The sequence below is a fragment of the Pleurodeles waltl genome, chromosome 6 (genome assembly GCF_031143425.1).
Source record: "Pleurodeles waltl isolate 20211129_DDA chromosome 6, aPleWal1.hap1.20221129, whole genome shotgun sequence".
NCBI lineage: Eukaryota > Metazoa > Chordata > Amphibia > Caudata > Salamandridae > Pleurodeles > Pleurodeles waltl.
In genome coordinates this window covers 1540481067-1540625245 of record NC_090445.1, presented here as the reverse complement: position 1 = coordinate 1540625245, position 144179 = coordinate 1540481067, and the positions used below count along the sequence as shown (strand labels likewise).

The window sequence follows — 144179 nt, the reverse complement described above, 5'->3', positions numbered from 1 at the left end:
ATAAGACACAGGATGCACATATATGGTTCAAGTAGTCTGTGCATTTAATCATAACTATTTGCATTCAGTAGTGTATTAAAATAAGATCTATTGGATTTGCAAATGCTTGTTTCCACTGTTTTTCTCTTGTTGACAGATCAGAGTGTTACCAGTTTTTAGATTTTTAATTGGTTAAGAAAGTAACATTATATCTTCATACCGCAACCTTTTGTTGCTGCTTAGTGGGTGACTTTTTCGATTTCAGTAGGACCTTTTTTTCTAAACTTTGTTATATTATTTTATTCTTCAACTCTTCATTTGTGTACACATAGATGCCGTTTAACAATGTATTATTTTTAAGCATGGTCTCTGTCATGTTGAATTGTCCTACCTGCTGTAAAACACTTTTTCAGGATGCCAAAGGGATATCACAGTGAAGCAAACGCTCATCACTTGTGGTGATTAACGAATCACAAGTTGAAATCCCATGCTCAGCCTCCCATCATCCCAGAGGCCTGTAAAGTGAGTACAGATATTGGTGGCAGCTGATGTCAGTATGCGGGAGAGGTGCCTGTGTAGGCTCGTCAAGTGACTTCCAGGGCACAGCATCATCGTACAGAGCTGCTTTCCGGTGCTCTGAGGTGCTGTGGAGGGGTTTCTGGATATCATCTGACACCCAGGAAGTGCTCCAGCCACGAGGAATCTACAGCTAGATAGATACTCTACCAGAAAGACTGTTACTGAAGGTTAGTAACTTGTTCTTTCCTACCTCTCCTTTTGTCATGCCACAGTGCAGCAATAACTTGGTTTGTGGTGTAACGTAAGCCCCCACAGCCCCTGTGGTGCAGGGGGGCCCTGAACTCCAGGGGACCCTTCTCAGCCAAAGTGGCCGGTGGTGGGCTGGGGGAGAGGGCCTCCCTCCATGTACTTTGCAGGGGGCTTACCCACTCAAGTGTCGTTACAACACTGAAATTGGTCCTTGTGTTACTGATGTGCATTCCATTAAACCGGCTTCACAGCTGCTCCTTGTGGCTTTCAACCCTCATAACAGTGTTCCTTGTTGCCATAAACATCAGTGTGGCGTATGAGCCCTTATAGCTCTGCGTCTACCTGCTGTGTAACACCTTCTTCCTAGACAAGCTGGTTCTGCATACACAGGTTACTTTCTTCCATAAAGCTGTAATGCTTTTCCACATTGGACAGAACATCACTTTGCTGGCATTCTACGGTCCACCTCATCCCTCTGTGGAGGAGGGGAGACCCCATTGCTTGTACCCCAAGATAGCGCTGAGCTTCTACATAGAAAAATAACCTTATCTTGTTGGCTACTCACCCCCTAACCCCCTACACCCCAGGTACCAGCACCTCCATATGGCAATGTCTTAAAAATATGTGGGACTGCTGCCACCCACCTGCACCCCGGGAAGCACCACCTCCCCAAAGCAATATCTGATTAAAAAATAGGGGGGTCCTGGGGACCCCCATTGGCCCCAGGGCCCACAACCTACAAATATATTTATGAAGGAGGTCCGTTGTGAACCCCTGGCCCTAGGGACCACCTCGTCCCCTGGACCAAATTGAAAACCAGGACGGGCCGTGCAGCCCCCCCTTGTGGAGCCATATATGGTCCTGGGGACTGTCGCCCCCAAGGATGGCTCCTGCTACCTCCTGAGGTGCCCACCCTCAGGAGGTAGGTCGTTTTTTGCTTTTGCTTGGCAGGAGCTGACAGCTTCCACCAAACAAAAGAAAACACTCCAGAACCTGCAAGCTGGAATAGTCAAAATGCTCCTGCTTTCTGAAAGCAGAGTTTTCCTCTCTTTCCTTGCCTGCAACATTGCTCATGCACATGGGGAGCTGCCATTTGAAGCACCTCCCTGCATGGAGGAGCAATGCCAGTTCCTACAGGATGCAGAGTCCCAGCTAGGACCTTGAGGCTCTCCTGGCAGTCCTGTCACTTTCTCTCTCTTCTATCCCATAATGGGATGGAAGGGAGAGCGAGAGATTAGAGATTGCTGTTGTAATGGTCTCTCCATAGGATGACTTCAAAGCGTCATAGAAGCAGGATGTTTGGTTGGGGTGTTAAAGTTACAATTTTAATGCACAGCAGAACAGTCACATCTGGTCTACTGGTAGAGCTCCTGGACTGTCACTCAGTAAGTTGAAGGTTCAAACCCTGGTATCTCATGGCAGCATGTCTGTTTAGTTACTCCTGTTTTTGATGCTACACATTGCTAGTGACGTCTTCTTGCCATCAAAATCTTTGGGTTTAAATGTGACAGATATGTCTGCACAATGCATAGTAAGGAGTCACATGCAGCCTAGTGCTTACGGTATCATACCCTCACACACAAGGTTGACAGTTCCAGTCTAGGTGTGTCAGTTGTCATTTCTCAGCTTTAAATTCAATTTCAAATATTTAAGGTACACACAGAAAGGTAATATCACTCACTTGTCAAATACATTTGTTTTTCAATTTGTCAGAACATTTCTGATTGTAAATGACGCAGGGGTTGTGTGGTTATAGGGGGTTGGCCACATGCGAGGCCCTGCAACCAATCCCTGCCGCGCACGGCTGATGGCCGTGCGTAGCATGGATTTGGGTGGCTATAGGGGGGTGGCAGGAGAGCCTGGCCACAAGTTAGGCCCTGCAGCTATCCTCTGCTGCACTCGGCCGAAGGCCTTGCGCGGCGATGGTTGGACAAGTATAGTAATTAAACTTATTTTGGTTTAAAAAAAAAAAAAATGAATAAATAATTCACTGGAAAAAATAAAAAGGTTACAAGGATGTTATGGTAATGGTCTGAATTTACTTGCAAAAAAAGAGCAGTTATAGTTAGAGTTATTTCAAGTAACTATAACTTGCGTCCTCGCCATGCACTGCTAATTATCCCCAATATTACAGCACTCCTGACAACATTTATCACATCATTAAAAATATCAGTGAAACATTGGAAGCCAAATTATTGAAGATAAACTGCATTGTGGGTGGGGGGCGGGAGCCTTGGGGCATGATTTATAGTTACTTGAAATAAGTAACTATAACTGCTGAATTTCTATGGTTTTGTATGAGTAAATTTAGAACCTTTTTCAGAGAAAAATATAAGTGCAGTAAACACTACCTTTTAGAAGAGCAGGGAGCTGGAAGCTATTGATGAGCACAAATCCATCTAATGCTTTTTTTAAACTTCTTAAAGATGGTTCAAAGAAGAAGATATAAATATTTAAGTCTACGTTAGAAAAATAAATAAATTAAATCAATTTCACCAAGATCAGAACGAATTTTTGTAAAAACCAATTCTATTCTAAATGGTTAATGTACTACAGTCAGAGTCACCTAAATAAAATATTACAGGCTAATTCTGCTACTTGCTTTTTTATGTTATAGCTCAGCGGTGGCTACCTGGTCCCATATTGTATGGCGACGTGACAGAATAGATACATTTTGGAATGCAATTTAGGAACATCTTGATGATTTGTTTTCAATACAAATCCCGCGTAATTCTAGCATTCCATTAGTCAGATATTTTCCAATGCAAAGGGCTGCCTGAAGGTTTCAAAAAAAGAACTATTTTGACTCCTGTATATACAGAATTACTTTATAAAATGATCAGAGTGCGACAGCACGAAGAACTCTACGTGAAAGGAGCTGGTTCAACTTTCAGTGGCTTAGGTGGGCAGAGACTGAGAATGCAGGTCTGCTGAAGCAACAGCTGGACGAGGATGGCGGAGAAAGCATGCCAGCAGGGTGGGATATTACCACCACTTACCAGGGATAACAGGCATCCTTGAAAAGCAGCAAAGACTGAAAATTAAATGTGTGTTGATGGACAAAGAAGACGCAGACAGCTGTTGTATTTTGGCAAACATGGTCATTAATGTCTATGCCCAGATTTAACCTCCAACAAGGCATATCTACTCGTCAGGAGGCTTCTTCTAGCACTGCTAATCTTCACAGTCAAGGTTACTACTGTAGACTTGTTAAGGAGTCCCAGTTAATAAAATACCTCCCTTCCTTGGGTTAACTTATCTTGTACTTCAGTGGCATTCGTGTCCCCCGTTGCTGCTCCTTCTACTGAGTTCTCACTCCTGGTTCTCCTCTAAATCATGACAGGCTCTAGCCCAGTGGTCTTCAAACCTTTTAATGCTGCGCCCTCAAGGGGGGAAATATATATTTTGCACCCCCTGAATTTTTCACAATTATTCTTTTAAATATACCTAGATCTATTTAAACATTGCGGCTAATTTCTGTACATGCTTTAAAAAACATTAATCAAATACATGATGGCAAGCATACTACTATGGTCAGGCAGGCCTTGATGTGTTAAAGTATTCACAGTGTGATTATTAGAATTGGGGGAGTTTGAAGAGTATTTGGAGTCCCTTCATTAATATCCAGCTAAGATATAAATGACAAAACATGTTAGTGATGGCCTATTACAGAGCGGGTTACTGCTGCTAATTCTTTTTCAGTTTAAAACAAAGATTTGCTATTAGCAAAAGGCTTATTTTGGCCATAGCCTGGTGCTCCCCCCTGGGATCACTTGAACACCAATCCCACCCCCCATCCCCCGCCAACCCCTGGTGGGACGCCGCCAAGTTTGAAGACCCCCTGCTCCAGCCCTTCAGCTGGGAAGGAGGAGGACCTATGGTGAAGAAGGGTGCTGCTGCGTAGCCAGCCTTACAGAATGTTTTGGGGCTTATTTATGAGAGGTTTGCGTCACCAGAGCATCACTGTTTGACACTCCGGCAGCACAAGCCTGTCAATCATACCTATGAGGCGGCACAAAGCCACCCTGTGTGGCTTTGCATGGCCTCATTGATATGGAGTAAGGCAAAGCAGTGCAAGCTTACTCTGCGCCAAGGAGGCATTCCATGGGCGTTGTGAACGCTGTTCCCACACAACACCCGTGGATTTTGACGTTGCTGCACGGTTTTCTAAATCACAAACTGGAGCAGTGCCAAAACCTTATTCCTCCCCAGAGCAGACATAATGAGGAGAAATGTCTTCATTTCTCCTCGTTTTTACCTCTTTCCATGTGTGTTGCATTCTGCAGCAAACACAAAACAAGGAAAATGCACAAAAACAGTTCTGCCTACATTGCCGCTAGGCAGCAATTTGTGAGCCAGCGCAGGGTGGACAAGGATTGGAATGCACTGCATTTCATAATACGGTCCATTCCTGCCCCTTTTATATTGGTGTAGTGCAGTGTAGCAAAAAGACTTGCGGCACTGCCCTATGCCAATTGTTTGTAAGTGAGGACCTTTGTTTTTAGCCACACTCACTGACTTTTGGTTTGCTAAACACTGTTTAATATTATTTATTCACCATACGAAATGTCATGGGAATTGGGGACACTTATGATTGTCGATGTTGAAGAGTACTAGGTTCTAGAAGTTTTCAGGAGGGGGTCCTTATGCTTAAAAACAGGGGGTCCCGGCCTCAAAAAGTTTGAAGACCTCTGCATTAGCCAAATTACACAAACAGAAAATAAAACACACTCAACATATGAAAGATCACTTAAAAGAATAAAAGTGTATATATATATATATATATATATATATATATATATATATATATAAATATAGTGGCGGTCACCAGTAGGAAGTTATAGTTATGTTTCCATAGAAAAAGCGTTTCCTGACTTGCCTTTATCTTTGGCACCATTTAACGAAGCTTCACGAAAGTTAAAAAAAAAAGGGCCCCGATGATTCTTGTTATGCAATCGAAGTTTTGGGGTGATCCGTCAAGCAGGGCCGGGAAAAGGGGGTGGGGAGAGCAAAAAGCTGTGTTTCCCATGCTAATTCCCATGGGACCTATGAACAAGGATACAGCCCAAACCACTGGACGGAATTACACCAAATTTGGCAGAAAGCTAACTTTGGGTACACAGATTACGCTTTCAATTTTTCATCTTAAAACAAAGCCCTGCTATTAGTATAATGCTTCTTTCGGCCTGTAGTTTTAGAGATATAAAAGGGAAAATAAATATCTCTAGCTGCAATGACTTGGTGAAGATTAAGAGCTAGTGCACAGCAAATGCACAGCTCTGATTGTCTGCCAACACTTCAAACCAGAAAGTGTTAGCAGCCATCTTGGGACAAGTCCCAGAAAAAAGAAAATGTAGAAAAAACAAAAAACAAAAAAAGGGGCTAGAGTAGAGTCACCCTGACCCCTTAGCTCTGGTGCTGGGACCCCAAAGGGACCTCCCACTCCCCCAGAGCTAAAATGCATTAAAAGAAAAATAAGTCACCTCAATTCGCGGCGGGTCCACTGATAAGGCGAAACTTTTTGTAAAAAAAAAAAAGTGTGGGTTCCCTTTTTTGTTCATTCTGAAGCCCCTGGGCGGGTCAAGTCCCGGGGGCATTTACTATCTGCATGTTGGGAAGCCACCTGCCCATTCCCCCCCCACCCCCCAACATCAGGGACCACCACCTCCCCAGGACACACAGTAAATTCAATTTTCGGGGCACGTGCCCACCTCTCTGGGTTACATACATTAAAGTAATGCAGGGAGGGCTGCATGGCCCCCTGCAGCCCCAGGGACCACCAACTCCCTGGGGGCAAACATTAAAAAAAGAAAAGGGGATCTGCTTCAGACCCACACAGGCCATGCCCTGGTTGTTATAGGGGTTGGGTGCAGGCTCTGTGGCCGACCGGTGCAGCGCACAGCACAGTGCTGTTTGGATTAACGAATAGTGGTGAAAATTACTTTACGTTAAAATATATATAAATTCACTGAAAAAACATGGGTTACAGGGACGTTACAGATAGGCTCACATTTTAAATGTACAAAACTATAGAAATTCACCTGTTAGAGTAATCTCAAGTAACTGTAATTCGTGACCTAAGGTAACAATAACTTGTGCCCTCGCTATGCACTAATCACCCCACAAATTATGGCACCTAAGGGTGCGAGTTATAGCTACTTGAGATAACTATTACAGGTGAATTTCTATGGTTTTGTACGTTTAAAATGTGAGTCGAACTATAAAGTCCCTGTAACCTTTTTTTAAGTGAGTTTCTATGTTTTAAAACAAATTCTATTCCATAACTAGAATGTTTCTGTAACCTTTGTTTTTTTCAGTAAATATATATACACTGCTGCCTAAACATGTTGGGCATATGCCCGCAAAATCAAAATTGAAAAATCAGTAGTTCGCTGTATTTCAAAAGGTACTGAACATCATAAATTGTTTTAACGATCTAGCATGGCACAGACATTAAAAGGCAGTCTTAGAAATATCAATAATACACTGTGGTCAATACCATTTCCTGATAATCACCTGTTTTGGAGGCAGGGATCAAGCAAAATACGGTGCACTGTAGTGTGCTCTAAAACATGAAAATAAAGAGAAGAGGAGATGTATAAAAAGGAGGTAGCTGACATCTAAACTCCCCCCTCAACTGGCACGGAAGCACATGCATTTTCAGGCAGATGCTGACGTGATCAGACAAAGGCTGTCACTCAATCAATCAATCAATCAATTTCTTAAGTGCACTACTCACCCGGTAGGGTCTCAAGGCGCTGGGGGGGAGGGGAGGGATGGTGGGGGGTGGGTAGTGGCCGGTTACTGCTCGAAAAGCCATGTTTATAGGTGCTTTCTAAAAGTTAGTAGGTCTTGGGTCTTGCGTAGGTTGGTGGGGAGGGAGTTCCAGTTCTTGGCAGCGAGGTGGGAGAAGGATCTGCCGCCGGAGGTGATGCGTTAGAGGCGGGGGACTGTGGCGAGAGCGAGGTCGGCGGAGCGAAGCTGGCGAGTAGGTGTGTGGAAGTTTACTCGTTCGCTGAGGTAGGCTGGTCTGGTGTTGTGGAGGTCCTTGCGAGCATGGACGAGGGACTTTGAAAATGATCCTTTTGTTGATGGGCAATCAGTGTAGGGATCTGAGGTGGGTGGATATGTGTTTGTGGAGAGGGAGTGTAGGAAAGTACCATTTTGCCTGGCATGTTACACTAAAACAACATATATACAGTGAAATATGGGGGTATGTGTCACTGGGACCCTGCCAGCCAGGGGCCCCAGTGCTCATAAGTGTGCCCTGTATGTGTTCCCTGTGTGATAACTAACTGTCTCACTGAGGCTCTGCTAACCAGAACCTCAGTGGTTATGCTCTCTCTTTACTTTCCAAATTGTCACTAACAGGCTAGTGACCAATTTCACCAATTCACATTGGCATACTGGAACACCCTTATAATTCCCTAGTATATGGTACTGAGGTACCCAGGGTATTGGGGTTCCAGGAGATCCCTATGGGCTGCAGCATTTCTTGTGCCACCCATAGGGAGCTCTGACAATTCTTACACAGGCCTGCCACTGCAGCCTGAGTGAAATAACGTCCACGTTATTTCACAGCCATTTACCACTGCACTTAAGTAACTTATAAGTCACCTATATGTCTAACCTTTACCTGGTAAAGGTTCGGTGCTAAGTTACTTCGTGTGTGTGGGCACCCTGGCACTAGCCAAGGTGCCCCCACATTGTTCAGGGCAAATTCCCCTGACTTTGTGAGTGCGGGGACACCATTACACGCGTGCACTATACATAGGGCACTACCTATGTATAGCGTCACAATGGTTACTCCAAACATGGCCATGTAACATGTCTAAGATCATGCCTTTCCCGGGGTTTCACTGCAGCTGCTGCTGCCAACCCCTCAGACAGGTTTCTGCCCTCCTGGGGTCCAGCCAGGCTTGGCCCAGGAAGGCAGAACAAAGGACTTCCTCAGAGAGAGGGCGTTACACCCTCTCCCTTTGGAAAAAGGTGTAAGGGCTGGGGAGGAGTAGCCTCCCCCAGCCTCTGGAAATGCTTTGATGGGCACAGATGGTGCCCATCTCTGCATAAGCCAGTCTACACCGGTTCAGGGATCCCCCAGCCCTGCTCTGGCGTGAAACTGGACAAAGGAAAGGGGAGTGACCACTCCCCTGACCTGCACCTCCCAGGGGAGGTGCCCAGAGCTCCTCCAGTGTGCTCCAGACCTCTGCCATCTTGGAAACAGAGGTGCTGCTGGCACACTGGACTGCTCTGAGTGGCCAGTGCCAGCAGGTGACGTCAGAGACTCCTCCTGATAGGCTCTTACCTGTGTTGCTAGCCTATCCTCCTTCCTAGGTAGCCAAACCTCCTTTTCTGGCTATTTAGGGTCTCTGCTTTGGGGAATTCTTTAGATAACGAATGCAAGAGCTCATCAGAGTTCCTCTGCATTTCTCTCTTCACCTTCTGCCAAGGAATCGACCGCTGACTGGACAGGACATCTGCAAAACCGCAACAAAGTAGCAAAGACGACTACTGCAACCTTGTATCGCTGATCCTGCCGCCTTCTCAACTGTTTTCCTGGTGGTGCATGCTGTGGGGGTAGTCTGCCTCCTCTATGCATTAGAAGCTCCGAAGAAATCTCCTTTGGGTTGACGGAATCTTCCCCCTGCAACCGCAGGCACCAAAAGAACTGCATCACCGGTCCTCTGGGTCCCCTCTCTGCACGACGAGCGTGGTCCCTGGAACTCAGCAACTCTGTCCAAGTGACTCCCACAGTCCAGTGACTCTTCAGTCCAAGTTTGGTGGAGGTAAGTCCTTGCCTCACCATGCTAGACTGCATTGCTGGGTACTGCGTGATTTGCAGCTGCTCCGGCTCCTGTGCACTCTTCCAGGATTTCCTTTGTGCACAGCCAAGCCTGGGTCCCCAACACTCTAACCTGCAGTGCACAACCTCCGGAGTTGTCCTCCGGCATCGTGGGATCTCCTTTTGTGACTTCGGGTGAGCTCCGGTTCACTCTTCTTTGTAGTACCTGTTCCGGCACTTCTGCGGGTGCTGCCTGCTTCTGTGAGGGCTCCCTGTCTTGCTGGGCGCCCCCTCTGTCTCCTCACGCAAGTGGCGACATCCTGATCCCTCCTGGGCCACAGCAGCATCCAAAAACCCTAACCCAGACCCTTGCAGCTAGCAAGGCTTGTTTGCGGTCTTTCTGCATGGGAACACCTCTGCAAGCTTCTTCACGACATGGGACATCCATCCTCCAAAGGGGAAGTTCCTAGTCCTCTTCGTTCTTGCAGAATCCACAGCTTCTACCGTCCGGTGGCAGCTCCTTTGCATCCTCAGCTGGCATTTCCTAGGCATCTGCCCAATCTCAACTTTGTCGCGACTCTTGGACTTGGTCCCCTTGTTCCACAGGTACTCTCGTCTGGAAATCCACCTTTGTTGCATTGCTGGTGTTGGTCTTCCTTGCAGAATTCCCCTATCACGACTTCTGTGCTCTCTGGGGAAGATAGGTGCACTTTACACCTACTTTTCAGGGTTTTGGGGTGGGCTATTTTTCTAACCCTCACTGTTTTCTTACAGTCCCAGCGACCCTCTACAAGCTCACATAGGTTTGAGGTCCTTTCGTGGTTCGCATTCCACTTCTAGAGTATATGGTTTGTGTTGCCCCTGTACCTATGTGCTCCTATTGCAATCTACTGTAACTTTACATTGCTTGCATTACTTCCTTTTGCTATTACTGCATATTTTTGGTATTGTGTACATATATCTTGTGTATATTTGGCATCCTCATACTGAGGGTACTCACTGAGATACTTTTGGCATATTGTCATAAAAATAAAGTACCTTTATTTTTAGTATATCTGTGTATTGTGTTTTCTTATGATATTGTGCATATGACACCAGTGGTATAGTAGAAGCTCCTAGTTCATCCTAAGCTGCTCTGCTATAGCTACCTTCTATCAGCCTAAGCTGCTAGAAACACCTCTTCTACACTAATGAGTCGTGCAACTGCGTTCTGGATTTGCTGGTGTTTTCTTTAAGTTTGGCTGTGGTCCCAGCGTAGAGGGCGTTGCCGTAGTCCAGTCTGCTGCAGATAAGGGGGTGGGTGACTGTATTTCTTGTTTCTTGTTTCTAGGGGTATCCTTTTGAAATTCTTGCATAGCATGAGAAGGGTGTTGAAGCAGGAGGATGATATGGCGTTAATTTGCTGGGTCATGGAGAGGGATGAGTCCAGTATGATGCCAAGGTTGTGTGCAAGGGTGGTGGGTGCTGGGCCACCAGGAGTTGTTCCATGCTGTCTTGTTGGGGCCGAAGATGATGATCTCTGTTTTGTTTGAGTTCAATTTGAGGTGGCGTCGAACAGGCGTATGCGAAGGGTTTGGTGGCATACAGTATCAAAAGCTGCAGAGAGGTCTAGGAGGATGAGGGCTACGGTCTCGCCCTTGTCTACTCTGGTCCTGATGTCATCTGTACAGGCGATGAGGGCGGCCTCAGTACTGTGGTTCTTTCGGAATCCAGATTGGGAGGTGTTGAGTATGTTGTTTCCTTCAAGGAAGTGAGATAGTTGTGCGTTGACTATCTTCTTGGCGACCTTTGCAGGGACGGGGAGAAGAGAAATGGGTCGGTAGTTTGCGAGGTCTTCTGGGTCTGCTTTGGGTTTTTTGAGACGATCTTTGACTTCGGCATGCTTCCAAATGTCTGGAAAGGTTGCAGTGTCGAAGGAACTGTTGATGGCGGCGCAGAGCTGGGGAGCGATGATTTGGCTGACCTTGTTGAAAATGTGGTGGGGGCACGGCTCTGTTGGGGAGCCTGAGTGGATGGAGTTCATGGTTTTGCCGATTTCGTTGTCAGTGGTGGGGGTCCAGGTGTTTAGTCGGTTGGTGCGGTGGGGTGCTGTGATGTTGGTTGTGTCGGTGGTGGGTGCTGATGATGAGGGTGTTGTGAAGCTGTCGTGTATGTCTGCGATTTTGCAGTGAAAGTAGTTGGAGAGGGAGTTACAGAGGTCTTGAAAGTGTGGGGGTGGGTTGATGGTGCAGGATTTGAGTTTGGTGAGTTCTTTGATGATGGCAAAGAGTTCCTTGCTGTTTAATGTGTTGTTGTCTATGCGTTCTTTGTAGAATGATCGTTTGGTGGTCCGAATGAGTTGGTTGTGTTTGCGCATGGCTGTTTTGAGGGTGGAGAAATTGCTTATTGAGGGTTCTTGGCGCCAGGCTTTCTCAGTTTTTCGGCATTGCCTTTTGGAAGATTTAAGTTCTGCGGTGAACCAGGGGGCAGTCCTGGTGGTGCAGGTGTTGTTTGTTTTCAATGTGTCGAGGGAGTCTGCGCAGGTTTCTAGCCAATGTGTGAGGTTGTGGGTGGCGGTGTTGGGGTTGTTGGTGATGGGTGGTAGAGTTTGTGAGAGGTTGGAGATCAGGTGTTCCTTGGAGAGCTTGTTCCACTTGGGGTAGGGGGTGGTGAGTTGTTGGTGGTGGGTTTCATGAAGGAGAAGTGGTCGCAGTGGTGGTCAGTCCAGTGGAGTTCGGTGGTGTGAGTGAAGGTGATGTGGTTGCTGGAGGTGAAGATGGCATCTAGCGTGTGGTCCTGCTGAGTGGGTGGGTGAGGTGACCAGTTGCTTGAGGCCGAGGTTTGCGAGATTGTCCAGCAAGGCTGTGGTGTTGCAGTCGTGGGTGCTTTCCAGAGGAAAGTTGAGGTCACCAAAGAGAATGTAGTCTGTGGAGGCGTGGGAGCTGATGGTATCGGCGATGGTGTCACAGAATGGGGGGTGGGGTCCTGGTGGTCTGTAGATGAGGGTTCCTCTAAGGGTGGTGTTAGCGTTTATGTGTATTTGAAAGTGTAGGTGTTCTGCATTGTCTAGGGAGTCGGTGTTGGTGGAGATTTTGATGGAGTTTTTGTGTATTATGGCGTTACCTCCTCCTGGCTTGTTGGTGCAGTCTCTACGGGTGATTTTGTAACTCTCTGGGATGGCTATGGCGATGTCGGGTTCTGATGAGGGGTTCATCCATGTTTCAGTGAGGAAGGCGATGTCAGGGGAGTTTGTGGCAAGTAGGTCCCAAAGTTTGATGGCGTGTTTGTGGACGGAGCGGGTGTTAAGGAGATGCAGCTGAGGTGGTTGTGTGGTTTGGTGTTGTTGCGGTGCTTGTTGGTGTTGAGAGCAAGGAGTTCAGTGGACGAGTAGTGGTACTTCGGCGGGGGTTGGAGGAGCGAGGACCAGGGGGACGGGTGCTGGGCGCGGTCCAGGTGCAGACGGGCATGCCTCTGGCACGCATCCGGCGTGCCAGCGGTGCGCCTGCTGCGCGTGTTCGCTGCGCTGCTGCCATTAAGAAAGGAGATGGGAGGGAGGAGCAGCTGGGATGGAGTGTCCAATGGGGGCACGAGGGGGGCAGGCTGCAGGGGACACAGCGGCAGGGTAAACGGGAACCGGCGAGAGCTGGGAAAAAGAACGGGCACAACTGGAGCGCAAAAGCAGCGCGGGGCACAAAAAGGGCACCGTCCAGGTACGAAACAAATTTTAAAACGAATACAAAAATACAGGAAACGAAATACAAACTGCTGAATGAAATATCAGACACGCCTACCACTAGGCACCAGGGATGAGGTGCAGGCGGGTGCCTGCGGGTGGTGGAGGACCTCAAACTTCTTCAAGATGCAGCAACGGCAGGGTAAGGGGAACGGAGGCAGGCTGGTGGAGCCGAAGTGTACTCCTGGCCCAAGCAGGTCAGGTGGTCACACTAGGCTCCACACAGCAGCCGCCATTAAGAAGGGAGAAGGGAGGGAGGAGATGCTGGGAGGCGGGATGGAGTGTCCAATGGGGGCGCGAGGGGGGCGGGCCGCAGGGGATGGGTAAACGGGAACCGGAGAGAGCCAGGAAAGAGACGGGCACTCACAGGTCTAGACAGCCAATGGCTGAAGAGGACAGACCCATTACCACTTGTTGTATGCTGTTATAGATGGAAGCAGAGCATAAATGACAGTCACAGAGACCAATAGGAGAAGAGAGCTGACCGAACACTCGTCTATCTATAGTATGCATTTTTTACTGACTTTATTACAAGATCCTGGCAGGCCACTAAGCCTGCCAGGCCTTCCTAAGAGATTCAAGCAAGAACTCTTACAGTTCGAATCTACACCCAGGGTTGGGCAAAGTGGGTAATCAGCACCCCAATGTTTGCCTACAAATGTAGTCTGTGAGAGTTTGAGTAATAAGATGCATATCTGCAGTGTTTCACATGGTGTATTATCACTCCCTCAAATCCCATTGGTTTTAACATATGCATTTCATAATTAATCAATCAATAAAGCTCACTGCCTCTATCGTAACTTTCCCTATTAAACAGATCAGGCCTATGGCATCTGAAATGACATTTCTCAATGAAACAATCCCGACTACAGACTGTCATTGGCATGCCACAGTAATCAACTCAGACAATGTTTTAAACATACAGCATCCCACAAGGAAGCCTTTCGATTTACTGTAATACATTCACAAATATGTTCAAAATTACAGTTGTAAAAACTACTCAAAATCCCTTGTAAAGGGGCATAATATGTATTACAATAGAGAAAATCTTCAATATAGCATGGTTTGTTGCAGTAGTCAACGCGCACCAAACACTTTCTTACAACTGTAATCTGATTCAATAGAATAAAATACCTGCCTAACGGCTGTAGTATAGTGTAATACCAACACCCTTAACCACTATTTCCTTTAGCATATGCTTTTCATAGACCGTCTTACAGTCTGGCTTTGTTATACATTTTCCTAATAAACAGATGAAACCTAGAGAGTACAGCATAACTGTTTTCAATTAACCATATAGCCTGACACCATAACCAATACATCCCAACTGAAGGACACATAAGCTGGTAGCCATATTGCTTAAATATAAAATTATAAAACTACAAAAAATTACAGTAGTCAAACCAATAAACTCCTCTCAAAAGAGCTTAACAAGGATCCACAGGGTTTGCCAAGAGGCAAGGTAGACGGCAAAAACTTCATAAAGGGAGAAAGCAGGAACCTGCAAGAGTGAGAAAAGCGGCAGGGATTGTCTGGTTGTGGATTACAGAGGCATGAGACGGAGTAAGGACTACCAGCTGCAGTATTAAGTGCGCCAACATTTATTAGCACCAGGCACATGCTTCTAAGCAGCGCTCCTGGCACCAGCACAACTTTTAAAAAAAGAAGCACTGGGAGACGAATACCAAAACGATTATTACAGTGATCTGTGATTTATTACAACAAAGTAAGTGTCCATGGCCTTTAGCAGTGTGAAAACAATCCACCGTTAATGGCGGCCTGTTGGCTTTTACAAATACTTCTCACAGTAAACAAGTCAAGCCTTCTGCCTTAGACATAACTTTTCATAATCAGCCCCATGGCATCAGGCATAGCTTTTCCCAAAGAACCAATAAAGGCTATAGCCTTTATCATTCCCTTATTTGCATAACCAATTTGGGACTACTGATTAGGCATAAGCTTTCCCACGGGGCAACCATCAGGCATATATTGATATAATCACATATGCATACCAAATCACAGTTTCAATGCAAAATACTATCTTTCTAAGGGGGACTAACAAGATTATCACAATGCAAATCTACCTCCCCGGTTTGTCAGAAAGGGTACCTAAACATCAAACCCTTGCCTAGTATGGTTATCGGCAAAAATCCACATAACCATGCACCTCTCTGCAGGCTTTGATACAGCGATATAACAATCCACTCTTAAATGCTTTTCAACTTTAACTTTTCACAAATACGTCAAGCTACTACCTTTACAATAATTGTTTCAGAAGATACAGATCAGGCCTATGTTCTGCAGCATTGGCTTGCAACTACAACCATTTTAATCCCCAGAGCGAAAAGGTGCAATACAATCATTCTTCAGTACAAGTACACAACGTCTGGACAATGAGGGGGTTAAGTGGGCTGGGGCCTGCCAGTGCTGAGCAGTGGCAGTTTTTAAAACAGGGAAACAAAATAAGCTACGATCAGGCTCTGATTTAATGCCCTGGCCTTTTTGTGCCCAGGAAACAGACTGGGAGAGAAGGCCTAAGAAAAAAAAATGGTTACTTACTAGACCGAGTAGTTTTGCAACATGAAGAATTCTCTGGATTCATATGCTATGCATTACTCTGCCATCAGGTGGTTGCATCCGGAAGGTCTCCTTTAAGGCTTTTTTCTCATGGGTGTAGTCGAGGATTTGGGTTTAAAACCCCTCCTTGTGTGACCTCAGGCGCATGCCCGGGCAATCCCTTGACCAAGTCGCCATCTTGATATTTTTTTTGGTTTGTCAGTAATCTCGAGTTGAGTTTATAAATACATCTCAGCTGGTTGTGGTAGGTGGGTCACGTGGGGTCAAGCTGCAAAACTACTCCTTCCGGTAGGTAACCATTTCCTTTTGCAGCGTGACTCTTTTATGGATTCACATTCTGTGTGTCGATTTCAGAGCTGTTTTCTTTATGAGGTTAGCTTGGGTTCTTTAAAGTGTTTACAAACAAATGCTTCAGTACTCTTTGTCCCACTTCTGCTTCCCTGTTGATCTCACTGTCCATGCACTAGTGAAGGTATGTACCGATGACCATGTAGCAGCTGTTCAAATGTCTTCTAATTCTACGCAGCCTATAGCACGTGTTGCTCCATTTTTTCTTGCTGAATGCACTTTTAGATTTTCTGTAAGGGTTATGTCACCAGTCTTGTGACCATATTGTATTGTTTGCACTATGTTCCTTTGGTGACTAAAAGTCCCTTTCTTGTGGGTACGAAGGACCAAAAGAACTGTTCTCCTTTCATAATATTCTTTGTTCTTTCTGAGGAATACATAACTGCCCTTTGGACATCTATCATGTGCAATGCTTTCTCCAGCTGTGTGTTGAGCTGTTGAAAAAAGGCTAGCAGGTGGATAGCTTTTTGCACGTGGAATCTTAATACCACCTTTGATTTGTTTTCATAACCACTTTGTATCTATAGTATGGCTCCTGAGTGGTGAGCACTTGTACACTTACCCTGCTTAGTGAGGTGATAGCGATGAGGAATGTGGATTTGAGCATTAGAAACCTCAGTTATACATTCCGCACTGGTTTGCAGGGTGATGTCATCAGTTGGGAGAGTACTACATTCACGTTCCATGTAGGTATTGGCATACTTCTTCGGGGTGCTACTTTCTTTCCTCCTTCTAGGAAACAATGTACGGATAAACATGTACTCTGGTTGTCTGAGGTGTTCTGCCACCACAGCTAGGCATCTTGTGAACACCTGTGCTGCTGATTTTATTCCAAATGGTAATACCTTGAATTGTCAGTGTCTTGCTCACTATAAACCTGGGAATCTCTGTGGCATTTGATCAGTGGTATGTGGAGTTAGGCATCTTTGAGGTCTACGGCTGCCATGTAGTCTTTTTTTCCTATGAGGGGAATGAACTCTTGTAGCTCTGTTGTCTTGAATGTTTGCATCTTTATGAACTTTAGTGACCTCAGGTCCAGTATTGGTCTTAACGCTTGGTCTGGTTTTGGACCAGAAAGTAGTACGAGTAAACTTCTTTCAGTCTTTGATTCTGTTGAACCAATTCTATGGCTTCTTTGTTTAACAACTCTTTCACTTCCTGCAGTAGTCGTCAGTGTTTGTCTATTTCCATCCTCTATATTTGGGGGTACTGTTGAAAGTGACTTTGTTAACTCTATGCAATAGCCATATTTTATAATTTTTATTATCCATTCGTTGGAGGCAATCTACTCCCATGCTTCCTCCTACTAGCAGCTGGTGTAGTAGGGTTCCATGTAGGCAGTCACTTGATAGTGTGGTTTCCCCCTTATGGAGGTTTCCCCTCTTCCACAGGCACGAAATTGCTGACTAGAGTTTGAGCAGTACTGCCATGGGGGTGGGAGGGACGCTCACTCCGCTGGCTGCTAAAGACTGTGCGGAACGTATGGTTGTATGGCTCCTTTTGCTGAGGTTGTTTTTTTTTTCATCTCTGGGCCAGGCCTCCAAAATGTTCCTTTGTATTGTAGGATCCCCATTGCCTTGGCAGTCTCGTCTTTTTTCATGCACTGAAGTGTTCAGTCTACTGCCTCGCCAAATAGGCTATATCCTGTGAAAGCCATATTGATTATGGCAGACTGGACCTCATGCTTGAAAAACAAGAGTCTCAGCCAAGTGTGCCTGCATAAATTCATGGTTGTGCAGAGAGGGCTAATAGTCGTATTTGCTGCATCCAGTGCCGTTTTAGGCACGGTTTGGCAATTGTCTAGCCATCCTGCAACACTGCGCTTGCCCTCAAACTCTTCTGGGAGATGCTCCATTAGTTCCTCTATCTAGTCCCACTTTTGATATGGGAATCTATTTAGCAGGGCTTTTGTGTTGAGTATCCACCACTGCGTTGCTGCTGACATTTACTTTCTCTTCCCAACCATGTCCACTCGCTTGCTTTATTTATCAACAGGTGGCCCTGTAGACGTGAGTGTGTTGGCTCTTTTCCTTACTGTTGCCATGGTAAGGGAGTCTGCTAGCACATTCCGCCTGTTGTAAATTGGTCCTTCGATAAGAAGAGATACTTCTTCTCTACCCCTGGGTCATTGCCTTAGCCACAGCTGGTTCCTTTAATGCTTCCCTGCCGTGATCCAGCATGCTTGGAAGCATAGGGAGAAATTGATTACTCTTTTGTTCAGATAGTAGGCTCTCAAAGAGAAAACCTGCCTCCAATTGTTCTTCCACCAGTTGCACCCGCTTGCAGTGCTTGCAGGCTTCTTTGCTACAGTGTTGTATGGAGTGATGTTGTTTGGTGGTGATGACTTTGATGGGCAAGACTCCACCCTTTCATCGTGTGCTCCAGCTCCTCGAGGTTAAAGCAGGTTTGGGGGGGGGGGGGGTTTGCCTCCATCGATGTCATGTGGCTTGGACCCATCTGGCTGCTTGGGTTTTATTTTAGCCTTGGAGTCAACGAATTTGCGGTTTCTGGTTTCTTTGAGTCGGAGGTCCTCGACTCAACTGTCTCGGCTCTGAGGGATTACCTTTGCTCTGCGTTCCTCCCTCAATGCTTTCTTTTGGCTCTTGCCAGTCCGGCTCTCTGATCTCTTTGAGTTCTGGCTCTTCTCCTTGGTCTCTAGGATGTCCTCGTCACTCAACAGGCCCAGATCCTTTAAGGTGTCCTGTTTTCTCCGCAGTGATGCCATGGCATAGTGCGCCCACCACTGCTTTGCCCTGATAGTCTTGGACAAGAACTCTCTACATGTCCTGCAGTCCTCTGCAATGTGGTCCTCTGGGAAGCAGAGGTTACAGACCTAACATGTCCTTCTGTTCGCACTTTTGGTGGCACTTGAGGCAGAACATAAAAAGGGGAACTCTCCATGCCCTCTCTTTCTCAGAACACGTGGTCTTGTTCCATGGGTTTTCTTACTTCAGTGTCTCTGATTTTCGTTGTTGACTCTGTTTTTTCTGTGTTCTACGTCCTATCTGTTGTCACCAGTCCTGTTCCCTCAACAGTGATACTCTGTGGAAATTGTTTTCTTCTTGACTCTTTCTTCCTGTACGCTGGAGATTATGCGTTCCTTTCACAACTGTGCATTTCCCCTTTTCGTCACGCCTTTTCAACATCACCACCTGATGTTGCCTGATCTTGCTGGATCAGAAATGCAGTTCCAGTTTAGATTTAAGGCTGATTTGGAGATGTTTATGTCAAACTTACCAAATTTAACTGTGAGAAGACAAGTTAAGCAGGACATGAGCCAGGACTTGGAAAGTTTCACATTTTATTGTAATCTATAAGGCATGGAAGAGTGACTTGTCTGAGTGCAATCATTGTCAACAACTCATTTTTATTTATTAGATAAAAGCACTGCTATTGCTCAAAAGCAGGCAGGTAAGCTTTGAGTGTCATGTGCCTCCATTGCACACTCAACGAGATGACCGTTTGCTTCCAACACAGCACAGTGGCATGTGTGCAATTCATAGCAATTGAACACAATGTTAAGCAAATGTCAGAATTTAAGGCACTACATAGCTGAGTAAGCTTCCACTGGGATCGCCCTTGCCTTCTGCATGCATGCATATCTTTGCGTGCTCCAGGAACTGTGTACTCTGTCTGCTGCTGTCAGGATCAGAAAGTAAATGTGAACCGTGCAACAATCAAGTTTGAATATGATAATCAGTCTTCTATATACATTGTTGTTTTTGTTTTTTTAACACAGTAGTGCTTTACCTTAATACATTAAATTAAGGAAGTGAAAGGCATGTACTGGAAGAGAATGTTTTTAAGCATACTGAGAAACATTCCTGTCTCCACTCAGTTCACTAGTTTCATTTGCATCAAAGAGGAAAGCCCAAGCACCCTATATTTGGCTTCAGATATACATGTAGAAACACTATAGGCTTTTAAAACACAAACAAGATGTTTTTTTAATTTTTTTAAACAGTGTACATCCTGAACTCATGTATTTGAAAGTGTTCTCATATGTGATAATGTGCAAAAGAGAGGCTCAGTGAAAAAGTATTTCCTTAGGCCCTTTTTGAACCTAAGTGTAACATTAACCCCACTAGTATCTATTCCGTGATTACATCAAAGCTTAATGCTTTGTCTTTAATTCTGGAGGATGAGATTAGAGTGTGGTCAGGGTCGGAATAGGACAGAACAGTGGTTCACAACCTTTTGACTCGTAAGGACCCCCACTGAATCATTACTGCATCTTGGCAGGTAACTTTTCAAGGTTTGGTTTTATTTAGGAAAGTTGAATCCGGAGGTCAGATTCTACATTTCCCAAGGAATTTCTGTTTCTATTTTGTAGGAACATAAGATCTGAGAAAGCGTTTTCACATAAATATGTAGTAGGGTAACATAGAAAAAATATGAGAGTCTCTCATCTCTCCATAGCCTCTTTGTCATACGTAATTCATTTTAAAAAAACAGATATGGTGATTAATGCCACAGAAGTTCGCACATCCAATCCAATGTGTATATGTAACTGTAGGGAAGATTCTAAGTCCTTGTAGAGACGTGCAAGTTGGGTGCCAGCCTGGTGTACATCCAATCACCATGGATGTCGAAATTACTGACTGGAAGGCCAATCAGAAATAAATCTGAACATTATATACCAGGGTTCAAACAAATGTTCATCCAAGTGGAAAAGTAAATTTTAAGTCCAAACACACGTTATTGAAGTTGATGGCGGTTTATTCTTGTCGATAAATGATAAATCCAATATACAGCTGACATGTGTTTTGTCACATTGACTTTATCAAGGCTGCAGATCAAATAGGCAAGGAAAGAGAGAACAATGAGAACATTGCAGATGGTAACAGAGAATTCTAATCTTGTTAATATCACAAGTTAGGGAAAGAACTTTAGGTGATCGAGCCATCTAGCAAGCTGACTGATGCGTCTTTAAAAAGTGATTGAGTAATAAACGACTGCTGTGTATGGTGAAGATCCAAGAGGAAAGGAGGACATGCAAGACCCGTATTCAGTGTAGTGAAAGTATTTGAACTGCATATATTGAAACCTGTGTTATTATAGTACCATAATGTTAACAGTGAAACAAAGTAGTGAAAACACTATGAGGGATGATGAACATACCCAAAATTTAAAATAGACGATGGTGTCCATTATTCATGGGCGCTGTACGTGCCCACAGTAATGATGTAGACAAGTGTCTGACCAATCTTGAGAGTTTCATGTTCAAAGAGTCAAAACTGTTTCTCGGTGACCTTTCAAATAATGTATCTGAAGGAAGATAAGCCTAAGAAGATAAGTTATATTACGGAAGAGTAAATCACATGATCCAAGCGTTAACGAGGGAAAAAATGGTGTCAAAATAAGAGTATTTTGTCAAAAAGTCAAATTAAGGCGTGTCCGGATATAAGAACATCAATTAAATTATATACTTAATGGACTGTCAGAAGATAACAAATGGAAGAAATGAAAAAGGAATTGCACTAGGAAGTTGTAGGGTTATTATGAGAAGGGCCATAGCGGCGTTGTTAACCTCGCTAGCACCACCCGATTATTTATGAAAAATGCCATGTAGTCAGTGGATAAGGGAATACGAGCAAAGACGAACATTAGGTTTGTATGGTAATAGCATTGTGAAGACATTCCGGTTTAGTTTAAAACAAGGTATCTAATTGTCAGTGGGCACTTTCAATTAAAAGGCGCTGTCCCCGACAATATCGGCACGAGGAGATGATGAAAATGTTAATAAGCAAAAACTAAATTTGTTGAACAGGAACAAATGGAAAATAAGAGTTGTTCCGTTCTTCCATTAATAAACGAGACAATCTCAGCGATATGTTATCATTTGACGGTAGTTACAGTGATCGAGTAATGAAAACCAACAGTTGTGGGCTCTACGAGCTGATAAGTATGGCATAATAAGGAGGCAGTATCCTCATTGATCCACATATGTGATATGTGCGCTCACCTGATAGTCGGTGTCCTGTGCTGAGTTGCGTCAGATAGTCATAGTCATATCTGAACCGTGTATGGCGGTGTGCGCTTTATAACATACAGAAAAGGAAATAGAAAGAGGACTGGCCAGTGAAAAGCCAAGAAAAGAAGAGTGGGCGCCATCTTTGAGTGAACTTGTTATATGAAAGTAGAGTGAGATTAGTATTTGCTGTTAGAGTATGTAGAATACAATGAAAAAACAATCGAAAAAGTTAGAGAGAAGCAACAAACAAGGCTACTGCATTTGACATGTTCAGGAATGTACTGTACGAGATGACAGGCAAAAACAAGGGCGGAAGTTCGTAATGAAAATTAAGAGATATAGCTGTATATCAAGAGACACATCAGTTACAGTTGAAAGGACAAGGCATTAATTGAAAACAGACATGACAACATATTGAACAGAAACTACACGTACAGTTGGCGGAAGGGAGTTGATCCCTATAGTCCCTTACTGTTGCACTAAAAGTGAAAAGGTACAGTTGAACACATGATATTGAATACGAATGGGAGAGAAAAAGGTTGGTTTAGTACTGTTGTTTAAAGGAATACATGTAGGTATTTATTAATGTTCAGACCCTCCTCAACTGCCCCGAGTTTGAGGATCCAGTTACTTTCCAGGCGCCAAAGGGTCAGTGTTCTATTTCCACCTCGTGGTAAGGCACTTACAGTATCTATCTCATGTGCCCTAATTCCTAAGATTTCCTGTTAGCCATGGCCAGTGTTGATGTGTACAGCAAAAGGGTGATTTGTATTGTTTGTGCAGATGGCCCTGATGTGTTCCTGATTTCTCTCCTTCAGTGATCTGATGGTACTGCAAACATAAATAAGGTTACATTTACAACAAATTTAGCATTGCAATTGATAAATTTACCACATTTGTAGGAACCGGTGGGTGGTTTGGGTAACCATATGTCAGTAATGTTGGGTGGTAAGTAACTGTGACACAGTCTCTTAGTGTACGGCCTCTACTGTAGGTGATTCTTGGTCTGTTGGTAAGACCCTTTTTGAGAGTGTTGTCGGCTAGTAAGAAGGGACAATGTTTGTTTAGGATTTTGTAGATTTGTGGGCTTGGTGCACTGTATGGAGTAATAAGGGACAATTTATTGTGTGTTATGTCCTTTTTTGATGCAGTCAGAAAATCCAATCGTGTTGTATTCTTAATTCTGTTGCTGGCTTGCACAGAATACTTTGGGGGGTAGCCTCTGTGTAAAACGTGGTTTCATTTGATGAAGTTCTTTTTGGAAGACATTGTCCTCGCTACAACTGCATCTGATCCTAGTGATTTCTCCAAAAGGGATAGCATTAATTTGTGAAGAGGGATGAGCGCTCTTTGCAGGCAATATTGCATTGCAGGCTGTTGGGTTTCTGTATAGTTTGGAACAAATTCTATTTTGCTTTATGTATAAAGTGACATCAAGGACATTTATTTGTGTTGTGCTATGTTCACTCGAGAAATTGATGTTATATGTGTTGGTGTTTAAATGTTGGAGAAAGAGACCAAGGAGGTCCGTGTCTCCTGACCAGAACAAAAGTATGTCATCTATGTATCTTCTCCCCCCCCTCCCCCTCCAGTATAGGATATGTTGTGTCAATTCCAGAGGGCATTTCTTCCAGAGATGTATTTTTTTTTTAAAACACATGTATAGATTTGCAAAGCATGGAGAACATTTCTGATTGGCCTTCCAGTCAGTAATTTCAACATCCATGGTGGTTGGATGTCACACCAGGCTGGCACCCACCTTGCACGTCTCTACAAGGACTTAGAATATTCCCTACAATTACATATAAAACATTGGTTTGGATGTGCGAACTTCTATGGCATTAACCACCATATCTGTTGTTTTGTATGTAACTTATGCTGTGCTGCACTCCTTTTGGGTTCTAATATTGGCAGCTACACATTTTTACATATAGCTGTAACACTTTGTTCTGTTTGTGAGTATTAATACAACATGGCGACTTTTGATGATAACAGGGATGCGTTATTAGAGGAAATTTTCCAGTCCAATATTCATTCTTCCTCTACCAACATACAAAACAGGAACCAGGAAGGTTTAAAAATGAAATTTATAAAATTGGAACGTCTCAAAAAACGAACTCTCCAGATGGTGGTACTACACCATCCTACAAAAATATATTGACCACAAACAAATACATATGGGACTAGGAGTCATTCCGTTTCCTTCCTTTGAGGACCTAAGCTCAGAGCTCCTCAAAGAATGGGAACAGCTGCTTGTCACATCTTCTTTTGGAATGATGGACATCCTCATTAGGGATGCAAAGAACAAAAGAGACAAAATCTTAGAGGACATTTCAGTCTTAGAAAAAGAGATTAGAGACATCAACCTTCCAGAGGCAAAAGAAAAAAAACAAAACTTTAGAATACTCAAGTAGATCATTAAGGACAAAAAACTACGCAAATTGAGACGGGATGATGACGACTATAAAATGGTAGAGTTTTCACATATGCTTGTAAATTTGATAACATTAAAACAGACAGGAATGAGGGGCCCCATTACAAATCCAATATTAACCTACCCTCAATTGCCTCCACCAGTGACACAGAATTATCCAGTATCTAGCATTACGAGTGGATAAACTGGTGAGTCTTCACGACAACAAACTGATGTGACCTGTCACACATCCTCTTTTTTACTGGAACTAGAGAGGTATCGCAAGGGACACAAGCAACCTAACAAAAGAGAGGAACTGAACGTAAGACCCTTAGGAGAGGGAAAAACAAGTCAAAGACTTAGAAAAAGAACGAGAGCGGGTGACCACGAGGTCGACTTCTCGCAATCATTAGTATGAAATGTAACCCACAGGCGATTGGTCGACACACCAAATGAAATATCAATTGTAAATTTGTCCACGTATGAACTGAACGAACAACAAATAAAAATTCTAACCAAAGGTTTGGGTTTCGTTCCAACATCATTGCCCAATTTCACACAATTGCATGAGAGTTTATACAAATTTGCTCGCAAATGTAAGCTGTTAAAAAAAATTTTAAGGCAAAATTACATCAACTGAGTGTAATATATCCAAACATACTACTCCTAGTAATATGGCTATAAAGGACATAAAAGACATCCAGACTCTACTCTTTATAGAACATACCCCTGGCCTCTCCCCGTCACTTTCAGACATTTTGACTGACCTTGAGATAGACTCCAACTTCCTCCAAACTCACACCCTATCGACTGATAATGTTATTGACCTTTTTTTTTTTTTGTTTGTTTTTTTTACAAACGGGTCACATCAGATCTATACCAACTGGACACAAAACCATAATCAATAATATTACCAGAGAACAAAGAGAAGCTTTACATTCCCTCTCTAGAGCACATGACATCATCGTCAAAGAGGCTGACAAAGTGGGTAACAGTCCTCATGAATAAGCTGTACTACTTGAATGAGATAGACAACTTTCTGACATCTTTGCATATCAGAAACCCACACACAACCCTCTTAAGGAGGTTTATGATTGCATACATCAGAAACTCAGTCTTTGGAGGGACAGATGTCTCATCACTGATATGGAGTTTCGCTACATGTATAACCCTACACCCACTTCACCATGTGTATATATATATATATATATACACTTCCCAAAATACACACAATGGTCCCTTTCCATCTGGCAGACCGATTATTTCAGTGATAGGATCCCCCACAGAAAAACTATTGGAGTAGATAGATATTTTCTTGCAACCTTTTGTCAACAACCTACCATCCTACATTAGGGGCACTGAAGATCTACTATCCAAGATCAGTGACTGAGTGGACAGAAGGACACTTCCTAGTGACCCTAGATGTCACATCATTATACACAAGCATTCCTAGAAATACAGACCTAATGTTTGTCTTCGCTCGTATTCCCTTATCCACTGACTATATGGCATTTTTCATAAATGATCAGGTGGGGCTAGCGAGGTTAACAACGCTGCTATGGCACTTTTCATAATAATCCTACAACTTCCTAGTGCAATTCCTTTTTCACTTCTCCCATTTGTTATTTTCTGACAGTCCATTAAGTATATAATTTAATTGATGTTCTTATATCTGGACACCCCTAATTTTACTTTTTGACAACATACTCTTATTTTGACACCATTTTTTCCCTCGTTATTAATGCTTGGATCATGTGAATTACTCTTCCCTAATATAACTTATCTTCTTAGGCTTATCATGGCCTCTTCCTTCAGAGACATTATTTGAAAGGTCACCGAGAAACAGTTTTGACTCTCTGAACATGAAACTCTCAAGACTGGTCAGACACTTGTCTACATCATAACTGTGGGCACGTACACCGCCCATGAATACTGGACACAATCGTCTATTTTATATTTTGGGTATGTTCATCATCCCTCATAGTGTTTTCACTACTTTGTTTCACTGTTAACATTATGGTACTATAACAACACAGGTTTCCATATATGCACTTCAAATACTTTCACTACACTGAATACTGGTCTTTCATGTCCTCCTTTCCTCTTGGATCTTCCCCATACACAGCAGTCGTTTATTACTCGACCACTTTTTAAAGTCACATCAGTCAGCTTTCTAGATGGTTCGATCACCTAAAGTTCTTTCCCTTTCTCTAACTTGTTAGATTAACAAGATTAGAATTCCCTGTTACCATCTCCAATGTTCTCATTGTTATCTCTTTCCTTGCCTATTTGATCTGCAGCCTTGATAAAGTCAATGTGATGAAACATGTGTCGTCTGTATATTGTGTTCATCATTTCTTGACAAGAATAAACCTCCATCGACTTCAATACCGTGTCTTTGGACTTTGAATTTACTTTTCCACTTGGATGAACAATTTTAAGAACCACATTGTTGTGCCCTGGTATATAATGTTCATCCGTAACTCATGTGTTTTATAGGACCTCTCATACCAGTGTTTGGTGTCGGAGAACTTTACAGGGGACTACAATGTGTAGGATTTACATGTCATCCACACTGGTAGGCATTGTCTAAGAGATTGGTCTGCAGAAGCACAAACCCATGATTCAGAACACAACACAGTGGTTCAGTGGTTAGTGTTGACTTTAATAATAAGAATGTATTTCTACGCAAACAAACCTTTCTTAGCAGTATAAAGAAAAATGAGATTTGGGGGGGTGGGGGGAGGGACTTTCTAAATTGTGCCTTGCAGTTTGCATTCAGCACTTTAATGGCAGTTCATAGCTCACTGTGCTAGATTACGACTAAATTAAGAACTGCGCAGATTCTTTTGCTGCTGTGACAAAAGCAGTAACCCATTGTGCTATGCACATAAAATACTGTTCTTTGCATGACACACGTTCCTTGCAGCAAGCATATTAACCATCTGTGCTACCTTTGAGTCAAAACTGCCTTTAGACAAAAGTCCCATCTCCCTCCAGCAAGTAGATTGATCGCTAGTCATCTTGAAACCTGAAAGCTGTTGGAAGGAACTTTCAAAGTGCGTTTAAAACTACTGCACAAAGGAAGTAATAAATATTTTTAAATGCATGCGTTTGTCAGAGGCCCCAGTTGGAAAAGTGCCTTCCTCCTGGCCCAGGCCTGCGGACCCCCTGAGAATATGTCATGGACCGCAGACCACAGGTTGGGAACTGTAGGGATAGAAAACAGGCCTGGATGGAAAATTAAAAAAGCACCCCATTAGAGAATCAAATAACATAAAAAAGGGGACCCATGTTTGCAAATTAGGGCAGTGTCGAACTTGTAAAGACACGGTATGTGAGCATTTTGCAAGGTATGGAGGACTTCATAGATTTGCGCTAGCCGCAGCCAAAGCTTTGTTTGGATACCAGGGAAAGCAACAAACAGTAAAGCCCATCAGATGGTGTAAAAAATAAAATAAAAAATAAAAAATAAAAAAAAACAACAGTCCATACAGTGGGCTGTAAGATCAGCTCTTCGGGGACTGCCCGATTGCTCTACAGGCCAGTCCGATCCGGACCTTCGGTGACCGGAAGAATCCATATTTTATTTTTGTCCGTTTTACATAGCACACGCTTTCCTTGGCTCACCCTCCTCCGATGACATTAACGTGGTTGTGGACGTTCTGCTTGTGTATGGTCTTTGGTGCAAACACATTCAAAACATTTTCCCTGTTGGCAAGGTAGCAGATACACCGGATCTGGATCCGAACATGGAGACTTAAATTAAATGATTTTCGAAAGACCATAAGAAGGGTTTACATCAGGCCTGGTAAGGTTGTCAAGATAAAAGTTTAGACGTACCTGGCCCACTCACAAAGATTTTAGAACTTGCAGTCCAGTCCAAGGAATCCAGTACACTCCTGGACCCACAAACTATGTTGGAATGGGCTCAGCGAGCCATCTGCCTTTTGCGCAACGCAAATTATGCAATGTCTACAAGTACAGATGATCCTTTTTGATGCACATTGACCCTAAGCAGGTTCTATAGCGAATGGTTTGCTCTTCGGTGACAAATTTGTCAAGGAGTTATAAAAGTATGTGGCTACTTTCTCCGCTTTAGACAAGGCCCAGTCTTTAATGAAGAAGATGTTCAGCGGGGTGCTTTTTTTTAAAACCAGGGATGGACACTACACTGGGGGGGTCGAGCGCCAGTCTGAGGATTCTACCAGACCTCCTGCGGTTACAATCAATGAGGCCGGAATACCTACTCCAGGTCTGGAATCTACTCAACTAGATATCAGAGAGGCCAAGGTTGTGGTTTCAGAAACAACTGAGGTGGTTTCAACGCCTCCTAAGGGACATCTACAGGTGAGAATTATTCCATTCACTGAAATTTTTCTGAGAGGGAGATTAAAGGAACATATAGTTTGGGAACACATTTCTCAAGAACCATGGGTACTATAGACAGTGTGAGGGTACAAGCTGGAGTTTTACACATACCCTCAGCAGAGCGCCCGTCCTCGCCCCATTAATTTTTCCCAAATAGAGAGCAGTTTCATGGACAGAGGTCGATGCCCTTCTGCACAAATGGGCCATAGTCGGAACGAGACCTCGTGCTTCCGGGTTTGTCAGTTCCATATTCCTGGTACATAAAAAAGGCAGGGGTTCACGTCTTGTACTCAATTTGAATGAGTTCAACTACTGGGTAGTCTACCGTCACTTCAAGATGGAGGGTATCCATCTCTTAAGAGATCATCAGGAAGGAGACTATCTCGCTCGCCTAGATCTCAAAGATGCATCTCTCACGGTACTGTCAAACCACACCGCTGATATCTCCAAATTCATTGGCAGGACCAATGGTACGAATTTACTGTTCTCCCTTGCAGTCTTTCTTCCGCAACCTGGTGTTTCACCAAACTTAAGCAGAGTGGTACAGTTCCTCAGGGAAAGAGAAGTTTGCCTCATTATCTACCTCAATGACGTTCTGGTCATGGCTCAAACAGAAGAGTCAGTGTTGTTACATCTTTCGTGGACTGTCCAACTCCTACAGGAACTGGGGTTCCTTATCAATCCGGACAAGTCGGTCTTGACCCCATCCAAGGTCATAGGATTCTTAGGCTTTCATGTAGATTCTGTCAAGACCCAACTGTTATTGCCTCCAGCAAAGAGGAGTTCCATAAAGAAAGAGTTGAGGAGAACCCTTGTCTCTCCAACTATATCATCGAAGACCCTTGCATGCTTGGTGGGACTGTTGGCCTATCTATTCAGCCGATTTTTCCAGGGCCTCTTCATTACCAAGCCTTACAACATCTGAAAATCATGTATCTTCACAAAGGCTTATCCTACTCGGAGCAGATTGGGCTGTCAGAGGAAGTCAGGGCGGAGATTGCTTGGTGGCTAGTGCACACGGATGCATGGAACGGCAGAGCCATATTACAGAGTCTGATGCCAGCCGATGGGGCTGGAGGGCTTGTTGTAGCTCAGTTCAGACAGGAGGCCAGTGGTCTCCGGAGGAGTTGGAACTTCATAGCAATTGCCTGGAACAACTAGCGGGAGTTCGCGATCCGCTCTTTCTTCTCAACAAGCGAAATGTCATATTCTCCTAAGCATGAACAACATTTCAGCCGTACAGTATTTAAATCGCCTAGGAGGTACCAGATCTCATGTTCTGGTGGCGATTGCAAAGGAATTTGGGCAGTTTTGCCTGCAACATCACATTTCAGTGACGGCAGAGTATAATCCGGGACGTACCTTTCGAGTAGCAGATTGGAACTCTTGTCCCTCAAGGATGGCAGCGACTGGAAATTCAGCCCTCTAGTGTTTCACAATCTGAATCTTCGATGGGGCCCATGTTCGATGGATCTGTTTGCTTTGAGGCTGAATGCTCAACTGCCTTGATTTTACATTTGGAGACCGGATCCTTTGGCACTGGGAACGGACACCTTCCTGCAGTCATGAGAGAGGGAGCTGCTCTATGCTTTTCCCCCTTTCCCCATGATTCAGAGAGTACTCTCTCAGACAAGGAGACAGAAGGCAGAACTAATTTTGGTGACGCTCATTTGGGGGGGTGGGGGGGGGGGCTCAACCATGGTTCCCAGTAGCGATGTCACTATCTTGTGCACAACAGATTGCGATCCTAAAGGATCCATGTCTATTGCTGGACATCCTCCGATAGTAACAGAGCAATTGTCGCTCATGGCTTGGAGAATTTTCAGAGACGCTGGCAAGTGCCTGGAGTTTCAGACAAGGCATTGTTTTTCTTCTCAATCTTGGGCTAATTCCACTCACAAACAATGAGGCTTCCTGGAGGAGAGGAGTTTGTTGGTGTAGTGAACAATGTATTGATCCCATGGGAGCAAACATTAGTATGATGGTTAATTTTCTTTCAGACCTAGCAACACAAGCTGTGGCCTACAGAAGCATTCATAATTTTAGATCGGCAATTTCAGCAGGTTATCCTCACCTAGAGGGAAAACCAGTGGGCAAACATCCGTTGATATGCAAATTAATGCACGGTATTAGGATGGTTAAGCCTCCTCAACCTAGATACTCTTCCTTATAGGATGTATATATAGTCTTTTTTTGAGGCCATGGCCTTGTAACGAAGACCTTTTGTGTAAACAATTCTCAGTCTTGCCGACCATTCTACTTTGTGTTCTTTCATGCAGACGGGTCTCAGACGTTCTTGCACTGGTTTCAGCAGGTAGAGTATTTACTCCTTCAGGAGTTTTTTTACTATTTCTAGTCGCACAAAGACGGCTTCCAGATGTAAACTATGTATTGTCAAATGCTTGAAAGCTTATGAGTGTACTTGTGAGATTTGTAGAGATATACAGGGGCAATAACTCATTTCTTTACAGAAACCCTTTGGCACAGTCTCTGTTGCAACTATGGCAAGCTGGGTCAGATGGATATTGGGGGAAGCTGGGATAGATGTTTCTATGTTCGGTGCAAATTCAGTTCGAGGAGCTATGGCCTCTAAGGCGCTTAATGCTGGTTCTAGTTTGGAGGACATTATGAGGGTGGCTGATTGGTCTTGAGACTCCACTTTTAAAGTTTTCTATTACAAACCTATTGTTGATGTTGTATCTGCCGTTGAACTAGCATAATCCGAAGCCTCCCATCCAGACACAGAATTTAAAAAAATAATAATTCTAGCTTACACGTCAAGAATTTTCAATTCTATTAAGGATCCGGAGGTGAAGATTATCCCACCCTAAGGACAGTTTGTTGTTTCTATTTATCTTGTAAAATGGTTGATGATGCTTTGCATAATATTTGTTGTATTTAGATGCCCACCTGTTATTTCATGGATAGAGATTAGATATTATTATGGATGTCTCTTATTATTCTCCAGGTGCGGAGAACAAGGGTACCTGATTGCGTGAGTTGATAAGAGAAGATGAAGAGGATCTTAATAGTCTTCAGCCCGGTATGTCAGAGTTCCAGTTCTGCATTTGGATTCCCGTTCCAAGGAGTCAAGTATTTGTTTTATACTGACTGCAAAGAAAGAGGAAGGACTGCGTTGGCAGAGACAGATATAGAGGAGGCAGAAGTGATTGGTAGACAATATGTACTACTATGGTTCATGGGAAAAGTATTTTTTGTTGTAAAATGTTTGAATTGTCTGCTGTTCATTTTGCAGTAAAGAGAGAGAAGCATAATCCTCGCCTCTGTGTCCTTAAGAGAACTGAAAAGTTTTGATGCATAAGCTAGAAAATGTTTTATTCTAGTTATTTAGGCCATGGCCCCAATTGTGTTGGTTACGCCATTTCAGCAGGTTTACACCCCCTTTTTAAGGACCCCTCCCCCCCCCCCCCCATCACAGTTTTTCCATCCGACGTAAACTCCTGTGGCCAACCGAATCTGTACACAAAGTAAAACATTTAGAAGGAACCCAAGTTCCTCTCTTACTTTTCAAAGCTATTTGTCTGGTGTTTCACAAGGTCAGACGACAGCTAAGCTGTCAAAACAAACCTAAAAACTGAGAGTCAATGCCAGTGACGTAACAAAGGCCCCGCAGTGGGGGCGGGCTCAAGGGGGTCCCCACAGCACCTGACTTCTGCAATTCTGGGGCGGCTCCTCCGTGTTCTTTGCGGGGGACTAGGGGACATCCACTTCCGTTACGCCACTGGTTAACGCAGAGGGATTCTGGCCATGCTTGGACAATGGGTCCACATCAGGGATGTGTGAAGGGGTGGGGTGGAACTCCGGTGACATCCCTCGTTCATTTCCACCCATCGTGCGCATTCCTTCACTGCTCATAGGGCGGTTTATTTTACCACTGCTATGGTTACTAGTCCAAACACTGCAGCCGCGTCAGCTCCCGGGCACAGAATGATCAGCCCTGGAGCGCGGCCAGGCCAGAGTCTGGACAAAGCCCAGTCTCGTTCTCCAAGCAAGGGCAGCTGCACTTCAAACGTTTCACTCAAGCATACACCCGTGGTCCACACCTCACGCAGATGTACGGCCCCGCCACACCCTGGCCTGCATTGACTCATTAAGGGAGTCTCCGGTCGTGGTCACCTGTAAGGGCTTCTCGCCATCACTGGCCGTGGATTCACACAGCGGAACCTCCCCACCCACTCCGAAGAGGAATCGTCTCAACTGCCGCGTTAGAGGGTGAGGGTGGGTGACGGAGGCACAGGGTCAAAGTCTAGGGGAGTCACATCCAAAAACGTTTACTGTACAGCGCACATTCAACTGGCGGAGCTCTTAGCGCTATACAACACTGCCACTTAAAGACAAGTCCTAGGACGAAGCATCACATATATGAAGTGAGTAGGGGGGCAGGGGGAGGGGGACAGCCGTCGAAAGTCACAGGCTGCTTACTTGTTCCCGGTAAACGCCACAGAAGAGCAGCAGAAATCTTCAGAAAAGGGACGGGCAAAGAGCGGTTTCACGAGTAAAGCGGATACCGTGTAGGTGTGAGTCAAAGGAAGTGGGCAACCTAGAGGGACTAGGCTCCCAGTCCACGGGGCTAGAGGCGGAGAGAGATGACGAGGGCTGAAACTTCCCTTTTATTTTGCAATGCGTGAAACCTCTTGAGGGGAGATGCTTCTGTGCCAGACTTCCTTTGATGAGTTACAACAAGTACGCGATCCGAGCAGCGGTGCGTTTCTACAGAACAGCACATTTCCTCAGACATTCCTGTAATACTGCCAAGGACAGACGTATGCACTTTAATAGCACAGAAGTATGGATAGAGCCTCTCCAACTTTCTCGTGCAGGACACGAGGGGAGACAGCTCAAAGCTCCTCGAAACACAGGCACAGTCACAAAAGGTCGTGAAGGAATCCTCAGCCGGCGCAGATTGTACAGCCAGGACGCCGGGCTGGCAGCGAGGGGATAAACAAAACTACGCAATGCTTCCGAGAAATGAAAGCCAGAAGCCGTCTGGCCGGCCGTGACGTTCAATAGGCTGTCTGGGGAATGCGGCAGGACTGCAGCAGTCCCGTCGATACGGTCAACGCTTCCCACCAACCAACCCCTCCCGCCCCATCCACCGTACAGACCTGTTAAGAACCTGAAGTATGTCAGCAGTCAAGGGTCTCAAATGCAGGCAGCCGCCTAGATCCTCGAAATTCTGTTAAATGAGGGGCGGAATTAATGTAGATCACACAAAAGCTTTGTGGAGTGGTGTTTTGTCAGAGGTGACTTTGGTGCTAGGAGCCTTTTCTGTACCTTAAGCGCACGAATTAGGATACATCTACTTTATAAAATGGAAACTGGTAAAAACAAACCATAATCCTGGAAACAGGGCAGCTATTTCAAAAGATCGCATGGATGATTTGGACGAAATCAGCTTTGATCCATCACCTATATCTGGGAAGTCTAGCTTCCAGAACTGGCGTACTTTTGGCTTTTACAGACGCAGGCCTGGGAGGGGGCTGCCAAAACCGATTAACGAGTGGTGCTGAGGACAAAACAAGCACTGGCAAAGCCAAAAGGTCTCACCTATGCAAGAGCTATTGGCTTTGCCAATGTGTTTTAACTACGTTGTGCACCTGTGTGGCTGCTGTTCAGCATGGCTAAATGTTTGTGGCATACAGTGGACTGGCCTAGAGTGTAGTCTGCATTGTGTGGTAGCGCACTGCCATTACAGACAACACATTTTCAATTGAAATAACCATTACATTTGCACAGACCTCGTTTTACTGATAAAACTATACAGCACACAATGTGTGGGAATTGCATCACCTAGTGTATTGGTTTCTTTGATCGTAAATAAATATTTGTTTGCACCACACTTCACAATTACAGAAAAAAAGGTGCTTCATTTGTGCTTTCCTAATTCAGATACATTTAAAAATATTTCCAGTTCATTTACAGACATTTAAACTGTCGTGTGCTAAAACAAATAACATTCTACAGCCTTCCCCAGCGTACTCCTCGTACCCAGCATAATTGTCACAAATACTCTTACTTTGATGTCAGACTCCAGAAACAAACACCAAGCTCTCAGAGAAGACAGAGCCTGACATTTGACCTGTCTTTCATTGAAAAGCAAGTGTGACAAGATCAGAACAAAATTTAAAGGCCTGTTTACAGAAAGCGAGCACTTGTGAAAGACTACAAGGAGTGATGGTGAACAAGCTATGCTCCACAGGACGGGAAAATGCTGCTGGACAGCCTAAAAGAACTAAAGCTAGCAAATAGAAAACAAGCAACAGTGAGTTATAAAGCTAATGGTAAGCAAAGGGCAGAACGCATTCCCAGGGAAGCTTTCAGAATGTCCCCAAAGTGTCTTTGCAAACCAGACAGCTGCACTGTCTGGTAGACTTCAACCTAAAGGACTGGCTGCTGCCCAAGTGACTGTCAATGTTTCATATTTTTGCAAGCACTCTAGCCCAAGTATGCAACATTCAGTGGACTAAAAGGGGCCACAGCACCCCTCCCCTCACTTTCTTTGCCCTCAATCTTGGATCTGTGAAGATTGAAACCAATGACTTGCCAGTCATATATCCAATAACAGGTGCATGAAAACATATGTTGCAATGTCTAGGTAGGGAGATTGAAAATATACCCCCAGTAAACAATAGAACAGGAGCACTTTTCTTGACTTGGCATTATACAGTGGGTCAGCAGTCCAAAAAATAAATTGTCCAAGAGGAGTGCAAAGCAGAGAAGATAACTCAGGCTGTTCGGTGTGGATAATTTCACCATGTGTATAACAACTTCGGCAATGCTACCATCTTAAATAATGTCCCTCTACCCACTACATTCAGCAGTAGCTTCCTCCATGCTGCTGTGTGCTTTATTTATTTATTTATTAAATGTGGGGATGGCTAAGTTACAATTCCAGCTCACTTGTTCTTCTCAAGACAACTACACAGCAAAATATTTGAAATTACATTTGATGCATGGTGTCTTGATCCTCCCACAGGTATCATCTCCAAACATGTAGACTTTAATTTGTTGCAGGTAACTCCTAAAGCCTCCCTGATATTCTTAGAATCTGCATCCACCTTGGGATATTAGGCTTCTGCATGTACAATAGCAATTTATCTGCTTACAGAAAGCTAGCATCTTCCTGTCCCGTTGTCCATTTAATGCCCCATCCTTGTGCATCTCATCGTATCCACTCTGCCAGAGGTTTCATACCAAGAGGAAAAAGGAGTAAGCAGTCCTACCTTGTACTGCACTATATGGAAAGACCTAGAGACCACAACATTAACCCAGACTCTAGCCCAGACTTCTCCAACTGGTAGCTCATGTGCTACTGGTAGCTTTATAGATACTTAGAAGTAGCTCTTCTGTGTGCAGCCCAGTGAAGTAAAATAGAAGCTTCAGGCTTAGTGTAATAATAAAAGTACCAAAGTTGAAGTGTGTGCATTCTAGACAGAAATAAATGTATTTTCAGAACTCAAAAACTGGCACGTAAATAAACCTGGTTTATTTTCTGAAATATATTTAAAGTTGATGAGTGTTAAATCATATGGCCTTGGGAAGACTTCTTGCTAATATTACCTTGGTGCCAAGGGCACTGCATATACGATTGCTCTGCAGTACAAACATAGCAGCATTCTGCATTGACAAAGCCTTTTTACATTACTGCTGGCAACCCCTGTTGCACTGAGGTGATCACTGTTGGCATTCTTGCATATGGGGCCCAGTGATGTAACGTGGTCACTATTACACTAATATTAGTGGCTGAGGATGATTTTTACTGAATATAAGAAGCTCGCTTTACAGAAAAGGTTGGAGACCCATGCTCTAGCCCATGGGGAATACACCTTGACACGTGTAAAGGTAAGGACTGAAATTAATTCTCTCAAGCATCTGCTGTTAAAAAGGCCACTATGAAACTACATCTGCACTAATGAGGTTATCTCTCTGATCTGGTCTGTGTGTGCAAGCACCACCTGAAAACATCTAAGATAGTGCTGGGGGGTCACTTTTTTAATAAAAACATTTTTATCGATACAACATATATGACTCACAAACCAAGCACAATGTAAACATGTCACAACACCTCACAGCCACTGTCCATTATTTATATATATTAATCAAACACTTTACAAATCCAAATGGAACCAGGATACCTCCGTACAGAAATCCACTATTTTAATCACAGCAAATCAACTCCAACGCGTTTCGGCAATACATCTTGTTCACGGATCAACAGTTTAAATATCTGTAAATGAACTGGAAATATTTTTAAATGTATCGGAATTAGGAAAGCACAAATGAAGCACTTTTTTCTGCAATTGTGAAGTGTGGTGCAAACAAATATTTATTACAATCAAACAAACCAATACGCTAGGTGATGCAATTCCCACACATTGTGTGCTGTATAGTTTTATCAGTAAAACGAGGTCTGTGCAAATGTAATGGTTCTTTCAATTGAAAATGTGTTGTCTGTAATGGCAGTGCGCTACCACACAATGCAGACTACACTCTAGGCCAGTCCACTGTATGGATTTCTGTACAGAGGTGTCCTGGTTCCTTTTGGATTTGTAAAGCGTGTTTGATTAATATTTCTGGGCGGCTCGGAGCCGACCAGGACCACTGTGATGTAGCAGCCGCACTCAGATGTCAACTTTGTGGAGTGTGAGAGTATATATATATATATATATATACACACACACACACACACACACACACACACACACACACACACACACACACACAAGACATAAGGTGGTATCATTTTTTCTTCCAGTTGGGAGTATGAAAACCCATGACCAAGTTTAGAGTGTACATGATTTCAACATTGCCTATCAGCGTTTTTACAGTGTATGGTAGCAGCAATTGCTTGGGGTGGTGTCTGCTGGCCATTTGGGACTGCATATATAATGTTCTCACTGAATGACTGCTTAAGTACAGAGGTCCTTTGTACAGCTTGTGTTTTCTGGATGTCCAGTCAGTATTCCTATTCACAATCATTTAAGGTAACCAGGTACTGTAAATTAATCTTTATCGATGTCTGATGGATATGTTCATTGCGTTTGTCAAGTTTGTTTTAATCATCGTTCTTATGTGCAATGATGTTTGATCAATGATCTTATGTCCGTTGCCTTAATTTTTAAAACTGATATATCTCTTTTCAAACTCACATTTTCCCTTACTGCATTCTATAGCATGACACTATCAGGTGGGCCACACAAGAGTTGTCACACATTACCTCTTTGTTAGGAATAATCAAATTTCTAATGAATTAAATTAGTTCATCATATGCATCAATGTTTGTAGTGATTATCTGTTTGAATGTTAGATGCATGATCTTCCTTCGTTGCTTTATCCCTTGTATATTTATTATAAGATGCATGATAATGGGCTTCTACAGCCACTGTGACCCTACTACAAACTGCTAAGATCTTTGAATCCCAATTAATGGTTGCACACTCTCAAAGCCTTTAGTCAACACTAAGCTGCGTGGCCTTGATTAACTTCTCATGCGTTGATGTTCCCTAGTAGCATTTTACCTTTTTACAAAATATACATTGTTCAGCATACTTTTGCCTTTAATGGTGTTCTTCTGTTTGAGACTTTACTCGTGCACTCACGAGTTCCAGCATCATCACTGACACTTGCTTCAGCTTTTTGCTTACTAGTCTGTATCTCTCCCTTAATAGTAAACCAACTCCTGCACTCCCCGTGGTAAAATGGGGAAACTGTATTGCTTTCCACATTTCTCACAATGTCTAACAGTGGAATGTGATTCCTTACTTGAACTGCCTCTAAAAGTTTTCCATGAGTAGTCCTACAGGCTTGCCAGCGTACCTCCACGATTAATTATATCGTGGGTATCAGAGGGACAGGATGTGTTTGTTTCGGTCTTCATGGTGCTGCACAGTCATTACATACATACATTTTACTTTGTGCACTTGATGAACAGGTTACTTACCTGCAATAACACATTATCCAGTAGAGACTAGCGGGCTGCAGATTCCTTACCATAGAATTTCCTGGCGTCAGCTTGGAATCCAGAACTTTTGCAGAGCAATTTGCTTGCGTGAGCCGTCAGGTGGTGTCGTGCGAATCAGCGTCATTGGAGCAGTTTGTGACGTCACCTATAAAGGCACCACTCAGGTGTGAGTATGTCAGTTCCTTTTTTTACTAACTTCCACGCCAGAAGCAGAGATCCATGGAACAGTTTGTCTGTGCAAAAACTAGGGCCCTGAAAGGGACAATTCTCTGACCCTATTAGACATGCCCGCAGAGCAGTGAGGCATGGTGGGTGTAAGAAATCCACAGCTAGATAGAATCTCAACCAGATAATGTGTTAAAGGCAAGTATTATTCATCTGATAGGTACTTCTAGCTGCAGAATTCTTACCTTAGAAGAGATACCCAAGCCACAACCTCCTGGCGGTGGGCTGCAGACAAATCTCCTTATACCAGAAAGCCCTATAGGACCGGACAGGCAAAGTGTCAGTCTCTACAGACCTGATTACCCAGGCAGTGATGTCTTGCAAACGTGTGCAGTGATGCCCACGTTGCTGCCTGACAGATATCTGGGACTGGAACACCTTGTGCTAGCACAATTGTAGCAGCCTTGCCCCTGGTGGAATGAGCCCTCAGGAGGTCTTGGCCAGCACGTAGCAGATCTAATGCAGATAATGACCCAGCAGGAAATGGTTAGTTTCTGCACTGCCACACCCTTCTTTGCTCCCACGTACCCCCACAAAGAGTTGGTCATCCACCTGGAACTCTTGTGCGGTCAAGGTAGAATGACGCCACTATTTTTGGGTCCAGTCAGAGTCATTCCACTTCCTTAGAGGGATGCGGTGGAGCAAAGAAGGTTGATATTTTGACCCAAGTGAAATGGGGTGACCACCTTGGAGGAAAGAGGCACAAGTTCAGAGTACCATCTTGTCTGGAATCATGGTTAGATAAGGCAGCTTGAATGAGAGAGCCTGCATCGCTCGCTCACTCACTCACTCACCTGGCAGATGTGATTGCCACAAAAGGTTGTCTTGATGGTAAGCAGTCTGAGGGGTAAATTGTGCAGTGGCTCAAAGGGACCACACATGAGAAAAGTGAGGACCAGATTTAAATTGCACTGAGGCATGACAAAGGGCATGGGGGATACATATGTACAAGCCCTTTAAGAAATCTATTTACAATTGGAGATATGAATAATGAAGCTTATCGGGCAGCGGAAGGAATGCCAATAGGGCAGAAAGATAGCCTTTGAGAGTGCCCCAGGCGGAACCATATTGGGCAAGAGCTAAGATAAAGAGAAGGATATCAGAGAGAAGCAGAAAGAGGATCAATAGATCTTTCTGTACTATAATATACAAAGTATTTCCAAAGGCAGGGGTATACGGTCTTAGTGGAGAATAGCTTTACAGACTTCAGTGGGAAGGTCCAATGCAGTTAACTGTCGCTGCTTTAGCCCCATGCGTGAAGGTGCAGAGTTGACAGGTTAGGGTGGAGAACCTTCCCCTGCTGCTGCGACAGAAGATTTTCCCAAAGAGGCAGACTGATCGGAGGATCAATGCTCCTTTTCAGAAGCTCTGGATACGACTCTCCTGAGCCACCTGGAGTATGTGGGCCTGGTTGCTCTTAAACTTCTTGAGAACTCTGGGCAAAAGTGGTATGGATGGAGGAGGCCTGAAGTCCAACGAAAAGTCACCAAGCGAGTGTTGCCTTGGAAACTCCAATGCACAATACTGCTGACATTGCATGTTCTCTGCAGAGGTGAACAGATTTAACCAAGGCTCTCCCCACTGCTGAAAGAGTCCTTGTGACACCTCCAGATGGAGGCACCACTTGTGATCTGCTACGCATCCACGCCTGAGTTTGTCTGCCCTGGTGCTCAGAGAAATTGCCAGGTGTTCAACCACCAGGGTTATGCAATGCTGTTTGAGCCATGTCCAGAGACGCAGGAACTCTTGACAAAGGGCCCACAACACCACACCGCCCTGCTTTTGCAGTACCACATTGGGGTGGTGTTATCCGTGAACACCTGCACCGTCTTCCATTTTACAACAGGAAGAAATGCTTTCAATGCTAGTTGGATCGCCCAGAAGTCAAATAAGTTGCTATGGAGTCCAGATTCCACCAGAAGCCTCTGATCTCCACTACTCCCAGATGGCAGTCCCATTCCAGAAGTGACGTATCTGTAACTACTGTGAGATCCGGTTGGGGAAGGGAGAGGATTCTGCCTCTGACCCAATCGCAGTTCACTAACCACTACTGCAGATCTTTTGCAGTTCCCTCCGAGATCTGAACTGCTGATGCTGTGCCCATTGGAACTTTAGGCCCCACTGCAGAGCCCTCATTTGCCATCTGGCATACTTGACTAACAGGATGCAAGAGGCCATGAGGCCCAACAGCCTCAGTCTCTGTCTCACTGAAATCCAGGCTAGAGGCCGAAACATTGGTATCATAACCTGAATATCCTGGACTCGCTGCTCGGAAGGATAAGCCGAAAACTGCAGTGTGTCCAGAAAAGCTCCAATGAATGGGAACTTCTGAGTCAGGTGTGACTTCAGCATGTTTATAGTGAACCCCAGCAAATGCAAGAGGTTCGCTGCAGTCTGACAGTGGGTGACGACAGCCAGGGGCGAAGGAGCCTTCAACAGCCAATCGTCGAGGTAGTGGGAAGACAAACCCCAACCTGCGCGGATGAGCTGCCACCACTGCCATCACCTTGGTGAACACCCAAGGGGCACTGATAAGGCCAAAGGGTAGCACAGTAAACTGAAAGTGCTCGTGGCATACCTTGAACCGCAAGTAGCATCTGGTAATAGGTAACTCCTGCCAACACAAGATGCCATTAGATTACCCCTTTGAATAGGGCTGTGAACACTAACTGGGTGATACAAGTACCCCAGACCGTGGAGGAGGCTAGGAGAGGATTGAATTTGGGGTCTAACAGGACAAGGCAAAGGCATTTACAGGACAGAACTAATAGAGGCCCACTTAATATACGCTCTGATTAATGCCCGCTCAGTAATTAAACTGAAGACAGAAATTGCGGAATTAGACTAAATGACATTGACTGCCTTTTTATTACAGAAACATGGACTAAGCCGGACTCTAACCCCGATTTTATTGAGGCATCTCCCCGGGATCTGCCTTTTATAGATTGGATAGGACAATTGGCAGATGAGGAGGACTAGCAATTATCTGCAAATCAGAGCTTACGTGTCAATGGAATGTACCGAACCCCCCCCACGAGACATGTGAAGCTATGTATTTTAACATTTATCAACAGAACTCTACTTCTGGAAGGATTGTTGATATATCAACCACCTGGCCCTTTCTTTAACTTCCTGCAGAATTGGCCAAGTTTGTTAAAGCCTTTAGTTTTGTCCACTAAAGCCATTATACTAGGGGATTTTAATATCCACTTTGATGAGACTCAAAATGTCCATGTTATAGAACTTGTTAATCTTATGGTAGTTTTAGACTGGGAGTTGAAAGTCCTATCAGCTACACACATAGCTGGCCATTTGATAGATGGGATTTTTGCCCGTTCTACAGATCAACTAGCAGTATCTAATACCCCCCCTTAGCTGGACAGATCATTTTCTCCTAACCTTTGGATTTATGGAAAATTTTGTACCTCAACCATCTAACTAACAGAAAATTGTTCAGACATTGGAACCACATTAAGAAGGAACTGCTAGTGCCTGCACTAGAGACGGGTTGGGAAAGAGTGCAGGGGAAAAAAAAACAAAAAAAAAAAAAAAAAAAAAAAAAAAAAAAAAAACAGTTCCCGTCCCAAGTGGATAGTTTCAATCAAGGAATTGCCTCTGCTATGAACCAGTTGGCTCCCCTTAAGACCTATGGCTTACGGGGAACAAAAAAACCTAGCCAACCTTGGTTTACAAAGGATCTTAAGCTACTTCAAAGAAAGTACCGCCAGTAAGGGCGGCGCTGGCAATTGAATTCTACTATCACAGAGAAAGAAAAATTAAGAACTGCCCTCAAAAATTATAAAGAGGCAAGCACCAAAGCTAAACCTGTGTATTACATGCAAAAAATCAAAGAGGTCTCCAATGCCACCAGAGAAGTACTTAGGGTTATTAAAGCATTGACCTCTCCTCCGCCTCTGTCAGAATTGGAGAATTCACAAGAATTCTGCAACAAAGTGGCCATGCATTTTGAAAATAAAATCCTACAAATTTATGCTAGTTTTACTCTCCCTGAGGAAAGAGAAGGCTGCCTTGTTGTAGCCGATACTGAATCCAATACCAACCTTCCATTTTTAACTAACTTTAAACCCCTACCTTCTGAAAAAATAAAGTTAATTTTTTTAATTAAATCAGGTTCCCCTGTGATCCTTGTCCTCCGTCTATTCTTCAATTAGCCTCCGATCATGTATCAACAACTTTTGCCCTGATTTTTCATGAGTTTTACCTCTGGAGACTATCCTACTGCTTGGAAGGATGCTATAGTAATTCCTTTAAAAAAAGAAACCAGATAGTATTAATCATGACCTGAATAATCTACGTCCTATCTCCTTACTCCCTTTCTTGGCCAAGATATTGGAGAAGCATATTAATATGGAATTAGCCAATTTTTTTAATGGAGTTGGGAGGATTAGATGCCTCTCAACATAGTTTTAGGAAGGCTCATAGTACAGAATCCGCTCTTATTACCTCATCTGATTCAATTCGGAGAATGGTGGATGAAGGACAAGGGGCTATACTTGTCCTTTTGGACCTATCTGCGGCGTTTGACACTATCTCCCCACAGATTATGATATCCCGCTTATATCAAGCAGGGATCAGAGACAAGGCTCTTAAACTGCTGGAATCTTTTTTAGAAGATAGATGGTCCAAGGTGAGTTGTGGCGATTTTAAGTCTCCTGCATATCACTTATCCTGTGGTGTTCCCCAGGGATTGTCACTTAGCCCCACTTGGTTTAACTTATATGTTGCTCCTCTAACCAAACTGATTCGCTCTTGGTTTCAGGCCAACCTCCTATGCTGATACCCAATTGATTATCCCAGTTGACAAAAATTGGGACGTGGCTGACCGCTTTAATGAATGTATGCGGTAAGTCAATGGTTGGATGAACTCGAATTGGCTTAAATTAAACAGTGACAAAACCGAAATATTATGTTTTGGATCAGGAAAGGAACTGTGGAACTCCGCTGGTGGCCAATGGATTGTGGCACTCTCCCTGTGCCTATTACTGCTACTAAAAATTTAGGGGTTACTTTTGACACCTGCCTCTCTTTTAGATCACGTTAACCACAGTGTTAAAACTACCTTTTGGACACTGGAGAAAAGGCTAAATTTTCTTTAACATCTTCAAAGGGAATAGAGAATTACAGTGACCTTGACGTTTGTAGTATCCAGATTGGACTACTGCAATGCTTTAATGCTCAATTTGGATAAATCCTCGCTAAGGAACTCCAGTTGATTCAAAACACAGCTGCGCTGGCTATTTTGAATCTCCCCTGCTCAACCTCAGCTAGTAACAGCTTAAAACAACTACACTGGCTCCCAGTGGCCCAACATATTACTTTAAAGATTTTATGTCTAACTCATAAAGCAGTACATGGATATGGCTCTAAATATTTGGTGTCCAGATTATGTTGGTATAAACCCAATCGACAACTCCGTTCAGTTGGAGATTTCAGGTTACTCACACCTATAAAGCGAAATGGGGAGATAAAGATTTTACTGTAGCGGCAGCTAAATGTTGGAACTCCCTTCCTCTAGTTATTAGGAAAGAACAAAATCTTAGCTTTTAGATGACTTGTCAAAACATGGCTCTTTCCACGCTAATGTTATTCTTTGAAGCTTTCTTTTCTCCTTAGGCGCCTCTCCTTACCTTCTCAGCGCTTCGATGCTTCAGCCTGAATGCGCTCTATAAATACATATACATACATACATCTGTGGGCAAGTAGGATACACATCGTGCAAGTCCAATGCTACCATCCGGTCTCCTTGCCCTAGAGCAGACAAGACCTGAGCCAGAGTGAACAACTTGAATTTCTCCTTTTTGAGAAATATTTACATCCTGTAAATCTAGACTAGGGGAAAGACCCTTGTTCTTTTTGGGAATCAGAAAGTAGCGGGAATAGCAACCACTGCCTACTTCTGACATTGGGACCCTTTCTATGGCTCCCTTGGCCAAGACAGCCGCAACTTCCTCATGGAGCACGACTAAGTGATCCTCCATCAGCCGTACTTTTAACAGCGGCATAGAGGGAGGGAAAGACTGGAAGGGGAGGGAATAGCCCTTCTGTATGATCTGCAAGACCCATTTGTCTGATGTTATGGACTGCCAGTGAGGAAGATGAAATTGAATCCTCCCCTCCAACTGGACGTGTGGGGTCTAGCCGAATCACATGAGGATTTGGGAGCTGTGGAGGAGGAAAAGGGGAGGGGGGGGGGGGGGGGCTGGGTGGTGGACAATATCTTTCCAGGCCCTCTGGGTCTGAAGGTACCACAACCTCGTCCCCCCACAGGATGCTGACCTGATAGGACAGTGGCTGGTTTGTAGATAGTGTGGTACCCCACCCCTTCCGAAGCCTCTAAATGGGCGAAAAGATTACTGTTGGCAAGTGGTCGCCGAGGGGCCCAAGGTCCTGGTTGTAGCCCTTGAATCCTTGAAACGCCCCAGTGCCAAGTCTGCCTTTTCACCAACTAGGAGGGACCCATCGAAGGGCATGTCCATAAGGTTTGATTGGACATCCCCCCAAAAAGCCAGATGTTTGAAGCCAGGAGTGGTGACGAAGGGCCACCGTTGGGGATTGGGGGTTTAATTGGGAAGAAAAAAAATAATCGCTCTATCCAGTCAGACAGTCTTGTCCAAACCACACCTAATAGTAAACGTAGCTGCATCTCTCACATCTGACTGCTTGTGAGAGTCTCCCACACGCCTTCCAGGACCTGAAGCAGCACCAGCGGCACTGTATCCCATAATGTATGGGGGAAAAAACGTCCCAATAGGCAGGAGGTGTTCATTGACCTCAATGGCAGGCTGCTGGAAGAAAACATCTTCCAGTTGGCCAAGCACCTCTTGGAGGGGAAGGGAAGATGCCATGAGAAGTGGCATCTTGGACCACCAAGCTCTCTGGGGTGGGATGTTGGGTGAGGAATCTAGGGTAATTTGGAGCTGGAAGCAGCCAACTGTCCTATTTAAAGGATCCCTTGTGCGGAGTCTGGACCACGCCCCCGACAGATCAGTGAGGGCTCCGTTAAAGGGTAACATCAGTTCAGATGTGGAAACCCTGGCAGAAGCACCTCAGTCAGGTGGTTAGTCCTGACTGGCACCGTAGGCAGATCTAGGTCCAAGATCTCTGCTGCCCCACGCACTACCGTAGCATAAGATGCTCCCTCGTCCATAGCCATGGGAGGCGGTGAGAGCATGCCAGCATCTGGAGAAGTGTCCAGTCCACTGGCTTCTCCTAACTCCTCATACCAGTCCATTTGCTTCAATCCATACTCAAGAGGGTCCTGAGACCCCCTTTCATTCCTTACCAATGCCTGGTTGATCATAGGATTCCAGCAATGATCAGGCCCCTGTTGGCGCCATCAGAGATGCTGCTCCAGCTCATCAGGGACGAGGCTGGTGCTTGTGGCACCGGTGGCATGGGGAGCATCGACATTGGGAATGACACAGAATGTGTTGACTCTCTCGTTCCGGATCAGATATGAGTTCCAAGAGACCCCATCGGCACAGAAGCAGCTGCCGTGGAACCTGATGGGGCCTCTGCTGACCCCCACAGGGCCACCAGTGGGTGGGGGTGCTCAAATACAAGGCACATGGCATGGTAAAACTTCTCGTGTTGAGCGGAGTACCTGTGCTTCCCAGAAAAGAGAGGGGTGGGGGAAGGCTCGAAGTCAGCCCTGGCATCAGCTCCACAGAACCTGCTCGGAACATCAACCTTCCCGACTCGCCTCGTCAGCTGACATGCAAGGTGAAGTCAAAGTCCACTTGGACTACTACTTCTTGTGCCTATTCAGAGTACATGGAGGTCCTTGAGTCAGATGAAGGACTTTAGGGCTCCTGGAGCAGTCCCGGCACCTCCACCTCGACCAGGATCATGACCTCTGAGGAGTCGCACTAACCAACAGACTGCTGGGCCGCCATGAGGTTCAGGGACTGCTCCCTCAAAGCTTTCAGAGCCATGGCCCAGCAGTCGGAACACGCATCGTGGTCTCAGTCCAAACACCAGAGACATGCCTTATGGGGTTCTGTCACTGACATGGTGCGATGGCAGGCGCCACACAGCTTGAACCCAGTCTTCCTAGATGACATTCTTGCACAGACTTGAAAATCTTCCACACAAGGTCAAAAAAGGCCTGTCAAAAAAAAGACAGGCTAGCTCAATTCCAGATCTGCACTAACCAGCGCGGAAGGAAAAGAACTGACGTATGCGCACCTGGGTGGTGCCTTTATAGGTGACCGTGATGGCACAAATGGCTCCAGCGACATCACGTTAATTAGAACGATGCTACTTGATGGCCCGCACACAAGGGTATTGCTCTGCAAAAGTTCTGTATTCCAAGCTGAGGCCAAGAAATTCTAAGGTAAGGAATCTGCAGCTAGAAGTCTATCAGAGATAATCAAAATTACTATAATTATCATCAATTTATATAATCACATTTACTGTAGTTGTAATTTTTAATAAAATTCACAATACAAATTATGAAAACATTTCCATCAAGGTATCTTGGGAGAGGAGCGGTAATTCACAAAAGGCAGAGTTATGACTTATCACATTTTCTATTATCCAGGCGTCCATTCATTGGCAATAAATCATTAGAACCCATCTCACCCCCCCCCCCCCTTCAAGTGGTGCATATAACATGGCTGGCTCCCAGCCTAACAAGAGGCTAGGCCCCAACTCACCAGGGGTTTCTCAGGCCTAACACCACTCCCCTCACCCCTCCTCCCCCCGGCCCAGACATCACTGGGTCCAGGATGACCTCAAGCAGACCAAATGTTAAACATGCCTCCACTAAGGGCCCGCAGCTCCTTGACAGGGCTGCACCCAGGGCCTTCTGACACCAGATTCCTGCTCCAGCCACCATCACCCATGGATCAGAGCCGCTGAGCTGCAGGCACTGACATGGGGAGGAGCATACAAGCGACTGCATCAACCACAGCACCAAGCACTCAAGCTGGGGGCATGGGTGGCTCTCCCGAAGCCCTAAGATGGGCCCTGGCTCAGCAGTCATGCATGGGCCGCCACCTTCACAGGGACATGGCTCAGACAGACAGCAAAGCTGCGCTGCTCCGGGACACCGTTAGGGAACAACACTCCCGTCGGTGCAGGGGCCCATTAAGATCTCAGGCGGCCGTCAGGTTAAACCCACAGGTGCGCCAGTACCCAGGAAAAGCTGCACCTCAGTGAGGCAGAGCAGGAGCAAACGAGAGCACGTTCACCATCTTGGACCCATTAGGTCCAACTATTAAACAATACAATGCATGTCAGCACCATTGCATCCTGTTGACATCTTTGTTTCACCTCTAGTAGTCCTAAATTGGGCTTAGGATCTTTGCCACCTAACTACATCACTCACAAGCTTGTTCTGGTTTTAAATATGGGGTTAGAACAACAGATGCTTCCTTGGGGCGGAAAGTATGTGGAGTGGTCTTCTGTGGGTGAATGGTGGGGAGGATGGGGGTTTGTTTTACTAGCATTGTGGCAGCACAAAAATCTTTAGTTAACTTAGCAGCTTTCAACACCTCTTCAAACATAGCTAATGTGGGACTGGCGTGCCCCTACTAATTGTTCCAAACAACTAGTCTATAAGAAATCTAACTTGGCACTGTCCTTTGCTGATAATTTGGACGAACACATACTTTACTCTGACTTTCTTTTTTAAAGTAAACAGGTTTGGCAACTATAGACTTGAAACTATCAAGTACATGAACGTAACCTAATTTTTTGGGTAGACTGAACAGCTCTATTTATCCAGTTTGATTACATATAGAATTTGTTACTTACCTGTAACTCTCATTCTCCAGTACTGGTATCGTTCATAGATTCACATGCTTGAATGATTCCCTGTCAATGAAGTGGAAGCCCCATGGTGGTATAGTAAGCAGTACATATTAGTATAAGCTGAACTTTGTATTCCATTTACAGCCAATTTTTTTTTTTTTTTTTTTTTTTAAATAAAAAGAACAAGGACCAAAATTGCACAATGACCAATCAGGCGACAGCACCCTCAGAACAGTCAGAGGAATATTCCCTCAAATTTTCAAAGCACCAATGAGAAACCTCAATAGCCAAGGAGAGCCGTTCAGGGGAGGAGGGTGGGTTGCATGTGCATCTATGAAAAATACGAATACTAGAGGACGGGAGTTACAGTAACTAATTCTTTCTCCGGTATTCGGGTTTCTTTCATAGACTCACATGCTCAAATTAGAATAGCTAGCAGGGCAATATACACACACCAATCCAATACACATGCATATAATAGTGGATGGCGAGTACAACATTATCAAACAGCAAAAGAGGGGCAATGCGGGAGATTCGGAGAGAAAAACTCCTGGTCCAGTGTGTAAGTCTCCCGATAATAGGTAAATCAAAATAATATACACACTTATGTTTACCCCTGTTGAAAACCTGAATGAAAAGGCTTTTGGAAGGCGGAATATAACGGACACTGATGACGTCCACCTCGAAAAGCGTATGTTCCGCATCCCTGTACGCCACGAAAAGATGCCTCTATACTGGAGGGTCCCTAGCGATCTTGCTGTTTCACTGTCAGACTTGACAGCGAGCAGTGCATCATTAATGTACTTACCGAATAAAGTCTTGCCATCATAAGGCATGTCCAAGATCTTTCTTTGGACTTCTGAAAGAAAAGCAGTAGCCTTTAACCAGCCCCAAGAACTGCGGAGCCTGCCAATTGCCAGAAACCAACAGAGACTATATCCAGCGCACAATCAAGGATCTCAGATGCTGACATTTTACACTCCTGCTAAATCTTTCTGGCCTCCACTCTTATCCTCTGGCAAAAATTATAAGTTTGTGACGTCAGACCACAACTGTCAATCATATCTGCAGAGAACTGCCAGGGAGTTAGCTACTCGGACCGACATGGCTGCCATAGTGGAGAATTTTTTCCCCATTATTGCCCAGTCGTCTGCCTTCCATGTCAGGAAGTGTGGTTATCGGAGCATAAGGATTTGTTGGATTGTCGTTGAGCTGCTAGGCAAATCACCAAATCCGGTTTCAGACGCCATATAAAGCAAGCTGGGGATCCTTCTGGTGATTTGTATTTTTAATCAATGAGCGGTAGTACTGCTGCTAACGTAGCTGGTGTTTTCATTATCTTGAATCCCTCCTCCCATATATATCATCTATGATTGGAATTGCGTGTACCAAGTTTCTGGCCTGTTCTTTAAAATCAGAGGAAGCAATTCGATTGGTTTGTTATCGGTAAGGGAAACTGTGTGGCTGCTTTTTCAATGAGAATATGAAATCTGACAATATCCTCAGGTGGAAAGTCAGTTGGTTGTGGTTCCGGAAGGGGGAAGGCGTTTGAATAAGATACTCATCCCACTCATTTGTGATAGATTACGAGTCACAAATCTCAGCTTCTCCGTCTTAGTCTTCCTCCTGAGATGAAGACGTCAGGGCATCCTTAAGGGGCATAGCAATAGGTGTTCTTGAGGTCATCGTCTGAGTTGGTGGCAGCACTGGCCACTGATTGAGCAGCAGGGGGCAGAGATTCATGGGCAGACTGTACTCCTCCCGGCGTTGGGAGGAGTCTACAATAATCATAAGGCATACCCAGTTGGTCTTGAATCAGGGATGCTGGCACCTGAATCAGATCGTGTTGGAAGGTAATGAGACTGATTGATAGCCTGTGTATCACAAGTAGCTTATCTTGTCTTGAATCCTACTGTGATTTGATATATAGTTTTAAATGGCCTTTTGAGGGGCAGCACTTCATTAGTAAGGAAATATGGCCATTTGATAAAAAAATGGCATTGTGATAATTTATACTATCCATGGCATGTAGTTTACGCTTTTAACTTTTGCTCTAGCACCTACATTTCCCACACACAAAAAAAAAAAAAAAGAAAGGTGACAGCAGCATGTATAAAAGCCTAGTTCAGGGTGCACATTGCCTGCAGAAACACTTACCTTCTTAGAAAACTACAATGCTGTTGACTGGCAATTAAAAAAATAATATTAAGACTGATGCCAACCATTTCATAGTGAAAACAATGCATTGCACGCAACTCCAAATATTCTCGAGTTGCAAACAGTTGCAGAAACAGAGAGCATTTATGCACACCTAGTATCTCAGAACAAGTTCTTAATGTCAAGTAGGACATGAAACACTACCAAGATGTATTTTTACAAATTTATAAATTGCATGACATTTTCTCTGAAGAAGCATCTTTTATGGAATGTGATAGAAAAGCATGGCTCAAGAAAATCGATGAAAAACTAAATAAAAGCGCAAATTAGTAAAACAAAAATAGGTAGGTTGGGAGATAAAGCATCTGCTTTAAAAATAAGGTATTGTAATGGGGTAATGCTTGATCTGGAGATGGCCAGTGGGGAGGGAGAGGGGGGGGTGCTGGGGGAAGGAGGGAGCGGGCACAGTCTAACATGGCCACTTAGAAAAATCAGGTGTCCAAAATTTCTAATAGTTAATTTTGTTCAATTACATGCCATTCTTCAGGGCCCGCTCATTAGGAATCCAACATTGTAAACTTAAACCACAAGAAAAAAAGTTGAGAAGCTGAAACTCAAAACAGAGGTGGAATTGAAGTTTGAAAGTTTAAGCTACAAACAGCTGACAAAAGAAATCAATATTTAATAAACTTTTATTTCTTTATTAGGTAAATTAACATTATCTACAGGAATAAGGTAGAAAGACATTTTTTTAAAACTGTACAAGCAACAAACAGTTCTGGAAGAAGACAAGAGTTTGGGGGACCTGTGCCCACTTTAGCAGTGGCGGAAGACCACTTGCATTAAAAAGGCAAGAGTGTCCAGTAATCTCAATAGTCCTGTTACAACTATTTAGGCATCCCATGCTACCAGGAAGGGCCCTCCAACCTCCCCTCCTTCTCAAAAGCATAAAACCTTTCTAAAAGTGAACAGAGAAGGGACAACGTCCTAATAACAAATTTCTTGGGACCACTGTGCGTTTAAAAATATACTTCATATTAAAAAAATTGGTACCAAGAAGCAGGCAATAACATACAAACTCACAATTCAACATATATTAAACAATTTGATAGACTCATCCAACAATGGTACCTTTGTGACAAAGTCCCAGACAAAAATGTGCAATGTAAAACGGGGTAAGGTTAGAGGGGAGAACCTGTTAGGGAGCCCAGTCCAGCAAGGCCAAACCAATTGGCGCTGTGTAACAGAAAAGATACAGATCTCAGCGCAGCCAGGAGTCTAATGCGGTGCACCTACAAGGCTGGTGCAATTTCAAGAATACAGCTTGAGGCTGTATCGGAAATAGGCTGCAGAACGTGGTTCCGCACAGACCTTGTACTTCATTAATAACAGACCAAAAAAAAAAAACGCAGCAAGGATGTCGAGGATGAGACTGTACCAATGCCAATTTCATTTGGCATTGAGAATACACATCTGTGTTGGGCTAGGGAAAGTATATGGATCAGTTCATGTCACTTCACCTGCATTCCTAAAAAGGCGCACAAATTCTTGATCAGCAAAAATGGGTTATAGCTGAAACTTTTCTTTCCCCCCTGCCCTACTCAAAGGTGATGGCAACTATTCCCCAGAATTCCAAAAGTATAAAGTGCGGCATTGAAGGCTCACATCCTGCAAGAATTACTATATCGTATCTTCTCATCAGCAAAGCAGCACTGACTTCAACCCTAGCCATAAAGGTCTACTCTAGAGTGCACCTGCAGGATGGCGGATTTTCCAGGTAAAAGCATTCTAGTTGGATCGAATTTAAAGTCACTATTGCACATGATCTGTGCGGGTGAGGAGCAAGTTCTCCCAACCAGGGTGCCCTTCTTATTTTTTCACGTTCTGCAACGCAAAGCTGAGAAATATAAGAGCAATAACTGTCCTCACCCCAGGCTTAGTGTTATGTTGTGGGATGACAGATAAAACAAGCAAAAGACATAACCAAATAGTACATAGAAACAAGACCTTCATCCTGAATAAATTACTTTCCTCAAACAAAAAAGCTGCCACGTTAGAAGCACTGAATCAATTGAAGCATCTGCATAAAACCAGGTTAAAAATGGTGGTATGCGGCGTTGATGCCAGAGCTCCCATGATCAGATCACAAAACTCCCTCATTACAGTCCCCGGTACCTACAGCCGTCCGTACTCCAACTAAAGAAAGCATTACCATATGATTTGCATCAATATTCTGCATCCTCTTGATCCACTCGCCTTACAAAAAGGGTGGCACAAGCTTAATTGGAACTATGAGCAGAAACATTACTTCCACCAAAAGAACCTTCTAATACTTGGAACATGCTGGACAGAAGAAATTTAAAGCCCTTCAGTTGGCTGTACTTCTCAGGCAGGACGAGGACCTCAGCAGCAGAGTCGGTTACAGGAGTTAAGGGCACAACTCTGGCTGTGAGTGCTAGATAAGTCCACATTGTGAGCACAGAGCCATGCCAATCCCATGGTCACTGGTACAGCAAATAGCCCTTCAGAGAGGCAGGCAGTGGAAGGCTATGGATTTCGCTCAGTCTGTCTTTTCCCAGAGCAAGGCGCACAGACCTCCGACAGAGGTCCATCAGAGGCAGGGGTTCAGCTGCAAAAGAGAAAAAGCATTAGATCACTGTCCTCGAATAACACAGAAATTACATGTTAAAACAGTCTACCTTACACGTCCACTTGACTAGGTAGTCGCCCCAACATAGTGTCCCTCACCAGCACTGAGCTTTATCCAATTTAGCAGCTTCCCCCTGCAATTCAAAGACTAGGACCTTGGAAGGACCAGTGCCCATTTATTTACAGCATTAAATGTAAACACGTTAGCAACACAATAACAGCACACTTAGCTAACCACCATTCAAACGTACACTTCATTTCACCCCCTGAACGCCTGGTGTGTACAACTCTACAAATCTGAAGTCTCAACATAAAATCACACATCACCATCAATAAATCTGCTGCTAACCATTTTTCAATACAAAACAGGGGCGTATTAATATACCAAACTCTCAGGAAGCAAAAAACAGGGTGCCTGAAGAGGCGACAAAGGCAGTGTGAAAAACTAGGGTAAGGTAAAGGATGGTGGGGGATAAAGGATGACAAACCTGCATGCATACCGGTCATGATGGCCACTATTTTGTAGGTTTACTGTTTCAAGAGTGTTTTTAAAAATGGAGCGGCCGGCTGCAATATAGCTGCCAGGCACCTGAAATACCGGATAAAACATGTAACTGTAAAGGGTGGGAGAACATACATTTTTAATAAAGCTAGTGAGGAAACAACTGATGAACTTGGTGGTGGGTATTGGGCTTGCAACACTGAGCTTAGAGGGTAGGGAAATGGGTGTGTTTGAGTGTTAACCGCATATGAGGGAGAAAGGAAGAAAACCAGCATGCATTCACTGAGTGCTTGAAGAAAGGTGTTATTCACTGAACGTGAGCAGTGAAAGCATAAGTCATTCAAAGATAGATGGTAAAGAAGCTAGGCTCAGGAAGAAGGACCAACAAGGGAAGGAAAGCCAAACAAGCAAATGAAGGACAAGAAAGCCAACCATTTGTAGGACATGGGCTGGTATTAGGGCTACCAAGTATCTGGTATAATCCACAAGAGACCTTTTGATAAACTGCTTTTTGGATTGTAGGAGATTCCTAATAGGCAAGCAGGGATGTGCAATTAGCTCAGACAAGTGTCTGCAATGGGAGACTACACTGCTACTTTTAAGGCCTTCAATGTTACAATCCTTCAAACAGCATGGTCAAGGAAATCTCACTTGGACTGTTGCGATAGGCAGCGATCAACCTATGCTGGAATCATGATTATCAAGACTTTGGACTGTCTAGATACCATAGGTGACCATCAGCAGCACATTTGCAAAAATGATTGCTCTTATATGAATGCCTGCCAGAGACTTTGCAGCAAGCACATATACAGAGGTGTCTGACAAGCTCATGCATGAGCAGGATATTTTTCTGGACTGTAGTTAAAAAAAGGCAAAGTCTAGCATAACAGACTGCAAAAATAGAGGTAAAAATGTAATTACGACCATGTTTAAAACTATAGACACACTTTAAACTTTTCCCTAATTCCCAATTATTACTCCCTCCTTAACATCAACCTTACGCAATGGGTTCTCTGCTATTTTATGGTAAGATGACCCATGTCCTGCCTAAGGTGCCACCATACCATTTACACCAAAGTCTAACACCTGGTACATGATCCATTACTTTAACCCAAATTCATAGCCTTTACTATAATCATCACCCATCTAATAAAAGTACCCTACATCAAACCAGACTCTTGCCTCCAACCCTGAACGTACCCACAACTGTTACCATTTTGCCCACAATAATGCATACACCTTGCTTTGCACATATACTACAAGTAAGCCCACCCCTTCCACTCCCCCCTTAAACAACCCAAATCCAATCCTGCATCCACGAGGGTCGCAGAGTGATCACCTCTTGCTGAACTAAATACTGGTGGCCCAAGGAAACACCATTAACTGTTTTTAGAGCAGGTAAGGCCGAAACTAATGTGGTCAGAAATAATGGGCATATAAAGACCATTTCCCTCTAGAATCATTCCTCTTCCAGTCATATTAATTAGGAAAGTTGGCTGGGTCCCTAAAAGACTTGTGCTTCCTTGGGTCACCGGTGATCTAGTTTAGCAGGTGGTGATAACTCTGCATCCCTCAGTAGCATAACTGAGCTTTGGAGTCTCAGTGATAAATGGTTAGGAGTTATTAAAAACAAAAAACCAGGTAATACATAAATGTTTAACGTGCTTAAAATGTGAAAATTTAGTGTGAGATGCATGGCTCAGGGATTTGGTTAGTGAAGTTCTGGGTTGTTTTGGGGGTTTTGGTATGGCATGAGTGCAAGGCAAGGTGTGTTGGTTATGGTGTGCAAAAGGGATACAGTAGGGCAGTGGTTCCCAACCTTCTGACTTCTGTGGACCCCTCCCCCACCCCTCCACCCCCTGCCTACTTTAACAATGGGACCCAGGGACTCCCACCTAATTATTGGAATCCGGGGAATCCCCCACTGAGTCATTACTGAAAGCTGGGGATATAATCTGTTATTACTGAATTTTCGAAGCAGTCATCGACCCCCAGAGGATTCATGGACCCCAAGGGTCCCCAGACCACAGGTTGGGAACCACTGCAGTAGGCGCATAAGTTCTGGGTTGGAGGTAAGGGATAAGGTTTGGTGTAGGGTAATTTTATTGAATGGGTGAGGGTTAGAGTAAGGGATACAGAGTAGGGTACAGTAATGGAAAGTGTACATGATGGTGGAAGAAGTAGGTGTAAATAAAAGGATGGCAATGGAGGAATGGCAAGGGCATTACACACACCCTTGCCTTAAAAGAGCAGTGACCCGACCCCGTGGTGTAAGGTTGAGGTTAAGAAAGAGTAATAGTTGGGGGATTAGGATAACGTTTTATATTAAAGAAAAGTGGGGCCTGAAAATGTAACCATTTCAGAATGATCTTCATTAATACAAAAAGCATAACGTTTTAGAGCGATTGCCCAAAACCTCTCACTCCTTGGTATGTCCTTATGCAAATGAAAATTTAATGAGTCATAGGTATAACAATAATGAAGTAAATACCATAACCCACCCTCCCCCCCAAAGTGTTCAGTAATCCCACACATCAGTGGAGATTTGTTGTGCATGGATGTTTGCAAATTGCATCACGGATACATCTGTTCAATGGAGATGGTCAGAGTTTCCCTTGATGGCAATGGGTAGAGGAGGAGCAGATTATCCAGTGAAAGTAAATTACAAAATGAACCAACAACATGACTGGCTTTTGAAAAAAAAAAATAATAATAATAATGAAATGTCCAAAGACTAGTAAAATGGCACTGTCAAATGCAGTTTCAAAAACTGGCTCAGCTGAAGTGAGCATCATTCCAGCAAAAAGCCAGACATCTCCAATACTCCTTTAATGGCAAAAACGGGGAAGGTGTGAGGCTGCCAACAGTGTGAGGGCCAAGATGATTGCTCAGTACCATCTTCACACCTACTTCACTCAAGAAAAAACAAAAAAAATTTTATATAAATATAATTTTTTTTGCGCTTTCACATGAGGACAACTTCGTTTTTGATATATCTATATCAAAAACAAAGTTGTCCTCATGTGAAAGCGCCCAAAAAAATTATATATATAAATTTTTTGTTTTTCTTGAGTGAAGTAGGCGTGAAGATGGTACTGAGCAATCATCTTCGTTTTTGATCTCTCTCTCTCTCACTCTCTCAATTCTTTAAGCAGTTTCATTATTCCAGGCCTTCAGTTATAAAATCATCTCTGGACACGTGTTTCAAGTCAATCCTTTCTTCAGCAGAAAAAAAATATAAAAGTGTTTCACCCTCATAGGTGCAGCCACTGCTGGAGGTGTTCCAGGCATCTTTCTTACTGAAAAGACCGGCATGGCTTCAGCTTGTCTAATTACAGGCACCTGATTAGTCTCTTTAAATACTAGTCCGCCCCAGTGGGCCTCTCAAGTGAGCAGTGCATGCTGGTTGTGGTGGTCCTGCAATTTTTTCATTTTGCCCCAAGTGGGTTGCTGGAGCCAAACGAAATAATGACCCAAAGTGCAAAACCTTTGTAGGCGAATCCAAAGTAAAATTGTGTCCAGAGATGATTTTTATAACTAAAGGCCTGGAATAATGAAACTGCTTAAAGAATTCACTGTGAGTTGCTGGCTTTGCTTTTTCTTCCCGTTTATATTAACCTGTTGGGAGTAAGCTTTCACATGAGGACAACTTCGTTTTTGATAATTAACTGGCCTGTCCAGCCGGGAAGGCAGCACCACTGCACATCGAAGCAGGTCTGGGTGACTAAAAATGGATTGTCACATAAGAGCAATCAGGTTGGGTTATTCACAGCAAATCTGACAATTTTACTTTGGATTCGCCTACAAAGGTTTTGCACTTTGGGTCATTATTTAGTTTGGCTCCAGCAACCCAATTGGGGCAAAATGAAAAAATTGCAGGACCACCACAACCAGCATGCACTCCTCACTTGAGAGGCCCACTGGGGCGGACTAGTATTTAAAGAGACTAATCAGGTGCCTGTAATTAAACAAGCTGAAGCCATGCCGGTCTTTTCAGTAAGAAAGAGATGCCTGGAACACCTCCAGCACTGGCTGCACCTACGAGGGTGAAATACTTTTATATTTCTCTGCTGAAGAAAGGATTGACTTTGAAACACGTGTCCAAAGATGATTTTATAGCTTAAGGCCTGGAATAATGAAACTGCTTAAAGAATTCACTGCGAGTTGCTGGCTTTGCTTTTTCTTCCCGTTTATATAACCTGTTGGGAGTATTTCGGCTCCATTACACATAGGCGTCGACTCCATCTTAGATGGTTTTCCCCGCAGAGGGCGAGGTAGGAGTTGTGTATTATAGTAATAGTGCCCATGCAATGGAGTGAATATGTATGTACATAATGTAGTTTAAAGTGATATATTTACAAATGTTCAAGATCAACTTCGAAACGGCTACAGGCTCCCGGGGAGGCGGGTGGGCGCATGTGAATCTGCAGCAACTAATGCCACGAACAGATGTACACTGGGTAAGTGACATTTTCCGTTCAATGGCATGTGTAGCTGCAGATACACATGCTTTGCATAGACTAGTAAGCAGTTATCTCCCCAAAAGCGGTGGTTCAGCCTGTAGGAGTTGAAGTTATTTGAAACAATGTTCGTAGTACTGCTTAGCCTACTGTGGCTTGTTGTGCCGTTAACACATCCACGCAGTACTGTTTGGTAAACGTGTGAGGCGTAGACCATGTGGCTGCCTTACATATTTCAGTCATTGGAATATTTCCTAGAAAGGCCATGGTAGCACCTTTCTTTCTAGTTGAGTGTGCCTTTGGTGTAATAGGCAGTTCTCTTTTTGCTTTGAGATAAAAAGTTTGAATGCACTTAACTATCCATCTAGCAATGCCTTGTTTGGAATTGGATTTCCTGTATGAGGTTTTTGGAAAGCAATAAATAATTGTTTTGTTTTCCGAATTTGTTTTGTTCTGTCAATGTAGTACATTAACGCTCTTGATGTCTAATATATGTAGTGCTCTTTCAGCTACCGAATCTGGCTGTGGGAAGAGCAATGGTAGTTCTACTGTTTGATTCAAGTGGAACGGTGATATGACTTTTGGTAAGAATATAGGATTTGTTCGTAAGACTACTTTATGCTTGTGTATCTGAATAAATGGTTCTTGCATGGTAAATGCTTGTATATCACTTACTCTTCTTAGAGAGGTGATAGCAATTATGTTAAGTATTGCATTTCACATGAGTGCATAGGTTCGAAAGGTGGACCCATGAGTCGAGTTAAGACAATGTTGAGGTTCCACGAAGGAACTGGTGGTGTTCTTGGTGGTATAATTCTCTTCAGGCCTTCCATAAACGCTTTTATGACTGGTATCTTAAATAATGAAGTTGTGTGTGTAATTTGCAGATAAGCTGAAATTGCGGTAAGATGTATTTTAAATGGATGAAAAAGCTAGCTTTGACTTTTGCAAATGTAGTAAGTAGCTTACAATGTCCTTAACAGATGCATGTAATGGCTGGATTTGATTATTATGGCAATAATAAACAAATCTTTTTCACTTATTTGCATAGCAATGTCTAGTGGTTGGTTTCCTAGCTTGTTTTATGACCGCCATACATTCCTGTGTAAGGTCTAAGTGTCAGAATTCTAAGATTTCAGGAGCCAAATTGCTAGATTCAGCAATGCTGGATTTGGGTGTCTGATCTGTTGTTTGTGTTGAGTTAACAGATCTGGTTTGATTGGTAGTCTGACATGAGGCACTACTGAGACGTCTAGTAGAGTTGTGTACCTAGGTTGTCTTGCCCATGTTGGTGCTATTAGTATAAGTTTGAGTTTGTTTTGACTCAATTTGTTTACTAGATATGGAAGGAGAGGGGAAAAAGCGTATGCAAATATCCCTGACCAACTCATCCATAACGCATTGCCCTGAGACTGATCCTGTGGGTATCTGGATGCGAAGCTTTGGCATTTTGCGTTTTCTTTTGTTGCAAATAGGTCTATTTGTGGTGTTCCCCATCTTTGGAAGTAAGTGTTTAGTATTTGGGGGTGAATCTCCCATTAGTGGATCTGTTGGTGATCCCGAGAAAGATGGTCTGCTAACTGATTCTGAATCCCTGGAATAAACTGTGCTATTAGGCGAATGTGGTTGTGAATCGCCCAATGCCATATTCTCTGTGCCAGGAGACACAACTGTGTTGAGTGTGTTCCTCCCTGTTTGTTCAGATAATACATCGTTGTCATGTTGTCTGTTTTGACAAGGATGTGTTTGTGGCTTATTATGGGTTGAAATGCTTTCAACGCTAGAAATACTGCCAGTAGTTCTAAGTGATTTATGTGAAACTGTCTTTGCTGAGTGTCCCATTGTCCCTGGATGCTGTGTTGATTGAGGTGTGCTCCCCACCCTATCATGGAGGCATCTGTAGTTATTACGTATTGAGGCACTGGGTCTTGGAAAGGCCACCCTTGCTTTAAATTTATATTGTTCCACCATAGACGCGAGGTGTATGTTTGGCAGTCTATCAACACTAGATCTAGAAGTGGACCCTGTGCCTGTGACCATTGTGATGCTAGGCACTGTTGTAAGGGCCGCATGTGCAATCTGGCGTTTGGGACAATGGCTATGCATGAGGACATCATGCCTAGTAGTTTCATCACCATCTTGACTTGTATTCTTTGTCTTGTATAGATGGCCTGTATTACATTGTGAAATGCTTGTACCCTTTGTGGACTTGGGAGTGGCAACCCCTTTTGTTGTGTTGATTGTCGCCCCTAAGTATTGCTGTGTTTGACACAGCTGAAGGTGTGACTGTGTAGTTGAGTGAGAAACCTAGTTTGTGGAGGGTTTCGATGACATACTTTGTGTGTTGTGAACACCGTTCTTGCGTGTTGGTTTTGATTAACCAATCGTCTTGGTACGGGAACACATGTATTTGCTGTCTTCTGATATGCGCAGCTACTACTGCCAGGCATTTTGTAAAAACTCTTGGCGCTGTTGTTATCCCAAATGGCAACACTTTGAATTGGTAATGTACCCCTTGGAATACAAACCTTAGGTACTCTGTGTGAAGGATGTATCGGTAAATGGAAGTATGCATCCTTTAGGTCTAGTGTTGTCATGTAGTCTTGTTGTTTGAGCAATGGGATTACGTCCTGTAATGTCACCATGTGAAAGTGATCTGATTTGATGTAGGTATTTAACGTTCTGAGATCTAATATAGGTCTTAGAGTTTTGTCCTTTTTGGGTATGAGAAAGTACAGAGAGTTTACTCCTGTTCCTTTCTGATGAATTGGTACTAATTCTATTGCTTCTTTTTGTAACAACGCTTGGACCTCCAGTTGTAGAAGATCCATGTGTTGTTTTTACATAGTGTTTTCGGTGGGACATTGAGGGAAATTGAGAAATTCTATGCAATAACCATGCTGGATAATTGCTAGGACCCAAGTATCTGTTATTTCCTCCCATTGTTTGTAGAACTTGGTTAGCCTCCCCCCCAACCCCCCCAGGTATTGTGTTGGGGATTTGTGACGTGTAAGTCACTGTTTTGTGGAGTTTTGGGACTTTGGAACTTCCCTCTACTTTTTTGGAACTGTCCCCTTCTATATTGTCCCCGAAAACTTCCCCGCTGATATTGGCTCTGATAAGTGGGCCTTGTTTGAGGTTGTGGGTTCCGTGCTTTGTCCTCGAAACCCCCCCTCGAAACTGTTTTACGAAATGTGCCTCTGCTCTGTGGGGGAGTAGAGTGCGCCCATGGCTTTGGCCGTATCAGTGTCCTTTTTAAGCTTTGATGGCAGTGTCCACCTCCGGCCCAAACAACTGCTGTCCGTTAAATGGCATATTCAGCACGGCTTGTTGTATTTCCGGCTTGAATCCTGATGTACGCAGCCATGCATGTCTCCTTATTGTCACTGCTGTGTTTACAGTTCTAGCAGCTGTGTCTGCTGCATCCATTGCTGACCGTATCTGATTGTTTGAGATACTCTGTCCTTCTTCCACCACTTGCTGTGCTCTCTTTTGAAACTCCTTGGGCAAATGTTCTATAAAGTGTTGCATTTCGTCCCAATGAGCCCTATCGTATCTGGCCAACAAAGCCTGTGAGTTTGCAATACGCCACTGGTTTGCTGCCTGTGCCGCTACCCTTTTCCCTGCCGCGTCGAACTTACACACTTCAGGAGATGCACCACCTCCAGATAAAGAAAGTCGTGAGTTCGCCCTTTTGCGAGCAGCCCCTACTACCACTGAGTCCGGTGTTAACTGTTGTGTGATGTACACGGGGTCTGTTTGTGGCGGTTTATATTTTTTCTCCACTCTTGGAGTAATGGCTCTTCCTTTTACAGGCTCCTCAAACACTTGTTTGGAATGTTTTAGCATTCCAGGTAGCATGGGGAGACTCTGGTACTGGCTGTGTGTGGACGACAGTGTATTAAATAGAAAGTCGTCTTCAATTGGCTCTGCATGCAGGCTGACATTATGAAACGCCGCTGCCCTTGACACCACCTGTGCGTAGGCTGTACTATCTTCTGGTGGTGACGGTCTAGCTGGATAACAGTCAGGACTGTTATCCGACACTGGCGCATCATAAAGATCCCACGCGTCTGGATCATCCCGACTCATCCCTGTATGAGTTGGGGATTGCATCATTGGTGGAGTGGCTACCGGTGATGGTTGCGGAGAGCGTTGTGGAGACAGTGGCGGGGTTACTTTTTTAGCCACCTTTGCCTGTGTCTGCTTGTCTTTCTCTCGGAAGGCAAGTTTGCGTTTCATTCGAATCGGAGGGAGAGTGCTGATCTTCCCGGTTTCCTTTTGGATGTGGAGCCTTCTTTGGGTGTAGTCTGGCTCCATTGTCTCCAGTTCAAATTTATGTGTTTGCATTTGTGAGGACAGGCCTTGTTCCTCTGTGTAGGAAGGCCGGATGTTTCGGTATCGAAACCTTTTCGGCTGCCTTTTTCGGTTCCGACGACACTTTTTTGCTCTTCGGCGTACAGATTTCTCGGTGCAGACTTGGTTCGGTGCCGCTCTCTCGGTGCCGAGATTGCTCTGACCCGTCATCGAGTCTGCTGACCTAGTGTCTCTGGGTCGAGTCTGCTCTGTCCCGGTATCTCGACCGGAGTCGGATGACTTCGACACATGCATGCCCTTTTTCGGTGCCGATGCCCGGTCTCCTATTTTTCAGGTTAAGCCATGGCCTGTTGGAGGTGGCATCCCCTGGGCTTTACCGGTTTTTACGCGAGTTTTGTGTATTGACGTCTTACTCATGGTTTTCGGCGTCTGTTCAGGATCGACCTCTTCAGAGTCCGAATCCTCGATGGAGAAGGCTTCCTCTTCTTCCTCCATGTGTTTTAGTCCTGTTGCACCGATTCCTTCTGTAATCTTGCTCTTCGGTCCCTCAAAGTCTTTCTGGACCGAAATGCTCGACAGGCCTCACAGGTATCCTCTTTGTGTTCTGGCGACAAACACAAATTTCAGACCAGATGCTGATCTGTGTAAGGATACTTGTTGTGGCATTCGGGGCAGAAGCGGAATGGGGTCCGTTCCATTAGCCTTGAAGACACACGCGGTCGGGCTGACCAGGCCCCGGCGGGGAATCGAAAACCCCGAAAGGTCGCCGGAGCTCTTCAGAATTCGGTATCTATCTGTTGTAGCTAACCCGCTACCGAACGCAAACAATACCGGCAAATTTTCGGAGTTTTCGCTAACTTTCCGAACCGCGGAGCAAAACGGAACACGTCCGAACCCGATGGCAGAAAGAAAACAATCTAAGATGGAGTCGACGCCCATGCGCAATGGAGCCGAAATGGGAGGAGTCCCTCGATCTCGTGACTCAAAAAGACTTCTTCGAAGAAAAACAACTTGTAACACTCCGAGCCCAACACTAAATGGCAGGATGTGCAAAGCATGAGTATCTGCAGCTACACATGCCATCGAACAATATATATATATATATACACACACACACACACAGTTGAGTCACAGGATGTCTGCCCCAAGCTTAGACTGAAATGGACCTCTTACATACGATCTGGATGTGCCCTATAGCCCAGCCCTTTTGAAATCGGTCACAAACAAGGTGACCAATTTGACTGGAGATCAAACTTGCACATCTAGGACCTGATAACAGCTGACAGGAGCAAGGCAGGGTTGCAGGTTTTAACCTAGCATGCAGTTTGGGAGCCGGATATAAATGTAAGAAAAGGTTACTTACCTTTGGTGACAGTCTTTTGAAAGATACTTCTACCTGCAGATTCTTAACCTGTTAAATAGAACCAGGCGCAAGACTCTGCCCCCCCCCCCCTTACCAACCTTTACAGGTGTGGAAGAATTCATTCTCTGTGTCATAAAAAGTGAGGTCAGGGGAGTCACAAAACATCAACCTGGGTGCACTAACACCATAAACAGCGAGGTCCGGGGGAACCAAAAATCTATCCAGGGCTTCAAAAATCATAAAAGTGTTACTAGACCTGCAGGTCGAGTAACTTAAATAATCTACTCGACCTAACTGTAGTGTACTCGACCCATAAAAGGGTCTCAAATTGTGTGATCATAGGCAAATCGGTTAGTCACCTTTTTCTTCATTCTCACATATTATTGCACCTACAAATATGTGAGCTCAGTATTTCTGCAGTACAAAAAAAACTTGTTTGATTAAGTACACTAACGTTTGCTGCATCACCACAAGAATCAAGCCCAAATACCCTGGACGTTTAGCCCACATAAACTAAGACTTTTTAGTTTACTAACATTGACATCAGGGCAGGAGTGTTTCTCAGTTTGTTTAAACACTCAATTTTAATAAATATTTACTAAACCATGATGTAGTAACATGGTCATCTACACAGTAACTTTCCAAGAAATGACTAAAAACCTCTCCACTAACTTGCAGCTTTACTGATAAAACTATGTAGTGTGTTAATCTTTCAAAATTGGGTCTCAGAAATCATCATTTGCACATCAACACAAAGTATTCCGATTTGTTTTAATCCAAAATATTTTCTTCATCACACAAATATAAAAAAGGGGCTTTCACAACTAACTAAATATATTTTGAAATGTTTGCACAGTTGACTTATTCATTTAAATGTTGTGTGTTAGGAAAAACCTGACATCCTGAAGCCTTTTATTTTACATTCTAAGCAGCAGGTCACACAGTTCACCTTACAAAGTCCTGGAACTCTGCAGTCAGAAGGAAAATTAATTGTAAGAAAAATTGACTTTTGACCTCGGTCTGTGAACACAGAGCAAATGTGACATAAGATTTAAAAGGCATCTTTTATTGCCCCTCCACTTTTCAACTGAACAGAACATCTGTTCATTGTCAACTTGCCAGAAGAGTCAGTAAGTATAAAAAATAGCTGGACCTGATCAAATAAGACTCAGTAATGCAGTGGAGTTTGAGCCCTGCTATCAGCCTGGGTGCACTGACGTCATTTGCCCATCGTTTCCCCATATCCTAATAGGCCGGAATTAAGAAAAAAATAAATTATAGGCAGTGTAGTGCTACAATCTAAAATGTAACTTTAAATGGGCTACGAGCAATCTTCAGAGCTGGGGGTCATCAATTAGGAATCAGCAAGTAGACAAGAGTATCCATCAGAAAGACTAACAGTTACCAAACGCACATAGCTTGTGTCTGAAGAATACCTTTACCAGCAGGGTCTTCAATTATTGAATATACCCAAAAATTGATACCCTCTTCAGATTCTATCTGGCACGTCCTTCTTGGCAAGGTCCAGATTTTTGTATGCAGAACATAACTAAGCAGTAAAGTCCTCTGCCTTTTCTGTTGCATATATACCCCACAAAGAGCTGGTTGCCAGACCTTATTGCCTTAGTGTGCTTGATGAAAAAAACCTTAACGGGCCTCCTCGGCCGGATTAGGTCATGGGTAGGAAGAAAAAGGTGACTGTCCCCACATGGAAAGGAGTAATCACAAAGGGAAGTAAACCAGCTTTAGTTCTGGACGACCAATGTTGTTCTAAAAGCAGCATGTGTACAGAAGGTTTACACTTGCAAAGGGATCACCGATCAACAAAGCAGTTAAGGGAACCAAAGGGGGCACCCATCGGAAAAGGCAACACAAGGGACATCACAAGACGAGATGAAGGGAATATCAGAATCACTTTCAAAACACTTGATCATGATAGGAGATTTGAAACAAGATGGTTGGGATGGCCGCAGAGTATTGCCAACAAGGCAGCAAAGTGTCCCTTGACAATGGCCACCGCAGAGCCTTACTGGAAATGCAAGAGCATGATGCGAAAGACCTTTGAAGGATGAGCCTTCAATAGACCATATATTGCTGCTCCACAAACCTGGTGACAAACATTCCACCTTCTGTAGTGGAGTTTTGATAGACTGGCTACTATGATGATGTTGACCACCTCCGAACCTTGAGGTGCAGCACCGGCCCCCTCCAAATGAGAAACTATGATCACACCATGGAAAGAAGACAGAGCATGGAGGACCGAAAGATAAGGAGCAGGAGGTCTGTGGGGTAATGAAAATTTTTTGTGCACAGTTGTATCTAACCTTAAGAACTTGAGGAATCTAGGATCTTGGAGGAAACGCTTCACATCAAAGCAAGTCCCTCAAAGCTCTGCGCAGCGGATACTGAAGGGCACAGGGAGCAATTTATATTGCCACAGATGGCAAGGACAGCCATCTGATGGATGCTTCACATGGCTAAGAGTACTGGAACACATTTGGGTGGAAACACCATTTACGGTCAGATAGATGGCAGCAAGCAAGGCTTTCAGCCATGGTGATCAGAAAGCCAGATGGGTTGCAACTAGCTAGATCCCTTGCTGGTGCGCCAAAGCCCAGACTTCTGTGACAGATCAGGCAAAAAACAAACTCCTCCCCATTTGTTCCCATTTCAGTTGTATTGTCTGTGAAGATCTGGACAGAGATTGCAAAGAGTCAGGTTTTGAGTGCTAGCTGAATCACCTCAGCTCAACAGGTTGATTTGCAGCCCCAGCTTGTTTAGAGACCTGAATAATCAGATCTCCAATTCATACATTTGAGCATCCCACACCCAAGGGTGGGTACATCAGTCACCACCATAACCACACCCTTGGTAGATGCAGGAAACCATTTGAGATGTGCTCCTCCAACAAACATGCCAAGTCCAGTGCTCCAGGAAATTGTCCGACAGATCTTCAATGCCCACCTCAATCCAGGAACCCACAGCTTGTGGAGATGCACTGGATACCACCCAAACAATGATGTATCCTATTCAGTACTGCCACTATGAACAGGAGGTGTTGAGGTGGCTCAAGGCGACACTAGACAAACTGATGGAAATGCCCAAGTTGAACAGCAGGGAAGCTGTTGTCTGGAACTAAAGTGCCACTATTTGTGCCAAGCTGGTTTTGAACAGCCAGTTGTCTTGGTAAAGGAGTATGGAGATTCCAGACCCTCCCAGACGTACCACAACCAGCATCATCTTGGTGAAGATATGAGGTCACTGATGTTAACCCCAGTTGGAGGATTACACATTAGTAGGTATCGGACACTATCACGGAACGCAAGTACCCTATGTGAGGTGGCAGGATCAGTATGGGGAAGCACGCTTCCTGCAAGTTTATGGAAAATTTAACCTTTCCTTGCACAACAAGTTAAAGACCCCGAGGGCTAAGATTGGGCACAGACCTCAATCTTTATTGGTTACCTTACGAACCAAAAAAAAAAAAAAAAAACAATAATAATCAGTAGATTTGTAGAGTGCTTCTAGTCACCTGTAAGGGTATCCAGGCACTGGCATGGTCCAGCTGATTAGCCAAATAGCCAAGTCTTCAGGGACTTTTGGATTTCACGAAGAGGTGGGGAGGTATGGAGATGAAAGGGTGGCTCATTCCAGGTCTTTGCAGCTAGGTAGGAGAAGGAGTGACCTCCACATATGCTATGTGAGATGCAGGGGTGAGGCTTACAGAATGGGAAGTGGAAGGATGGTGTTTGGTTGGCTAATGGACGTTCAGAGGGTGGTTCAAGTAGGCAGCTCCACAGTTGTGCAGAGCTTTGTATGCATGGATTAGGAGCCTGAATGGACAGAATTGCTGCACGAGGAGCCAATGGAGTTCCGAGGTAGGGGGATGAGGGGTGTTCATTAAGTGATATCTAAGAAGAGTCCTGTATGGTCTGTAGTTGTCTGAGGAGGTGAGCTGTGATCCTTGCGTAAAGATCGTTGCCATAGTCCAGTCGGCTGGAGATGAGGGCTTGGGAGGTGTGTCTTGCGCTTTGGGGTAGCCATTTGAATACCTTACGAAGCATGTGAAGAATGAAGAAGCGGGAGGAGAGAGTTAACCTGAGTTGTCATGGTTAGCTTGTTGTCCAGAATGATGCCTAATTTCTTAGTGTAGTCAGTGGGAGTAGGTCAAAGTTCTGAGGGCCATCAGAATGTGTCCCAAGGAGAGCTTTTGTTTTCACCGATCAATACCTCGGTCTTATCCGTGTTGAGCTTCAGGTAGTTGCCCTTTATCAAGTTGGCGACATGTCATGCAGTTGTGGAAGTTGTTCTTGGTGTCTGTGGTCTCTTCGCAGAGGGAGAGGATGAGTTATGTGTCCTTAGCATAGAATAGGACGTTGAGCCTGTGGTGAATGATGGTAGCCAGGTGTCATAAGTATTGGAGAGTGGAGCGGAGCAAGAATCCTTTGGGGGTACTCCCGAGAGAATTTCCTTGAGTTCAGAGCGGAGGAAGAGGGGAGGGCGGAGTTGTAAAGGAAGGAGATAGGAGGCAGACCGAGTTCTTCACATGAGGAAAGAGGTGATTCATCTCACAGCAGCTCCTTGGACGCCTACGGTGTGCAGCCCTGTGATGAGTTTGTTGGGAGACCGTATGCAAGGCTCTTGAAAGGTCTGAGGATCAGAGACGCAGTCACCTCAGTCATGTAGGGCTTGGATGACAACAGCCATGATGAGGGCTGTCTCAGTGCAGTGGTTGCTGTAGAATTCAGATTGGCAGGAGTCAAGTAGGAGGTTCTGTTACAGATGTGAAGAGTTGTTGGCTGATGGCTTTTTCTAATACTTTGTCCAGGAACATCAGGGAGATCAGTGGGTAGATGAGTTTGGTGGGGTATAGCAATGGTTTATTTAGTAGGGCCTGCTTAGAATGGTTTCTGCTGCATGTTGCTAGCCCTTGAGGAAGGTGGCCATGGCAATTGAGGTGTTGAACAAGGTGACGAATACATGGCTGATTCTGGCTTCTCCTATGTTGAAGATGTGGTGAGAGCATGAGCTGGTTAAGGCCCCTCAGTGGGCAGAGTTCATGATTGAGGTGGTCTCTTTTGGGGTGAGCTAGCACCATTTGGTTAGTCGGACGTCAGTGGTGGTAGTGGGGTTGTTGTGTTGCATGAAGAAGTCAGTGGTCTTAGGCTTGTGTTTGAAGTTTCTGCAAGGTTGTTGCAGAGTTCCAGTGAGGAGGATGTTTTTGCTGCAGCAGTGGAGTGGGAGAATTCAACAATGTTGAAGAGTTCTTTGCGGTTGCTGGAACTCGATTCAACGTGTGAGGCTAAGGCCTTTTTCTTCAATTCTCTCAGCTGACTCTGGTAGAGGTTGAGGGCTGTCCTAAAGGCAGTCCCTTGCTGGTACACCATCTTTTTACCAGTATTCAGTGGTTTTGAGGTCGTCAGCGTACCAGCTAGCCTGCTTGGTGGACCTATTGCTGCCAATGGGAGTGATGCTGTCATGCAGTTGGTGATCCAATTGTTTAGGGTTCCGACGTGACCATGATGTGCTTGGGGTTGTGGACAAGTCAAATGTTGTTCATGCTGTCCAGGAGGTTGGTAGTGTTGATGTCACTGTGGTCAAGATAGAAGTAGTTGAGGGCAATGAGGAAAATGTAGTTGGAGTCTGAATTTGGTCATTAGGATACAGTAAGCTAGTAGTGGTCCTGGTGGATGGTAGGAGAGGGTGCCCATGGTAGAGCTAAACTGCCTGTTTGGAGTTGGAAATTAAGGTGTTCCATGACTGAGGTGATGCCATTGTGGTGGTGCACTGGATGATTCCTTGTGTATGATGGGGATCTTGTCTCTAGGCTTGTTGATGTGGTCGCACGCAATGGGTGGTCTTGTATCCTTAGGGTATTGCAGTGGTGAGCTTGTCACAGAAATGGGGTTGAACCAGGTCCGAGTGAGGAAGCGAACGTCCAGTGTGAGGATAGAGATAAGCTTCCAAATCTCAGTGGTGTTTGCACAGTGCATCTTCAAGTGTTTTTTTGGTCAGGTAGTGTCTTTGGTATGTTCAGGGTGGGGTTTGGTGGGCTGGTGTATATGTGCACGCTGTGGCAGGTGAGGTGGCAGTGGGTCCAAGTAAAGTGTCCTAGCGTGGGTCGATGCAATGGCAGTATTTGTTGCGGCGTCGGGGGGGGGGGGTGTCGATGGTGAATCTGCAGTGAGGTGCATGGGTCATGGCGCTGGGTGCAGACTGGCTTGCTTTTGGGGCATCTTTGGCGCACCGGCTGTGTGCTCACACTGCAGCCCACATTAAGTAGGTCCTTGGGTGGGTGGGGCTTCTGCTGGCTGGAAGAACAGTGAGCAGTAAAACCCAGGCAGCGGCAGTGTCACTTGGTCAAATGGCAACAACTTGCATCAGGCTGTGACAAGTAGGAACCGGAGGCCACTGGCAAGCAGGCAGGCTAGATGCCTACAAAAAGTAGCACACGTGCACAATTTCCTGCTCTAAAGCCAATTCCACTACTGATTTCTTTAGCAGGGCTGCCACTTCCTCCTGCACGATCCTAAATTGGTCTTCTAACTGAAGCAATACTGTGGGAGGGCGGAGGAGATCGCTGTATTATTTAAAGTACCCACTGGTCTGATGTACGGTCTTCCAGGCCAGTAGAAAAAGGCTACACATGGGGTGGTGGGGGTGGCCTCCTGACCTTTACATGCAGCCCATTTGTCTACAGCACCACTGGGTGGCTGTTTACAAGCAAGCCTTAACATTTGAAAAGATGATAAATCAAAAAGGGAAAGATTTTATTTTCACACACTAACTGAAGTGTGTGTGTGTGTGTGTATATATATATATATATATATATTCTTTAAATATGGAAGTGTTTCATTAGATACCTTTAAACAAACAGGTAAAAGTGTCAAAGGCTCCGCAAAATAAAAATGTATTTCTTTAACATACAGAACGTAGTACACAAGATTTTAAGTGCATTGAGAAATTTTTTAAAGTGATGGTTTTCAAAAATGAACGTAGAACTGTTCACGCCTTCTCCTACCGACGTCAACAGTGAACTAAGAGGCAAGTCAGTTGTCATGTTGAGTCTTCTGAGTTGCATGGCTTATTATACAAAGACAATAATATGATTTATTAAATCAAGCACAAGAAAATTTGTACAACGCACATTCTGAACCAATTTATTTCAAGGTACCCTTATGTTTTATAATGATGTAAGAGGAGGCAAAGTGAAATCAAGTCAATTCCAAGGAACACACCATTTTGTCAAGTTGGGAAGCCAAGACTTTTCTCAAGCTTTCATTCCATAATCTAGGATCGCACAATTTGGTCAAGAGAGCCGGGACTGGTACGAATCTTTCCTTCCAAACCAATAATCTAGGACAGTGGCTCCCAACCTCCGGGGGTCTGCAACTGCTAAGAAAATTAAATAGAATTAATAGATTAGGTCCCCAGCTTTCAGTAATGACTCCATGGGGATCCTTGGATTCCAATAATGACTCAGTGGGGGTCGTCAGGTTCCAGTAATATATACATATATAGAGAGAGTAAGTGAGTGTCCACAGAAGTCAAAAAGGTTGGGAACCACTGATCTAGGATCATACAATTAGGTCAAGTGGGGAAAGCCAAGGGTGTGCTGAATATTTCATTCCAACTCAAAAATAGAGTTGCTTCCTTTTTACACATCACTTTCCCCAAAGAAGCAACAACAAGCAGAGACGGCTTAATGCACTGTGTGGTAGAGGGATGGCAATTCAGATACAGAGTAACAGTAATGTCAAATCTGACTCTTCTAGAGACTAGATTCGTCATTTAGAGGGTGGTAAGAAAGAAACCCTCAAAATAACACCATGACAGTCCAATCCATACACAAGCTTTGCTACCCCTACGTCCCCCATATTGCAAGCTAACATAAAAAGAACTGTACACAATCAAAATACTGACAAATGTAGCTTAGAGTTTTGATTGTATACAGTTGTTTCCTATGTTTTTTTAGACCAAATATTTGATGTATCCAATCCAATGGATGTACAGTATTAACAAATGTCACAAGATGTGTATTTTATTCAATATTTATGAGATTCTAAATACTGTGGTTGGAGTACAATTGGTTGTTTAATATTGAAGTTATATTTTGTTCTTGTGTTAATAATTAAGCACCCATAGAGCAAAAGTTTGCATTTTAACAAAAAGTCCAAGAGAAAAACTTTTGTATTGGATGGTTATTGGTGGAGGATCCGGTGTCTCGTTTTTGAAAATGTTATTATAGGTAGTCCTGAAGAAGTCAATGGGCACTCCCTACACGAAACACATGTTGACTGGATGGGCGAAGGTGTGATTTCTTTGATGAAAATTTGAATTCTATGGAAAATATATGTGATGAAATGGGAACAAGCTCAAGAAGAATTAAACAAGACTGTTCACGAAATTGACTGGAGGAGGACTCTTTTCATCCAATTGAATTTATTCTGCATCACTTTCTACATAGGCAGAAAGTAGTAATTTATAGCGTGTGCTGCTAAAATTGTATATAGAACTGAAACGTGCTTATCAAGGATTAGGTTGTATTGTACCATTGGGACAGGGGGTGATAGCAATCGGGTATGCCAGCGCTGATCGACTGTCAGGTGAGGAATTAAGTCTGGATTGGTCAAGGATGGTCTGCCTCAAACTAAGTTCTTGGCGGCTGACACCGAAGGTGGTCCCCAGTTCTCAGTGATGGAAGAAGTCCGGATGCCTGGCACCAAAGTTCCCAGCAAGAAAGCTGTGCATCGCAAAGCTGGTTCTTGAAGTATAGAACCAGGTGGCGGAAGAAAATACAGGTAGAATCTTTGTCCTGTTACATTGTGGACCAAGTCACAAAAGGTCTTATGACTTGAAAACTTTGAAGAAAACCTTGCAAACGTTTGTGTCGAACAATAGATCGTAGGAGAATGTAGAGCATGTGTAAGCTACAGGCACACATGCTATTTAAAGTAGGTGTATTTAAGAAAATAAGGCAGCTAATAAAATGTGCATACGACTGCCATGTTTTATCTGAGACTCAAAACTGAGTTCACAAGGTTGCTCCTTATAGCTGCTTTTCAGCTGCGGTTTGTAAAAGTGCATTAGTGAATGGAGGTTCTTTCGCTTCTCTAGCTTGTTTTCACAAACAGCAGCTGAAAAGCGGCTATAAAGAGCAACCGTGTGAGCTCAGTTTTGCATGAAGAAAGGCAGCTGTAAGATTGTCGGTTGAACAACAAGCATTGTCCTATGCAACAGACCAGGGCATAGACTGGAATGCTTCGCTCCATCCAGCATCACTTGTAAGATAGTTATATAAGACACCAGTAAGGGTTAATGCAGGCCAGATAATGGAAGGATGCTACAGTAAGATGTTCTTATCTCTGGCCCAAAGCATGGAGGCTTTTCATAATATTTCAGCACAGCTTACCGTAACATGCTGATTTGTGTAAACAGCTTTCCAAATTATAACTTGCTGGCTAATTGAATACCAATTTATGGTGACACGGGATTAGGGTTTATATAACCTTTGCCCTGATGTGTAGTAACATATCTTTTGATAATCACAATCCTGATGCATATGGTCTGCACACCAATAGTGTATAAACATATAGTGAAAAAATACCAAATACTATGGACATACTGATTTCAGAGTGCTGGGCACAACTCAATATTCCACCTGTGAGTGAGTCTCGGACAGGTTTTATCACATTCCTAACATGGTCACTTATTGGAGCATAACTCAGAAGTAATGAGACATCTGCCAATTTTCCTTTTCTCCGTCAAGGAGATGTCACTTTTGGGGCCCAGAAAGTTTAACGGGTGTGACATCTACAATAATTTGGGAGTAAAACATAAGATCTGTGCCAAAGGCATCTTACTTCTGGGGGAGTGAGGCTGGCACCAATTTATACAAGGAGACACCTGTTAACTTACTCAAAAAGATCTAAGGCTTAAGACTGGGCAAGCAACCTGGCTAGACGCGGTTCTAGTGTAATAAGATCATATTATGTACCAGTGTTATTGTGGTTAGCTGTATTAGTGCTTCAATGAGTGCATGCCTTCATTGGTCTTGTATCAGCATCAAATGTTCCCAGTTCCTCAAATTAAACTTCTTGTAGGGGAAACTGTGGGTACTTCAGCAGGGACATACCAGAGTCAGTCACAGTTTGGAAAAGTCAGATTGCATCAGAAAAAAAAAAAAGTGCGGACAGTGGGGCAACATTCAAGTAGAGAAACTACACCAGAAGCCGGTGTGGTGGGGAAGGATGTAATACATGGGTGCAAGACAGCAAAACACCACCAATCATCCAGAAACAAGTTAGAGCTGCCACTAGAGGACAATATGAAGAAAATGCACGTGCTTGATTCAGGTGAGATAGGATGGAGACAACAACATATTTTCCAACCGCCCAGCAAAGTTCAACTTTGGCACAGGGAATCAGGCTGCAATGATCACATACTATTGTGGCCAGATGATCAAACCCAATATAACTGGCACTAATCAATATACACACTTAGAGGTGCAGGTTGTGGAGAGACTAGTGTAGTACCCTCCCCTGCTACTCTGACTGGAGATCCTCCTTAAGTCAGATCCAGATCAGGGGACAAATGTTAAGGAGCTTGAAGGACCGTACTATCCTGGCAATAACTGGCCGATTAAAATGACAGTCACTCAGTCCAGATTTTCCTCAAAACTTTAAGAAAAGGGTAGTCCTCTGTCCCATTTTAGTTTAGATTAGTCTCCCTGCGACTTGCCTAGGTGAAACTCTTGTGCACTATAATTTTCACAATGCATGTTTGACAGTAGCAATCGAAACTAATTCGGTCAGGGCTCACTGATAGAAGATGTTTGCTACGTCAAGATGGAGCTAGAACTTGCGATTTGCCAGATGACATCTGCTTAGTCTGCTCCGACAATCAGATATCCTGCTAGACGGTTGGCTAGCACAACTGCTGGTTTGACCACCTCAGACGTAGGGCTTCCTAGCCCTTGTCAGCAACCACAGAAGATCCTGAGCCATTTCCTGCAAGAAAGGATGGAGGTGGAAAATCAGCCCTAATGATGGGTCCTCTGAAACCTGAGGCTCCAATGCAGGCTCCGCATTTGCTATCTGGCGTACAAGATGAGGAGGGTGCACAAGACTAGAAGTCCAGGAAGCCTCAGAGCAATCCGGAGAGGCCCACAACCCTGAAAGGCTGGCCTCTCAGAAGTGGAAAAGTCTTGAATGCTACTGTGTACAGAAGAGCCCTATAAAATAAATCTGAGCGGGGTTCAGGTGGGATTTCAGCTCATTAATGGAAAATAATACCACATGATACAAGAGTATGGCCTGCAGCGAGCAGACTTTCACCAGCCAGCTATTGGCATATACAAACACATTAATCCCGTACCTCAGAGGGTAGGCCACGCCCACCATCACTCTTGCTAAAAATCAAGGGGGCTGAAGTAAGGTCAAAGGGAAACATGGCAAAGTCAAGTATTCCGACCCTTCTACAGGCAACACCTGTGAGACTGCTGGACCGGTACGTGAAAACACACTAAGGAAGTCCAGAGTCACCAGGGGGTCTCCTTTGTTCAGAGGAAAAAGAACTCAAATCAGAGTGAGCATTTTGAAATTGCCATAAGAAATACATTTAGTTGCTAGAGATCATGTACAGGCCTAAAGTCTCCTTTGGTACGAGGAAGTACTTAGAGTGGTAAGCCCTCTTGCCAAACAGAGTAGCCAGTACAAGCTCGCTGGCCGTGTTCCATAAGTCAAAGATATACCTGCCCCGAAGACACTGTGTTTAAGGATCTTAAGTCTAAACTACAGAAACCATTGCCTTCAGAGAGCTGGAACATATCTATGGCTTTCAGAAGTCCCAGGGCTTGGGTGGAAAGGCATTAATAATTTCTTTACTTTTAAACACTTGTACCACCACACTTTCAGGTGCAGGAGGTGTAAATAAAAATTAATAATAAAAATCATCAGGGTCATTGAGTGCTGGCCTGTCGCCTAGCTGCAGGTCAATCGTTCTGACGGCCTAAGCATTTCTTAGTCCTAGTCGACATGAACACCAGAGAGCCTTGTTCAATGGCAGTAGTGGCTCAGATGAGGTTGAAGATCTGTTAATAAATTTGCCTTCATTTTAACAGTAGGCAATAGTAACCATAGGACAGACGCCCTTCGTACCACAGAGAAAGAAGCACTTTTTTTTTTTCCGGTTAGTGGCCCAAGTGCGGAGTCCAACTCATTTGCCAGATAACGTATCTAGCTCACTGGCATTCTGTATATCTATATACGCTAACAGGTATGCTCACCCACTGCTTTCCATCGGGCATACCCACTTAATCAACATTTGCACAAGGAATAATATTTTAGTAGGGCCATCACCAACTTTATTAGTGGCTACTAGAATGGGTAAGGGTCCTACTAAATAAATTACTATTTCTTGTGCAGGCTGTGATTCTCTAGGTATGCTTGACGGAAAGCAGTGGGTGAGGATACCCATTAGTGAATATGATTGATAGTGTTGGGAGAACGTACCCTTCCCCTTTAAAATAAATTAAAAAAAAAAAAATCTTGCCCCTACTGTGGAAGGCTCACTATTTGCCTCCCTCTGTAATTTGGATTCTGTAAATTCAGACTCAGCCCACCATCACTATAGTGAGAGGAAGCAAGTTATCCTCATCCTTTTCAACATCGAGAGGAACATTTTCTACAGTCTGAAAGGTCAGTTGATAAGATTAAATGTTCGACTCCATTTTTTTCTAAACGTCAGTGCAATCTGTTTCTATGCCAATACTACCACAGTCCGGTTTCATAATGACTGCCTGTGCTTTTGTAATCTTGTACTTGGGCTCAGGACTGACATGGCAAGATGTTAGTTTGGTTTCATAGTCTGGTATCAACTGGATCTGGGGCTGGTGCTAGAGTAAGCACTTGCAACAGCCCAGAAGGAAAGCTGGAGAGGAAGGCTAAACTAGAAAGGTGCCAGAAATGTGTACCAAGGTCAGCTAGCTGAAGGCCAACAGAGGGCTCAAAGGTGCGTCAGAGTGAGCGAGGAATATATGAAAATTACAGCATTGCCTCCTGGAAGGCTATCTGCAGCAGGGTTGACAGTCAATGAATTCAGGGCACACAGATCGGAGTCAGAAGACTGATCTTCAATTGGTGCCAGCTTGCCTGATTTTGGGTGGCAGAATGGGCTTAGAGTCCTACGTAGCCTTCTGGTGCTTAAGGTAGCTTTTCAATATACTGGAAGACTGTGCAAAAACAGGACTTTTGTCCTTTAATGGCTTCTTGAGTGAGGTCCCAAGTGACTCTGCACTTTGGAACAGGACCTTGGTTTAAACTGTGACCCCCCCTTATGTTTGGTGATCACACGACTGAGTTGCAGCCTGGAATCCAAGCAGTAGACATGTGCGGGTCTGTGACCAACATCTGTTCCCTGTAGTCTGTACGGCACCCGGATGGATTCAGCAGAGACATCTTCCCTAGTACACTGCAAAAAAACAACAACAACAAAAAAAAAAAACACACACACACGTCTTCAGATGACTGATAAAGCTGAGAGCAGAGTACCAGATCTGCAAAGGAAGCGTCAAGAGCAAAGTCAGCAGTACAGGGTTATCAGGCTACCAACTACTGACACACATGATCACTGGATTCATAGAATGTTTGCAGCAGTGTGGTGCATGGGTACACTCTAAAAGTGAGGAATCTGCAATTGTGAGTAGTCATCTGAAAGTGAATGTCTCCCCTCAGCAAGGAGGCATCAGAATGTTTAGAAGAAACAGCTGCAGGCAGATGCAAATCTGTAGCACCAGATTAAGAAAACTCAGAAAATCCTATTTAACTATGTCAAACTGAAATACAACATTGCCCCAACTTAAACATTAAGAGTTAAGTACAACTCCGTTTCAAATGTAAGCCTACAACATGATTCTGTAACTCAAACAAGTTAATGTTCCTTGCTGAATCAGCCTCTGCGCTTCCTTACAAGATGCAGCAATGCCAGATCAGGCTTGTACCAGCCCCACTAGATAATTAAAGTTCCCTCCAATCAATCTGTTCATAGTATTAAGAGTACTTACGGTCCAGCCCATTCAAGTAGCGCATCCTGATTTCACAGTGTCCCCAGACCGCACTGACCACAGGGTAGAGTTTCTTGCCCTTGAGTCCACGAAAGGCCACACCCATGTACTGCCCGTCCACAATGAAACTGAGTGTGCCCTCATCCATGTCAAGCACAACAAGGAAGGTGTCAGGAACAATGAAAGTCTCATCAGGCTCCAAGAACGCAGGGTATGTTCTGCTTTGCTGATTCTTGCCATCATGGTAGAGTTTATTGCGTCCCAGGTCCCAGCCCCAGGACTCCCCATTGTTCCCTATCAGCGTGGTGTATCCCACAGAGTGAAGTGGAGCATCTGATGTGGCAACCCCAACAACCGCATGCGTACCCCGCTGCCTCATGACCCAAGAGATCTCCCAGACGTGCAGGCCTCTTGTGTAGCCCACCTTGCCACGGATAGCGTCTGTACTCTGTGCTACTGGGTGCCGGTGGAAGATGAGTTTGTCGTCTTCCTTCACAAAGACATTTAGTGAGCGGTCATCATTGTTCCAGGAGTGCTGAAGTTGAACCTGGTGCGAGACACATGGCATGTCCAGCAGAAGATCCAGGCGGGGAGGGGTGCAGTAGTCCTGGCCTTGCAACTCAGGCTTCAATGGCCTGTAGCCTGGGTCCCGCATGTCTACAGTTTTTATCCCCACAGTGACCTTCTGGCCCATGTTCAGTTTTAATTTCAACTCTAAGGGCGTGTACAGGATTGATCAGTCCTGCCCCTGAAGTACAGCAGTCCAATCAGACGGCAGGTCCCACATCCAACTCTGCACAGCTGTGTTGAAGACGTGTACAATCCAGAGTTATCTAATGGAAAGAATAAAGATTGCATTAATGGGGTAGGTTAATCATCAACAGGTCTGACTCTCAAACAGGAGTCCCTCTATGAACCCTGAACCGAAGGCACTGAGCAGACCCAGTTACATATTGGGCAATCCCAGCAAACAAGGGAATGGATTGCAAGATTCTGAGAAGCGTTTTTAAATAGCTAGTTTTACATCAATTACTCATTCTACCAAACTAGTGTTAAGGTGGTACCACTTAAAATTGGAACACGTTAAACAGAATTCAAGGTAAATGGTGTTATGCGGGCAACACATCAGTGCATTAAGTGCAGCTTCAAAAAGCCACGGATGCATCAGATAGTTACATCCAGTCTTAATAGATGTAAAGGCGATTTAAAGTTTTCTTAAATAAACTGAAATAAAGAAGCACAATAATTCCCAAAACAATCCACTAAACACTGTACCACCAGGTTGGAAGGTGAGTGGGCTGTGAAAGCCAACCGTTACTATTGAAGATGGAGAAATTAACCCAAGTCATAAAAACTAACTCGCTGCCACAGCATGTGCAACATGAAACAGTATAAAACGACACAAAAATGTTGGCAAATGTATCAGATTAACATCCAGTATTCTATCAAAGATTCTGCAGTATCAGTGCTGCTTGAGGACCCTACACCACACCAGCAGGGGCTGGCAGATTAAAGACTAGTTCCTCGAAAACACTCAACATCTGTGCCCTGAAATAAACCTACCTAGCACACAGACCAACACCTGGAGAGTAAAATGATGAAGACAATATTAAAGAAAGTCATCGGGTCACTGCTTTATTGGCGGTATCAATGCACAGTCCAGAGCTTGACACTAGATTGTAGTTAAAATGTATTAATTCTCCCTAGCGTTCCAAAGTACATCCCAATGAGCAGGGATATTCCAGTTCAAACTACGTTTGCTTTCCGATTAAGTGAAGCACAACTTACATTACTAAAAGGTTGCCATGTTCGCTCAACTACTTCTCCAAAGCAAAAATACCCATAGGCCAGAGTAGAAAGAGTGGCAAGCTGTGGCGAGCAGTATCCCCGTCAAAACTGGCCGACAATCTGGCTAGAGACCACAGCCCCTGGTTTTCCACAGCATACTCCACAGCTGTGGCCAGAGCATACTACACCTTTTCTAAGAAACATCAATACAGCTCGTGGAGCTGAGCTAATCATGAACGTGCCAGCCAGTAACACAACTTATTCCCTAGGAACCCAGAAACCCTGGCATAGTCTTCAATTGGCATGTAGCATAAACATTTTCAAGCCCCCGAACAATGCTACTGAGCGCCAACATACTACAGAAAAAAAAGCGCGTCTGTGGAAACGGAGTTATACTGAGCACATAGTTCAAGGAGATATCAGAAGCGTAGGTAAAACATGGAAAGGGAAGAGGATACAGACAGGACTGAAGTAAGGAGGCTAGCTTAACTCACCGCAGCTCACTAGTTTAAAATGCCCTTAGTTTGACTCCGTTATTCACTCTTCCGAAGAGACGAATAAAAAGTGTTACACTGAGTTAGGTAGCAGTAATACCTATAATTTCTAGTACTGCAAAGTATAGCAGATGGTAAATTGAAAGAAGCTAGGTTTTAATCACCATTTCGTGATGCACAGGGAACCTATAAACAAGTATTACAGTAAATCGGTTGTGTGGAGTTAACCGTCACGCCGGAGTGAGACTTTGATGAGCTTCCGGCTGCTTGTGCAGATAATGCATATCCTGCTGGTTGGCTACAGCTCTGAACGGACTGCGCAAGGACTGGGATCCGGCGACTGACGCCGAGAACGGTTGCTGGAGAGAACCCAATATGGCGGCTCCTCATCGTTCAGTGCGCGGACACTCCCAGCCACTTAGGCATGTTTGCCTACAATACATTTATTTCTTAACTGGCACGAACAGGCTATCAAACTACTGAACAGTGATTCAGTGAGGACATCTAAAGGTGACCCGGCAGACTGGGACAGATTGTCCGGCAGATCTGGGGACTCTCCTTACAGTAGCAGCCCCCCCCAACTCCTCCCTCCACCCCCCCCCCCCCCAAAAAAATGTCTGAGAAAAAAGATTTAAACATATACAATAATTTTATTTCCACTGAGTTTGCTACTACTTGCACGATAAATTGTAAGCTTCTGGGGGTGCGGGCCAGTTGCCTGAAGTGCCGAGAAGAGGGAGCTGAATTCTATCATACGATCTGGAATTGCCCGGTCTCTCTCCTGTATGCCTTTGGGGTGCACACGGCCTAATTTATCAACGGTTTTACTGTTGGGGCAAATTGCATAAGTTTGATGAGATGTCAGGCTTTAAAAATGAACTGGCTTATATCGGAAGAGATGGGTATTGGCTGGAGTAAGGAAGATTGCAATACTTGGGTCCCTTTCCCCTCAGGTCAATAGCAGCAATACCCCACCTTTACTGGACACTGTTTGAAGAGCTCTAATTGTGGAGTACGCTAGAGATTGCTGAATGTCAGAATTATATAAAAATGATCAAGCCATGCTTACTTTGTGGTCAGAACTCAGGCATCAGAAATCATACTACCCCCCCCCCCCCCCCCAGGGCGTTTATCTGGAATAAACTTCCAGAGGTGTCCAAATCTATACTCTAAAGACCCAAAGACATGTGAATGCATCAAAAGGCTCTAGAAGGAACTCCTAGCACTCCGGGTTTACCTAATTAAAACGGCCAGATCCGGTTAGTTGCTTTACTTTGGGCTGTCGATGACAAGAACCTATAGGCACTCTCCTCAGCTAGTAAACTAATTACACACCAAGTACTGACAGGTAAGTTATCAATAGCTTAGAAATTGAAGGACGTTAATCTTCCACAGATCAGACTGGAGGAGATAGGGTTGCCACCTCGCCAGTGTTTTTTTTAAATGGAGGCCAGACAAAGAAGAAAAAAAAAAATGGCAACCCAAGGAGGAAAACGTTTTGATTCTCTACGCAGTGGTGGAATTAACAGCATTAATTTGAGATCAACTTGCCCAATGCCCTTGCCCTTTATGTATCTATGGACGAATCTACACCTCACCAGCACAATTAGTTCTTGCTGCAAGGGTGGGTCTGTCTACATGATTTTAATACGGTTGAGAAATTACCAATAAAAGGTGGGGAGACAATCATTGGTATTTATAAAAGCACAACTTATCACACCAATGGGGTATCCAGGCACTGGAGTGCTCGAGTGACTAGTTGCAGCGTAATTAGGGTTGACTTTATAAGAATCTGCGATGATTGTGCCACACTGGTTTCTTCTCTCTCCTCTTTCAGTAGGAGTTGGACCCTTTTCCTTTGATACCACAGAAATGCCCAAAGTGTCCCCTTTGAATGTGCAAATAAATCAAATTGGTTAAGGTCACTAAAACGCTGGCACATTACATACGTAATGCACCAGATTAAGTTGTAACCAACCCAATGTTTTCTTGATAAGAAAACTGAATCAAATATTAAGAGGGCACAGGGAGGCATCATGACTTTTATTAATAAAAAATAAAAAAATTAACACTTGCTATTAACCTAGGTCTGAGCTCAATGAGAAGGACTGATGTGTGATGGGAAATGATCTCATCTTATATTGAACTCGCCAATCCAAAAGGCAATAAAAAAAAAAGTCAATTTGTGCAATTGATGGCATTGATACCGTCCTTTCTGCTGGAATGACTATTGTAATTACCTTTCAACAGAGTGGTCGCAATGGCACACTAACTCCTCACTTTCCCTGCTGGAATGACTGCTAATAAAGTTAACTCCTGGATCACTGTTCGAGAAAGAATTCACATATGTATCAGATGTTTACCTCTGTCGAAAATATACTTCAGGTATGCTAAGCTGTGACGGGTGCACCTGTAAACTCAAGGACTTAACCTTAATTTAAATTAATTTACTAGGATACAACCATGCAGGTGAGCATGTGTATAAGTCAGGGGGTCTCCGACCTCTTCTGTAGTAAGACCTACTTTTGTTTAATGGAAATCATAACAAGCTACCAATATTTCTAGTAGGATAGTGACCACAACAGACAAGATGACATCCATAAAAGAACCAGCAGTGTCTCACCTCAATTCAGGCAAGATTGCCAGCACTATTGTGGAAAAGGTTTTATCAATTTGAAATGCCTCAACGTTGTATACAAATTACAGTCATAACTGCAATGCCTCTGGCAAAAGGGTAATAATCACGTAAATTAGTCTCTTCTGTGCCTTTTGATTGATTACTCAAACAGCTTTATATAGGTTTTGGGATTCCAACCATTACCCCCCCCGCCCCCCCAAACATAAGTTTAAATTCTAAAAATACGAACAATTGGTCTTGAATGTACACTTTCAATTTTTGATGCATATATTATTTCAAACGAACGCTTCTAAATTATTGGGCTTGGCTGCACATAGGAGAGCTACTTATAGCTAGCTGCAGAGCTATCAGTAGCTCACAACCTACTTGTAAGAAACCGGATATAAGCAGTGCGCCAGTTTTGCAGTGAACAAGAAACCAGGCAGCTTCACATCTGACATTTCACCTCAAGATTCACTGTGCCAGCCTAGTTTGAAAACCACCCCACTGAGCATAGACCAACTCTGCAGGTATGTCCAACATCCTGCGGAGACCACGTGCACACCACAGCCACAGATTTACCGAGACCACGCACTTCCGTTTATCAGCAGCACATGTATGAAACCAGCCTCTGAGCACAATGATTTAAGAGTCCGCCATTGCTTTTGGAATTATTGTTGCCACAACTTGACGATCTGCAATGAGTCACCTTGTACTACTTGGGAAATAGTAGTGAGGGGGGCTTATATTTCTTGACCGTTTAACGACTTTCTTCACCCTGAGGTAGTCAATGCGGATGGGTCTCAGACGTACCTGGCCTTGAACAAGGCATTCAGACGGGTTATTTCAAGGACAAACACTGACGAAGCTCAGATGTGGCCAGACAAAGTATTTTCCGCTCCCAGAAAGGGCCGCAGGTTGTGGTTTTGGCAGCTCGGTCTGAAGTCGAGACAGCACCTGCACACTGTACTGAGGAGGTCTAGGCTAGCATCCGACAGCCCCTCAATCAGTATATTGGGGGGGGGGGCGTGATCCAGTCAGATCTGCAGCAGTTTAAGATCAATGCACTGATTAATGAACGAGGATTCGCATCCAAGTGTAAGTAAACCTGCGGCTAGAAACCCCGATTTAGAAGATGGTGCATTTCACAGAGGTCCGTGCCACCACAATGCCAGCTTATAATAAAAACAAGCATTTGCAATACAATGGGTCTCGCGTGTGCTCTAGTTCGAGCCATTAGCGTTGTAAATTCTTAACTGGACTGTTCTTGCCACAGACTGCAAAGGAAAAATAAGTTCGCTGGCAGTCAAACATTTCGCCAAATTGCAATTATCCATGTAACAGGGTCGATGGCCAAGGCGGTAACAAAGCTTCCCCATGGAGGGACTAACGTAAAGCATTTACCAAAGTCAAAGGATTTTTGGGAAGCACGCAACGAGTGAAAGTGATGGGCGTGAGGCGGGTGTGGTTAAAAGCCCTTTAGATACCAACACGTCGGCAAAGGAGCGCTTATGCGCTGCTATGCTCGACCTGGTGACACCAACGAATACTAAGCAAAGCGCAACAAACAGTTAGCTTAAATTACGAAACAAAAAAGATTGGCTTTTCCACAGCTAAATTCAGCCTAAATGTGCACTGGGAGAGGAGTGCGGGTTGTAATGAGAATAGAAGCGGCGCCTCCACTACGGGCTACCGGGGTCTTTTTAGAGTTTCGGTGTATGAATAGTTGGATGAAGATGCATGCATTGGCAATACAAGGGGCGAGAGGGACTCCCGGAGCTAGAATAACTGCGCGCAATGGTATCCAGGCGGTCATTAGGAGCAACATGGAGAGAACCGCCACGCAGTCTAAAGGTCCGGGTGCAGGAGCCAGAGTAACATCAAGCGCAGCCAAGGTTAAGAAATGCATGTGGCCCCGGTGACTACCGTGGGCAGTTCATAGAGAATAGTTTAACTGTCCGTGTTATTAATAGCCAGTCAACATGTCGTGCACTGCGGCTGTGCAACAGAGTCATACCCTCAGCAGATTAACAAAAATCGGAGCAGGCGAGATGGCACAGCTTTAATTTTAAACAAAGCAGGCTTCTAGTGGCGCAACTATGGACATACTGTGGAGGGGGGTCGGAAACGTGCACCAGCATTGCCACAATGAACAGGACGCAAACTGACAAGAAAAAGCAAGCCGGAGGGAGCACAGCGGGAAGCTGCATCAAGTGGTACCGAATTCACGCCAAGAAAAATCCCACATACAAGCAGAACAGGTTGTTAGTAGAGGTCACCAAGAACCAATCCCTTCAACAGATAGATTTCTAACCAAAGCAACAATCGTTTTGGTGTATGCCATCAATGCATACAGTCATGACCAGGCAAGGCGCAATCAAGACCTCCAAATCCCAGCCAGTACGCTATGTATTGTGGGCCCCTTAACCAACCAAGGCCAGGGTTTGCCAGTCATACTGTATCGGGAGAGAGGAGTACGTCCAACAGCCCCTTGTTTTACGGAACCCTTGCTCTCAACAGGGGTGGACAGTAAAGATGGTCACCACTTAACTAAAGAGTTAAGTCATGGCCCACTCATCCGTAGTGACCAAACTACCTGCAGAACAATCAATATACATTTGCCACACCATACAAGAATCCTAGCATTACTTCCATCCCAAGTACCGCCAACTGGCAATATCGCTACATAAAAAGGGTGCAACGGCTAAAAGCACCCTACGAATAAATAGAATGAATTACGGAAGGCTGGGTAGAATCATCCCTGCCCCCTTTAGAGAGCAGGAGAACAAGGGACCCACAGCATGCCCCATTAGTGAGAGCTAGAGCGTGAAATGATCCAAATAAACGGGCCCATTGTAACTGGCCTAATGTCAGGTGCCAGGACAAAGCCCGACCTTTGACCTCTCCATGAGCTGGTGAGGCCAAGCGTTGAGTAAAAGCACTTACCCTCTGAGCTGTAGAGCCCTGTACCAGGATCGTTTTTCCGTCCAGTCTTCCCTATTGGCCACGAACAGTCCAATTACACACAGGCAGCAGTTATCCTAATTGTGAAGAGACATTCCTCACATAGCTGCGCGGAGCTCAACCCTAACGTGGGGGACTCTGGTTCCCTTCCCAGAAGGCAGGAGCATTCCACTGGCTGGGTCTCCAGGCCCCCTCCTAAACACAAGGTGGGCTGCGGAGTCTGGGAATTTAGTACTGCAGAGCTGCAAACGCGCGCTTAAGTTTAGACATCCAGAGATTCCGGAGCTGTGAAGAGGCGCTTTGGACATGCGCAGACGGCGGCGCTGGAACACAGATTAGGCAACCTGCTTTAGTCAGACTGACATGAGAGAATAGGCTTCAGGGTACTCACTCAAGTACATATTAATTGACTATGGCGGACTACCCTAAGGCTACTAGCCCCATTTGTAACCTTCCGTGTGGCAGAGCAAAGTAGCGACCAAAAAAAAAAAAAAAACAACACACATTTGCAATACAATAGTTCTCAGCTTTATAACAAGTTAATTGTTATCTTGACAACAGCACCCACGAGCAAAAAGAAAACATGAGTGGAAGCTGAGAAAAGATGAGTTGACAAAGAAAAAGAAAGTTAGCTCTAAGAGATAAAACTCTGCAATTTTGTTTGTCCTGCTGGGTTCGTTTTTGCCAGTCACAAGCCTTCTGTCTGGTGGGCACTATAAGTGAAAAAACAACAAATAGTATCTCGATCACGCCAGGGGCAGCGGACGGGCACCAATCAAGTTGACTCAATTAGTGATTGATACCAGCTCCACATAGAGAAACGGAAATGACAGGGGTGCCTTGAATTACGAGGATGTATAGAAGAGCGCCACGCAAACCAACAAATGGTGAGCGAGAGGCGGGCTCCTAGCCCTTTACTGAACACAGCAGTCTCGCAAGCGAGACGCATTCGCTAGCGCATGTACTCGGCGGGCTCGACCCTAAAACCACCCCCAGCATTCTTGCACTTAGCCCGCCCCGTCCGAGTAAAACCATGCTGCTCCCTGCCCCAAAGGAAAGTAGGGACCATAAAAAGGTGCATTACATGCAGAGGGGGCAGTTAAGCGGAAACTGAAGTGAAGTAGGTTTGGAACTACAGACTTCCAACTCCACTGGCTACTGAGCTCTCCATTCCCACAAGCGAGAAGCGCACAAAGCGATCTTTGACCGGCAGCGACACTTCAAGTCAATAGGGCAGCAGAGAAGCAGAGTGCATCGCTCTCCCAGAGTGCCAACGGTCGCATCCTGCCACGCACCGCCACTGTCAATGCCCTGCAGACAGCCCTGGCATGACCTAAGAGCTGCACACTCAAAAAGACACATGGGGAATACTCTGGAGGTCTAACGTACGTTTCTGAAAACGCAGGCAGATAGTCTCTAGGCAGAAAAGCTAGGACGGGCAGGAGCCTGTCGGACTCCTCCGTACTATGAAGCAATAACAGGGGAAGCAGATATCCCACGTTAACAGTTGTACCGAGGTATAAAACTTACAGCAAAGAAAGGGAAAAAAAAAAAAAAAAAAAAAAAAAAAAAAATACTAAGAAAAATCCCCACCACGTATTTCCGTACAAAGTTGAACGCCATTAAGTGTTGGTTGGTCAATAGGTCATCCCAGTCGTTTACTCGCAGAAGACACGAAGAGCCCTTTTGGGGCTAACCTGTGGTCACCCCCAAGGAGCACCTTCTGCTTCACTCTCTGGGTCATAAGATGTATTTTTAAAGTTCTGCACAGTTCATCAACGAAACAAGAGAGCTAGGGAGGTGATAGGTAAAGGGGGTTGCGCCCAAGTTCATAACTAGAGAAAGCCTCTAATTCAAAAAACAAAATTAGGTGTTCAGGTACAAAGGCCATCCATAAGACTTGCGACAACAGCTGCAGCCACTGCCTTCCTGAGTTGCAATACAGACTGAGTCGGCAGCCCAGCCTCTACAAGAGGCCAGGACTTCAGGAATCATTCAAAGCAGGTGCCTTATATAGAGTTCTGGACTGCAGGCTGAAAAGTTCTCGCGGCTACCAGGTGGCTACTTCTAAATGACCACTTCATTTTTAAGACACGTGTAGCAAGTATGCAGATGTACACCAGGTGGCACAAAGTGTTATTTTTCTCGTTTATCGCATGGTAAAGGAACTCGGAGGGCAGGGTGAAGCAAACAGAGCAACATGGAGAGACCAAAAGAACAAGAGCACAACATGGAGGCAGTGTGAGAAGCCCACAGGCAAAAAACTGAAGTGGGGTGGTAAAAGTAAAAGAGCATCACGGAGAAGGGCAGAGAGGGGAAGCACATGGGCAGCAAAAGTGCAACACAAGTGAGTGTAGTGGAGAGGGTTGCAAATATGACAATCACTGCTGGAAAACACTTGCACTCCGTGCCTAAAAAATAAAGAAAAAAAGTAGCACAATCTTTTTTATTCCATCTTGTTTTTGCTGGCCGTAAAACGTTACTACAAGTTAACAGGGGTAAAAGGCACGGCACGTCTGTGTTCTCCCTTTTCAACATATACTAGTTAGGGTTATTTAACTTAACTAGTCCCTTTTTACGGTGCAGGGATAACCAGGGTCTAAGTTAAATGTCACTTATGGACTGCAGCACCTATTGTGCCTTTTACAACAGTGGCAGTGCAAACATGGCTTAAGCCCTTCAATGCAGCAGTGTAAAAGACGCAATTCGGTGTCAAGCAAAACCCCTATGTCAGGACAAAACCTTGCTTTTAAAATATTAAAACGCATTAGAAAAGCCAATAGGTCATGCCTCTGCGGTTTATATTGGTTTTGCCAATGTTTTTTAGCCATGTTGCAAATGGCTAAAAGTTAAGATAAAAAATTGATCACAGCAAGCGCTGACTGCGTTATCGCATTTTTTTGTTTCTTTTTTATTAGCAGTTATGCTGCACTGAAGCCAGAGTTTTTGTATAACCAAACTATAACATCACTGTAGATCTAGTGTGGGGGCTGCCAGTGCACTTCTGAACTTGCACTACAGACCCCTTTTCAAAACGGGCAACCATTTATTTACAAATTAATCGACATGAAAGAAAGAAACTAGAGTGTCCTGCACAGCTAACCTTTGGGCCACCTTAATTTTAAAGACATTCTGCAACAGACAAAAAAACAAAAAAAAAAAGTCTTCACAAATTCCAAAAATGTATTTTATTCACAGGCAGAGCTGTCCCATAACAGTAAGTAGTACATCAGACTAAACCAGTGCATAAAAAAAAACAAAAAAAAAACGTTTACAAATATGAATTTTGAAACATTCATGCTTTCACCCAACCTATCAATGCAAAAGTGAACTAAGAGGCAAGTCAGTTATGTGCACCTTTTGGAAGGGTGGGGGGGTGCTACTCTACATGGACAACATTTTAGACAACCATTGGCAAAGTAAATAGGTTTTGCCTTGGTCCTTTATTCCCCCTACATAACTGGTTTACAAATATTTGAAAAATGTTACACTGTTTGCTTTATTATAGAAACATTATTATAAAAGGTTTCTAATATTTATAAGTCAGTTACATAGAAAAAGAGACAAAGGCCAAACTTACTGGCATGCAGGGCTGATGGGAGAAGAGGGCAAATGGGCATGCAGAAAGAAGGAAGAAGACAGACTGAAACTAAGAAAGAAGACAGCAGTGAAGAAAGATGGCACGCAAGACGAAAAAAGTACCACCTATAGCGTTGCAGCCAACGGGAAGGACACTGGCAAGTGTGCAATAGGAAGTGAGCAGAAGGAGTACTAGGGTCCACAGTCAACTTGACGGCAAGATCGGCAAAGAAGACAAAGACAACAGGAAGGGACATGAAGACAATGTGCTGACCAATCCAAAGTAGGTAGATCAGAGCGATGTTGGAGTAAGCCAATAGTAAGGGGTTCAGTTCAAGTCACTTCTAAGTCTTCCCCCCCCCCCCCAACATTTTTTGCATGCGTCCAAGAAGCCAAAACCTAAAAAACAAAAACAAAAAAAAAAAAAATCAAATGTTGGAGTTTTCGTACACTGCACTGTAGAGTGGATGTTATCTAAGGAACTTCAGTAGCATTCGTAGACAGGAAGAAAAGCATATTAATGAGCTCAGGTTAAAATTCCAGTTTTAAATGTCATGGACCCCATGACAACATCTGCAGCCATCCAAGACCAGTGTCCGTGCGCAACTGACAAACACGGGCACTCTGGAATATCAGACAGTGCTGATGCTGTGAAGATTCCATATGCAGCATTCAACAATCAACATACTCAAGCAATTGTACAATATTACATCATTTCCTTTCACCAAAAGGAAACAATTAGCTATGGCAATTTAACTCAAAACAATATCATAACTTAGAAGGAAATCTTACCAAACGATTCCTGGGAGTACGCTGCACTACAATACCTCTTTCATTGTTAACACTAATTTCCTGAGAATTAGGCATAGTAGTCTCCCCCTCTTCACTCTCAGATTGGAATTAATCTGGTCTCTCTGGAAGGTCCGGGATTATATTTTTGCTAGAGCCAGTAGATTGTCAAAATCATGTTATCAGTGTTCATGTAAAGATTCCGGTCAGAATATACTCTTAGGAAAATGTCAGCTTGCAATGTAGAAACCGGAACTACACTATTCTACCATCCCTCTCCGTCCAACAAAAGAGAAATTCTACTATTCTTGATGGCTTTCATAAGTAAGGCAAATTATATTCCCCTTTAAGAACTCTTTGTGGTTTTCTGATCAGAAAACAATAGTGTACATTGATTCGTACATCTTTAACTTTGTTTACAAGGTCATCATTGTTTTTTTTTTTTTTTTCCAACCTTTGTTTTTCTAACCCTGTTTTGTAAATTGCTCCAATCAATTCCACACAAACATTTAGATTTAACCAAACATTTAGACTGAAGCAACCAAGGTGGAAGTAAATTGGTTCATGCCTCCATGCCTCTAAGAAAAGACAAAGGAGACAACCCTGTAGTGGACTGAAGTGCGGTGAGATAAGAGCAAATTCTCTTAGAAAATCTGAATCAACACTGGCAGCAATCACTGTTTGAATTCCCTCTTTTAAAATATGGTTGGACCTTTCTACTAGACCATTCGATGCTGGACTGTATAGCTACAGGAGAATGCTTTACCTTAAATTTCCTCATAAATGCTTCCATTTTTAGGGTCGAGCCTGCGTTGCATGCGCTCACGCATGCGTATCGCAGCGAGACGATTTAGTTAATACAAAAGGGCTCGGAGCCCTGTCGACGTCAGGTCAGTGTGTTTGATTGGTTCGTGGGCTTGCCTAGTAAAATCTGCTTGCTTTCATTAGTGGAAGGCATGCACATGTCATGCCTTTTCCGGTGGTTAGCCCTCAGAGCGCAGCGACCAAGTACAGAAAACATGCGAGGCTCGCTGTTTTCTGTCGGATCGTGGATGACTTTCTCTATTTTCCTAGCGCGATTTTGCTTGGCAGAAGTTGAGCACTTACACAGTTAATTTCACTTTTTTACGTACATAAAAGCACTTTTGCCGATAAATGAAAAGTCGGGTTAGGAGTTTACAACGAGATCAGCTCTAACATGAGCAAACACGAGACCCATTGCATTGCAAATGCTTGTTTTATTTTATTATTATTTTTAAGTAAAAGTACACCCCATTATCTGTAACAATCAAGGAAGGAGAACCTTCAACAAAGGAAAAAAGTTTCTCAAGAAAATAAACTACTGACTCAATTAGTAACTTCCACAAATGAATAGTAAATCCACTTGGAAAAGTAGTCAATCATAACATTTAAATATTTCATGTATTTAGGCAATAGACGAAAAGGCCAAGAAAAGTCTATGGCTAGTTTATCCCAAGCTTTGTCTGGAAGAGGAACATTACACAAAGGTTTGGTAGTACACTTCGTGTTTATCAGAAACAATACAGTTTGAACAATACAGTGTTAACAATTGTCCATGAAATAATTTGTTACCTGTTTGTCTATACTAGGCCACCAATGAACCCCCCTCATCTTTTTTCACGTAGCAGGAATGCCTAAATGCCCCTCGTGCGATTTTAATAATCTTCAGTCATTAGATGGAACAAATAAAACCTCTCATCATGCATATGCTATTCTCACATGACAATTCCATAGCAATTTGGTTAAAGGTTCTTAACTCACAATTGAGATTCTTTTCAGAAGGCCAACCATTTTTAATAAAATGCAAAATTTGCATTAACACTTCATCCTTTGACATGGCTAGACTTCAGTCGTCTTTTGTAACACCATCACCACAAGCTGAGACAGCATCCACTAACCCAACCACACTCCATATAATGAGCCACAAGAGTATCATCTGAATGCGGCAATGGCATGCATGAAATAATCTGCACAAGTATTCTTCTCTCCTTGTACATATTTCACAGTAAGACTGAATTATTGTAATGTAGAAAGCAAATGCACCAAGCGAGCAGATGCTTTACCCAAACCATTGCCACTAAGAAGATACACTAAAGGTTTGTGATCAATGTACAGGTCACAACTTGCACCCCAAATATATCAGTTTTTAATTTTTGCACCGACAAACGCCAAGGCCTCCTTTTCAATAGTGCTATAGTTACTCTCTGCATCTGGTTCTTGAAACAAAAGCAGTGTTTCCCTGCAAATTGACCCACTGGCCAAACCCCTGAAGACTGGCATCAAAAGTTATTTAAGACTTGCCAAAAGAGACAAAGGGCTTAAGAGCAGGAGCAGATAAAACGAACCCCTTAATGTTCTGGAAGTCAATAGCTGCTTGACTGTCCAATACAAATTTGTTACCTTTTTTTCAGTAAAGTCCTCAAAGGTTGAACCATTATTGCGTAACCTAAAACAAATCTTGCGTAATACTCGCACAGCCCTAAGAATGAACATAAAGCATTCTTGTCAGGAGCTGGAGCATTTTTAATTGCATCCAAATTAAAATATTTGTTTTATACCATTCCAGAAATTCTATGACCCAAATATTCCAGCATTAATCTGCACTTCTCTGATTTGACTGTCATGCCACGCGATTGTAAACCGACAAATACCTTTAATGCCTGAACAGGTTTCTCAACTGTTTGTGTGAACAAGTATGTCATCTTGGAAAGCTTGAACATTACCCATTGCCCCAAATAAAGTGTCCATCGTCTGGAAAACACTAGCAGAGGATGCTAGACCAAACTGTAGTCTACAATACTTATACACCAAAAGGCATGACAAAAGTGGTAAAAGCTTGGGAATCTTCACTTAAAGCTATTTGATGGCAAGCTGAATGTAGGTCTATAGTTGTGAGGGAGGGGAGAAAAAAAAAAAAAAAAAACACACACACACACACACACAGATCTACCTTTTTTCGTCACCATTTCTTTTAAGTGGGGAAGGGGATGACAATCTACTAAAATATTTCTGTTAAGAATCAACACAAAGCCGAAGATCTCCAGACCTCCTCTTCGAGAGAACAATGAGGGAACCCATTCTTAAGTATCTGTAGGCAAAATTATCCCCTGAGATGCCAAATTATTAAATAACTCCTTCAAATTTTGCCTAATGCTTAAAAGGTACAGGCCTGACCTTACGGACCTCGGGTAGAGCTCCTTTCTTTAATTTAATACAATGCTCCTTTGAACAGTTCCCACTTGATCGGCGAATACTTTGAGAAACAGATTTCATTTGCTCCAACACTCCACCCGCAGAGACTAGAGACAAAACATCACTTCCACTACCGTGAGGCATGTCTCCCAATACAATAGGAACAGCATGTCCAGGAAGTAGAATACCAAGCCTAGCTAAATCTGTCCAGCCCACAATGTCCCTGCCATTAATCGCAACATAAACTTTTGTAACTGTGCACCTATCTAAAATTTCTAGGTTAGACCAGAAAAATCCAAGGAGTTCTACGTCCTGTTCACCAAATGCTTTAAGACTGATGGTCGTTCCAAAATATTTAATTCTGACCAAAACTTAAAATATGTACTGTCCGACAAAATTGTGAGAGGAGCGCCAGAGTCTCCCATGACTGATTCTTCTGCCATCCACAAGTGCATCACACAAAGGCCCCTTGATAGACTCAGGTTTCAAGTGCACAACAGGATCCATGGAATCGACAGTCAAAACCAAATTGGAAAATCTTTCCACACAGTCCGAGCCTTGTCTTCACAATCATTGGTATGTATGTTACTAATCTTTACCTTACTAATATTGTTAGTTGTGCCAAAACCAGTCTGTGTACTTCAACACACCACTTAAAAATGTCCTACTTTGTGACATTTCAAACATTTTTTTTCCTATTGCAGGACAAGAGTGATTATTCCCAATAGGATTGTGAGAACCACAGCGGAAACCAGCTCTGTTATTTCTCCTTTGTTTAAAAGCCTTACTGCTAACCGCACAAATTAAATCATCCTCCAAAGAACTAATGGTAGACTGGCCAGTGTGACTCAAAAAACTTTAGAAGAAACAATGGACCATTCTATACTCTCTGCAATGTCCATGGTCTCTGCCAAAGTAGGATTGCGACAAGCCAACAGATGTCCCTGTATTTTCTTAGAAAAGCAATAAAATACAAATTGGTCCCTTACATAAATATCTACATTATTGCCAATATCACATTTAGCCACTAAAACCCGCAAAGTTGCTACATATTCAACTGTTTGTTCAGCGGATTGCTTGCACATGGCAAAGTTAAACCTCTCAAGTAGAATGCTGGATTCATCCAAATACTGTTTTCCCATCGCTTCCACAAACATTCCAGACAGTAGCTCCACTTTGCTGCACCTGAATAGACGGCTAATTGTCAAAAACGCTTGTCCAGTAACTCCTATAGGATTGAATAGTAATGGCCATCTTTCTAACAGGAGAAAAGTCATTTGCATCAATAGCTGTAAGATCGTTTTCAAATATTCTCAGCCAGCCACTCACTCCATTTTATACGTGGTTTGCCATGGGGGGGGGGGGGGGGGGGGGGGGGGGGGGGGTTATAGTTTAACTCTTTGGCTAGAAGCCATTATGTAATAACTGGAAAATAAAAAGCACAAAAAAGGCAGGATAATTATTGTTTTAAATGTCGCAGTACCTCAGCCCAAGTTATTAGGTGGGACAGTTACTAGGCTCAAATCAGATGGCACAATAAAATGTAAATGTAGATAAGATATTTCACCAAACGAACCAACTGGGTCGGGGGAAACATAAAAAGGTACCCTGCAATGCGTTGAGTGCTGTAGTACACAACATGAAATCAGATTATCACTGGCGCTAGAGAAACAGTCACATGACCCACGCTCACATAGACGTCAAAATCCAGGTAGGAAATGCATAGCAGCATATTTGTAGGCGCTGCCGTGAGGATGCTGGTACGGCAACAAGTTTAAAGGTTGCCTGCGAATATTCCAAAACAAGATGGTTTGCTGGCGGCTGTAACCAAGTAACTAGCTCAGCCCATATCCAGGTGACCAGCCATTGATGGTATCCAGGTAACAAGCTGTCACTGAGAACGATCTGAAATAGCTTTGTAGGTTGTTGAAAACTCTAAACAAAGAACTTACAAGTGTTCATGGTGCGAATGTGGATTAGTTTCTAATAGTAGGCAGGCAATTGATTCCGGCGTCTGCACAATCACTCGGTGGGTCCACATTCAGGAATAAGAATTACCCCACTCCTGGTACCAAAATTATGTAGAGTGGATGTGATCTAAGAAACTTCGGTACCGTTCGTAGACAGAAGAAAAGCAAATTAACGAGCTGAGGTTTAATGTCGTGGACCTACAACAACACTAGCAGCCATCCAACACCGGCGTCTGTGAGCAAACGACAAACACGGACACTCTGGAATCTCAGACAGTGCGGACATTGTGAAGATTCCATATACAGCGTTCAACAATAAAATTACTCAAGTTAAGACACAATATTACATGCACAGCCTGTAGGTATGTATTTCAAGATCATATTATAATGTAATAGAGGTGGAACATTAGCGTAGCCAATCGGTTTCGGCTTTGTCAATGTTTTTTGTACATGTTGCAGATGACCATAAAGATGTGAAGTAACGTAAAGAGCTACAGACTTGTGGGGCCGAGATGGAGTCTCAGGGTCTGCTAAATATCCTATGATCCTGGCCAAAACTGGTCATCTCCCCAGTGCCATCAAAAGGTGTCTTTGTGCAATATAAGTGGTGCTCTTAAAAAAGCGCCTACACATTTAACGGAACTGTTAAGTGCTTTTTAAAAAGTTACCCATACTGTGAAAAAAGGCTATTCGTACACTAAGGTGTGCCAGTGTCCTATGTGAGAAGAGGAAGCCTGCGAGGTAGGAAGCCCATGAAGGGAGACAGGAAGGTTCAGGAAGTGCGCAGTGGAGGCAGCAGCGCTCTCACTGCACCACAGGGAGAACTGGGATGGCAGACAACCACTAGGGAGCAGGGAGATACTGGCCATAGCTGGTTCAGAGTTGGGGCCAGTAGTAAAATATAGCAATCTGTATTCAGTAGGTTTCCTAGACCATTGGGCCCCTTTGCCACTGCACCATTCAAATCACGACCCTAGTGCCTGTAAGGGCAAACAAGGGAATCGTTTATATCAAGTAAAATCTGTGTTCTGAAAAGGGCAGTTGCAGACATGATACCTTTATATTGTGAAGCTAACTTTAGCCTATATTTATCTTTTGGCCATCTTATTAGTATTTATCCATATTTATTTGTGGTTTGCAAATAAATAGAGTCAAAAGTGGTACATTTCCATCTTTAACTGATAGACGTGCACCAATACTTCGGCTGCAAACACGACATGCATCACATAGTAAAAACACTACACCCAGAGGTAATCATAAGCCATTTACTACAAATATATTTTAACATATGGCTATATTTAAATATATCTTAACCTGTTTTTTTTTTTTTTTTTTTAATCCCCATGCTGTCCATCTGCTCATCTGACGGCATGGAAAGTCACTCATTAAAAGCACAATTTTCAGTATTTTTCCAAGTTTATAAATAAACACAGACAGGAAACATTATTTTGTCTATCTGTAAAAATGAAAAACCGGGAACCTTAGTCATAAATAAAGCATATGCTTTACACAAAGGGAAAGCCAAGCGTTGTTAAATTGTGTTACAACGTGGCTGGCTCTTTCCTGTTAAAAGATCTTCTACTCTGTTTGACAGTGAATGGACCATGAAAACTGTAAATTGCCCAAGATCACCATATATTAGGCAGCAGCTGAAACTGAAATGCAGTTTTGTACTTCATTCCTAAGGCGGCAGTTTCACAAATTAAATGGACGTACCAAGACAAATTTAGTTAAAAAAAAAAAAAAAAAAAAAATGTAAATAAAAAAGCAAATAACACACCCATGTTAACTATCAAAGTCCATGCAAAAAAAATGTATCATTCACATGCGGAACTGTTTCAGCTTACCAGTACTAGTACACCAGACAAAAACTCTGGATGAATTAAAAACGGGTAAGCATTTATGTACTCAAAAAAACAAAAAAAAAAAAAAAAAAAAAACACACCGTGAAAGAATGCAAGTAAGAAGGGTGTCCTGCACACTTAACTTTCTTGCCACCTTAATTTGTAAAGACATTTACAAAAAATGTGTTAAATATGAAAAAGTCTCTTTACAAATTCTAAAAATGTATTTCATTCACATGCAGAACTGTTGTGTGTGAGTATCACTAAGTCAGACTAAATTAGTACAAGTTTTTTATTTTTAATAGTTCTCAAACACGATTTTAGAAACTTAAGCTTCCAACCACAAGATAATGCCAATAGTGAACTTCACGCCCCACGAATGAAAGGCCAATATTTTGATTAGAAAAAAAAAAAAGAAAGGCACAAGCAAGCTCCATGGAGAAAATATGCTGCATTCCTCTTTCCAGTAAACGCTCTCACTTTGTAATCAGCAGAAAGCAAAATAAATACCCTGCTCCCCAAACATAGTTTGACATGTGACCTTGGTCTTTAAATGCCCAGCAAATGTGATGATAGGAACTAGATTTACAGGCCTATTTATTTCAGAAAACGAGTAAGTGGAAGAAATACTGTAAACATGGCTTTGGCAAGGGGAGGTATGAACTCAAGCTGGGAAGCCTAAAACAAATAAAGCCAGCAAATGGAAAGCCATTAAACATGAGTTACAAACAATGCAAAGAAAAGTCAATGCAAGCAACGGGCAGAATACATTCCTAGGTGAACTTTCTGAAACTCAAAGAGGTCTTCGACACACACCACAACTGCGCTGTCTGAAAGGCTGCAACCTAAAAGGTCACTCCTATATAGGACTTTTGGCCCTGAAGCCTCCTGCATGTATTTAAACACAGGGCAATAAAAGCCCAATTCAATGGTGAAGTCAGATTTATAAATACATATTAAGGAAAGGGTACTTTGAGAAAGTTACAATTTTCCCCTCTAAAGGCTAATTTGTATAAGCTTCCAGCTGCAGCCCTTGAGCCCTCAATGAGGTGCGTAAACTGCTCTCAAAGACCAGGGCTGGATATGTGGAGGCATTTTTTTTTTGTTTGTATGGCAGGCTGAACATCTAGGCTGTGCCCGGGAACTTAATTTACTCCAAAGGGGTCTCACCTGTCACAGGCAAATGTCAGATGAGACCTGGACCGGCTGCTTCTTTTGTTCTCCCAGTCAGATAGGAAGCAATTCCAGTGGGAAGGACGCTATTCCCAGAACAGGTTTAGAGGGACCACAAAAAGTGGGTTGCTAATTTTTCTGGCAAAAAATCTGGGATCGGTGAACAGCTCTGCACAAGGGGAGAAGAATTTCACCACCTTGGATTTCGGCAGAGAGGTGCACTGAGTGACCATTTGCACTAGGGCACTCAGAAAGTGCTGAAAACGTGTGGGTTAACCTCTGGGAACCTTTACCCCACTGGGCTGGGAGGGGCCAGGAGTCACCCTAATCCACAAGCAGGCACCATGCTCGAATGTGGCAAAATCTGCACCTGTGAGCACTACTGGACCCGAGGAGTATCAGAAGAGGACTGAACCTGCAGTCTGAGGCCCAATGAGCCATGAAGGACTGGGCATACTACTGTCTTGTACCCAGTGACAAGTGGACTACATAGTCTTAAGTAGAGGTGTGAGCCTGCAAATTAACAGAAAGAGCAGAACCAGAGTTTGGTTTGGTTTTAAGAGCTGGTCTAACTGCCAAGCCCAGAGAACATCAGACATGTAAATCATGCAACAAACATGCACTTTATTAACATGCATCTGTGTTCATCTCAGTACATCAGATTATATCACGGCATTGAGATATATTCATTATAAGTGATAGTTCTTAAACACTACTTTAAAAACATTATTGACCCATTCTCTTGACAATGCTATTGGTTAACTAAGGCACATCAACTGTCATGTACCGTATATGTGGCATCAATTTTTATTACAGATGGATCAACAGTCATAATTCAATAACTGACCGTCAAAAAAAAAACTAAAGAAAAAAAATAAACAAAAAAAAACACACTTCCTGAACACTTATTTGAATCTTAAGCGATAGTACAGAAAAGGGAGGCTCTGAAGTAAAATTTGCCCAGGATCACATAATTTTGTTGAGTTTCAAGCCCAGATTCCTTTTTTCATATTGTGCGATTCACCCATTTTACATCAAAGTTGACTGCTTTTTCTGTAATATTTCGCACCAAAGGGTAGTGTGTAGGTGGCAGGCAGAAGCCACACCAAAGGTCGGGTCGCTTTGAGCTCGAGGGTCTAAGTGGACCTCGAGCGGAGCTACAGCCAGATAACCGGCTCAAACTTTGAGGCTCACCTTCTGTTCAAGCTTAGGGACATTAGGTACAAGAGGACTTTCCTACAACTTTGTGACTTTAAAGACCTTACAAAGGATCAAGACAAACCTGTCAAGCTAATCCAAACAGGATGCACTTCTGCTGGGCTAAAGTTTCAGGGTTTTCCTGCTCGGAGTTTTTTCATGACAGGTTATTCTCTGCAGTGGGACCTCTGAGCGGTTATCTGGCATCATGGAGACCTCTTTGGCTATAGCCAGCAGCTTCACCCTGCTTAAGAAATCAGAGCTTAAAAAAAAAAAACAAAAAAAAAAAAAAAGGGCCTAAGTGGGAACAAAAACAGAGACCAGGTGAAGGCACCAATTCTTCAGCCAGCGACGGACCTCACCTGGGCACAAAATTCAAATCTTGACTGCTTGCAGATTTCCTGCTAAAAACCCAATGATTTAACTATGAATGGCTGATGGACGTAGTCAACCTTGTTGAGATCAAACTCCACCACCTAAACTCTCCCTCACTTTTTTCAGACAGAGCTGTAGCTGAATCCTAGATTATAAAAAATTTAAATTGTAATGTTTGACATTAAATAGCTAACAATCATTCACGGATTATTATTTTCATATTTACTGAAAGTCCAATTCATTGTTGAAGTTTGGATTTTTAACACATTGATGAGAAAGTAACTTTTAGAAAGTTACTTTTTCCTTGCCTGGAGGCCATTTTGCATTCGCCTGCTAGCAGCTGCCCAGCAAGTGCTTGACGTTAATGAAGACCTTATATTGCACCCAGAGCAGGAACAATGGTCTGCGTGTGGGGTGGTGTTTCTTCCTCTTGCAAGAAGACCAATTAGAGTGGATTCATGAACAAAATTAACATAAAAGATGCACATTCAGAAATAAATGTAATGTGAGACCTGCAGAAGGCAACTGTCTCCCCAGCCAAGTGGACACCAAACCTAGTGGGATGGTAGCTATTCCCACTACCAGTTTTGAGTGACCACAGGAGGAAGAGACAGCTCATTTCCATGGCCACACCTCTGGCTGGGCACAGCAGAAGGAAGAAAGGAAGGGTTTCTCCACCTTGAAAATCAAAAGCATGGTGTACTGTGAGATTTTTTTTTTTGCAGTAAGGCAAACAAACTGCTGCATAACAAGGTAGGGTTGCCCCCTTGACACTTTAATCTCTTTGCTCAGGGAGGAGCAAGGGGTCACTTCAGCTAGAGGTTAGCCTCAACCATAAATATGTCACCAAAGAACCCTTCTCAGAACACTTTCAGATCAGAAGATGCCCGATTGGCTGTCTGGGACCAGAGAGAAGTTATAAAGGACTGGACCTGCTTCCTCATGCACCAGGGCAAAGTAGTATGTGCCAAGGGTCAGTTGCCAGACCTCCTGTGTTGCTACAGGGACACAAACTGCAAAAGGCCTTTTTGTAGTGACCAGAACCAACTGGCACTAACTGGTGGCCTCTTCTGGAGTTATGGTCTCCAAAGTGCTGTCCCAGAGGTCCTGGGAGCTTTAGAAGTGACCCATAGAAGCTGCTACTAAAACCCTCAAAGGTTCAGATGTCAGACATGTTTGGACTCCAAGATCTCAAGAGCAGGCAGAGGGGCAGGCAGCAAAGGTGTCTGATTTTAATGCTTCTGAATCAGCTTCAGGCTTGCCCCAATAGAGAGATCTTGAGCTCCCTAAAAAGGCTCACGAAAAACTTTCAAACTTGCTTGGGACATCCAACTGGTGCTCCAATGTAGACCAGTCTGAAATCATGTCTAAGTCCGAGTCTAATGCTTCCATAGACTATCATTGGTGCTACTCTTACTTCTAATGAACTTTCAACATTCTTATCCCTGGTTCTCTTTACATGATTTTTGGTGTTTAGGTATTTTGCTTTGGATTTTTTTCATTGTTTGGTCTTATTACTGTTCTTGTACTGGATAAACACTTTACATAGTGCCCCTAGTTAAGCAGTTTGCTCTGTGCCATAGCTACCACGGAGTAGAGCTCACATTAATTTAGTGACTTAGCATTCACCCTTACAAGTTAGTGGAATATTTTCTCGAAGTGGGCAACTGCCAGGGCCAAATTAATCCAGCTTCTTACAAGTTTTCACCAACAAGTTTTAGGGGTTTGGCCCAACCTATTGTTGCCAATTTACATTCAGTGCACTATGGTCATTCCCTTCCTCAAATAGATGACTTTTCTGTTTTAGCTGTCTGCTCGCTCTTGATTCTACAGCTTTAGTGCCCATTCCTGCACCTAATCAGCCCACAAACATTTTTAATGTTTTAAATAGATTACTTAATCCTTCCAAGGAATATGTGATGGACCCCATTTGGTTTTGGGCTCTTCATCAGAGTACATGTGCTTCCTTACCCTATTTCTTTTTACTAAATCACCACCCTGTGCTTTTTTTTGTTTGTTTTTTAAACCACAACTTCCACCACCCAATGCTTCCCATTCCCCATATCGTCCCAATGTCAGTATCTGTAGTATATAAAGAACAAACACGAGGTCAGGAAGTTGCCAGGCACTTCATGCAGTTTCTTCTGTCTGCCATGTTATTAGAACTGTAAATTTAGAAAAGCTGCATGTCATGAAGCATGCACTTATGAAATGCATGTAACATGACATGCTACATGGCAGGCATTTTGAAATTAGTTAATTTTGAGATGAAGCAGAATTGGGAACGTTGACAATACTAGAATGAATAGTCAGCCACAACATTAAGTTAAACAACTAGCCTCTAGTCTGTTTTAAATCTCTCTCTGACCTTTACAAATTGAGCTCAGTCTCCCTGAGGTGAGGCTCAAACATATTTGAGGCTCAAACATATTTGAGGCCCATCACAGACGCTTTGAGCAAGGCTGCCCTGAAATTCCTGACTGCCAGCCTGAACTTCCTCTCAGAATGCCTACAAGACCTCAACCATGTCCTATAAAGCATGGGGAATATCTTCCAGCAAACACCTGGTTCTAACTGACCGAAAGGACAGAATGGGTGAGGAAGAACTTTTTCTGAAAATTTATTTGTTTTGACTGTCTGAGGAGTTGTAGAAAAAGACATACCCTTAAGGCGGAAGCCTGAACCACCAAGCTTGCTGGCGTAGGGTGCTCCGTCGAAAATCAGGGGCCCCTAGAAACTCGCCAGTAATAAGTATTAGTCCAGGAACCCATTAAGATGGGTATCAGGGCCTCATTCAATGCTAAGAGGCTTAGAGGAGGTCTGGGTTGTAAAACCTCTGTAACACATTAGTTTTGAGCTTAAGTGTTAGTAGCTGTAAGTCCAGTACATCTGCTACCCAATTCAACACCACAGCATAAGCAGCACTTTCTTCTATTGATGGCCTAGGAACACAATCTAGTTGTGTAGTTGCAAACAGCACCATCACCTACAAGGGTGAACTGGTGCTAAAGTAGGGATGAGCACACCTCACCCTGCCTAAGTTTGGTAATTGAAAAATCAGGTCTTCTGCTTCTTGTGGCACTCAAGAAGAGCGGGGACTCTGATGCAGGCTGGAAGGTTGTTTCAGGCTTTAGAAGTGATGTAAGAACGCTCATCCTCATCTGGTTCTGTACATGCATGAAATGTGTGCAAGCAGGAGTCCTACAGAGCAGAGGGTGTCCAAGTGGTTGGTGGAAGGACATGCAACTGTTCAGGTGCTTAGCCCAATGCCCACCTGCAAGTCCATGTACAGCTCCACATACATGTTAGTGTTGGGGAAACTAATCCCCATCACCTCAGGGATGAATTCTGCTCAGTCAGATAGGACTTCAGGAACGGAGTCATTTACCTGTTGCTGGCACAGCAGAAGTTACAGGTACTGGCTTGAATTTTGGTGCCTTCATAGAAGCCTGCACTAATGTCAGAGCGTAACTAGAGGCACGTTCAAGAGGCACAGACTAAGTCGAGGACAGACCTAGCAGTGGTAACCTGACTGGAGGCTGCTGGGGATCCTTTGGGCCCCTGAAGGTACACCAGAGGGATCTGGAAGTGTGCTAAGGATTTGCACCATGACCTCTCTGAAGGCCTCACCCAGTTGCAAAATCGCATATTGACCTATAAACTCTGGGTACATTTGAATCAGTTGCATAATCTGCTCCTTCATGAGGGACTGGGAGTGAGCATCCAAGGCATCTTGACATTCTTGCAACTTCTCAGGTTGCAAGTGCCAGCACTAGGATGAATCTTGCATGGCTTTCTTGTACTTCTGCTTTGAATTATGAAACTCCGGCCCATGTCAAGGGCCTGTCATGGTAATGGCCCTGTAACAGGTCAACACAGCAAGACTTCTTTTGGTATTCAGCAATGTACGGCTTAAGGCCCACCTTGTGGAGATCTGTCAGACATTTGAGACAGTTTCTACAAAGTTTAAACCCTATGGTTTTAAAAGGGCATATAGTTCCCCTGCACACAGGAAGGGGGTTGGGGGGGGGGGGGGGGGGGAAATGAGTCAACTGCCCATGAAAAGGTTCTAAGCAAGCTCCAGATCCTCATACAGCGGGACAGAAAAGCAGGATCCGACGTCAATGGTGGGTATACACAGCTCCATCATCCCATCTGGGACAGAATAAAGCCAATGCAGAGCCACAGCGCCACCTATAGGCAGGTGGGAGCTATGCTGTTTAAATCTCCCATCTCTAGTCTGATGCTTGGGAATATTCTAAAGGTGAGAAATTTGCAGCTATCCATCAGACTGGAAGCATTCTTGCATATACTGTTATAAGTTATTAAACTAGTCTTTCTTCTTTGTTTTGATGCCTCACTGACTTTTCCAAGTTCAGCAAAACATTTTTTTTTTTTTTTAAGTCATTTGTTAGGTCAGGCTCAAGTCATTAAGCATAAAATGAAAATCTGAGTTTAAGAGGGTTGGTAGATAGACTGGCATTGCTAATCATTTTAGATACTTACTGTTTTTTCTTTCACTGTTCGGTGCTGCAGCTCCGCTAGCAACAACCCTACTACTAGATAGGTGGTGATAAAAAGCAAAATCAATACTTCCTCAGGATGGTGTAAAAAGATTCACAATTCGTAATATTTTCTTATATTATTGGTTGTAACATACAGGTGCAAGGTTTTTACCCACAAATGTTTTCTTGAGGGCGTATATGCCCATGGACTTTAAAGCTGCTCAGTATAAATGTAAGTAAAGCGAATGGAAAATAAACGTTTTTCACAATATGTATTAACAAGTGGTGGCTAGGGACACTTGACCAAACTACACGTGAGAAAAAAATGACTTTAGTTTACAGGGTTGTAAATAGAAAGCTATTCGAATTATTACGCTTTCAAATAGCAGACATGTCAAACTGCATACATAGATATGAGTTAGCAAAGTCATTGTAGCAAGCTCTGATAACGAAAGTTAGGGAGGTGGGAGCTATACAGTGCATAAACGAAAATGTGCAGAAAGTGCATCACCTAGTGTAATGACTTGGATCTTATTAAAGTATTTTGTTTCCAACGCTTTACAAACAACAAGACAAGACATGTGCTTCATTTGTGTTCCCAATTCTGATAGTCTGAAATACTTACACAATTCATTTAAATGTTGCAAGCTAGGAAAAAACCTCTTTCCTACCCCCAATATTCAGCAAAACTATCACACAAGTCCGCTTGTTTTGAAGTGAGAGAAAGAACAAGAAAATAATGCCCTCAGAAGATAGTTTGACATTTGGAAAAATACACAAAACCAGTTTAGGCAACAGGAGGGAGGGACAAACTGAACCTGGAAATCCTAAAGCAAATAAAGCCAGCAAATAGAAATCCAGAAACTGTGTTACAAAGCCAATGGTAATCAGTGGGAGGAATACATTCCTAGGTTGACTTTCTGAAAGTCTTCAAAATGACGTAAGCTGCGACCAAGTACCCAAGATGTCATTGGCTACGACCTAAGGTGGTTTGTGGTGTGCACTGCTAGATCATGGGCATAAATACAATCCTAAATGTAATGTACATCCTGTCGATTCAGGTATGATAATGTCTATACATAGGATATTAAAGACATTAATTTGTTCTGGCATGTTCAGTATTTATTGTATCCATTTTCAGTTCTGTACATTTTTAACCCCAGCAACAGTTTAGAAGCTGACAGATACAGGGTCAAAGGAAAGTGCGACTTTCAGTGTTGGCGATTCTTGGTCAGGAATGAATATATAAAAACAGCAGACATTTGAAACAACTACCTTCACCTCAAGGCTAAAGGAAAGCAGAAACAATAGCAATAACCAATTGTCAGTGTCTCTGCATTACAGTCCTTCAATAGTATTGATGCTCTCTCTTCGCTGATGCAGCAATTTGTGTTTGCGGTGTTTTTCTACGTGGGGGGCATTATAAACAATGGGGTGGTGGTGTGCCCAATTTATGCTGTTCTGTAAAATTAGTTTTTTCAGCTGTCCGTGGGAATATCTGTTCAATTCTCCTTACGTGGCCGTCCGACACGGGTCGCATCGGTTTTTACAGCTGGCTGCCTGAGGGTGTTCAACCGAGATGAAAAAGTGGAAGGATTTCAGGTATGCAACAATCACCCCCGGGGCCCGTCCAAGGTTTTTCACTGGCGTAGGTTTTTTTTTTTTTTTTTTTTTTTTTTAAACTATATATACTTTCAGGAGTGGGGCATGCCTGCTTGGTGAAAGTCTGACCAATAGACAAGTTTTTTTTATTTTTTTTTATTTGGTACAGGACTATAGTTGCCCTTGCCTAGGTTGAGTGTGCCCCAGAGGTGCTTGCTCCTTCAGTTCACTGCACATTTCACAACACCACAGGGACCTGCCCAGGCTACTATTTCAACACCCCTGGATTGTTTTGGGGTATGTGGGTCCCTAATTAGAGTATTGCCTCTAAGCAATTTAGTTAGATCTCTAGCTTGTGTCACTGCTCTGGCAGATAGAGGTTTACCTTTCCTGAGGAAGAAGCCTCCCTCCACCTTCCTACCTCTGGATTGCGAGTTTTGGAAGGCAGTAAATGTGTCCACTCAAAATGCCCTTTCCACAGCTCTTGCTCTTTACAGGAAGAACAGGATAGATTGACGCAGGCCCAGAAACAGGTTCCAGTGTCAGCACCCAACCTAGCGTGCTCCGAACGTATGGCAAATAAGAGCCCCTCGGAGAACAATGTTGATAAGGGTGCTTTTGAGTACCTTAAAAAGGCTTTCCTTCAATCACAGGTTTGGCAACCTGTGTTACAGGTCACTTAAGAAAGCCACTGGAGAAGGAGGCCCATGCCCGCTTGCAAGCGGAATGCCTCTGCCTGGACTGTGAAGGCAAGGTGGCTCAGTCTCCAGAAATAGACAAGCACATGCATACATTTCTGTCAGAAGGACCCCTTACAAAGATTTTGGATATGGCCAAAGAGGCCAGGCTTTCAGGGTAACTCATTTAACCAAGGTCCTGTCTGGCTGGGCCCAACAGGCCATCGTTCTCCTAGGAAATGCAGACTGCTTTGTTAACCAAAAGGTGGTCTCTTAATTGTGGTGGATCCAAAATTGGGCGACCTGGCATCCAAGGCAGGCCTGCGGTGCCAGTGGTTATGTTTGTGGAACCCCTTTAAAAAGCAATTAGGGAAATTCGTCCAGACATGTACACTAGGCACAAACGTCTATTAAAAAGATTTTTTTCCATCAACATTTTTGGGGGAGGAGCCAGATGTGGTAGGGACGCTCAGCCGGATGTTTTTTATCCAGGTCCTCCCCAAAAAAAAAAAAAAAAAAAAAAAAAAAAAGCCAACGCACCTGTCAAACTTAGTGACAGGATTCAGCCCACTTTGGAGGTTTCTATCCCTCTCGGCGATTCACAAGCCCAGGGAGGTAGAGGTGGCAGACAAGGTCGTACCCAAGGAACTGCCCAAGGTAAGAATTCTGTTCTTCTGAACTAAAAGGTGGTTGGTCAGTTACCCGGTTTCCAACACAACTGGAAGGGGTTGACATCTGATGCTTGGATTCTCCAAGTGGCCCACAGTTATCACATTTGTGAGTTTGAGGGAACGCTGATGCAGGCCAGTGCACTGCAGCCCATGATTTGCTCCAGGACACAAGCCGCCCTGATAGGCCAGGAGTTTTCAGTGCTCCTCAACAGAGAAGCTATCACTTTATCTACTCTTCATCCACATAGCTTTGTCAGCAATCTGTTCCTGGTCGAGGACAATGGAGGTAAGCGCCCTGTGATCAATCTTAGGCATTTCAATGGGTGGCTGCTTTACCACCCCTTCAAGATGGAGGGTATCCATATTCTGAGAGACTATCTGCGCTCTGGGGACTGGATGGTTTGAAGAATGGTTACCTGACCATTCTGGTTTTTCCACCACACCGCTGGTTTCTCCAGTTCGTTTCCAATCACCAAGTCTTCAAGTTTCAGACACTTCCTTTTGGTTTGTCCTCCGCTCCTTGGTGTATCACCAAGGTCCTTAAGCCTGTGGTGGAGTACCTTCAGGGCAAGGGCCTTCACATGATTGTCTATTTGGACAACATTCTTCTTATGGACCAGCGTCATCATACCTTGATGCAACATCTTCAGATGGCGATGGACTTGATGGAGAGCCTAGGTTCTCCTATCAGCGAGAGGGAGTTCCTCCTCAACCCGCAGCAAAAGACAACCTTCGTCAAGTTTGTCAGACTGTCTTTCACCCTCAGTCTTCCGGAAAATGATGAAGTATTTTGTAGAAATGGCATTGTGAGCCTCAACTGTGGTTGAAGTCTTTTGCCACTGACGGCCCAGCTTACAGAGCCACAGTAGGACGAAGCCAGTGACAATTTAGACCTCCTCTGCCCTCTTCCCTCCCTTTTTCCGTTTTCAATTTATTTCTGCAGTGCAGCAGCACTGGTGGTTGAAAACAGAAGCAGACCCGCCTGCTGCAGCTCCCCCTGCTCACCAGTTGGTATTAGCCTACACTAGGCTAAAAAAGGTTAAAGCAGGCCAGACTGGGCCGTCAGTCACCAGGATAGTTGTGGGCCAGTGCAGCTGATACAACAGCTGTACTGCTGACCAGGCAGCTGCAGTTCCGACTGGCCGACGCAGTAACCACAGCAGATGCAGAAGTGAAAGCTTGTAGCAGTTCCCGGCAGGGACCAGCACAAGTCACTCCTAACCCTGCTCCTCATTATTAAAAAAAAAAAAAAAAAAAAGCCACAATATTTGAAAGGGAAGATACAGTGTGTGAAAAGCAGTTGCTACCAAGAATTTAAACCAATAGTGCTGAGAAACTGAGCCACTTCTATATGCGGAAACTGTGTTCTGAATGTTTGAATTAATTGGGCTTAGTGGCAGGAGGAGATGCATGCGCACGCACACACCCAAGTAGTGGTCACCACTAGGTATAGTTAGGACCTAGTTCCTATGGAAAAAGTATTGGACTTGCTTATATCTTTAGCACCCGCTGATTAACCTTGACAACATTTTCGAAAAAACTGACACTCACTTCAGCTGCTGTCTGGAAAGTTTTGGGGTGATCCATCAAGCAGGGAATTACTCTTGCCCGATGCCCATATTGTATGGGGTCAAGGGCAACAAGTTCTCATGTTTATTTTGTCCGTAGGACAAGTAGGCCCAATCCCCTGCAGCACAAACCCTTTGTCTGCCAGTTTACAGAGAAGGGAACTGCCTGCAGTTGAAGTAATGTGTGTCCATAGTTACTGCAGTTCGAACTTATTTATGATTCATTATTCAAAAGTCTTTATTAGTGTGAGCGCTGTAAATAAATGTTTTAAGGTCACACTGCACTACCAACAGTGGTTCCAGGAGGGAGAAAAAAAAAAAAAGTGTACACATTTGAAAAGTTTTACAATGAGGCTAAGCAAGCTCTCAGAATGCTCTAACTAGACGCAAATGTTTGCAGAAGCTTGTAAGCAAGAGTGATTATTCTTTGCTTTCAAAATACAATGTTCAGAAAAAAATGCAAGCAGGAGAAAACGTTTTGCTACTACGAAATGTTAGGTGCTATTTATTTTAAGCATGCTCTTAGAAAAATGTGTTGATGCATGCTAGTATTGCCAAAAAATATTCCTAATGGAATATCAGTATAACCATTTTCAACAAGATTATGGGAAGCATGAGTGAGTCTTTTGGTTTTGTCAATGTGGGTCTCGATTTAATATGGCCTTTGTAGTACTTTACTGCTGTGGGAGCTGCCAGTCCCTCACCATTGTAATGAACACTGGCAAAAAGCAAAACTAGTTTTTTAGACTCAAAAAGCAGACGTTGCCACCAATGGTTTAACAAAGGCCCCGAGGCACGGGGGGAAGACTCCTCCAGATGCCCTCTCATCACAGCACTTGCCCTGCATGAGTCTGACAGGTGGGGGGCTCTGTTTCTTGCAGGGAGGCCCCCCTCCAGTTTTGCTACGCCAACGATTGCCACAGTAGTTCCTCTAACGGAACTGAACTACTTTGCGTGACAATATGCTCCTTGTGGAAAAGCAGAATGTGATATCACAGTAAAGCCAGCCAATAGCTAGAAAGAGAAATAGAAGTTAATATTAAGAAAATGTCTTGGTTAACAGCAGACCTAATTAGGGATCCAAATCTTAAAGAAAGTCACAAAACTGCACCCATGTCCTAGGTCTTTGAAGTAGTGGCTTTCATGAACTCACAAAAACTGACAGTAGTAGACAAGGAATTCTTACTTCTAGAAAAATATTTATTAACTGTATTTTAGCATGAGCAAATATGCAGGTGTAGATTTGATCATGCGAAAATCTATTGAGTGCGTACAAGTTCACTTTCCCTCTAACCACTTTTCACTCCAACCCTGAAGAACGTGTACTCCTGTCCTTGCTAGGAATAAATTGCCAACCTGTCTCACTATGGGAAACTATGAGAGAAGAGCAGGTAAAATTCTTTAAAAAACACAAGTTAGTAGGTTTGTAGCCTCAAAGGCATTCCAGCCCTGCTTCCTCCAGTCCCAGTATGTAGATCCGTGGAAAAGGTGGCAAATTGGGGAAATTGCTATAGTAGGGATTGAAATTGCAACTATTCAAGCCCCACTATAGTTTTAGTCCTGGCATAATCAGAGAGGCTATCATCAAATCTCTTCCATAATGAGATTGTTGCTATAATTTTTCACCACACTACATGGCACCAAAGGGACAAGTAGATTTTTGGTACGCTAGAGAGGACATTTGTCTGGAGTCATGTTCTCACATAGTTAGATTACCACAGCTGGTCTAGTCTCATGCCTAGAATCCCACAGTATGGCAGGTCAAGTGGAATTTATTAAAATATCTACTTGTCCATGGGAAACAACCTGTCCCATGGACAAGTAGATATTTTAATAAATTTCACACCCCTGAGTGTCATATAGGGATGCAAAGGCTCTGCAAACCCTCCAGATCCAGTGCTGAAATATGATTGGCTGCCAACACTTCACAGGGGTGTGGAATTTATTAAAATATCTACTTGTCCAGGGGATAGGTTGCTTCTCAAATCTACTTGTCCTGTAAAAAGATCTACTTGTCCCTTTGGTGCCATGTAGTGTGGCGACAAATTATGGCAGCAATCTCATTATGTAAGAGCTCTGATAATAGCCTCTCTGATTATGCCAAGGCTACTACCATAGTAGGGCTTGAATACTTGCAGTTTCAATCCCTACTGTAGCAATTTCCTTATTTTGCCACCTTTCTGCAGATCTGCATACTGGGGCTGGAGGAAGCAGTAAGCAATAGTTCCAGGGCTGGAATGCCTTTGAGTCTGCAAACCTACTAACCTGCATGTTTTAAAGATTTTCACCAGCTTCGCTCTAATATTTTCCCATAATAAGAAAGGTTGGACATTTACTCCTGACAATTGCAGAATTAGAACTTCTTCCAGGGTTGGGAAGAAAGTGGCCGGAGTGAAAATGAACTTGCAAATGCTCAATAGATTTTCACATGAGCAAATCTACACATGCAAATTTACCCATGCTAAAATAAAGTTCACAAATATTTTATAGGGGTACGACATATACCATGGGTGCACTTTTGGGACTAAGAATTTGGGGCCACATGTAGGTAGATTCAGATTTGCGACCCGCAAATTGCGAGTCAGAGTGATTCGCAAATTGCGAGTCGCAAATCCAAATGTAGGATGGTGTCCCTGACACCATCTGTGATTCGCAAGCGCTTCGCAAATGCCCACCTAGTGAATAATCATGAGGTGGGTCGCAATTTGCAACCCCCTTGCGAATAGCGGCCCTCACAGGGATGGTGGCCTGCTGGAGACAGCAGACCACCATGTCTGTGACTGCTTCCTTAAAGCAAAACAAGATGCATTACAAAAACGAAAAATGAAACGTTTTAGTTTAATTTTTTCAGAGCAGGCAGTGGTCCTGCTCTGAATTTTCTTTTTACACCCATTTGAAATGGGTGCAAACTGCGATTGGTTTGCGCCCGGCGTCACAAAACAATTCTACATTGCACTGCGAGTCGCAATTAAGAAGGGAACACCCCTTCCTAATTGCGAGTCGCAAACCCGTTTTGCGATTCGGTAACCAGGTTACTGAATCGCAAAACTGGGTTTGTGCATCGCAATGTGCTTTTTGCACGTCGCAAGCAGCGAAAGTCGCTGTTTGCGACATGCAAAAAGCTACCTACATGTGGGTCTTGGTCCCTAATTAGGTCTGGTGTTAAGACATTTTGTTTTTATTAAACTTCTATTTCTCTCTCTTTCGGCTGGCTTTACTGTGAGTGATCGCATTCTGCTCTTCCACAAGGAGCATATTGGCACACAAAGTAGTTTTGTTCAGTGTCAGGAACTACAGTGGCAATCAGTGATGTAACGAAACTGGAGGGTGCCCCTTAGCAAAGAACATGGAGGAGCCCCCTCTCCAGGCTCACTCAGGGCAGGTGCTGTGTTGAAGGGGCCCCCTGGAGGGCGGCTGTGGGGCCTTTGTTATGCCACTGGTGGCAACGTGTGCTTTTAGAGTTCAAAAACTTTTTTTTTGTTTTTTTGCCAGTGTTTGTTACAATGTTGAGGGCCTGCTAGCTCCCACAACAATAAAGTGTTACAAAAGCCATGTCAAAACAAGACACGCATTGATGAAACTAAAAGACTAATAAAAATATATGTCAGACCAGTTGGCTTTGTCAGTGTTTATTTTCATGCTTCCCATATTTGTGTTGAAAATGGTTACACTGATTTTCCATTAGAAATATTTTTGGGAAATACTAGCATGCATCAACACATTTTACTAAATGACACTTCATTTGCATCTAATCAGAGAGCATTCTGGGAGCATTATACTTAGCCTCATAGCCTAAACTTTTCAAACATGTGTATACACGTTTTTTTTTTTTGTACTGGAACCAACGTCAGTAGTGAAGTGTGACCTTAAAACATTTATTTACAGCACTCACCCTAATAATGAAGGCTTTCAAATAATGAACCATAAATACAAGTTCGAACAGCATTATCTTTTGGAAACACATTACCTCAACTGCAGAGAGTTCCACTCTCTGTAAACAGGCAGCCAAAGGGTTTGTGCTGCAGAGGGTTGGGCCTACTTGTCCCAAGGACAAAGTAAACATAAAAACTTGTTGCCCTTGACCCCAAACAAGATGTCCCGGGCGTCGGGAATTCCACATCCCTGACTTCAACAAGAAAGTGATGGCAGCCATCTTGGGACTCTGCTTCAGCAAACACTGGGTACCACCACCTCCTCAGGGCTAAGTGTCTAATGGGAGGGCCGCCTGGACACAGCCCCCTGCCAGTGGCCAGTAGCCTAACAAAACTGGAGACCCTTCCCACACCTCTTCCAAGAAACATGGAGCTTCCCCCACCTCCCCCCCAGCTCACTCAGGAGCTCTTAGGCCAATGTGCTGTACTGGGAAGGCTCCCCTTCACAGTGGGGGCTGCAAGGGTCTTTGTTACACCACTGCCCACCACGGTCCCCAATGTTGCGGACTGGTCGCCTTGGAGACATTGCCAGGCCCCAGGGGATGGGTTACCTGGGACTGAAAGCAACCCGGGAGGGGGGCTGTGCACCCCTCTCCCCCAATTATATAAATAGAAGGGCATCCCCTTTTATTAGGATGATGGGCAGCTTACCCCCCCTTCACCCCAGTGCATCTGCCACAGATTTTGGTGAAACAGCCAGTATATTTTATGATCCCCACCTCCCCCAAATGCTAACACCATGAGCACAACTCCCAGACATGCACCATAGCCTTCCTGCCAGCCCCTCACCTCCCAGAACTACTTCTGGAGACTGCAGCGTGGCTCCAGTGAGCAGCCTTCGACCTCTTGGGTCAAGCATGCCACTCCGCCACTGCTGCGATGGCTCATCAGTATTGTGAGCATGCCACAGTCCTCGATCGTCCCCGCTGCTCAGGTTATTGCATTTTGTTTCCTGCATTTTTCTATGTTTCTCCACTACAGTGTAATTTGCCTGTGTTCTGCTACATTTGTATTTCTGTTATTCTACTGTACCTTGGATGATTTATCTGCTGTTTTTCACCACCCTGTACCCGCAGTTTTCCTGCTCCCTGCCACCCAGTTTCCCAACTTGCTGATCACACCTCACAACTACTTGCGGAGTCCACAGTGCGGATACGCAGCGGGCTCACCGCTGATGCAGCAGGAGCCCAGTTTCTTTCATCCAGCCCAGCTACACCGCTGATGACCTTCAAACCCTAGATCATGGATGCTTTGAGAACAGCCACTGCTGCCGCACCACCTGAGGGCCGTTCTTCTGCTGGCTCTTCACCTGCAGCACCGACGCAGGTGAACACCGGACTCACTGCATACACAACGCGTCCACCTCAACGACCAACTCCAGTGCACAGTACTCAATTTACAGTCTCTTGGAAAACATGTACAGAGATCTGAGACTATCACATCCCTCACTCCAGTTATCTTCCGCAGAGACCTGGCTCAACCCTGCCTCTGCACCAGATACTGTCAACCCCGAAGGCTACAAGATAACACACTAGGAACAAACAAACATGGGAGGTGAAATTGCCATCATCTACAAGGACACCAAATGTTTCACAAACTCCCCACACAAATCAACCCCGATAAAGAAGCATCTCAACTTCCAACTGTACACAGATGGAAAAAGCACCATCAGAGGCACTCTCACCTACAGACCACAAGGATCACACCCCAGCTTATGCTATGCCATCACACATTATTGACCCTATCGCCATTGACTTCAAGCACTACTTCCTCTTAGAGGATCTTAACTTACACCTCAGACGCCAACACAACCTACTTCCTAGAAAGCATGACCATCGTTACCAATTTTACCCACAAACACAGAACACACGCTTGAAACCCACCACACCCCCAGCTGCCCCCCTACTCTGACCCCAACCCCCACCACCCCACAGATCACTGTTCCCATTACATCTTCAACCTCTGGAGGATGACTATTTGCAACAACCTCAAGAAAGTCCTGAACACCTCCATCACCTCGGTCTCTTTCCCCAAGGGCTTAAAACACACTGGAAGCCTCTCCTGAAGAAACCTTCCTTGGAATCAGCAGACCCTAAGAACTAAAAGAACCAGCTCTCTGCTCCCCTTTCCAGCAAACGGGTCCTCAAGAAAGCAATCAACATGCAACTCAAACACAACACCTTCCTGGACCCTCCTCAATCCAGATTACAAGAAAATCACTGCACACAGACAGCCTGGATCGCTGCCACAGACATTAGGCACTCCACCCCAAAACAGCAGCCCTCAACCTAATGGACCCATCAGCCACCTTCAACACAAGTCTTCCACCATATCTTAATAGACTCCACTCCAGCTCATCAGCATCCAGGGACATGTCCTCAGATGGATTGCCTCATTCGAAGAACCTGGAAAATCTATCTCCCATAATTCACCTCTCAACCCAAGAAGATAATCTGCAGCGTTCCCCCCACCCCCCCACCCCCCCAAGGATCATCCCTTAGCCCTACCCAGTTCAACACATACGTGACCCCATTGGCCAATATTGCCAGCTCACACAGACTCAATTTCCTACTCCAACAACACACAGCTTATCCTCTCGCTGACAGAAGACCCCACCACCACCATAGCCAAATTCCACAAATGCATGAGTAATGTTAGCAACTGGATGAAGGACAACTACCTCAAGCTGAACACAGTCAAGACAGAGTCCTCATCTTTGGGACAAAGCCTCACCATGGAGCCACACATGGTGGCCTGCAGAACTCTGACCACTCACAACCTTAGCACCATCTTGGACAGCAAGCTATCTAGAAAGCAGCAGGTAAAAAGTCTCATCTGCCTACTTCCACACCCTACACATGCTCTGCGAGATCTTCAGGTGGCTCCCAGTTGACACCAGAAACAGTCATACAGGCCCTCATTACCAACATGTTTGACTATGGAACACTCTACATAGGACTCACTGTACATTTATTGACGAGACTGCAGACAATAGAGAACTCCGCTAAAAGACTAGTCCTCGACCTCCCCAAAAGGAGGCATGTCACACCCAACCTTATGCTACACGGTCTCCAGATCCCAAAAATAAGCAAGTTCAAGATGTTGACCCACACATACAAAGCCCTACAAAATGAAGGGCCAACATGCATCAACGAGCGCAATACCTTCCACCAACTAACCAAACACCTACGATCTGCCTCACTCTTCCTCATGGATGCAGCATGGAACCGCTGAGCCAGAGGACGACGCTCCTTCCCATTTAACGGCTAAAGTCTGGAACAACCTCCCCTGGCAACACAGAACCTCCTCATTGCTACAGCAATTTAGGAAAGGGCTCAAGACTTGGATGTTCAAATGAGCTAATCCCCACACAGCAGCCAACAACTCCAGCACCTTGAGACCCTCATGGGTGATTTGCTGAGCTTTACAAAAATAAATGATAGACTGCTAATGAGAGTCGGAAAAGATAATGACTGTTCAAAAGTGCATTATTGGCAACAACCTTAGTAATGTCACTAATTGAACCAAGCAGGCAGATCGGGTCAGAGCTACAGTGGATCAACGACTAGTTGACAAAAATCCATCCTGGGTACTAAGCGAGAGAAACAGACTGACTACAAGGTGAAAAGATTTCCCTGTCCTGACAGCGGGTAAACACTGCTTATATGTGGGGAGGAACTGCCCAAGCAACTCACTCGTGGGTGCGGAGGAACCGAAAAGGCAGCAAAAAGCTTGGAAGGAAACATTGAAAAGGCACAAACAGACTGGATTATGGCTGGAGAGTTGCAGTTCACTGCGCCCATTTATGACACTGCATCGTACGAATATTTGAAATAAAAATAAATAATAAAAAAAAAAGAAAATGCCCAGCATCACTTAAAGGGCTCCTGTAGATGAGCAATAAAACAGAAGTTAAGATTTATTCTGTCCAATAAAACTGAGGCTAAATATTCGTTACATTTCCAGTGTCAAGAATTTTTCAAAACTAGGCAACTTTCAAACCAAAAGTCAGGAGGAGTCCTGGTTACAGTAATCCCAGCCAACCAGGGTGCGAGGATACGGGGACTTGGTCGTGGTAAACCTACAAATTTCGAAATAAAGAAATGCAGCCCCCCCCCACCGAGTACGGTATTTATTAAAAATATTGCCAAATTAAAAGCTCCACGGCAACCAAAACGAAGTTAGACCTCGCAACACTTAAAAACCAAAAAAAAAAAAAAAAAAGCGGCTCGGGAGACTACGAATTTGACACAAACCCCTTAACCCAAATCCCCCTTTTATCAGAAGAGACAGTCTCGGTTTCCGAAATAGGTCGCCACACATCAGGTTCCAAAGGCCCTCTTCAATGTAACTGGATCAGTGCTTCGTGTCAGAAATATTTCGTAAAAGATACTGGAAAATCATGCAAGAAACAGGCTTCATTTATCATCGTCTTAAAACACTGGTTACAGGATACTTTAATTTTAAAATTCTCTCACGAGATCCCGGTAGACCTACAAGCAGTTGCGTGGTATTTGCAGTTGATAAGATAGTACAAGCTAGAACACCGAAGGAACACAAATTTGAGTGCTGGCTGGAAACAGCTGGCTTTTTCTGACAGACAGGAAGCTGACGGGGGTGAAATAACTGCGGCGAGGATGCAGACTTCACTTCTGGCCCCTGAGTCACGGCTCACTAAGTAGCCTGTTGTGGCTGTGAATCTCATGTTGCTGCAACCCTACCTCCCTTCCAGTCCCCTCATGTTCCCTCTACCGTCTGCTGTAGCCAACACCTGGCAGCCTCCCGACCAAAGAACACGCCTACTCCATGTTATGCAAGCGGGTGGGGTCAGCGAGAGTGGCCAAATTCTTGCCTGGGTCATTAATGAAACCTTCCCTTAAGTTTTTCAATGGCTTAAACTTTGATGTACACAGTAATATTGTGCAAGTGATGTCTTTGCCTTGATTGACATTCTGCTCCACAAGGGAACAAAGCTCTCAAGCAGACCCATAGAGTTGAGACTTGAGGCCCTCATCGTGGACAATAGCCCTCAGCACCTCGCCTCACCATTTACTACCTTGGTAAGTATTTCAGAGGCCAGGGTATGGACCCCTATTACCACATTTATGTCCATGGACACTCTTAGCCATGGCATCCCCTTGATGGACAAAGGCGCTGACTCAACAGCCACCTTCCTACTGGAAGTAACTCTGTTTCCCCTCCAAACACCGATCTAACCTTTAATAGAATTGCTAGCTACTCCATATCCTCCAAGGAAGAGGTGTTTATAAAACTGCAACTTAGCCTCCCCAGCTCCCACTCAAAAAGAAAAAGAAAAAAAAAAGTACCACTAGGTCTTTGCCTACTACCATCGGCTCAAATCAAGCAAAGACTACTCCATCTCTTCAATACAGGTACAGTTTCCCCAAGATACTTCAGGATCACTTCACAGATACCACTGGGCTATACGGCACTCAGCACCCAGTTGACTCATGCCTTCTCACAAATTTCCAAAGGAAATTCAAACCCCCCCCCCCCCCCCCCCCCCCCAACACACCACCAGTTTGCCAGTAAACATGTTTTCCATGACTGGCACTGAAAAAAGGGCCAGAATGCAACACCTGTGCCTGGCATCGTTCTGTAGTGTAACTTTGTGCACCCCAACTTCCCCTAAGATACCCATTTGGATGGCTCAGCACCAACAGCTCGAAAGAGCCTCTGCAGCTGAAACTAATAGAGCATTCCATTACCAGAACTAGAGCATCAAAATAACAGCACAAACACTTATCTAGGGTAAAGATTGCTTCTTAAGGAAGGAGACATCACTAATTAAGATGGGCTCTGGCTGCACTGAAACCACATACAAAATGCAAGCCAGAAAGGCAAAGCACGTCGTACAAGATTGTGCATCCAACAGACCATGGTGAAACGAAACCTCATACTTGAGCCAGACTACGAGGACATGAATGGATTTGGGGGGTATATGCATCCATATCTACATACTTCAACAAACGAGACCTTGCAGAATGTACTACAATGCCCAAGGGAAACATTAAAGAACACGATCTCACCGTACCAGCGTGAAGATGTAAAGTACTGACAAATTTAAACACAGCCATTCACAAATGCTGTTCGCATGCAGTGTATCCACATATGTATCATATGACTGCCCTACTGGCTTAGCCAGTACTGGGGAAAGGTAGCAAAATATTGCTTTCTGTGTAGGATGCATATAGAAAAGTAACTGAATGGAGCAGACACCACTGAAGTTTATTTTTCAGGTTCCAAATAGTCCTTATGCATTATAATGAATTTCTTCCTGGAAGGTAGAACGATACATTACCTGCTGATGGCACGAGAGGAGTGGGTGGAGCCAAGCCAAATTTCACTATGCATATTATACAAAATTGGTTAAAATGTCATCTAGACAGCAGCGCTGTCCAGCCAGACAAAAAAGGGAAGCTCACCTTACATAGACATGTCATTACTACAACAAAAATCACAAATAGAATACTCATCCACTAGTATTGGGTGTATCGTCACTCAGACATACTACTTCCAGAATCCTGGAGAATATGTACAGAGCTATTAAAAAAAAAAAAAAAAGAAACGACTGTGTGGAAAGTGGGTTTTGGCGCATTTAATGCTATGTTAGCATGTAGAATAAAGTTTTGCATTCAGCGCCTATTGGGATGACAAGCAAAAAGCGGTTCTTCAAAGCTAGAAATAACACTAAAGCTTATGTTTAGTAAAGGCACCTACGATATTTAAAAAAAACATGATATAAAGGTACTCCCTGTATGTTCACTTGGATTTAATACCCCTAATGTAATGTAAAGTTTGACGAAGTAACGACTAGCAGGACTGTGGGTACCGATGTAGAGAAATAACCAAATAGAGTAGAGGATCTCAAAAAGCTTCTATACGCATCTCTCAAGCCTGTACAACTTCAAATTAGGAATAGAAAAGCAAGGAGGGGGCTAGTACTGCAATACAACAAAACATTGCGAGAGAGAGGGAGAGGGGGAGAGGGAGAGAACGAACTAATGAGGGCGAGAATTGTTCTCCCATTTAGCACCCAGCAAGTTGATAGGTTTTTAAACACCAAAGACGCAACCAAATAGAGCACAACTTAAAAGGAACACTGGGCCAGCAGAAACGTCTGAAATGCCCTTTGAAAAGGGATCTAGATTTTTTCAGTCACAAATATTGAATCTTTGCCAAATAGGATTTTTAAAAATAATGCTCAATTTCTAACTGAATTCTGACTTTCAAAGGAAAGTAGCAACGACTGTGCCCCACTTCCCGAGGGCACAGAACCACGAAACTCTGGCTTTTACAGTTGGGCCACTTACATTTTTGTCTTTCCAACACACAATGTTGCACTTAATCAGTGCAGAGTTTATAACGGTCACTCAGCACAGCTTTGAGTTGGCGTTATCTGTCAGAATTTGAAGGCTAACAAAGGTATCTTATTCATGGACGGCTTCACTTCAAACTAATTTGCTTTGTTCAGTCTGCACAGAGGTAGAAATCAAAGTGATGGACGAAATGCTTGAATCAATCTCTGCCGCTGGTTATCACCCATTGCTACAATCCAGTCCATGTTTTGCCCACCACTCCACTCTAGATATAAACCAGCCTTATGCAATCAGTCTTGTTTTGCTCCATAAGATACAGGGCAGTCGGAAATACCGTGCCAGGCCCGCTTAGATGAAAACGTAAGCAACCCATAGCAGTATTTTTTTTTGGGGGGGGGAGGGATTAGTAAAACACAGCTTTGCGGCCAATGCATCTTATTTTATGTACCTTTTTCCGGACGTTTTGCACCAAAACCTGCTAAACCAGAACTTAAAGCCCAGTGCGTTAAATACTTATTACTTCTGTGTAATACACTCAGGCTAGATGTTTAGATGCCAGTGCAACTAATTCAGGTCTTTCGTCGTCGTATGTCTGAAAACGAATGCTCTGAAACCCCTACTTAAAAGAAATCTAATAAGAACTAAGTTATTCTCGGATGAAAGCTTTATATTAAAAAAAAAAAAAAAAAAAAGTCAAAACGTAAGTGAATGTAGCACATTAGAGAGTTTCGGTGAATACAGCCCTTAAACAGTAAACTAGATAACTTCAAATTCTTATGAGCATTATCAATAAACCCTTGTTTTACACGAGCTTTTAAAGAAGACTAAGTAAATACCAAATTAGAAGACAAAGTAAGCACCAAATTAAAAGGAAAGCCCCATCTTGCCTGCCATTTTATTAACCACCACCCCTTTATAATTTTCACTTCATCACAGGTAATCCAAACCAGGACATGACATAGCATCGAACGCCCCCTCCCCCAATCATTCTTGATCAACATGTTCCTGGCATACAAGCTTCAAGGACACGTGTGCGCTTAAACACTTGTGATTGGATTTCGTGGCGATATTTTTAACTCTAATGAACTGCAAGCATCACATCCCTTTTCCAATGGCAGACATACGTTTCACCACCACTCACTGGAGAGCAAAAAAACCTCCCTCAGCATACAAAACCAGCTATAAATAGAGGAGCTTAGAGCAATTTAGGGCTGTGGGCCATTAAGAGAAAGGACACGAGCAGCGCAGAGATGAAGGTTACAGCTAGCCACAAGAGATGTCTGGGGAATAGAAGGCACTTCTCCATTCCCGTACAGCAGTAACAGAGCTGCTGTACAGCAGCAATGTCTGAATCTAGAAATGATTGGGAAGGGCAGAGTGGCAAACCACCGAATAAAGACTTAAGTGGGAGAGACAAAGAGGGCTCTACTTTTTAAGGACGGCATAGTGATAACCGGATGGGTTGGCAGCAAGTACACTGTGCTTGCACCATCACGAACGCAGTGCCCTACAGGACCCTTGCCTGGTGGTGCCAAGGTCATTAGTTATTACAATACACCTCTTAGATCCAACATGGTAGTGCACCAAGCCTAGTAACTACAGCTTGGAGTGCAAAGAAAACTAGTCTCCTACAACAAACCGATGTCTCATCCAAGTCAAAGATGCTGCTTCTTAGTACCAAAGGACTAGTATGGGCAGGATGAGTTACAAGAAACACTGGTTAATGGAGAAGCAGGGCTGAGGAATTTACAGCCAACTAGACACAGCCATAAGACCTGGCGGGAGGTTAGATCCTACGTGCCACTCATGGGCTTAAACAGCTCTTAGTGTAAAGAAATGTAAGGGTCAAATAAAAGGTAATGTTTGATTCACTTCCCTTGGGTTTGAAACGCTCTATATGGAGGTCAATGTTGTTTGGCCTATATAGTGAACTGGGTTCAAGGCCCTCATGGTTTACAGGTTCCTAGAGTCTTAAGCCAGGAAAAGTAGAATCTGAAAAGGCTTAGACTGCTACACAATGCTCTCTCGAGTTTAGATGATATGCAATGTGCCAGTATTGATCCTACTTTGGGGCACTGCTGAATTACCACAGACTCAGATGGTCAAGTCAACTAGTAAAGAAACAAGCATTTGCAATGCAATGAGTCTTGCATTTGCTTGACTTAGAGCTATTAGCATTGTGAAGTGCTAACCAGACTTATTGCCACATAAAATGAAAAGTAACAGTTTTACATAACCAAGCCGATTTAAAGTGCCATGCCATGAGTGTGAAGGAGCACACAATATGAAACAGAAGTTCGCTCGTAGTCAAACTTATCAGCAAATGTACAGCAAGACTGCGCGGCGTAGGAAATAAAAAGAAAAAAGTAGTCCAGAAAACATGGAGCCTCGTTTGTTTTCAGTAGTTGGCCTGTGCTCTCGGGGAGAGCTGAACACTGGAAAAGGCAAGATGTATGCATGCCTTTCACAAATAAAACCAATCGATTTTTAAAAGGCAAGCCCACAAACCAACGAAACTGATGGGTGGGCGTGGTTAAGAGTCCACAGAGATTACAGCAGGCTAGTGTGCTTTTGCGCTCGACCCTAAAAAAACATGAAACCAGATAGCATAATTTCCTTGCCAAGGAAATATATCACACCTCTAACTCACAAGATCCAGCACTTTAGCACAAGTACTTACTATCAAACTGGTAAATAAAGTATAACATGGCACCAGAAGTGTATAGCATAGGATAAAGTCAATGTATTCAGAACCATATCCATCTGTTGTTACAAGATTATTTAAAGAAGCAGCTGCATGTCTTTTAAGACAAAACATCTTCAAAACTGCATAACACACCCAGCCAGACTTTAGGTCGAGCATGCAAGCGCTTTGACCTGTTGTAAGTATTCTGTGGGCTTTTAACAACTCATACATCACTTCACTCGTTTGTGGGCTTGCCTTTCAAAAATCCCTTGATGTCATTGCTTTTCATTCGCCTCTTGACTGTTTTGCTATCGCCTTGTAGACTGATTATTGCACAACTGCAGATATAATTTACTATGGGCAGACTATTTTTTTTCTTTTGTCTCTTCCTTTCGTGCGCCATGTTGCACACAGCTCAGAACACTGCAAACTCCATCTACAGCAATGAAGTGCTAGTCACATTGTTCACACTGTTACCTAATCAGAGTAATTTCTTTTGGCTCTCCGCTTCACACTCCATAGCTTTCACAAAAACACTTATAATTGATAAATGCTATACATAAAAAATAATAAAAACACAGAAATCCTTTACGCTGCTCTTCAGACAAAGCAGAAGAGCAGATACTACAATATTCATTGCACTCTGGAAACTCGCCCCATAATGCTTTGCAAGCCATTACTTTTAGATTATTTTTTTTGCTCATAACTCAGGCTGTGGTGGTCCTATGACAATGGGACCACTATCAAAACATTCATGACAACTTCTGTCTACATTATCTCTGGGTCCCCACACTAGGTTAACCCCGCCTACCATTCAGTGTCTGTTTAACAGGCCACAAAAATTCTACTTGCCCACTCGCTATGGCGAGATATATATATATATATATTTTTTTTTTTTAAGGGCCTATTCGCCCCTTCTGGGAGCTGACGAAGAACAGGTGTTCTGTTCAGTAAGAAAGTGCAGGAGAAACAAAGATGCCTTTAAATCATGTGATCTTGTCACATCAGCCCTGTGCTCACAGAGGTCAAGAGTCAGTCTGTCTTACAATTTTTCCTTCGGACTGCAGAGTTCCAGCATTTTGTAAGGTGACTTCTCTGACCCGCTGTACAAAGAGTTATTTAAATGTTGTGCGTGCAAACATTTCAAAATATATATATTTTTCAGTAGTTAAGAAAGCCAATTTTGTACGTGTGATTTTTTTTTTTTTTAAAGGACGAAAACAAATCGCAACACTTTTCTTGGTGATTTGCAAATAATAAATGTTTGACACCCAATTTTCAGATTATTGTTAATACACTATAGTTTTTATCAGTAAAGCTGCAAGTTAGTGGAATGATTTTTTGACATTTCTTGTAAATGTACTGTCTGTAAATGACAGAGTGCTGCCACATCATGCATTAGTAATATATTTTTATCAAAAGTGTGTTTAAATTTAAACTGAGAAACACTCCTGCCCTGATGGCAATGATATTAGAAAACTAATAATCAAGTCATGGATCTTATGTCCCCTAAATGTGGGCTAGATTCTTATCATACATGAAGCAAACATTTGGTCTATTTAACCAAACAAGAGGTTTTTTTTTGTACAGCAGAAATGGTAAGCTCACATATTTGAAGGTGCACCTGTATGTGAGAATGATGAAAAAGGCAACTCCGCAAACTAAAATATTTGCCTATAATCACACAATTTGAGGCCCATTTATGGGTGAAGTACATTACAGTTAGGTCGAGTAGATTATTCAAGTTACTCGACTTTCAGGTCTAGTATTTTTATTATTTTCCGAGTCCTGGTTTAAGCTCTCATGGCTGGAACTTTTGCTTTACAGCTCAGAGAATTTTGTGTTTTATGGTTCTTGTTTGCAATATCACTGCAGTAGGCCTGTTAGCTCATAAGTGTGTGTAAGGCACTACACCCTCATGGGGCTAAATATATAGTTACACTGCATTACTTTCTGATATTTTCTTTTCATGTGGCTATGTCCTCTAGGGGTTAACCATAAGGTTACATGACCATGTTTCACACAAATGTTTTTTTTCCCCAGTGTGGTGTCCTCTAGGGGCTTTTCTAAGCATTATTGTCATATCAACTTAGTACAATATTCGCGGCACGGAAACGTGCCCCATAATGCTTTGTAGGGCCTTACTTTGACAAAACATTTTTGTTCATAACCCAGACTGTGGAGGTCTGAGAACAATGGGACCGCGTTCAAAATGTTCACCACAATGTGCTCTGCCTATCGTCTACGGGTCCCCACACTAGTTCAGTGGGAACCCCAAAATAATAACCCCTCCCACCATTTAGTATATTTTTAAGCACTCTCATGGTTGTAACTTCTGAGTTACACCTGGGAGTAGTTTGTGTTTTAAACGCCTTGTTTGTAATCTCATTGTAGTAGGCCTGCTAGCCCTAAAAATGTTTAATGTGTTATGGCTTCTAGGGGCTAAGTATATGGTTACAGTGCATTACATTGACATTTTATTTTCCTGTGGGTATGTCTTCTAGGGGCTAACTATATGGTTACAGGACCATGTTTCTTACAAATGCTATTTTTCATTGAGGTGGCCTCTAGGGGATACTCTGAGCATTAGTGTCTAATGTCAAAAGATTATTTCTGATAAAAGTTTTTATTAGATTTACGTGATAATTGTATGTTATTAATATTTCCTTATTGCACTTATGACCATGATTCTGGCCAACTTAACATGCTTATTACACTGACTGTTGCAGAGCTGGTCCAAATATCAATACATTTCATCCTTTTATCACTTAAAACATGGAAACAGAGTTAACAGTGATAAAAATCATGGAGCGTTAAAGTTTAGCTTTACATTTGATTACGTACATTAAGGCAACAGGGCAGCTTGCCCCATCACACTCCAATGATTACCATAAGTATAACATCATGGAACATACTACAGGAAAAGCAACTGTAATTCCAACCAATGTCCAATCCATGAGCAACCAAAAGAGCAGAAACTAAGCAAACCAACGATAAAAAGTGATTTGCTTAAAGATGAAAGACTCTTTATTGATTATAATTGGACTATGCTTGGATATAATTACACACTTCAACTTTAGCGAAAGGTAAAAGGCACAGCCAAACAATGAACAAGTTTAACATCCAGGAGCTAAATACAGCAGTACAGCCATTTAATAAGAATGTTACAATACAGGAAATACAAAGTATAAAAGAAGAAGTATAAGTGTAAAGGTAAATCCCACACATGCTGCATATGACAGAGAAAGGAATTATCCCAGTTACCCAAAGCACAAGGATACCTGCCATTAACCCCTAATTTGTGCAGGGAAATGCATTTCCCATTTGTGTGTCTACCTACTTGGAGGTAGAGGTCGAAACGGGTGAACCCATACATTTATGCCTATACATTTCTGGAAATTAAATCATTCTGAATTCGGCATGGATTCACTGGAGTATATCCGGGGTCACTGGAATTATGTGACTGTGCAGCCGCTGTAATGTTTGCTTAATTATAGATGTGCCACAATCTGCAGATTTTTTTTTTTTTTTTTTTTTTTTTAAAAGGGGGGGGCTCACGTTCAATAAAACACGCTTCTGAGGACTGCCTGTCCCACTCCTGCATCCACTTAAGGGGAGTAGTGCTTTGTGAACATGTGCCTGTTCCTCCAGATTGCCGCATGGCAGATTTTATGCAACACACCAGTGCAAAAAGCAGTTTTTATTGCCATGCACCCTCAGTTTGTCCTGGAGTAGCGCCTAGCCTTACTGTGGCAGAAAGCGATGCAGCCCGGGAATCAGCGTGCTATGGACAGGGGGCAACCGCTTACTGGCGGTCCAAAAGACACAAATATCTTGCCTCAAGGTTGATTGTTTGTCTTGTTAATGTAGAACCTAGAGGTACCTATGTAGTCCATGGAATGTAATATTTTGCTGAAGCGGTTGGATCCGGGGAGGAAGTAAATTTAGAATGATTGGTTCATTCTTGTGAAAGTCAGCAGGAACCTTAGGTAGGAATTTAGGATTTGTTCTCAGAATTGCTTTGTCCCTTGTGAACTGGGGAAAAAAGTACTTTGACTGAATAATTGCATTGCCTTTAGTCTCCTTGTGGATGTCAGGAAAAAGAAGAGTCCCCACCCCCCCCCCCCTCAATTAATTCACTTAATTAACTGAGTTGTGTTATTGTTTTTGGGGGGGTGGGGGTGGGAGAAAAAAAAAAAGAAAAAAAAAGTCGCATAAACTATCTGAGGATAGTATATTACTCCCAAGGAATTGACTGGAGGGCATCACAGGTGGAAATACCCTGAAAAGTCCCTTTATAAATTGCCTTACGGTTCTTCAGGAGAACATCATGCAGCCAGATGGACTAACAGAAAAATGTGTGAAGTCGCTCTTGGCCAGACCAAACAAGTATTGAAGTATCTGTCAAGACAATATTTGACGTGGAAGAACACCTCCGTTTTTACCACAGACACAAACACTCTCACTTAAGATAGTAGTTACTTGGAGGTGCATGTGCACAGACTGAGAATCTTCTCCTCCGGAAAGCTTGCCTACTCCAGGGTTAGTTTGTGAAGAGTTAGATGCAAGCACTGTGCCAAACAATTCAAGTTTTCTTTTTTGTATTGGCTTCTTTACGTGCTTGGCAATTCACTGAATATTCCACGAAAGAGGGCCATTACTTTCATTAATCAGAAATGCCAACCTCCTCCATCTACCCATTAGAGCCTTAAAAGAAAATGTTTCATAAATGTCACATAATGACACCTCAACAGCATAAATACACTGTAAATGGAAGACAGTAATTCTTTGTCTACCCACAGGGGCAACAGGTGTTGGAGAGCTCACTTCTGTCAGTACTAATGACAGTTAACCGAGTTAAAAGATTCACATTGTGTAGTAAAAAAAAAAAAAAAAAAAAAAAAAAAAAAAAAGCACATTTCTTTAACAACTCACAGTTCTGTGGAAGCTAAAGATAAGGTTGGTTGAACTCCATGGCAGACCAGAATAGTAACAATTTTGAGCTCATCGGAAGGTTGGGGCTGAACTCTGACAGACTTTCAGATTCACAACATGTGGTAGAAATCTGATCTATGAAGGCCTCTCGGGGGAGTAAGAGCCAACACTTCCACCTCATTGGCTAAAGTTCAGGTTGATTCAATTGAAGTGGATGTGCTACTAAACAAACAATGCTCTTCAGACCAATGGCTATTTTAACACGGTTTACTGCTATTAAAATGTATCAGGAATCCCCAGCATGATGGCAGGGAATGATTTAAGCATACGACTATATGTAAAATATAATGCCTAGCTCACAGAGGACTGGCAATCGGCCTCAGGCACAACTGGGATCTCTTCAGTGACCAAGGGGATACTGCCGTTCAAGAAACACAGGCCAGGAGAACGGGGAGGCAACCCGCAATGCTAAACACAGAACATCATCACCTGCTAGAGGCATAAAAAGGGGCAAAGAAAACAGTGAATAAAAGCCTACAATCAATCAGGAAAGAACACTACTCACCTGTGAGGGTCTCAAGGTGCTGAGGAGGGGCAATGGAGGTGCTGTTACTGCTCGAACAGCCAGGTCTTAAGAAGTTTCCTGAAGGAAAGGAGGTCTTTGGTCTGGTGCATGCGGATGGGAAGAGTGTTTCACGTTTTGGCGGCGAGGTGCGAGAATGATCTACTGCCGGTTGTAGTTCTGCGGATGCGTGGGATGGTTGCTAAGGCGGCGGAGCGGAGATGCCGGGTCAGGGTGTAGAAGGAGAGTCGTCTGTTGAGGTATTCTGGTCCAGCGTTGTGCAGTGATTTGTGAGCACGGGTGAGGATCATGGCCTGGACCTAGCAACCCCTGGGAGAGGCCAAAAAAAAAAAGGGGGAATGCATACACCCATTCCCAAAATTATAGTGGTAGAACCTTAAGACACCTAAAAATCTAGAGAAATCAAACTGAACCACAAGCACCACAAGCTGTGGGCCTGCTGCAGGAAATGAGTAAATTAACTAAACATTCATAACCCTCTAATCAGAACTCCAAAGTCAAACCTGCAGAAACACATTATCAGTGTACAAGCCCATATATCCTGCAACCACTACACAGGCGACATGACACCAAGGTACAAGGCTGCACAAGAAAAAGACAACTACAGCCAATTAATGGGTTCATCTGCCTTTGTGACTGGATATATAGAGGAAAATATCCAGAAGGAAGCAGAGGAAACCAGGGGCAGCCAATCAAATGGGTCTCAGGACAACGTTCGGGGCACCCAGAGGCCATGCACGGCAGAGCACCAAGACAGCTCCAACACCACCTGCATCTGAAGGAGTTTTGAAATTTCAGTCTACAGTGATGGCCACAACCCTACACTCTGGACCCTGAAAAGATCCAAATCAACTGATAACTTATCCAGCATGGTACTAATAAATTCCCAGTACAGAATGAGGAGGTGGACTACATAGAATCCTTGGTAGAACATAAGACTTGGAGATCATAAAGCCCACTGCCACCTTAACTGAACTCTCCACTACTGTCTGAAAGATTAATTTAAAACTAGTAATCACTATAATCCTTTCAGCTAATAGTACTGACATTTTGCCAGGACAATCCAAATAGTAATGCTTACTCATCACTCTGGAACCAAGAGACAGGACTGCACGACAATTGGCAATATTTATCCCCTAAATTAACGTGCCCAAGGATTTAACCCATCACAATCACATGAACAACATGAAAAACCCTGAGGACCTGAACAGGATAACTGCAAAACGGGTCTGACGTGACAGGTTCAGACAGAAGTGCTACTTAACAATGACATTGCAGGAACACTATGGTCAAGAGAACCTAGTTTGTAATGATATTATAGGGAATTACAGCTAATATGCACAGTTGTGACAATCACACTAATGAGCAGAGTATTTGCAAGCCCTGAGGAAACTGCGTTTAGAAGTAACACCTTGCCATCATGCAGACAGTATAGCCAGAATAAAAGTCTACCTCCATGAAAATAGAGACCGGGTGCCATTATAACCAGAAATAAAGTTTCATCATAAAGAAACTTTAGTACACAAAAGGAAAAGATGGGCTCTCACCTTGGTGCTACACTTAGGAGATGGTGGAATGGTAGTACAGTCAGAAATTAGAATATAAATCTACATGCACTTAGGCAAATCCGAGTTAAGGCCCCCCAACACTACTGCAATTCTATTCTTATGGACTACCATTTCCTCGAGTTACTAAACCGAGATGACATACCTCCCTCTAAGGAGGCATGATAAAACTTTAAAAAATAAAATAGAAGCTCCAGCAAAATAAGACCTAAAAGGGTTACAAGGATTCAATACAGGATAGAAAGTAGATCCGTTTAGAACTATAAATGAATATAATTGCACCTCATAACGTTAAATTTACTTTCCTTCTGCAAGTTATGTTGAAGTTTTACAACAGAAATACAGAAAGGTGGCGGCCTGAGCAATGCACTTTACATCTTAAATGCTCATCGTGTAGAATCCACACACACGAGCAGAGTGACCAGGAAATTGCCAAAACGCTCTACTTACTTTTCTTAACAGAAAGGAAGAGCTGCACACTGTCCATAAATTCAATCCTCCATTTGCTGCACATGTGGAACCTGTCAACACCTACTTACCTGTCCCAACCACATTTGTAACCTGTCCGCTCACAATCACTTTCCACTCCAGAACATGAAGTTGTGTGCCTGTGCTCAACAAGTCACAAGTGCATCACACCTGCACAACGTTAAAAGGTTAACCGAATGACGAAGTTACTTACACTGAAACAGTGAATGCGCAAGTATGAAATGTTCGCACTACCAGGGTTAAGTCAATGGCTCCAATGGGTCAGTCTCATGCCCACGACTGTATGCTATGATGGGCCGTCGAAAACTGGATGACAGACCAACGGATGGGGAAGACAAAGGAGAGAAAGCAAACCTTGTAAAACACGAAGCCTGAGGAAAAAAAAAAAAAACAAAAAAAAAAAAACAAAGAGCTAAAGCTGTCTGTGGGTCAACCAAACAATTCCCAGTCCTATAGATAAGAGAATTCTGAAGCAGCAAGCAGAACCTGGACCACAGGAGAGGACAATGGGTGACATTGCTAAAGGTTCAGGAGAAGACTGAGGCTTACCTCATGAACAGCTCAGTGACTAGGTAGAAGGGCCTAAAGTAAATGCCTCAGGACGAGGAGCCAGTGAAGTGAGCAAAGGCCGTCTGATATATGGTCATACTTGCAAAGACCTAGAACAATTCTGGCTATCATCTTTTGAGCCCCCGGATAGCTCGATAGTGCCAATTCTGAGAACCAAATGAACTCCTGCACAGATTACTGGGGCTCTCGTGTTAGGGAGGAAGAGGGCACTTATTCCTCTGGAGCCACAACCGATGAAAAGAACACTTTTTTTATCAAAAAGAAAACCACCCGCCTCTTTGTACAGCATACCTGCCTTATCGACTAACCAGACACTCGAGAGCTTCTACTCACAATGCAGTACCGATAAGCCCGCCAACATACTATTCTTAGGAAACGAGAGAAATCTACAACGCTTTTTCCTTTCTGCTTGCCCGATTCTTTTATCTTGCCTCGACCCTTCCCTCAACGAACCAGATCCTCCTAACATCAACGTAGGGTGACCAGACACCGAGAGGTTGTAAAAATAGTCAGTATTTTTGGGCTTTCTGCCAGTCACATCGTCATAAATAAAATACACTTTCCGGGTAGGAGAGGGTCAGGGCCGCTTGGCACTATTCGCACGCTCACCTTCCCACCACTAACCCCTCTATTTGCGTTTTACAAATAAAAAATGTGCTCCTCTCCAAAGTGACTCAAAATGTGTGCTACTGCAGCATTCATCAGACCAACGCCGAGTGCTGAACAGAGCCACAATAAACTTGTTTCTACAGTGGCATCTGTCATGACTCCAAAGTTTTACCAAGGCTATTCCAGGCCAATACAGAGAAGCCTACTTTTGAAATTTGACACCGTCCCGCATTTGCATGCCGGAACAGTTTTGCTAGCCTATGTAGACGACATGATATGTTAATACTTGTTTTGCGGGGTAATTATTGCAAATGTAACAGCTAAACTAGTTTTGCTCATACGTAAAACCAATTGGATTAACTAGTAGATTATAAATGGTTTCTAAGTGAAATGCCAAGAACCGGCGCATTATGTTCTTAACTCATCTGGTAACCTTATCCATATGTCATTGGAAGCCCTTCCAAGCCAGTGGGTTTTGTTATTGTGTTACAGAGACAATAATCGCAGCCAAATTTTAGTCCTACGTCCATGTCTATGTCCTGTCCGGCTTCAACAATCTGGTCATACCCAGCGTCTCGAGGGAACCTTTGAGCACCAGAAGCGCTACACAAGCGGTTTAAGAGTGCATTTATTTCGTCTCTAGAGCTACTTCTCAATGCACCAGTTCCCTTCATCCTCAACGTCTCCTGTCTCCCGCCACCCCCGGTGGCTCTCACCTTTCAGCCCGTAGGGCATCTACCATTTTCTCCTGTCCGTCCACATTAATCCTATTCCCAGGAGTACCCCTCCATTGTACTCTTTAGCCATTGTTACCTCCTCCCACCCACCGCTCTTTTGCAGCTCCAGCCTTCCAGTCTCAAGGCCTGCCATTTGCCAAACCACCCTGAAATGACTGTGTCCCCCCACCCCGTTCCATCTTTCTTCCCGTTCCATCTTTCTTCCCGTTGCCGACCGCCCCGAGGAGTCCGCTTTCCTTTACCTCCAAGCTAGGTCGCCTTGGCCCGGGGCACCAGATTCGTGATGCCGGGCCACGGGAGTGAGTCTTGGAGGTGGCGAGGCTAAACGCCTCTCTCCGCCCCTTTCTCCTACTTACATTCCCGACCCGTCTCCTGATGGGGTATCACAGGCGCGGCGCAAAAAAAAAAAAAAAATGTCCTGTACAACTGAACGCCCTCCTTCCCAGCGAACCTCACCTCCTCTTCAGAGTCCTCAGGCCCGACCACGAGTGGGCTCCATGGCAGGCGGTTCTGGCCCCGCTCAGCCTCAGTCTAGTCGCCGCTGCTGACGCCGCCGGTCTAGCTCCACTCGAGTTGTGCGCATAGGAGGGGGGCGCGCGACCCTCTGTAACTGTCATTCAAAGGCGATACCACGCCCACCAGGTCACGTGCTCAAATAGCGGCTCGACAGTTTAGCCCTACCTCCTCCGTTTTTGTCACGTGCTCAAATAGCGGATAGACAACGTGATCGCGCCTCCTCCATGAGCAGAGAAAGAGGACCAGTTAAACCTGGAACGGCCACCGCCCGGCCAGAGAAAGAGAAAGAGTAGTAATAATTTAAAAAAAATCCGCAGACCTCTTGGGACAACTGCAAGACGAATGTCAAAGATGAGTTACCATGGAGACCAGTGTTAGTGGCATAGCGAGCAGTTTAGAAGGAGGCACGCCCGCAGGTCTGGTATAGAAAAAAATATAGAGATGTGCGAGCCAACAAGTTAAACAAGCATTTGCAATGCACTAGGGTCTCGCATTTGTCGGAGTTACAGCTATTCCCAGTTATAAACTCCCAACCGGATTTTTCTTGCATTAAAAGAAAAAAACAGCGCGATCGCGCTGCTACAGTTCACATGTAATAATACCTATCGGAAAAGTGCAATTATGAACGTAACCGGCAAAAGTGCAATTAACTGTGTAACAAGGTCTATAGTATGCAAAGCACTCGACTTCTGCCCAGCAAGATCGCGCTGCAAAAATAGAGAAAAAGTAGTCCACAAACCTGACGGGAAACAGCGAGCCTCGCATGTTTTCTGTACTTGGTCGCTGCACTTGAGGAGGGCTAACCACCGGAAAAGGCATGACGTATGCGTGCCTTCCACTAATCAAAGGAAGCGGAACCTAACAGGCTAGCCAACGTGCCAATGAAAGACACTGACGTGACGTCGACGGGCTCCAAGCTCTTTTCTAATACCTAAAGCGTCTTGCTAGCGATACGCATGCGCGAGCTCATGTGACGCAGGCTCGACCCTAAAAAGGAGAGCCTGCATAGAAAAAATATATAGGTGTGCAAGCCAATATGTCAACAGGAAGAGCCTGTATATATACAAGCATTTCCAAAGCAATGGGGCTCGCGTTTGCTCGAGTTAGAGCTATTAGCGTTGTAAATTCCTAGGTGGACTTTTCTTGCCACATAAATTGAAAATGAAAAGTAAAACAGTTGATATATGCAAGCCAATTCAACGCTCCACGGCCTCCAAGAGCACGGAGAGAGGCAAAAGAAAAAAGAAGTTCGCTCGCAGTCAAAAGTATTGGTGAACGTGCAATTATCCATGTAACAGGGTCGTACAAAACTGCTTCAAGGAGGGACAAACGTAAAGCATTTACCAATGATAACAAGTGATTTTGAAAGGTAAGCCCATGAACGAGTGATAGTGATGGGCCTGCAGTGGATGTGGTTAAAAGCCCACAGATAGATTACAACAGGCCAGAGCACTTGCACACTCGACCTAAAAATATAGGGGTGTGAGAGCCAACAAGTTATCAGAGAACCGAGCCAAGGATCTAGCTCAGATTTTAGCACCCGTGCCCAAGCCGAGCTATGAAAATATTTGCTATGTAAAACATACAACATACATAACGTACATATAATAAAGTCTATCCAAAATTTTAAAAGTGTATTTAACCTATTAGACATTAAGATGAGACACCATAGCTCTGCAGTGAGATGTGCTTATTAAAAGTGACAGTTTTGTGCAACTGGTAGTCTCAACTGACACATATGAAAGTGCCTAATACGCCTTGCTGAAGAAAAAAGCTGAGGAGAAATAAAATATTTCCTTCCACTCACACAGTTTAAGCAGTGAAGTCATAATTTACCCTGTCTTCCAAACTTAACCAAACTGTGTAACCCTATGTGATTACTTTTCTTCCTGTGTCTCCTGTTCCATGATCATCACATCTGAAAGTACCTTAAAATAATTAATTTTGAGATGCCCATTATACAATAATCTCTCTTGTGTAAGGGTTAATAGGCCACAATGTTGCTACATTTATAAAAATTAAAACTTAATAGGTCTGAGAGAGGCACATTATAAAGTACTCTATGACTGGTACCTGTTTCCCACCAAGTTGAAAAAATATTTTCCCAAGACTTCTGATCTATGTCAAGAGCGTAGGAGCTTTTAGGGGATTTTCGCCACATACGGTGGGAATGTCCAATGATCCACCCACTCTGGACTCAGATACTTGCCCAAATCAAAGAGAGACTAGGATATCCAATCCCGGAAACTCCAGGATTTGCACTATTGGTCCTATGAGATGACAACCTTAAATGCCAAACTAGATACAATAGAGCAGTAATGTCTCTAGGTGCAGCCAAACTGGCACTGGCCGCAGTGTGGAAGAAAAAGGAGGGTTCAGCAGTGATATAGTGGCACATCCGCTTATGTCAAGCTCTCACAATGGAAAGAATGATGGGCATTTTTCTAGACAATTTTAAAAACTATGAATTCGCTTTGGGGTTCTTTAGTGTCCTATCATTCGAGAGGATTGCTGTGCCCCACATGTATGAGGGCGCTCCATCTCTTTCAATTCTAAAGATGAAAACAGGCCCCCATCAAACTAAGCTTATATCTACCCTCGATGGATGACACTTGGACTATGGACTCCCACTAGTAACTGCCTAATAATTAGAAAAAAGTAGTGCAACATCAATGTATCTTTGTTCTTCCTTGGTGTTTTTCTTTTTTCGCATTTATTCATCCTTTTCTTTCATTGTGGAAATGGAGTTGGGGGGGGGGGGGTTGCATAGAGGGAAGGGATTGCATGGGATTTGTTTATTGTTTGATAATTTTGGATTAACAGCAAACTCAATGCATACTTGTAATGTTTAAAAAGCGATCACTCCTTAGGATAGACACTGTTCACTACAGGGGCATATACATGACATAACGGTGGGAAATCTGTAACACATCTTGCTGTTATTTGTTATCTGTGCAAAACTAAATAAAAACAATTTTGAAAAAAATAAATCTTACATATGAGAAACAAGACAGCAGATTTGGAGTGTCTCTCTAGCTGACGCTTTTGGGTCACCTGGATCCAATTTTCCAATGACTAATGGCACTTCTGCTATATAAATTGCGATATCTAAGTATTCCGAGCCCCCATCTTGCCTTCTCAGAAGTACTGTAATTTGATTTTTTGTTTTGCACTCAAGCTTGTTCACATCGTGTTGGTTGTCTTTCATCTGAATGTTTTTCTCAAGTCTGTGCTTGAGGAGGAATGTTGTATCTATGACCATAGAGGGTTTTTCTCCGAGCAAAGACACAAATCCAGCCACCAAAATAATATCCTAGTATTATGCCATGTAAGGTCAGTGAGTAAATGGAGAGCTGAGACTCACAACTCACCTACTCTTGGCAACAAGCATATCCACTGTTTGTCATTGTTGAAGTACATCTCTCATTTAATTTTCCCATTGACTGCCCTAAAGCGGATTTTTGAAAGAGAACAAAGTAGAAATAAGGTTATTTTCTTGCCTAAAAGCTGTGAGTCTCCCACATAATTCGGTGACTAGATTTAAGATTTTCATTGCCTGCTCGTTGTTTCAAACACACTGTAATTTATGTGAATCAGTGTCTTTTGAGTTTACTTTATTACATTTATTTTTTATTATGCGTTTCCAAAAATGTTCAACTAGGGCTCAGGCAGGACATTTTTCTGCAGCGTACAGTATTAAAGAGAATCATTTACAAAACAGCCTGCACAACCTGAAAATGCTTTAAAGCATTTTACTTAAATCATGTCTAAACATTATTTTATTATGGTGCCATCTGCTGCTTTGTGAGTCAGCCATAATGTTTCGTAATAATTATATGGATGACTGCAATACATTTCAAGGAGGTGCCTATTTTGTGCAAACGTTTAGTATTATTAGTGTGTTAGGTGATCACACACCTTAGACCAGACTCACTAACCTGTGCTATGTTCCAACGTTCCATTGAGGACCACTCAATATGAAGAAATGGCGGCAGTCTTTTGTCGTTCAATGGGGTAAGGGGGTGCCAAACTCAAGAGGGTTCAATACAAATGAGGAAACTCCAGCCTCAAACTTCATGGAAATTAAAACAAAATAACTAAAAAACGTAGTCTGTGGACAAAACAAAATAAGTTGTAGGCCAGTAAATGAAAAACTACAATATTAAAATCTCGTTTTAGGTGTCAGGTACATTTTTATTAATTTAATTTGTTTTCTGTGTTTTAGTGTTTCTCAAAATGAATGACCTTGAAATCTATTTTAAAGGTATTTGCTTACTATAGACTGTAGAACTGATAAAAACTTTCCACAGGTTGACTCTCTGTGCATACCAGATTGTCTCTGTCAGCGCAAACGATAAGCGCTAAAAGTTATCTTTTGAATTTCTCAATGTGTTTTTTTCTCCATTTTCCTTCTATCATCCAAGATGAGGACATTCAGTAGATGTTTGTACATCAAGAGGTACTTGAGGGCTGATTTAGATTTTGGCGGATGGAGGTAAATCTGTTGGTATGGTGGAACACTCTACTCCTACCTTTCTGAAAACCCTCCGCCCGCCTGATTTAGAGATGTCCGTCAGCCCAGCAGACATCTATTAACATCGGCAGGAACCACTGTTATGGTGGTTTCTGTAACTGTATTAAAAGTTACACAGATGGTACAGTCAAAATGACGGTACTTTCAGCCAAACTTATAACATGTTTTTGTATTTTGAAAAACAAAATTCCAAATTGATTTTAAAATCTGAAAAACAATGATCCCTGCACTTGGGAGGGGAGTTGTCTCCCAGGGCGCTGAGGTCATTTGGTAGTTGTTACTGCCCCTTAGCACCAGGTGGTAAGGGGCAGGGAAAACTGTCCGTTTAACTGGCTAGTCTATACTTGGTGGGTGGTTGAATTCCCAAACTTCCAATGGCCTTTACTCAGTTGGAAGAGTGTATCAGCGACCTAAATGCTGTCTTCTCTGTTGCTGACTTGAGGTCCACCCATCTGTAAATCATTGGGTGGACCCTCAGTTTGGATGACAGGGTACTTGGTCACTGTTGCAACGGAATACCCTCTCCCCAAAACTGAAAATCAGCCCCTCATTCTGTGAGAGATACAGTTGAGAATAGAAGCTGTTTTCAAGAGTTTTATAGTCTTGCAGTAAACTAAATGCCTGATGCCAAAATGGATCTTCGCTTTTTAAGTCACCACCTTATTGATAGTGTATCTAACTATACGTTTGTGATCTGCAATAACTTACAAATACGTACTTCTGCTTTGACCACAAGGAGTAGGCTTTTGTTTGGCATCAGCAGTGCTGCTCTATGTCATTTTAGAGTTTCAGGTCTCCATTAATTGGTGTGTAACTGCAGATCTCTTCAATCTTATGTATAGATTGTATTTGCCCACCTACATCACTGTTTGTTTTGGAGATCACTCTTGCACTCAGAGCTTTATGGACTAAATTGGCCACTCCATCTTTTAAAATTTTAGTAGCCAAGCAGAGAGCATGTTCAACCAAAATCAATCAATTTTTTTTCTGATTCTTCATCACAGATGTATGTCTCTTGAATGACAGCCACATTGCTTTTCCGTTTTATAATGTGGGTGTCAGGGCTTTCACAAAGCATAGGCACAGGATTAAGCATTTGCCTGGAATGGTTTGGAAATTCTGCAAAATTGTAAGTTCATAAGCACTAGATCACACAATAGAGTTTTTCCTTCACATGGTGAGGGTGCCCTTCTGGGTGAGATTAGTCAGAGGTAGTAATTAATGACAAAATAATATGTAGCAGATGCCTGGCACCTTGTTGTTTAGTCGCTGTGGCTCTCCACCTTGCGTAGTTTGCATCCCATTATTGCATTCTCCTACATTCATTGTTTTTAAACTTTTTGGTTCCTTTGTGGTTATAGCGTTTCCTGTTTGTCCCTTCAGTGTTGCTGTGTTAGCTTTATCAAGGTACTTCCAGTTATCTACTTACCTTTCGTTTGAGCAGCTCTAGTTCAGATGCCTTCTTGGAATCATGCGGGCTCCTATCAGTATTGTGGTATCAGACACTCATAATAGGATAGCGGTTTCTGCTAAGATTTGTAGGTCGTTCAGCGGGTCCATCCACTCAGAACCTTACAGTGGGTCATGATTTTATTTTTTTAGTTGGATTATTGGTTTCCTTTCATATCTCAGGATGTACTTTTTAAAACATTGGGCACTCACACCGTCACAATGTGCCTTCTTTAATGCAGATTTGCAGAGTGGTGGACAGAATATTACTCAATAATGAAAGAGATTATAATACTTTAGCTGCAGGAAAGAACAGGGATGTAGTGACAGCAGTTAAAATTAGCACAGTGGTTCCTGAAAGGTTTAGAACTATGGCCCACTTTTTAGAACAACAAACGTTCGCAAACCCACCTACCTTTAATGGACATGAGGTGTAGTGATTTTTTGATGTAACTGAAGCATTGTGCAATAGCTCACTGTAATTTACAAACAACACATTTTCATTGAAATGGCCTCTAAATTTGCAGACATAGAGTTTTACTGATACAAACCATATAGCACACATATCATGTTGTGTAAAAATAGTGTTGTTGTGAATTTGTGCACCACCAAGTAAGTGTCTCAATTTATTTTGATACTATTAATTTCTTTGTTTCGAGCACAATTCAGAGTTACAGAAATATGTGCTTCATTCTTGCTTTCCTAACTGCTGGATGCCTACAATTCTTTTACAGGTATTTACATTTTGTTGTGTATTTCAAAATTTAACATCGTACATTGTCACATAATTCACTTTAATAATCTCCTCTCACTCAGTGGTCAGGAAAGAAAAGTAAACTCCTATCCCCATGTTACAAGAATAAAGCAGCCTGACATTTGACCTCAGTCTTTGAATCACCAGCAAATGTGACATGTTAAATATATAATTGAAAGGCCCACAGTTTGGGAAACACCGAATTAGGAGTTAAATGACAACTAACTCGGATTTTAAAAAAACACATACTAAATTGAATTTATCAAGGTGGAAGAGTTGATTCGGTGTAGAGGACAGTCTGTCATGTAACATCACCTCAAAGAGTTATGCCTTGAAAAGTAAAGAAAATCACTGCAGAATATGGCTAAAATGTACGAAAAAGTAGAGATTGGGTTTTAGAAGTGCGTTTGGATCATTATACCCCACTTCTTACGATGGTTAACCCTGCAATTTTTTGATAGCCACTGTCCATCTCATCAAACTTTGAATTGACTTAAAAACACATCAGTGATTTATTTTACTAGCTTGTGACTCAGAAATGAGACTGGAAAGCTGGTGTCAGGTTATGTTATATGCACATGAACTGAAGTAGTAGAACTGTTCATGATAGAGAGCTAGCAGCTGCCACTGGATTTAGAATATAATGTTTCTATCTCTTCGGTGGGTACTGAATTAAGGTATTTCCAGCAGTTGTCAAATTTGTCAACTACTATTGGTTTGTCATTTTGGGTCATTTTATGTCTGCCAAGCAATATTTCAGTGTTGCAGATGAAGGGTTTCATAGCGGATCTCATGTTCAGTAATATTTTCGTACTTGCAGATGACATCTAGGTCTGTGTCTTACATCAAGTAAAGTAAATGCCTCGTCCATATAACCTTTGTTTTAGATTTGCCCTTCTCAAGTGCCATCAGTGAAATCAAGGAAACCTATGTTAATTTATCTGGTGTGCTACACGAGTGCTTAGCACAGCCCTAGCTTCTGAGCGCTGTTTGTCTTCAGTTCAAAATCATATGATATCTGGTAATCTGAGATGAATCGTTTCTAGGCATTCACTGATATCCTCTTTCTAGAGCCCTCCGGAAGGCGTTAAAACCTACTCTTTTCCCTCTATTACTATTTTTTCGCTCCCTCACACGTGTCCTGGAGTTGGCATACCAGGGATTCAGTATCATGAATTTGGTTTTGGATTTACTCTAGGAAGTCATTCAATCAATTAATTAAAATAAATCTTTACTTGAATGTCAAAGACAATCGTAAAATATACACATAATATATATAAATTACATGTGACAGGCAACAGAATGGTAAAACAAAAATATCATAATCTAAAAATTCTAACTTTTGGATAAAAGTTGCTTTAAGAAAACTACCCATTCTAAAACATTCGCTAGTTCTGGGTAACAATTTTAAAACCGCAGGGCAGCTCTGCTATATTTAATTTTGTGAATTTTAAAAAGATGTAACAAATAGTGAGCTGTAAAAGATTTATAGAGTTTGCAAAATATCACAAAGTGCAAAAGAGATTGGGAAGACACATTAGGGGTCATTATGAGTTTGGCAAACTCCAGTTTCAGTGCAGCCGTCTTCCTGCAGGCCCCATTACGAGTTCCCCACTGGGTCAGCGAGCTGAAACGATGTTTCTGTAGTAGGGTCCCTGCGGAATCCCTACTCCACACATTTTAAATGGTGTAAAAAGAGGCCAGGTAGTTGATTTGCTTGGGCAAACTATGTTTATCGTTTCCTCTGGATTGGTCACCCTTCTCTGATGTTCTGCTTTCTGACGTCCCCCTGGGGCAGTCACAGTGCAGCCCGGGAGGCGGAATGTCCTCTGGAGTTCTGGGAGAGGTCGGTGCCCGGTCACACACGCTCCCCCCCTGCAGTGGCCACTACGGCCACGTGTCAACAGGGCATCTGGACAAGAAGGGATACGAAGTACCTGGAACACAAAAGGTTGAAGGGCTAAAAACCAACATAACACCCTAGGGTTGGTGTCCTTATGTCAGGCTAGCCATGTCAGTGGGGCATGATTAGTAAGAAGGGTAAAGGGCCATCCCAGCGAATAATATTGGAGAGCCTCGATCGCCCACCTTATGGCAAGACAAATACAATAAGGTGTGCCCTTCCTTCTTTGTCATTCTGTGATAGGACGGCACCTAGTCCATGGTCTGAGGCATCAGTTTGTAAAATAAACGGTTTGGTAAAGTTGGGACACCACAAAGCAGGGTTTGAACATAGTATCTCCTTAGGTTTCTGGTAGCTATCATATTGGGGTCCTGTCAGCTGGGGTATTGTATTTGGCTGTTCTTTCCTAGCATGTCCATGTGGGCTGCTGCAAGAGTGGAGTAAAGGGGAATAAAGTGCCAATAGTATCCCACCATTCCTAAGAAGGACCGTATCTCTCATTTAGTTTTGGGAGGTAGTATCCCCTTAATAGCTTCGTTATTTCTACCTGAGGACAGATCTGACCCTGTTCTATAACGAATCCTAGGTAATCAATGGAATTTCGAGCTATGTTACATTTTTCTGGCTTCGCCGTCAACCCAGCACTCCTTAGGGTCTGCACGACATTCTCCATACCGCCTAAAACCTGACAAATCTGGGACATGAAACAGGACATGAAGGGAGTTCCTTGGTCAGTAAGAAGTTTTTGGGAAACTCTACTCGAGAAAAAACCCCAATCATAGCATGAGCTACATTTTTGGTTGTCATGCTGGTGAGGGGAATGGCTTCAGGTTAGCGGGTAGTATAGTCCACCAAAGCCACAGTATACTGATAACCTCTGGTTGAGGATAAAAGAGGACCTACCAAATCCATGCCCACCAGAGAAAACCGTACGTGTATGAGGGGTAAAGGAAATAGTGGGGCCTCGGGGAATGAGGGCGGATTGACCTAGAACCTTCATATATCAGAGAATACTCCTGGCCAATAAAAGCGGCGCAATAGATATTCCTTGTTTTTTTGATGACCATAATGTCCACCCCTCAACCTGCTAATGTGCTAGATGTAATACCTGCACACGGAAGGGGTTAGGAACAACCAGTTGGGATTTTAATACTCCTTTCTGTTGTATGGTTCTATATAATAACCCATTCTTTATAAGGAAATATGGACCCACCTGACCTGTTGGTTTGGAGACCCAGGCATGTTTCAGGGAGGGGGTCTTCTCTCTGGCTCACTTTAAACCGACACAGAGTAGACAAAACCATTTTCTTTGTGGAGGAAAAAGAGAAGCTGTTAGGTGTTATCTGCTTGCTCTGTTCTCTTTTCTCCCGTTTGCTTAATTTGGGTCTCTCCTTACCTGGTTCTATGATGGTGTTAGAAAAGGCGCCTCCTTTATCCAAGCATTTTCTGGGTCCTGTTCCCTCACGCTGTCGATCAGATTCTGGAAATCATAGTAGTCTGTCCCAACTATCATATCCTTTACCAAATGTGGTACAGCCCCGGCAATTATCTTTAACTCCCGTCCTTTCCATTCCATTGAGATCTCTGCCACGGGGTAGGTTTCACTGTCCCCATGTATACAGTAAATGAACACAGTCCTTCCTTCTTTGCACTGATCCTCGGATACCTGGGCGGCACTAATCGCTGTCTGACTGCACCCTGAGTCAATCAACACTCGAGTGGGGGTTTGGTTCACTTTCATTACTTTTATATAATGTGTGTCTTTTCTCCTGACCATAATACCCTACCCCTAGTCAATCCTATCTCAATAGGTTGGGGGTTAGGTAGCTTGTGGGGGCAGTTACAAGCAATATGGCCCCATTCGCCACAAATATAACATTGAGGGTTTTAATTTGGCTCTCTAGCGGGGTAGCAAATACTCTGGTTATTCTCAGGCGGCGTTGGGGAGTGTGTCTTCTGAGTAGGGAGAGTATTTCTCATGGCTGCCATTGGTCCCTTTCCTGGATATATTTTAAAATCGGGGGCCCTATGGACCGCACAGGCTAGTTCTATCGCAGAGGTAATCGTGACTCTGGGATGTTGTTTAATCCAGTTTCGAGTAGTGGTGGGTAAGGCCTCCAGAAATTGTTCTAA

The 144179-nt window shown here is 43.6% G+C and overlaps 1 protein-coding gene across 1 annotated transcript; it reads right to left on the bottom strand.

Annotated features, from left to right (window-relative positions):
- Nucleotides 1–51739: 51739 nt before the first annotated feature.
- On the bottom strand, nucleotides 51740–133557 carry SPSB1 (splA/ryanodine receptor domain and SOCS box containing 1). Its single transcript, XM_069241161.1, has 3 exons — nucleotides 133347–133557; nucleotides 78419–79251; nucleotides 51740–53694 (listed from the first exon to the last, which is right to left on the bottom strand). Exons 2-3 carry the CDS (start codon nucleotides 79110–79112, stop codon nucleotides 53567–53569), a joined length of 822 nt encoding a protein of 273 aa, XP_069097262.1. The 5' UTR covers nucleotides 79113–79251; nucleotides 133347–133557; the 3' UTR covers nucleotides 51740–53566.
- Between the last annotated feature and the right edge of the window lie 10622 nt (nucleotides 133558–144179).

Excerpts from the sequence above, each read along its gene's own strand:
- SPSB1 (XM_069241161.1), bottom strand. The coding sequence starts at position 79,112 with ATGGGCCAGAAGGTCACTGTGGGGATAAAAACTGTAGACATGCGGGAC. Across the intron at positions 53,695-78,418 it reads CTACTTGAATGGGCTGGACC|CTGAACCCCTGCCTCTGATG; the intron begins GTAAGTACTCTT and ends TCTCTTTTGCAG.